The sequence below is a fragment of the Somniosus microcephalus genome, chromosome 8 (assembly GCF_052327205.1).
Source record: "Somniosus microcephalus isolate GS21.2 chromosome 8, FLI_Smic_1.0, whole genome shotgun sequence".
Taxonomy (NCBI): Eukaryota; Metazoa; Chordata; class Chondrichthyes; order Squaliformes; family Somniosidae; genus Somniosus; species Somniosus microcephalus.
Window position 1 is genome coordinate 235,807,544 of NC_140994.1, and position 144,179 is coordinate 235,951,722.

Below are 144,179 nucleotides of genomic sequence, written 5' to 3' on the forward strand. Positions count from 1 at the left end.
AATCTGCTGGCAAACTGTTGAAGTTGTGGCCTGTGTCATTTTGCAAATGGGACTTCCACATTGAGGGCTTAGAGCAACTTGCAATTGTCAGTATGGTGGTCAGAATGATAGAAATCCGCAGGTTCTTCTCCATTGTTGATGCTCTGGTAAGAAGGTGCGAGGCAAAATTGTTTGATTGTGCAGGCTAAGCAAATCTGGCCAACATGCATACATCCCTTGCATCCCAGGCAGCAATGTGGTCGCGTGCTGGCGCCTTCTGGCCTGTGCAGCTTCAGGTGGGTGAGCAGCAGCTTGGCGCTCCTGTTGTTGCTCCTGCTGTTGGTGCTGCTGTTGTTCATGGTTCTGCTGCTGCCATGGCTGGTCTTCGTCCGAATCTGATGTCCAGGAGGAAAGGAAATAAATGGTTCCCATGCTTCTGGTATATGCCTCAGTTGAGGAAGCGCTCAGTCAAGGTGGGGAGAGGGGTTTCCCAGGAGGTCACACTGGAGATGGGTGTCAGGCTCCAAACTTCCACAACAATGAGTAGGCCTGCTAAAAGTTCCCCCAGACCTGAGACAACAAAGTTCTGCCACCTGCAAATGATCATTGGTGAAACCTCCTTTTTAATGGTGGAGCTGCAGCTGTTAGTAAGCAGTCCACTTGTGAGTCCGCCAGGATTAACTGGCGTGTTCCAGCGGAGACATGCAGGATGGGGGAAAAGTGTTAAAATCAGAAAGGCCTCTCAAAATGGGATTATAGAGGCAATTAATTGGTTGTTGTTGTGTATGTAATATGTGTGCTACTTTGAACCTATGGACAGGACTGCACTACTTGTAGGGCGTAGTGATACGCAGTACCACTCCTGGCCATAGGGGTATAAATAGTACTGTGGGTACTGATCTCCCCTCAGTTCCCGCCTGTGGGCATGAAGTAAAGACCTACGTGTAGTCCCTACCTCCAACCAGTAAAGACCTGTTTTATTGTTACTGATTAAGTCTGAGTATTAATTACTTGAACAACTCACAGACTTAACACTGGCGACGAGTCAGGTTCTTACCCTGCGGCAGTTGAAGAGAGGTTTCAAATATCACCACCCCACTAGAAGCGACAGGCTTTAGGACTCTGAAGCCTCCATCAGCGACTGAGCACTGGAGTGCAGCAGCCATCCTGACAGCTTCCAGCGACTGACAGAAGTCTTTCTGCAGTTTCCTTGTTCAACCTAGGTGGTGGGGTAAGCCGTGCAGCGTTGGCTGCAAAGACAGGGCTGGGGAAGTTGGAGAAGATAAGGGCGATCGCAATCCCTGATAAGAGCCGCGGTGAAACGCGCGAGCGGGTAAGCCAGAGCCCGGGAGGGAGCGAGCAAGAGCCGCGCGAGCGGGTGAGCCAGAGGCCGGGAGCCGCTTCAAGTGCGAGGTGCAGCGCGGGCCAGCGATCGGGACCAAAGATAAGGGCCGCACTCAGACTGAAAGGCGCGGCGGCTGCAGAAGCTCAAGGTGCGAGAGCCGCGGTGCACAGCGCGGGCTATCGATCGCAGCGAAGATTAGGGCCGCACTCGGGGGCTGAAGGGAGACGGCGTCGGGGGACGGGTGAAGACCGCCAAGCGCGGGAAAACTGCCATTTTGTGGGCGGAGGACGACGGCAAGAGCGGGAAGCCGCCATCTTTGATAACAAGTAAACAAAATAAAATCTGAGAAATTGCAAATCTACAATGCCTAAACACGGGAATATTAGCACCTTTGATAGTGACCTCGAAGATTGGGCCATATATGTTGAAAGAGTAAAAAATTATTGTAAGGCCAATAAAATTCGTGACCAAGATAAAGCTCTAACATTATTAAATTTAATGGGTGCGAAGACATACGGGCAATTGAAACACCTGTTATCACCAGATGAACCGGCGGATAAGACGTTCGATGAGATTGTTACTGTCCTGAAAGATCATCTAAACCCCACGCCGCTGATGCTAGCGGAACGATTTAAATTTTATGACAGAAGGCAGCTACAGCATGAAAGCAATGCTGAATATTTGCTGGAATTGCGTAAATTAGCGAAATATTGCCAGTTTGGAACGGGACTGACAGATGCACTACGAGACAAATTTGTGTGTGGTTTATTTAAACAGGATACACAAAAGCGACTGCTCGAGGAGAATGAGCTGACGCTTGAGAAGGCGGTCACTATGGCAGCAGCACACGAAGCCGCAGCGAGAGGCACGGCAGTAATGCAGCTACGGTCACCAGAGCTCAGTGCACACAAATTGGGTGTGAGTTCTGGCAAATGTTATCGTTGTGGAAAGACAACGCATGATCAGAACCAGTGTTGGTTTAAAAACCAAGAATGTAGAACTTGTGGTAGGCTTGGACATATAGCTAGAGTATGCAGGTCAGGGAAGAAGACCAGCAACAAGAAGTCACCGCAAGGAAAATACGCAAAGGTACACAAGGTGACCGAACAGGAGTCCGATTCAGACGCTAGCAGTAATGAACTGGCTAGCTTAAGCTGTAATGAACTGGCTAGCTTAAGAGTACTCAACGCTGGTAAGGGTGCAGACCTCCAGACAATTTGGGTCACTCTTCAGATAGAAGGAGTCCAAGTAAAACTGGAATTGGACACTGGATCGGCATTGACGGTCATAAATAAGAAAGATTACGGAAAGTTATTCCAACATATTCCCCTACAGGATACGGGGATTATATTGAAAACATACACGGGGCAAAGAGTGTACCCCATCGGGAAAATAGAGGTTGCAGTGGTCCACAAGGGCGAAGACAGTCAAATAATGGACTTATATGTGATATCTGAAGGAGGTTCTCCACTACTAGGACGGGAGTGGATTAGGAAAATGAATATGGACTGGCATTTCCTACAAACAATAACGAGTGAGAACTCGGTGAAGATAGTTGGCCCAGACTCTGGAACGGATGATGGTAAGCCCAACTCAGGTGCAAAAGACAAAGTTTCAGCACAGAATTCCACTGAGCAACAACAACATAGTTTAACTGTGGATTCTGAGTCTGGCAAGTCTACTGATGTGCCCATTTCTGAGGGACACCAGGCTCGAACTCAACTCCATTTCAAACTACAACAGCAATTAGAACAAATGCTTCGCCGTTTTGAGCAAGAGTTGAATGCAACGAAAGAGTTCTTTGATATAGAGTTGGAGAATCTGGAAAGACAACAGAAGCAGCTGATGGAGAAAATGGAGCAGGAGCACACAAAACGTCTGATGTCAGAGGAGTTAACGGTCAGCCAACTCCTGCATATGCTGAAGGACAGGACTCTGAAATGGGAAAAACTTGAACACGAACTTCAATATTCAAACGAAAGGGGTTCGGAGCTCTCAAAGGTTATTGGAAGAGCTGAGGTGGCAACACAGACTGAGATGACTGCAACAGAGCAGCCCTTGGATGCCAAAAGTATGCTGACTCACGTCAACGTAGAACAACAGACCGCTGAAACAGCTGCTCCGGTAGAGGGATTGAATAGTCCGATCAATCAATCTCCAAAAGAAGTTGAAGTAGTAAAATCTCAAATGAGGTCATTAGTAAACGACTTGCTGAAAGCCCAGAAAAAGCTGGATGAAGAGGTACGCATGAAGAAGTCTCTTCAGGAAAGATGTCTGGACTTGGAACAAAAGCTGGCTAACGCCCAGCTGGGTATGGAGGAAATAGAAGACCCTCTCGCTGGCCTAGATCAGGACGACACCGAATATTACTATGTCCTGTCCTGCCCAACTTGTAACTTCGACTCCCACCATACAGAAATCATGGAGGAGCACCGAAAGTCTACGGAACATCGGGAGAAGGTGGCTCTACTACGGAAAAAGGAGGAAGAGAAGGAGGAACTGCGCATGCAGCTGGCAGCTGACAGTGGAGCCCAGAGAGTCTCCAAGAAGCAGAAAAGGAAAAGTCGAAACAGAAGATGACCCATCTGAACCATTATTACCTCTACCAGATCACACACGTGGTCCCTCCGAACGGAGCCAATTCAGTTCGGAAGTTCAAACTGTTAAATCCATGGAAGGACTATTGAATGAGTCACTCCAGCAACGTGAACCGACTACACCACAGAGATTGAATCTGTGAACTGTTTTCCGCAGAGACTGAATCTGTGATCTGTTTTGACATGAAGTTATCTATGTATCTATGTTATTCTGTTATGTAAACCTGAAGTTATATATGTATATATGTTATTACGTTATGTTAAATGGGGAGATGACTGTAAAGCTAGGAAGGGAGGAATGTTGTGTATGTAATATGTGTGCTACTTTGAACCTATGGACAGGACTGCACTACTTGTAGGGCGTAGTGATACGCAGTACCACTCCTGGCCATAGGGGTATAAATAGTACTGTGGGTACTGATCTCCCCTCAGTTCCCGCCTGTGGGCATGAAGTAAAGACCTACGTGTAGTCCCTACCTCCAACCAGTAAAGACCTGTTTTATTGTTACTGATTAAGTCTGAGTATTAATTACTTGAACAACTCACAGACTTAACAGTTGTTAAGGGCCTTAAGGGCCTATCCCGCTTCTTGGAGGCGGGATGGAAACGGGGTCTGAAACCCTGATTCTGGGAAAATTGCTCGGAGGCAGGCTGGAGGCGGGATCGGAGCTGCCCGCCAGTTTTGTGATTTTAACACCTCACACGTCTCCAATCCCGCCTCCTCGGGCCTGGCAAAATCAAGCCCATAGAGTACAAAAGCAAGGAAGTTATGATGAACCTTTTATAAAACACTGGTTCAGCCTCAACTGGAGTATTGTGTCCAATTCTGGGCACTGCACTTTAGGAAGGATGTGAAGGCCTTAGAGAGGGTGCAGAAAAGATTTACGAGAATGATTCCAGGGATGAGGTTACGTGGATAAATTGGAGGAGCTGGGCTTGTTCTCCTTAGAGCAGAGAAGGTTGAGAGGAGATTTGTTAGAGGTATTCAAAATCATGAGGGGTCTAGACATAGTAGATTGAGAGAAACTGTCCCCATTGGCAGAAGGGTCGAGAACCAGAGGACACAGATTTAAGGTGATTGGCAGAAGGACCAAAGGCGACATGAGGAAAAACTTTTTTACGCAGCGAGTGGTTCGGATCGGGAATTCACTGTCTGAAAGGGTGATGGAGCAGCGCAGACTCAATCATGGCTTTCAAAAGGGAATCAGATAAGTACCTGCGGGGAAAATAATTTGCAGGCTACGGGGAAAGGGCGGGACAGTGGGACTAGCTGAAATGCTCTTGCAGAGAGCTGGCACGGGCTCGACGGGCCAAATGACCTCCTTCTGTGCTGTAACCATTCTATGATTCTAGGACAGTTATAGTACAGAGTGGCCAGATACAAAGTAAAGCTTCCTCTATTCTGTTTCAACAATGTGCCTTAAAGCTTAAATTCACCGTCGACCACACCAGAGTAAATTTTTCGATCTCTCATATCAGCTACACTAATTGCCTCTTTAAGTGTGATTGATAATTTAGTGTTAGTTTGTACTGTGAATCCAAGCCCACTAGAAACTGATTTGAGATTGCTCATCCTCATTGCACTTTGTACTCTTATGGCCAACAATGAGGAACAACTTTACTGCGAAGTCATGCTGGCTGACTATTCATGCTCCTCTGAATCGTGACAACGGTTCTGTAATGTGAGAATTTTTTTGTTCTATTGTGTGTATGTGGAGGGGGAACTGGCGATGTGGAGGATGGTACAGGAGTCTGGGATGATTAATAACCACTATTCCTTTTTAGTGAAGCAGAAAAATGTATTTGTAAAGCTGTATTAAAGTTTAATTTTTCATATAAATTTGCATGAATTTTCATGGCACTTGCATATTTGTTGCAACAGCCAATTTCTGACAAGTACAAATTTATTTTTAATATATGCAAAAATATATTTTATATGGAAATTCCAATTATTATTATAATAAAAGCCCATTGTACTCATAGAGTTGTCTTGAGTAGTTTTCAAAAACATAATTATCTCAAAATTGATCATCAGCACCACTGATATTTGGGGATACACTCACCTTTGCTCTTTCAAAAAACACTTCCTAAGTAAATCATTAAAAATAAAAGCCAAGCTAGACCAGAGACTGTTCATAATGAAGCCTCTCTCCAAAAACCTAACTCAATGCTACTGTGCAGTGAGGTTTCTCTTCCTTGCTCAGCAATCTAATCCACTGCTAGTCCATAAAGAAGCCATACTCTCCCAAACAAGATAGACAGATGCCAGTTTACAGTGAGACCAATCTACAGCAAGCTAGACAAGTAAGGTCTTTCTATCAGTAAGAAACTGGACAAATGTGTGTCCACAGTGAGACTTCTGTCACTCTACCCAAAGAGCTGGATGAGTGTCTGTTATTATTATTTCATATGGCTGATGTGGAGCAACAACTATAATTTGACATTTAGGTGGTTAAGCCAGATAATTGCGTTAGGAGCCACAGAGTGTATCGTTGTGATGCCTCCTTTGTAGTTGTGAATCAGGCATTGAGTCATTATATGTCCCATGGTCTGTTTTGGGTGGCCACAGTCACACACTGGAGAGGTTTTAAATTTTCCATTTGGGCATCAAGTATCCGCATCTGCCATGGTTTGTGCGGATACGGTTTAGAGTCTCCCATAAGCTTCGCGGGCAATCGAAGTCAGGGATCTTCTGCGTCAGGTCTTTCACGAGGTGTTTGTTTGTGACTTCTTGTGAACTCCATTTGGCTTTCCAAGCATCATCAGTGTTGAAGTCGCGTTGTCGGAGGTTAAGCATGTGGGACCAAAAGGACCTGTGCGACTTCAAGCGGTGGTGAGTGTCGTCAATAGCTATCTCTCTCAATGACTGCCAACCATAGAAATGACAAATAATCAGCAGACTATAGTGAGGTCTTTCTCCCTCCAGCATAATTTGAACCAGTGTCAGTCCAAGGTGAGCCATCTTTGTTCCTGACAAACTAGATGAGTGCCAGTGCACAGTGAGGCCTTTATATCTCTGTTTCTTGCAGAAACAGGACTCTGTGAGTCCACTCTGAAGCCTCTTTCTCTCTCTCTCTCTTTCTCTTCACCCTCCCCCCGCCCCCCCCCCCCCCTCCCCAAGTTAGGTAGAAGTCCAATGAGGCTTCTCTCTCTGCCTCATAGTCCGACAAGCTGAACAAATGCTTTCACTCTTCTCCCCTCCCACTCCAAGAAGCTGGGCAAGCATCAACCAGTAGTGATTTGTGCCAGTCCCTAGTGAGGCATTATCTATCGCCAAGAAGCTACACTCGCGTCAGTGGAGAATGAGGCTTATCTTTAGTAAAATGGAGAAGTGCCAATCCACAGCGTCTGAGGGTCCTGTACTTTTCAAGTTTTGTCACTACAGTTCCACAGTGAGACCTGTCTCTGGGGATCATCCATTGCTTTTATTTTGGCACCCTCACTCTAATTTCTCAATGAAAGCTCTCTGTTCAGCCTACACACTCTCTACAGCTCTCTTGGTCTGGGTCTGTATCTGACTCTTTCATGGTACTTGCTCAGCTTAACACTATTTTCATTCCGAGTTGCCTCTGTGACTACTCTCCATGTGTTTGTTACACAGAATCACTAATGTATGTCAACTCAAACCTACCACGTTAACAACTGTGCCATTCCTACCACACCCACAGGGCTATTTTACAAAAAGTTGAACATTTAACTCTATAATTTAAATACATCAGCGACAATTGAGGCCCATCAAAATAAACAGTGGGTGGAATTGCAGCCACTGAGACTATTCAGATGGCAAGTGAAAGAATAATAGATTTACTGCCCAAGTGCACAATTTATCGCATTTCACATTCTGATTTATTGGTGGGGCTAAGTTGATTCATTCAATGGAACGTAGGATATAATTGGGAAAACTGAAGTGCCCAGCTCCAGTGATGATGGTGACTTCATGTCTGTGGCTGGTTGTGAGTCAAACTAATGTGCAAAATCCTACTAAGGCTGACGATACATTATTAAGAGGAAAAAGGCCATTCTTAACACAGGAACCTGTATCAAAGCTAGTTTTTGTGTAAAACATTGAAAGAAATTGCAAATGATCACACACTGCTGCCAATAAAAATATTGTAAACTTAATGGTAATTGGATGTAATAAATGCTAATAAAACAATGGCCACTGGGGTCGATTGTAACTGTTCCCGCCAGGCGGGTATTGGGCATTAGTGGGTCGGCCACCTGTTTTACACCCTGTCTGATTTTTCCTTTTTATTGAAGTCAAAGTCAAGTGGGGTGTAACATGGACAACCGACTCGCTGTTGCCCATTTCCCACCTGGCGGGAACAGTTAAAATCAGCTTTAAACATTTAACAGTCAAGAGGTTATCTTGAAGGTTCTTATCTAATGTTGTTTTAACATTTAGAGCTGAAAATGAAAATATTCCTTAATATATTCAATCTGAGGATGTGGATGTCACTGGCAAGGCTGACATTTATTGTCATCCCCTAGTTACCCTACTGAATGGTTTGGTAGGTCACTTCTGAGGGCAGTTAAGAGTCAACCACATAGGTTAATGATACAGTGCCACTTGTAATGCCAATTTAAGGTATTACAAGGTACCTACAACCCACAAACCATAACTATTCTCCTTGTAATGCCTTAACCTAATATAAAGCTATAACCCTATAATTGGCTATATCGAAACTCCCCTAAAGAGGCTGTGGTCTATGTTTATCACCGCGCTCGGATGCTAAAATACTAGTGCCCCATTAGCATCCCCCGAATTTTGCCCCCTATTGCTTTGGAAGGAAAGGGCCGGAGGAGATAAGGGAAGTCAGTGGGAATTCAGAGACGCTGCCTGTGTCCCTGACGACCATGTGTGCCAGAAATGCATCCAGCTGCAGCTACTAGCAGACCGCATGGCGGCGCTGGAGCTGCGGATGGATGGGCTTTCGAGCATTCACAATGCTGAGAGGGTCGTGGATAAAACATTTAGTGAGTTGGTCACACCGCAGGTAAGGGCTGCACAGGCAGAAGGGAAATGGGTGACCATCAGGCAGAGCAGTAGAGTCAGGCAGGTAGTGCAGGGGACCCCTGTGGCCATCCCCCTCTCGAACAGGTATAACAATTTGGATACTGTTGAGGGGGATGACTTACCAGAGGAAGGCAGCAGCAGCCAACTTCCTGGCACTAGGGGTGCTTCTGCTGCTCAGGAAGGGAGGAAAAAGAGTGGGAGAGCAATAGTGGTAGGGGATTCTATCGTAAGGGGAACAGATAGGCGTTTCTGTGGCCGTAGACATGACTCCAGGATGGTTTGTTGCCTCCCTGGTGCCAGGGTCAAGGATGTCACTGAACGGCTGCAGGGCATTCTGAAGGGGGAGGGTGAACAGTCAGAGGTTGTGGTTCACATTGGGACCAATGACATGGGTAGGAAGAGGGATGAGGTCCTGCAGCAAGAATTTAGGGAGCTAGGTAGCAGATTAAAGAGCAGGACCTCAAGGGTTGTAATCTCTGGATTACTCCCGGTGCCACGTGCTAGTGAGTATAGGAATAGGAGGATAGAGCAGATGAATGCGTGGCTGAAGAGTTGGTGCAGGAAGGAGGGCTTTAGTTTCCTGGATCACTGGGCATGCTTCTGGGGAAGGTGGGACTTGTACAAGTCGGACGGGTTGCACCTGAACCAGAATGGGACAAATATCCTTGCGGGGAGGTTTGCTAGCACTGTTCGGGGGGGATCAAACTAAAATGGCAGGGGGTTGGGAACCTGAGCAGGGAGACAGAGGAAAGGGAAACAGGGATAAAAGCAAAAGCTAGGAAGGAGAAAAACAAAAGTGGCAGTCAGAGAAATCAACAGTTTAAATCAAACGTGGCCACAGTAAATAATAATTCTAATAGGTCTAAGACCGTTAAAAAAACAAGCCTGAAGGCCTTGTGTCTTAATGCGAGGAGCATTTGTAATAAGGTGGACGAATTGGCTGCGCAAATAGAGGTAAACGAATATGATTTGGTTGGGATTATGGAAACGTGGCTCAAGGATGGCCAAGACTGGGAACTCAACGTCCAGGGGTATTCGATATTCAGGAAAGATAGGCAAAAAGGAAAGGGAGGTGGGGTAGCATTACTGGTTAAAGAAGGGATTAATACAATTGTAATGAAGGATAGTAGCTCTGATGATGTGGAATCTGTATGGGTAGAATTGGGAAATACTAAGGGGAAAAAAACATTTGTGGGAGTGGTATATAGACCTCCCAACAGTAAGGCGGAGGTTGGGGATGGCATTAAAAGGGAAATTAAAGAAGCGTGCAATAAGAGCACAGCAGTCATCATGGGTGACTTTAATCTACATATAGATTGGGCCAACCAACTTAGTAACAATACTGTGGAGGAGGAATTCCTGGAGTGTTTACAGGATGGTTTCCTGGACCAATATGTCAAGGAACCAACCAGAGATCAGGCCATCTTAGACTGGGTATTATGTAACGAGAAAGGATTAATTAGCAATCTTGTTGTACGAGGCCCCTTGGGTCGGAGCGATCATAATATGATTGAATTCTTCATTAAGATGGAGAATGAAGTAGTTGACTCAGAGACTAGGGTCCTCAATTTAAATAAAGGAAACTACGATGGTCTGAGGAGCGAGTTGGGTAGGATTGATTGGGGAATGGCACTCAAAGGGTTGATGGTGGATAGGCAATGGCAAACATTCAAAGACTGAATGGATGAGCTACAGAATTTGTTCATCCCAGTTTGGCATAAAAATAAAACAAAAAAGGTGACTCAACTGTGGCTAACAAGGGAAATTAGGGATAGCATAAGATCCAAGGAGGCGACATATAAATTGGCCAGAAAAAGCAATAATCCTGAGGACTGGGAGCACTTTAGGATTCAACAAAGGAGGACAAAGGGATTACTTAAGAAAGGGAAAATAGAATATGAGAGTAAGCTATCAGGGAACATAAAAACTGACTGTAAAAGCTTTTATAGATATGTGAAGAGAAAAAGATTGGTGAAGTCAAGCGTAGGTCCCTTGCAGTCAGAATCAGGGGAATTTATAATGGGAAACAAAGAAATGGCGGACCAACTAAATTCATACTTTGGTTCTGTCTTCACAAAGGAGGACACAAATAACCTCCCAGAGATGCCAGGGAACATAGGATCTGATGAAAGGGTGGAACTGAAAGAAATCAGTATTTGTAGGGAAATGGTGTTAGGAAAATTGATGGGACTGAAGGCCGATAAGTCCCCAGGGCCTGATAATCTACATCCCAGGGTACTTAAGGAAGTGGCCCTAGAAATAGAAGATGCATTGCTGGTCATCTTCCAGAACTCGATATACTCTGGAACAGTACCCATGGGTTGGAGGGTAGCTAATGTTACCCCACTATTCAAAAAAGGTGGTAGAGAAAAAGCGGGGAATTATAGACCGGTAAGCCTGACATCGATAGTGGGGAAAATGCTAGAGTCTATTATAAAAAATGTAATGGCAGAGCACTTGGAAAGCAGTGACAGGATCGGACAAAGTCAACATGGATTTACAAAAGGTAAATCATGCTTGACTAATCTACTGGAATTTTTTGAGGGTGTAACTGGTAAAATAGATAAGGGAGAACCAGTGGATGTGGTGTATTTAGACTTTCAGAAGGCTTTCGATAAGGTCCCACATAAGAGATTAGCGTGCAAAATTAAGGCACATGGGATTGGGGGCAAGGTATTGACTTGGATAGAGAACTGGTTGGCGGACAGAAAACAAAGAGTTGGAATAAATGGGTCGTTTTCCGAGTGGCAGGCAGTGTCTAGTGGGGTACCACAAGGATCGGTCCTAGGACCCCAGCTGTTCACAATATATATTAATGATCTGGACGAGGGAATTGGATGTAATATCTCCAAATTTGCAGATGACACAAAGCTGGGTGGGAGGGTATGCTGTGAGGAGGATGTCGTGAAACTCCAGTATGATTTGGACAGGTTGGGTGATTGGGCAGAAACCTGGCAAATGCACTATAATGTGGATAAATGTGAGATTATCCACTTTGGTGGCAAAAACAGGAAGGCAGATTATTATTTGAATGGCAATAGATTGGGAGAAGGGGAAGTGCAAAGAGACCTGGGTGTTCTTGTGCACCAGTCGCTGAAGGTAAGCATGCAGGTGCAGCAGGCGGTTAAGAAGGCAAATGGTATGTTGGCCTTCGTAGCAAGAGGGTTCGAGTACAGGAACAAGGATGTCTTGCTACAGTTGTACAGGGCCTTGGTGAGACCGCACCTTGAGTATTGTGTGCAGTTTTGGTCGCCTTACCTGAGGAAGGATGTTCTTGCCACGGAGGGAGTGCAGCGAAGATTCACCAGGCTGATACCTGGGATGGCAGGAATGACGTATGAGGAGAGATTGTGTCGATTGGGCTTATACTCACTGGAGTTTAGAAGATTGAGAGGGGATCTCATCGAAACCTATAAAATTCTGTCAGGCCTGGACAGACTAGATGCAGGAAGGATGTTTCTGATGGCCGGGGAGTCCAGAACCAGGGGTCATAGTCTAAGGATAAGGGGTAAGCCATTTAGGACTGAAATGAGGAGGAATTTCTTCACCCAGAGAGTAGTGAACCTGTGGAATTCTCTGCCACAGAGGGCGGGGGAGGCCAGTTCATTAAATATATTCAAGAAAGAGTTGGATATATTTCTTAAGGCTAAAGGGATCAAAGGATATGGGGAGAAGGCAGGGACAGGGTACTGAATTTGGATGATCAGCCATGATCTCATTGAATGGCGGAGCAGGCTCGAGGGGCCAAATGGCCTACTCCTGCTCCTATCTTCTATGTTTCTATGTAACATGCTGTAAGGCCATGATTGGTCAAGTACAGAAAGCATGTGTAATGGTTGTGATGACCCCTTGAGGGATCGTCTTCATCTGTAAGTTTAGGCAAAGAACTCAACAAGCCATTGGGCATCTTGTTTTAAGGGGAACATCTATAGGTTAAATGGTCCTGTCCATATCCTACCTCAGGCCCACCTCTAAAAAGAGAATAAAAGGAAGAGTTAAAGATCTCTTAGCTCAGACCATGGAGCGAGGGGCTCCGAAGAGTGGAAACGGTGGTCTAACACTCTTCAGAGAGTGGACCCAAGCGGACCCTAGTCTAACACTCTTGGGTAGTTCATAGAAAGAGAGAGACATGTGAGACAAGAAGGAGAACGAATAAGAAGTTGTTCATGTATGCTAGCCGTCTGTCCGATCGAGTCCGGTGCCAGCTGCTTGTCATGGTCGTACGTTATTGCTGTATAACTAGTGTGTTATATTCCATCCTAAACTCCGACTAAACACAATATAGACACAATATTGGTTTGCACTCGATCCTGATTATTTAAAAGACTAGAGAGACGTGAATCTCTACAACATAGTTCTGCCTGCGGCTGTAAAAGTTAAGGGTGGATGATCTTGGCTGCAGGTCTTCGTGCAGAAGGTGGCATAGTACTCCTATAGCCTCTTTGGTGATATACACATGCAGAATTGTTCACTATGATTTTCATAAGATTTGCGTGATCCGTAGTTTCTTTCTTTTTAATTCATTTTTATGGGATGTGGGCGTCGCTGGCAAGGGCAGCATTTATTGCCCATCCCTAATTGCCCTTGAGAAGGTGGTGGTGAGCCGGCTTCTTGAACTGCTGCAGTCTGTGTGATGAAGGTACTCCCACAGTGCTGTTAAGTAAGCAGTTCCAGGATTTTGACCCAGTGACGATAAAGGATTGACGATATATTTCTAAGTCAGGATGGTATCTGACTTGGAGGGGAACTTGGATGTGGTGGTGTCCCCATGCGCCTGCTGCCCTTATCCTTCTAGGTGGAAGAGGTCGTGGGTTTGGGAGGTGCTGCCGAAGAAGCCTTGGTGAGTTGGTGCAGTGCATCTTGTAGATGGTACACACTGCAGACAAGGTACGCCGGTGGTGGAGGGAGTGAATGTTTAAGGTGCCAATCAAGCGGGCTACTTTATCCTGAATGGTGTCGAGCTACTTGAGTGTTGTTGAAGCTGCACTCATCCAGGCAAGTGGAGAGTATTCCATCACACTCCTTACTTGTGCCTTGTAGATGGTGGAAAGGCTTTGGGGAGTCAGGAGGTGAGACACCCGCCACAGAATACCCAGCCTCTGACCTCCTCTTGTTGCCACAGTATTTATGTGGCTGGTCCAGTTAAGTTTCTGGTTAATGGTTGTGGTGTATGTAACCTGTTCCACCTTAAGAGAACTTAAGCCTGTTCCAACTTAAGAGATGTACTACTTTCTCTGGCTGCTGTATACATAATACCGGTGGTGACCACCGGTATATAAGCACTGTGTAGTAATATTGTATTTAGTATAGTCCTGACCTCCAACCAGTAAAGACCTGTTGAACTTTAATCTTGTAGTCTGTGTTAGTAATTTCAACTAGAACACACAGACTTAACAGTGGCAACGAGTCCGATTCTTACCCTGCGGCAGTTTATATCCACGGCGGCTTCGTCCACAGAACGGACGTCGAAGAGAGGCTTCCACCCTCATCACCCTGCTGGAAGACACGTCGCGCGGCAGACATCGAGAAACCAGAGTGCAGAAGACATCCTGAACTCGAAGCCTCCATCAGCGGCTGTCAGCTATCTTCTTTCTACCTCGGTGGTGGGTAAGCCGGGCAGCGACGCGACCAGAAAGTCGGCCGCGTTGGCTGTACAGACGGGGAGGGAAGACGGAGGAATAAGGGCGGTGAGCTCGATCGCGACCGGAGATAAGGGCTGGGCCGCATTCGGGCCGAAAGGCGCAGTGCGGGGACATCGATCGCGGCTGGTGATAAGGGCCGGGCCGCATTCGGGCTAAAAAGGCGCAGCGTCTGGGGCAACTGAAGGTGCGAGAGCCGCGGTGAAGCGGAGACAGCGTCGGGGGACAGGTGAAGACCGCCAAGCGAGGGAAAACCGCCATTTTGTAGGCGGAGGACGAAGACAAGTGCGGGAAGCCGCCATCTTGGATAAAAATAAAAATAAATTAAATTGCTACGATGCCTAAACATGGGAACATTAATACCTTTGATAGCGACATCGAAGATTGGGCCATGTGTGTAGAACGCATACAAAATTATTGTAAAGCAAATAAAATCCCAGATGAAGAGAAAGCACTAACATTATTAAACTTAATGGGGGCGAAGACATACGGGCAATTGAAACACCTTTTATCACCAGATGAACCGGCGGATAAGACGTTCGAGGAGATTGTTACTGTCCTGAAAAATCATCTAAACCCCATGCCGCTGATGCTAGCGGAACGATTTAAATTTTACAGCAGAAGGCAGCTGAAGGATGAAAGCAATGCTGAATATTTAATGGAATTGCGTCAGCTAGCAAAGTACTGTCAGTTTGGAATGAGACTGACAGAGGCGCTACGAGATAAATTTGTGTGTGGTTTATTAAAAGAAGATACACAAAAGCGACTGCTCGAGGAGAATGAGCTGACGCTTGAGAAAGCGGTCACTATGGCAGCAGCACACGAAGCCGCAGCGAGAGGCACGGCAGTAATGCAGCTACGGTCACCGGAACTCAGTACAAATAAATTGGGTTTGAGTACTGTAAAATGTTATCGTTGTGGAAAGACAACGCACGATCAGAACCAGTGTTGGTTTAAAAACCAAGAATGCAGAACGTGTGACAGGCTTGGCCACATAGCTAAAGTATGCCGGTCAGGAAAGAAGACCAGCAACAAAAAGTCACCGCAAGGAAAATACATAAAGGTACACAAGGTGACAAAGAACAGTTCGACCGAACAGAAGTCAGATTCAGACGCTAGCAGTAATGAACTGGGTAGCTTAAGAGTACACAACGTTGGTAAGGATGCAGATCTCCAGACAATTTGGGTCACCCTTCAGATAGCAGGAGTCCAAGTAAAGATGGAATTGGACACTGGATCGGCATTGACGGTCATGAATAAGAACGATTACAAAAGGTTATTCCAACATATTCCCCTACGGGATACGGAGATTATATTGAAAACATACACGGGGCAAAGAGTGTACCCCATCGGAAAGATAGAGGTAAAAGTGGTCCACAAGGGCGAAGAAAGCCAAGTAATGGACTTATATGTGCTACCTGAAGGAGGTCCACTACTACTGGGACGGGAATGGATTAGGAAAATGAATATGGACTGGCACTCCTTGAAGGCACTAACGGTAGATTCCGGGGAAACAGATGTCAAACCTAAACGATTGTCCAAAATATTGGATGATGCTAAAGAGGTGTTCCAGCAGGGACTGGGAACACTGAGAGGAATTACGGCAAACATCAAGATTGATGAACATGCACACCCAAAATTTTTTAAAGCCAGACCGGTACCCTATGCAATACGACCTACTGTAGAAGCGGAACTGGAAGCGCTAGAACGTTCAGGTATACTGTCTAAGGTAGATTGGAGTGAGTGGGCTACGCCCATTGTTCCCGTTATGAAACGTCCTTCGAGCAACAAGCCAGGAGAACCAGGGAAGGTTCGCATCTGTGGAGATTTCAAAATCACCGTTAATCCGGTGCTTCACACGGTGCAGTATCCGCTTCCGCGGATTGAGGATATTTTTGCTTCGTTGTCTGGCGGGAAACACTTCACCAAGATAGACCTGGCGCAGGCGTACTTGCAGATGGAGGTTGAAGAAGAGTCACGCCAATACCTCACGATCAACACGCATCGAGGTTTGTACCGGTACAATAGGCTGGTTTTTGGAGTGGCATCGGCTCCAGCAATTTGGCAGAGGGCCATGGAGCAGGTATTACAGGGAATTCCAGGCACACAATGTTACCTGGACGATATTCTGATTACAGGTGATGGTGATGAAGAACACCTCGCAAACTTGGAACTGGTGCTCAACAGACTGAAAGAGTATGGACTTAGAGTTAATCGGCAGAAATGTGAGTTCTTCCAGAAGCGGATCTCGTACTGTGGTCATGTCATTGACCGAGAGGGGCTTCATAAGTCTCCTGACAAGATAGAGGCAGTTGTAAAGGCTCCCGCTCCGGATAATGTCTCTCAGTTGAGGTCGTTTCTAGGATTGATTAACTATTACCATAAATTTCTACCAAATCTATCCACGGTACTGCACCCGCTAAACGCTCTTTTACAGAAGGGGGTACCATGGGAATGGAGCGAAAACTGTAAGAAGGCATTTCGCAAAAGCAAAGAATTGATCACCTCAGAGGAAGTGTTGGCTCACTTCAACCCGACACTGCCTATTCGGTTGGCTTGTGATGCTTCTCCATATGGTATTGGGGCAGTACTCTCACACAAGTTGCCAAATGGCACGGAAAGGCCAGTCGCATTTGCATCCAGATCATTGACCTCCGCTGAGCGCAACTATGCGCAGATCGATAGGGAGGCTCTCAGCCTTGTATGGGGAGTGAAGAAGTTTAATCATTACCTGCAGGGCCAAAAATTCACACTTCTGACAGACCATTAGCCGTTGGTATCCATTTTTAACCCTAAGAAGGGTGTTTCAGTGATGACAGCACAGCGTCTCCAGCGATGGTCCCTTTTCCTAGGGGCACATCAATATCAAATAGAATTCAAAGGTACGAAGCAGCATGGCAATGCTGATGGGCTGTCGCGCCTGCCACTACCTGAAGAAGAAGAAACGACGAAAGTTGACCCTGTTGAGTTATTTCATTCGACCATCATCGAGTGTTTACCAGTCACCAATGCAAGTATTGAAAGAGAAACCAGGAATGACCCGACACTGTCCAGAGTCTACGAGGTGACAGTGAAAGAATGGCCAACACGTGGTGATCCTCTGTTACCGGCATTCTCGGCAAGGCGAGACCAGCTGTCCATCTGCCATGGTACTATGATGTACGGGACAAGAGTGATTATTCCTCCCAAGTTAAGGGAAAGAGTTCTAAAAGAACTGCATGAAGGTCATCTGGGGGGAGTTAAGATGAAAAGTCTTGCTAGGGCTTATGTATGGTGGCCAGGTATTGACCAACAGATAGAGGAGTTGACGAAAAGCTGCGCTGGGTGCCAAAAAGTGCAAAATGCACCTCCGATCGCACCACTACACCCATGGGAATGGCCTTCAGCCCCATGGCAACGCGTACATATTGACTTTGCTGGTCCATTCATGGACTCCATGTTCCTAATTGCGGTGGACGCACATTCCAAATGGCCAGAAGTGATCAAGATGAATACCACTACTTCAGAAAAGACAATTGCGGTGTTAAGAACAATATTCGCAAGGAACGGATTGCCGGAACAGATCTGTTCGGACAACGGACCACAGTTCGTGTCGGAAGAATTCCAAAAATTCTTAAAGAAGAATGGGGTGAAACATTATACCTCTGTCCCATATCATCCGGCGACAAACGGGTTGGCCGAGAGATTTGTCCAAACATTCAAAAAGGCAATAAAGGCCATGAACGATGATCAGGTTCCGCTACAGCACAAGGTGGACAATTTCCTAATGGCATATCGAAACGCCGCTCATGCAGTGACTAACCAAAGTCCTGCCATGATGTTTTATAACAGGAGGTTGTGGTCCAGGTTGGACTTGTTAAAACCAAATGTGCGGAGGGAAGTGGAAAACAAACAATTCCGGCATCTTAATAACAAGACCACTCGAAGTTTCGACGTAGGACAACCAGTGTTGGCAAGGGGCTATGGAAACGAAAAATGGCAGTCCGGAACAATTCGGGCCAGACAAGGACCTCTGATGTACACAGTAGATATTGGTAACAATGTGATAAGGCATCATGCGGATCAACTGGTAGAATCGAGAGCAAGGGTCGAACCCATGGTTGCGACAGAGACAACTGTGGAAGACGTTAATGAACCTGAAGCATCTACCTCGGCAGGGAATGTACCTGATGATGATAACACCCAATGCATGGGAGACCAACTAGAGGAGTCACCTCAGCAACAGGAATCAGAGACCACTGAAAGGCGTTATCCAAACCGAATCAGAAGGCCTCCTGAGAGACTGAACCTTTGAACTGTTTATACCTGAAGTTATATATGTTATTATGTTATGTTAAATGGGGATATGACTGTTAAGCTAAAAAGGGAGGATTGTGGTGTATGTAACCTGTTCCACCTTAAGAGAACTTAAGCCTGTTCCACCTTAAGAGATGTACTACTTTCTCTGGTTGCTGTATACGTAATACCGGTGGTGACCACCGGTATATAAGCACTGTGTAGTAACATTGTATTTAGTATAGTCCTGACCTCCAACCAGTAAAGACCTGTTGAACTTTAATCTTGTAGTCTGTGTTAGTAATTACAACTAGAACACACAGACTTAACAATGGTGACCTCCAGGATGTTGATGGTGGGGGATTCGGTGATGGTAATGCTATTGAATGCCAAGGGGAGGTGGTTAGACTCTCGCTTGTTGGAGATAGTCATTGCCTAGCACTTCTGTGGTGCAAATATTACCTGCCACTTATCAGCCCAAGCCTGAATGTCATCCAGGTCTTGTTGCATGTAGGCATAGAAGGCTTCATTATCTGAGGAGTTGTGAATGGCACTGAACACTGTGCAGTCATCAGCGAACATCCCCATTTCTGACCTTGTGTTGGAGGGAAGGACATTTATGAAGCAGCTGAGGGAATATCCTCCTCAAATGCTGCCTCACTTGCCTTTTCTCCATGTTGCAGTGCATCTCCTCCTCCGTTAGAATAACAAGAGAATGGCAATTGGGAATTTCATAATTGTAACTCAGAACCTCTTACTATGCGTGGGAGGGGGAAAATTTAGCAGTTGTCTCATGAGCCCAATAGCAGGTCAGCGGTAACATCAGCTCTGTCCAAATGCAAGCAAAGATATCCATTCTAAAAACTCTCTTGTGATTCCAGCAATCACTTTTAAAGCTTCTGCAGGCTGCTGGCTTCAAAGTAAAGTGCTCCTGCCAGTATCAACTGATGCTGGCAACGGATATGCCTGTTTTATTTCATTGTGAATTACTCTTAGTGCATTGAGGTTTGCTAATCAAGGGTTTTGGTAGCATTCTTCCTCACGTCTATATGTTATAATGAGCTCACAGCATCATCAGTAGGGGCAGAAACCTGATGTAAATGGGTCCGGCCTCAGATTCCACCACACACCCCAAACTTGCTCCAAATTGGGAGTATGTTTGGGGCTTAATATGAACATAGTTGAACGAATAGAATAGCTGTCACATTTTATACCTTCAAGTGATGGTAATCAGCTCCAGGAATGAAGAAGTGCAAAGAAAGCAAAATTCATGCATGACCTCCCAAAGCAGCTCACGCTACCAATCCTGTCTGCCAAATTGTTTCCTCAGGGTCTGTGTGTCATTGCACAGTGGAATGACAGCAATATTGGGGCATAACACACTGGAGTGGGTCACTAAATAGGCACATACAGCATTACATGAGAGCGTAAGTATGGAATTAATTAGGGTCATTCATTCCCCCAAGACTATTTTTTATCAGGTCATATGTATATGCTCTATCCTATGTATTTACTTTCCTGAGCAAGATCAATAATTGCAGGTAAAACTTTCAAGATGAAACTCTGTGAAATTTCTCCTCCATCCCCAGGGTAATGCAGCAAAAGTCCAGGATGTCAATTGAACAACATAATACAGGTGTATTCCACAAATATTTCCATGGCCCCAACAGCACAGGAAGTATTGTATTACAGATTATTTAATCATCCATGGTCTAGCCTTCACTCATAACTTTTAAATGTTCTTAATCAGATGTTCATTCAGCTCAAAGGACTTAATCAACATATCATGAACTACTTTTTTGTTGGGGTGTCGATTCCATATAACTACTGCTCTGTGGGAGAAGGGTAGAAGTGGAGAGGAGGGAAATTATTCCATCTCTAGTTTCACTGGGATATTGATTGAGCTCCACACTATAGGAAGCATATTGAGCTTTAGAGAGAGGGAGAGAGGAGTGTGTAATGCAGATTCACTAGGATATTGCCTGCTATGAGGAAATACAAGTACAAAGAAAGACTTGAAAAATTGGTCCTTGTTAGAACAATGCCGATTACGGGATGATATAATAGAAGTTTTTAAAATTATGAAAGGATGGTGAAGGGATAATTACAAGTCCTAGCCCTTTTGGGCTATCCCAGATCAGGCGTATTCCCCAGACGTTCACCCTCAACTTAAGTTAGAGATAGCCGAATTCCATAAGATGCTTAAATGGGTCTAAAGGTTCAGGCTATCTCTTCCTAAAGGAAAGGAATGACTGAAGATGTTACCATCCTCCAGATAGTACTTTTAACAAGTTGAACTAGACTGTAACCTTCTGGATATTATGAGGGTCCAGAATACTCCCCCAGAATTCTGCAACTCTTCACAAAAGAGTGTACAGAATTTGGGTTTGCGAGTTTATACAGAATTACTCTTTGAGACAATTCTAAAAATATATCGTTTTATTTAAGAGCCGACATTCAGTTAACAGCTGTTGAATCAGTCGTAACATTAACAATTCAAAATACAGATAGCTTACATTTCTTATTTCTGAGATCCTTATTTTCAAATCTTTACTTCATTACATTTCTTATTTCTTACTTATTTCTAAATCCAGAACATCCACCAAAATCAATTACTTTGACTGCCTGAGACTCATAGTTAAAGACTTATAGAGCTGCCTCTGAAGAGTTGAGAAATGCTTTGCCCATTCAGCGAGTTCTGCCTTCCTGTTGAAAGGTCTATGTTTTATAATCTTTTTGCATTGGCTTATTCTTTGAAGTTCTCTGCTGATGTCAGCTAATTGTCTTTATTGATACTCTCTTTTGAATGCTTTCTATTTTTACTATCAATTCAACTGTTGCATGCATATTTATGTCTCTACCTTTAGGTGTTCCAAAAATCATCATAAAAACAATGACAGCTGTGGTTTCTGTTTGATGTCATTCTTACAAAATTTTTTCATTCAATTCTTAATATTGGCTTTACTGGTTTTTAGCAGACATTGTGACACTCCTTACTGCTCCAAGTTCAATACAAACACAATGTAATTGCTTGGTGTCATCTATTGAAGTCATATCTTCAAAGTGTCCTTGTTGGTATCATATTTACTATATGTATAAATTAAAGACATTTTGACCAGAGTGTTTCATGTATTTCTAGCTATCTCAATTGATTGCATATTTAATCGTGTTTCCAGTCTTCCAAGTTTAACATAAAAATTATTTGACCAGCAGGTGTTTCTTTTACTTGATGTCATGTTTTCAAAGGCACATGGTTCTTTTAATGTTTGTGTTTCTGTTTTACGTGATAGTTCTTAACACTTTAAACTGGGTCTTCTCATTGTGTTGGTTGCAAACCATAGACCTTTTGGAAGCACCAATGGTTTGCTTCAATCTTTCATTGTTTTAGTATTTTTAACTAATTCCCATTTCAAAGCTTGTTTACAACTTTGTTATCAACTGATCTTTATCTCAGAAGCCTGTTCTCTGTTTACAGCCTGTGTCTCTGAGGCTTTAGATTTTTAAACCCAGTATCTTATGTATTAATAATATCAGTATTCTGTTCATATTATGGTTTATCTTTCTGAAATATGGCATATACAGGGTACATAGAAACAGACAGTTTGTAGTAGTTGAGGGGAATGGGCCACAGCTACAAGATTAATTGTAAGTGATTTAGGACAGAGGGCAGGAGAAACTTCGTCACACTGAGAGTTGTGAAGATTTTGAATTCACTTCCAGTGAATTAGTGTCTGAAGCAGAAACTGTGGCCGCAATTTTCCAGGTGGTCTCTGGGCGGGATCAGTGGCGGGTCGGGTAGGAAAGTGTCCTTTTTTTGACAGCGGATCGGGACCTCGCTGTCAACCCGCCACCATGTGCCTTTCCCAATGTTGGGTCTGTCAGCGCTGAGCAGAACCAACAGGCATGGGTGGGAGACCCAATTAATCTCATTAACATCTAGTTGACAGAGCAGTAACAGGCTTTTTTAGCTTACCTTTTCACTTTAACTTCATGGCTACGGGAACCATGCTGTTCGGGGACCACGGCTGTCAACCTGAGGTAGTAGTTCAGTGGCCATTGCTCCAGCTGATTAATTGACAGCTTCAAATGTACAGTAAAAGCTCCCACCTAACAGATCATCCTTTTCCTCAGCCACAAGCTGTATCTCAGTCCATTTCCAGCACAGATTCTGCAGGCTTTCCACTTTCCACTCTCCATTCACTCTCACCTCATTGGATGAACTCTCTCACCATTGACAGAATGCTTTTATCATCTATACTTCACCTGCCACCTATTCCATCAATATGGGTGCCCTCTATGCTTTCTCACCTTGGTACTTAGAATCCCACCATGATAAGACCCAACATCAGCAGCACCAGGCACATTAGCTACACCAGCAACAACACCAAACTTCTCCGCAATCACCTGATGCTGCACAGGACAGAGGGCATCAGCACCCAAGTATATTGCAGCCCGGGAGGCCAGGGATGGCCTCACCATGGCCAGATTTTCTTCACTTGACGCTGCACACCTTGGCTGCCACATGATGCACCAGGTTGGCACCACCCCACACCAACACTATAAAGCATCCCTACAATGCCCAAGCCATTCCTTTCATACTCACCACCATTGCGGGGGGGGGGGGGGGGTACCGTTATGCCTTACCATTTACTCCAACTCACTAAGCCACTTCCAAAGGTGCACACAAATCTGTCCAAGACCAGAAAGTGTTGAAAATAAAGGTTTCAATGTTTGACAGCACACATTAACAGAAACTTTACATGAACATTGAATAAAACACCCAAGTGGCTATCCTTGTGTGTTGTTAATTGGTATGATTGCACTAGGCTGAGGGTGAGTGTGAGGGGTGGCTAGTGAGATGGGGATGTGATAATGTAGATAGAGAGGATGGGTGGAGGTGCAAGGTAAGTTGGTGCAAGGGTAGGGTAGGGAAGGAAGGGGATGTGATGAGAGGCACAGCAGGATGAAAGTGAGTGTGGCTTTGTACTAATGTCTTGTGATCTAATGAGATCATTGAAAGGTTTGCATCACTGCACCCACGTCCCTGCTTGTGCCCTGCTGTGCAATGTGCAACCAGGCTGTGTTGGTCTCCTGGGGAGGTGTCTTCTGCATATGGGAAGGGAAGTGACCTCCCTGCATGCTGTGACTCCCTCCATAAGCATATGGAGGGAGTCATGGGAGAGCCTGGTGCAGCCGTGCACCTCTTTGCAGTCATTGTCAGTTTTTGCAGCACTTCAATGCTGCAGAACACTGACAGCACAAATGTCAAAATAAAGTTGGCCATGGTCCCTTTAAGGAAACCGGCTGATGATGCTTCATGAAAAGACGTCACCAGACCCGCTTCCTCTCATTGGACCGGCAAACGCACTGGGCGAGCTTAATAAGCCCTATCAAGGGAAGATCATTTTGGACAGCGATATGAAGCCAGCAGCGGGGTCGGGACCCGCCACCGACGTCACATGCCCCAGACCTGCCGAGGGGAGCAAAATCCCGGCCCAGTATTCAGTATTAGATTAGATAGGTGGATGAAGGAAAGGCATTGAAGTGATATGGGAATAGGGTGGGTAAATGTGAATAAAACTATTTGATCATGTGGAGAAGAGACACCAGCACAGACTGATTGGGCCGAATGGCCTGTTTCCTTGTTGTAACTTCTATGTATTTCCATCATGTGTACCCTAGGTCTGTGATTACAGTATACATTAAACACCCGGCTCACGCCTACTGTTTGTGCTCTTCAGCTTTATCAAAGGTGATGATGACAACAATGACAATGACAATTTGAGTTTGAAAAGCATCTTTAATGCAGAAAACATCCCAAAGCATATCACAGATGAGTGTTGCGAATGGATGTCAAGGCAGAAAGAGAAAGATTAGGAGATGAGGTGGAAAGTGTGGCTGAAGAGATGGGTTTTGAGAAAAGTTTTAAAAGTGGAGAGAGGAAGATTTCAAGGGAGAGAGTTCCAGTGAGCAGTACCAATACAACTGAAGGCATTACCACAAATGGTGGGATGAAGGGAGATGAATAAAAAGCCAGAATCAGAGGAACAGAGCATTCAGGAAGAGTTATGGGGCTGGAGGGGCTTGGGGAGGTAAAGTGTGGAAAGGCCATGGAGAGATCTATAGATAAGGATGAGGCTTTTAAATGTAATACTTGGGGGGCAGAGATTCAGTGAAGGCCAGCAAGGACAACCATGATGGGCGAATGAGACTCACTGTGGGGCAGTGCACAAGGTGGGCGTTAAAGCTCAGCTCAGGCTCGAGTATTATGCCTAGATTACGATTGTTTGGTTCAGCCTGAGAGATTGGCTAATGGAATCAGTAGCTTATCATGAAGACCAAAGACAATGGGCCAGATATTCTGACCCTCACGGGTGGGTACAAGGTGTGTATGCACACGTCGGGGCCTTGCAAGTGCCAGGTTTAGGCATGCGAAGCGCATGCACTAAAACCCAGCACTTCCGATCTTCCGAATCTTCTTGACAGATCATCCGCTTGCCCGGGAGAAGGGCTTCCACAGGCAGAGCGTTCTGCACAACTTCCGCCCGCTGAAAACCTTTTAAAATCTTACGCCTGGTAAAAGTTTGCATAAGGCCTGCCTTTACCAGCATAAGAGTTTTAAAAAGTTAACCAAAAATTTCACGCATTTGTAATTTAAAAATACTTTTAAAAAAGGTAAGTTCATTTTTAGCCCGTAAAAAACTTTAATTATTTTTTTCAAAAAATTAAATTTTTGTTTAAAATATTTAATTAAAAGTAATTTTAACTAATTTTAAATACGTGATTTAAAAAAATAATAATTTAATGTTTAACTGTTTTTTAAGTGATCTCCATTCATATTTTTGACAGATCTATGCATAGAGACCTGTCAAAAGTGTGAAGGGGGATTTCCTTCTTTGATTGGTTCCCCATGGCCCATGTGATCCCAGGGATGCTTGCGAATCGCATGCGCCCCTGGGATACCTGGGCCCCTGCGTATTTTGTAGAGCAAAGGCCCAGGGTCGGAAGTCTCGGGACCTACAGAGCCAGGAGGTAAGTGCGTAGATTTTTTCCGATTGGAGACATCCGCCCTTAGGAAGCCTCCAATCGCAAAATCTGGCCCAAAGGTTTCAGTCTTGGTGATTTTGAACTAGGGGAAGCTGTTGCTCATCCAGAATTTGATATCAGGCAAGCAGTCTGACAACATGAAGGTAGGTAAGATGTCAAGGCAAGTGGTGGAGAGGTAGAGTGTTGTCAGCAGACAAATGGAAGATAACCCCATGCCCGAAGGTAACATTGCCAAGGGCATCATATAGATCAGGAAGAGGAGAGGGCTGAGGCTAAATCCTTGGGGATTCCATGTGACAAAGCACAAGAGAGAAGAGAAGCCATTGCTGGAGACATCCTGATTTCATTTGGCTAGGTATGAATTCAACCATCTAAAGGCTGTCCCTTGGAACTTGACAATAGAGGAAATGTGTTGGAAGAGGCATGGTCAATTGTGTCAAATGTAATAACAACAGAAAACGCTGGAAAAACTCAGCAGGCCAGGCAACATCCGTGGAGAGAGAAACAGAGTCAACGTTTCAGGTCAAAGACCCTTCGTCAGGACTGAGAAAAAAAAAGCAGGAAATGAAACAGATTAAGAAGCAAGTACGGGGCTGGGAAATGGGGGAGGGGATGAAAGAACAAAAGGGAAGGTCTGGGAGGTGTTGTGTCTGTGTATAATAAGACACAGACTGCAGGAGAATGGTACAACAGGTGTTTACGCAACGTGGCTCACACTGGAACTGATCTGTACAGATTACTACTCAGTGTTATATACAGGTGTGGTCACTGCCGGTACTGCAGCATACATGAGCTGTAAAAGATAGTTCCCCCCTTAAAGGTATATACATTACAATTCCTCCCCTTTTAGATTAACAGTACCATAACACTCATTTAACAATTAAATATCAAACTAATTACAATTAACACTTTTAACATGCAACATTAGCTGAAAATAGTCTATTTATATATTCAGTCTTTGGGGAGGCTTCCTGATCCTTTCTGGATAGCGCCTTTCCCAAGTGTCTTGCTCTTGGTGCGGAGGCGATTCTGGCCCCCTGTCGTCGGTTGGTTCATCAGCTTCCGATGCTACTGTTTCTGGGGTAGATGCGACCTGTACGTCGGGTTCATCACCAGGTACGTATGGGCGAGGCATGGGGTTGACTTGTTTCTGTGACTCTAGGATCTGGTCAGCATGGCGTCTCACGATGCTCTCCCCAACGTCCACTGTGTACATTAGTGGGCCCTGCCGTGTGCATATCGTTCCTGGCTACCATTTTTCTGTTCGGTAGTCGCGGGCCAAGACTGGTTGCCCTACATTGAAGCTCCTTGTTGGCTTCTCATGGATGTGCTGGAATTGCTTACTCTCAACATCTCTTCATACGTTTGGTCCGAGCAAATCCAGGCGAGATCTTAACCTTCAGTTAAAGAACATCATGGCTGGGGCCTGGTTGGTGACTGCATGTGTCGCATTCCAGTAGGCAAACAGGAAATTGTCCACCTTGTGCTGCAGCGGAATGTTGTCATTGTACATAGCCTTTATTGCCTTCTTAAAGGTTTGTACGAACCTCTCAGCCAATCCATTTGTGGCTGGATGATACGGGGCGGATGTGTAATACATTACCCCATTCTTTTTCAAGAACCTCCGGAATTCTTCGGACACAAACTGTGGTCTGTTGTCGGAGCAAATCTGTTCTGGCAAGCCATTCCTGGCAAAAATGGTCCATAGGACTGCAATAGTTTTCTCCGTAGTGGTGGAGGACATTTTGATGACCTCAGGCCATTTTGAGTGCGCATCCACAGCTATTAAAAACATTGAGTCCATGAATGGACCAGCAAAATCAGTATGCACCCGTTGCCATGGGGATGAGGGCCACTCCCATGGGTGTAGAGGGGCCTGTGGTGGTGCATTTTGGACTTTCTGGCATCCTGAGCAGCTCTTGGTCAGGTCCTCGATTTGTTTATCGTTTCCCGGCCACCACACATAATCCCTGGCTAGGCTTTTCATTTTTACCCCTCCCAGATGACCCTCATGAAGCTCATTGAGTACTCTATCCCTTAACTTGGGTGGAATTACCACTCGGGATCCACACATCAAGGTCCCCCGGCACACTGACAGCTGTTCTCTCCTTGTCGAGAATGCTGGCAACAGTGAGTCACCATTTGCTGGCCATCCCTTCACCGTCAAATCATATACCCGAGACAATGTCGGGTCATTTCGGGTTTCCTTTTCGATACAAGCGTTAGTTACCGGTAGGTATTCAACTATAGTCGAATGGAATATTTAGACAGGATCCACTGCTGGTACTTCCTCCGCAGTAGGCAGTGGCAGGTGTGATAGCCCATCAGCATTTCCATGCTGTTTCGTGCCCTTATATTCAATCTCATAGTGGTGCGCCCCTAGAAAAAGTGACCATCTTTGTAGTCGTTGCGCAGTCATCACCGGAACGCCCTTCTTCGGATTAAAAATGGAGACAAGAGGCTGGTGATCAGTCAGCAAGGTGAATTTCTGCCCGTGCAGATAGTGATTGAACTTTTTCACTCCCCACACTAGGCTGAGGGCCTCCCTGTCAATCTGGGCGTAGTTACGCTCGGCTGAGGTTAGTGATCGTGATGCAAAGGCTATTGGCCTCTCTGAGCCGTCCGAGAATTTGTGCGACAGCACCGCTCCAATGCCGTAGGGTGACGCATCACATGCCAACCGAATTGGTAATGCCGGGTTGTAATGGGCCAATACCTCTTTCGATGTGATTAGCGTTTTGCTCTTCTGGAAAGCTCGTCTACATTCGTCACTCCACTTCCATGGCACCCCAGTTTGCAGTAGGGTGTTCAGTGGGTGTAGTATTGTCGACAAATTTGGCAAGAACTTATGGTAGTAGTTTACCAGCCTGAGGAACGACCTCAGTTGTGACACATTTTCTGGTGCTGGAGCCTTGACTACTGCCTCAATCTTCTCTGGGGACTTATGTAACCCCTCTTTATCAATAACGTGGCCACAATACGAGATCTGTTTTCCAAAAAACTCACATTTGGGGCGGTTAGCTCGGAGCCCATATTCCTGCAATCTAGTGAGCACCTGCTCCAGGTTGGCAAGGTGATCACTGTCATTTTCGCCCATGACCAGGATGTCGTCCAAATAACACTAGGTCCCTGGGATCCCTTGCAGGACTTGTTCCATTGCCCTCTGCCAAATAGCCGGAGCTGATGCTACCCCGAATACCAGCCAGTTGTATTGGTAGAGACCTTTATGGGTGTTGATTGTGAGGTATTTTTTTGATGCTTCTTCTACCTCCATTTGCAGATACGCCTGGGCCAGATCAATCTTAGTGAAGCGTTTCCCTCCAGATAGCGAGGCAAAAATATCTTCAATCGCGGAAGTGGATATTGTACGGTGTGAAGGACCGGGTTCACTGTTACCTTAATGTCCCCACAGATGCGAACCTTCCTTGGTTCCCCAGGCATGCTGCTCAATGACTTTTTCATCACAGGGACGATGGGTGTAGCCCACTCGCTCCAGTCTACCTTGGACAGTACACCTGAACGTTCCAGACTCTCCAGCTCTGCTTCGACGGCTGGGCGGATCGCATAAGAAACCTACCAAAGAAAAGTACAAGAAGGTACATAAGATGACGGAGAATAGTTCAGACGAACAAAAGAGTGTCAACGACTCTGAAAGCAGGGAACTGAGTTGTCTGAAACTACATAATGTGATCACAACGGAGGATCACCAAACCAATGGGTCACTCTCAAGATAGCAGGCGTCCAGGTAAAGATGGAATTGGACACAGGATCAGCCCTAACAGTCATAAACCGACAGGACTACAAGCGGCTATTCTCACACATACCCTTGAGAGACACAAAAATTATTTTGAAGACGTACACGGGGCAAAAAGTCTACCCCAAAGGAAAAATAAGGGTGACCGTTATATATAATGGTAAGGAAACACCAAAACTAGACCTGTATGTATTGCAAGATGGAGGACCACCATTACTGGGACGTGAATGGATCGCATAAGGTACCGGTCTGGCCTTAAAAAATTTTGGGCTTGCGTTATCTTCAATTTTAATCGTCGCTGTCATGCCTTTTAGTGTTCCGAGTCCTTGCTGGAACACTGCTTTCGCGTCAGTTAGGATCTTTGACAGTCGCCCAGGTGTGACGTCGTCATCCTTTTTGTCAGCCACAGTCAGTGCCTGTATGGAATGCCAATCCAGTTGTATTTTCTGGATCCATTCACGTCCCAGTAATGGTGGTCCTCCATCTTGCAATACATACAGGTCTAGTTTTGGTGTTTCCTTACCATTATATATAATGGTCACCCTTATTTTTCCTTTGGGGTAGACTTTTTGCCCCGTGTACGTCTTCAAAATAATTTTTGTGTCTCTCAAGGGTATGTGTGAGAATAGCCGCTCGTAGTCCTGTCAGTTTATGACTGTTAGGGCTGATCCTGTGTCCAATTCCATCTTTACCTGGACTCCTGCTATCTTGAGAGTGACCCAAATGGTTCGGTGATCCTCCGTTGTGACCACATTATGTACTTTCAGACAACTCAGTTCCCTGCTTTTGGAGTCGTTATCACTCTTTTGTTCGTCTGAACTATTCTCCGTCATCTTATGTACCTTCTTGTACTTTTCTTTGGTAGGTTTCTTATTGCTGGTTTTCTTTCCCGACCTGCAGACTCGTGCTATGTGTCCTACTTTTCCACACTGTCTGCACACTTTGTCTTTGAACCAGCAATCATTCTGGTCGTGTGTTGTTCTGCCACAGCGATAGCACTTCTCTGTTCCATATGACATTTCATTTGTGCCATATTCTTGTGGTCTCTGTTGTATCTCTGCAGCGCCCCGTGCTGCTGCTTCATATGATACCGCAATGCTGAAAGCCTTTTCCAGCATAAGGTCCTTTTCAAATAAAAGCCGTTTCTGGGTTCCTTCACTTTGAAGCCCACACACAAACTTGTCCCTTATGGTATCTGCCAGTCCCACTCCAAACTGGCAGTGTTTCGATAGTTTGCGCAGTTCTGTTAAATAATCAGCATTGCTTTCATCCTTATGCTGGTTCCGTTTCTGAAACTTGAACCTTTCTGCTATCAGCAGCGGTGTGGTGTTTAAATGTTCCTGTAGTATCGTTACTATGTCTTCAAAACTCTTTTCCATTAGCTTCGTTGGGGTTACTAGATTTCGTAATAAACCATACGTCTTTGCACCCATTAAATTTAACAATACCGACGCTTTCTTGTCATCTGACACCTCATTTGCCTTGCAGTATACCTCTATTCGTTCGACATATGTAGTCCAATCTTCGGCTTCATTGTCAAATGCGGTGATACTGCCGCTCTTCGGCATTTTGGGTGTGGTTTAAAATGGCATCTCCCAATGACTTAAAATGGTGTTTCCCGCGCTTTCCTTCCTCCCCCGCTGCTGCCAACGCCGCTCCCGGCGTTTCTCGTGGCAATGGCGGCACCCTGTAGGTTTCGCGCGCTTCTCCTGCGCTGCTGCCAACACTGCTCTCGGCGGTCCTCGTGGCAATGGCGGTGCCTCACGGGTTTATGTGCATCTCTCTCTCCCTCTCTCTGACGCTGCTCGGCCCCTGAACACCGGCTGTGCCCTGTGCGCTCTGCCCTCTCTCTCTCTCCCCCGTCGACGCTGCTCGGCCCTTTGCTGTGCCGCTCGGTCGGGCTCTAGCCCGCCGCTGTCCGGGAAGGGTCTGCGCACTACCTGTTGCCAGCCCATTTTGCTGGACCACCTCGACTGGAAAGCCAAGCCTGGCTCTCGACAGCCTCTCCCGCAATTCTCGAGTCTCTGCTGGATGACTGGGCGGTTGCCCGTGGTCGACGCCCGAGTCTCTGGCCTTGACCTCCAATCCACTGATCTCCAGGAACGAATCCCCGGGAGGTGATGCAGAGTTGCAGGTAGGTTCGAACTTGCCTTGTCACCAATGTTGTGTCTGTGTATAATAAGACACAGACTGCAGGAGAATGGTACAACAGGTATTTACTCAACATGGCTCACACTGGAACTGATCTGTACAGATTACTACTCAGTGTTATATACAGGTGTGGTCACTGCCGGTGCTGCAGTATACATGAGCTGTAAAAGATAGTTCCCCCCTTAAAGGTATATACATTACAGGAGGGGTGAGGAGACATTAAGAGATATACAAGGCGAGACGAGATGGTGATAGGACAAGTAAAGAGAACAAGGATGGCTCTAGATGAAGTGTGAAATGCGCTGGCAGAGTGAGAGACAGCTGCCATGTGGGAGAGAGAGAGATAAAAAAGGAAAAGGCACAAACCAAAAGTGTGGATAAAAAATATAAAAATATAATAGGGGCCGAGGTTATGATCTGAAATTGTTGAACTCGATATTGAGTCCGGAAGGCTGTAAAGTGCCTAATCGGAAGATGAGGTGCTGTTCCTCGAGCTTACACTGAGCTTCTGTGGAACAATGCAAGAGGCCAAGGATGATGAGGTCTGAGTGGGAATGGAGCGGTGAATTGAAATGACAGGCGACCGGAAGCTCAGGGTCACCCTTACGGACTGAATGGAGGTGTTCTGCAAAGCGGTCACCCAATCTGCATTTGGTCTCCCCAATGTAGAGGAGACCACATTGTGAGTGGCAAATACAGTATACTAGATTGCAAGAAGTACAAGTGAATCGCTGTTTCACCTGGAAGGGGTGTTTGGGGCCCTAGACAGTGGGAAGGGGGGAGGTATAAGGGCAGGTGTTGCATCTCCTGCGCTTGCACAGGAAGGTGCTGGGCGAAGGGGAAGGGGTGCTGGGGGTGATAGAGGAGTGGACTCGGGTGTCTCGGAGGGAGCAGTCCCTGCGGAATGCTGAAAGGGAAGAGGAGGGGAAGATGCGTTTGGTGGTGGGATCACGTTGGAGGTGGCGTAAATGGTGGAGGATGATCCGTTGAATGTGGAGGCTGGTGGGGTGAAAGGTGAGGACAAGGGGAATCCTATTGTTTGGGAGGGAGGGGCAGGGGTGAGGGTAGAAGTGCGGGAGATAGAACGGACATGGCCGAGGTCCGTGTCAACCATGGTGATGTAATAAAGACTCACTACGCACTTGGTTGAACATAAAGCAAGGCTTTAATCGACTTGTAACAAAACATGGAGGTCTAGTTAGTAGTCACTAGCTTCCTGTTTCCAGATTGTCTCTGGCCAAGTTGGGCCCACGCCCGAGTATTTATACTCCTCGGACGGCGCCCTCAGCTAGCCGTCCAGTAGTACTTCCTGAGTTATTTCTTGTAGAAGTTGCGATTTATGACACATGGTAGAGGGGAATCCTCGGTTGAGGAAAAAGGAAGACATGTCGGAAGCACTGGTGTGGAAGGTGGCATTGTCGGAGCAGATGCGGCGGAGACGGAGAAACTGGGAGAATGGAATAGAGTCACATGTCAAATGTAATGGTTAGGCCAAATGGACAAGGAACGATAAAGCAGCATGATCACAGTCACAGAAGTCATTCCAAGTTTTGGCAAGGGCTATTTTGGAGCTGTGAGAAAAGCAGAAGCTGACTGCAGGGGTTCAAACAGGGAGTTTCAAGAGAGATGGGTATGAAACTGGGAGTCAGCAACATGTTCAAGAGCCTTAGAGTGGAGAGAAGGTGATAAATAAAGTCGACAGATGGGCCAAGATGTTTTTTTTTACAGGAGGGGCGATCATGACGGTTTTGAAGAGAAGAGGAATGGTGCCTAAGGAAAAGGAACTATTTACAATGTTGGCTAACATGGGAGCTAGGAAAGGAACTTGAGTAAACAGGAATGTAGTGGGAATTGAATTAACAGCAAGTGTTGAGCTCATGGATGAGATGTGTTTGGTGAGACAGGGGGAGGGAGATCAAGGAGAAATTGCAGGAAGACAATTAAACCTGATCATGGCCCTCTCAACCTTTTTTGTAATGCAAACAATTCAAATTCTGTGAGACGTTTAACATTTAGCCTATAAATTTTCTCAAATGCATCATTGCCCTTTTGAAAGTAGGGTACCAAAACTTACACACAACCTTTTAAAAGTGGTTTAACCAAAGAATAATACTGGCTGTAAATAACCTATTCCAGATTAGTTTGTTGGTAATGGCTTCACAGCGACTGAATACCAGCAAGATATTTTCCTTTCCAAATTATGTCAAAAATATTCATTCACCGCGAACATACTTCATGTTCCCTGGTCCATCAGTACACATTTATTCACTTTAATATCTGTTTGCTGTTCCTTAACTTATCTGCTCCATTTAACAAGATTCTCTTGAATGCTACCAATCGTTTTTGCTATTCCTATCTTTTGTATTAGTTACCTGGCAACATAGCTTGGTAAACATCAGTAAATATTAATATATGGCTAGAAATACATTTAGTTGATGAATATTATTAAAAAAGTATGGGTTACAGAATAATGATATCACACACTGGAGGAAGAGCAGCGTTGCTAACTTTCAGTTAGATATGAGATCCCAGTAACGCTCCAAAAATATATCTTAAAATCTTGAAATATTGCAAGACAGAGAGTGAAATAATACCTCAATTTTGACCTATAGGGTAGCAATTGATGCATTAGTAGGGCTCCTTAAACATCACGGGGGCTAAATTGGATAGCCTCGAAAACGGATGTGATATCGCGATGGGGGAATTGCCAGCGCCCGTTCACTGTAATGCAGGCAGCACGCCAGCTTCGTGCTGCCTGCTCATTATAAGGATTTTGCTTGCAGCCAGCGCTGTTCACTGGCTGCATGCATCAGCAGGGGGGCCCAATATTGTTCCTTGCTAGCACTACATAAAGCTAGCTTGGACTGCTGAAAGCTAGCCTGCACCTCTTAAAGGGAAGGTGCATTATGGCTGCTGGAGGTGCTGAGATCATTGGGAATAGTGCTGTGCAACAATCAACAATGGCACCAAGGTTTTCTGACGCTGCACTGGAGGTCTTGATGGAGGAGGTGGAAAGGAGGAGAGATGTCTTGTATTCGCAGGGGGGCAGGAGGCCCTCCAGACACACAATGAGAAGGAACAGATAGTCATGGAGGTCAATGCCAGGAGTTTAGCCCCAAAGACCAGGATGCGGTGCCGCAAGGAGTTTAATGACCTCACACAAGTAGTCAAGGCCAGTGAGTACATCTTCAAATGCCATATCCTACCAACTATACCACTAGCCTCAGCCACTGCTCAATTCACCACACCCCCATGACTCACCTAGCAACAATCTCTATCAATCAGAACTCATATGTAACATTCATATGCTTCACCTCACCCTCACACACATAGCACTGTTGCAAGCCTCACACCCAGATCTCACAGCTTGCATACACTGCCAGCTATTCAACAATGACAGTCGCATCACCCAATCATATTGCATGACACTCGCTGACACACTTCCCTTTCTCTTGCAGGAGAAGATGGTGCACAACTGGAGGCAGCAGGTGTCATGCCAGTGCCCTTGCTGTTGCCTATCAGCCAGCCAGCCAAGACTGCTGCCGCCCATGCTGAGAGGGTGCAGTCTGAAGCCAGGTCTTCCAGGCCCAGATCTGCTTGAGGTCATCCTCCAAGGCCATCTGCAGTCTCCTCCACTGAAAGTCAGCAGCCTTCCAGCAGCCATGCTGCAGCCATTGGGGTAGCACAGGACAAACAAAGATACACAGAAGACAGGCAGTAAAAGAATGCACGAGGATGATCAGTTTAATTTTGTATGCAATATGGCATGATTTAATTAATAAATTTGGTTTGGAATGTGTCTTTTGTCTTGGCTTTTATTTTTGCATTGTGGCCAAGAGGATGATGTGATGGTCAGTGACAGAGGGAAGGTAAGGAGTGTGGGACTGTTGTTGAATGGGGAATTGGGCTTGAGGTTACTGGTATTGCACGTGAAATGGTTCATCACATACAGCCTGGCCAGACAGGGGCTGTCTAGAATGTAGCCTCCCTTCCTATTTCTCCTCTTCCGCCTCCTCCTCTTCCTCATCTTCCCCCTCCTCCTCCCTCTTCAACCAGCTTGTCCTGCTCTGCGTGACCTCTGCTCATTCTCCCAGTCATGCTCGATTCCAAGAGGAAGGCCTACTAGTGCAATCATGACTGGGAGCAACTGGCTTGTGCAGAAGCCTTGAAGTCAGCAAAATGTACTTCAGCACCTGCCACACCACCCCCTGTACATTTTTGAAACTTGAAACAACTATGGAAAACACCAAAAACGTGCAGAATTGAAGCAACAGCCAGAAGAAATAAACCAGCAACTAACTTGATGATCCTTTTAAATAACATTGGTGGGGGGTCCTTCATGCTGCTTAATGCCTGTTCAGCTGTGTGGAGTTAAGAGAGGGCATTGGCTGGAGCATGGAGCTCCAAAATGGCAGCGCTGGCATCAAATCAGCGTTGCACACTGATTGATGTCATGATCTGCCTGCGTCGCATACTTCCGGCGGACGTTAAGTGCGCACTAACCCCTTTACCAAGCTGGCGTCCTGCGCGCTTCACATCAGAAGTGCACGCGTGCCCCAGATGCCATTTTGCCACCCTAAGAGGACTTATAGCGCCCAAAAGCCGGGCACTACCTAGCCCAATTTCGCACCCCACACCCCCCCCCAATCATTTCAAATGTGTATTTCAGTATTAATGAGATGGATCATAGAAATAGCAACATATAAAAATTGTGCATCAAGGAGGATAATTTTGAACTGAAGGAAACTGTTGGTCATCTAGGATTTGATGTCAGGTCTAACAGAATGGAAACAGTTACGAGTTCAAGAGAAGTTGTGAACAGGTAGGGAGTGTCATCGCAGATGAAGTCATTCAAGATTTTGGCTCGTATCCTGGGCCAGGAACATCAGCATGCAACATTAAGGGTGTAAGTACACTACAACTGTAGTTCTGACCACACTGTATCAATAGTAGATTTTACAATAGACGGATCTACAGACCTGCATGCCCTAATTCTTGAAATGCACACCTGGTGCATTGAGCTCTATGCCAAGAGCACAAGTCCATCAAATCTACCCTATAGCGTAAATCAGGAGTCAGGACCTGAATTGACACTGGAGCTAAAGCAATACAAGACTCTCTGGAAGAGAGAGTCTCACTCTACTTCACATTGGAGTCAGGTCAGGCTTAACACCAGATTTACACTATACAAGTTTAACTCTGTTGTGAAGCAGAAATCACTTCACACTGATGCTTAACATATAGAGTAAATACATCCAAACACTCCGGGGGTGATATTGCCAGCCCTGGGGAGGTGGGACTGCCAGGAAGATGGCAGAATCTGGAGGCGGGTACCCACCCCACCCCAACCTGCCTCTGTGCCATCTTCCCAGGAGGTGGGTACCCGACCTGCGCTGCGAGCCGCCTCTACGAGGTGGGAAGGGGATTAGTGCCAATTTACTGCCTGTTAACAGGTAGTTAACAGGCAGTTTTTTGGAGAATCCCTATTTTCAGCCCTGAAATGTGGGCTTCCCGACAGCTCCGAACCACGCCAGGGTCAGCGAGGCGGGCCGCCAGTCTGCGGGGGTCGGAGGGGTCGAGATGTCCGGTGTGCAGGTGAGTGATGAGTGCAAGTGTGGAGAGGTAAGTGTGTGAGGTGAATGTAAAGTGTTTTAATAAGTTTTACTTACCTTTGCTTCTTCCTCCAGGCTTCATCCCTTCAGGTCTTTGGAGTCCCTCATCTCACCGGCACAGAAAGCAGAATGGCTTCTTAACTGTCAAAAGCTGCAGCCTTCTGTTTTCTGCTCAGGAGAGATCAAGTGAGCCTGAGTGGAAGGGCTCAACTTAGAGGACAGATTGTCAGTGTTTGACAGCTTCACAGAGCCGTCAAATGCTGACATTTCATCTGTCAAATGCTCTTGACAGATGAAATGTCACTCGCTGACATCACCTGTAACCGGCTTTCCCTTAATTGGCCTGCTAAGCCTGCTGGGTGGGCTTAACAAGGTCAATCAAGGGAAAATAGCATGGGTTGGCCACAATTCGATAGAGATGGGACTAAAACCTGACAAGTGGGAGTCCTGCCTCCAAAAGCTCCCATTTAACAAAATCCAGCCCTCCATTTCATACCCTGACACAGTGCCAGCCGTTGTATACTGTGGCCAGTGTAAATTTGTGAACATAACGCAATTGGCACGAGCAGTTGGCAGTGCTCATGTTTGCCCAAAAACATTGTCAAATGCGAACGAGAGATTGACACTAGAAATGACATCCTGACTGTTCACATTTGATTGCACCAGCTCACAGCCTGCCTGTCTGGTTTGAACCTCTCATCTTGAACAACTGGCTGTCCAACATGAGTGCACCATCTAACAGCTATGCATGAATTAACAGCAATTCTAAAGCTGCCCTGTAAATATTTAAAATTCCTGATTGATTCCTGATGTGAGATTTTGACATGGTTTTATTTGTAGAAAATCAACCACAATCAAAAACATGCAGTACACTTAAAGTAGACTGGTAGCATGCTCACCATTATATGTACAGTTCCACATATAAATATCTTATGTGTGCAATACTTGTGCAATATTTACAGAAAATCTGAAAATGTCAAAATATACTGCTAACAACTTCAACCCATATAAAATGGGAAAGAATTTAATATTGAACTTTCGAATATATAGATGTTGTAATTGTTCTCCAGTGATACTATGCAGTATAGTGGTCAGTGTGGCTCAAAGAGTGTTGTGGGAAGAAGGGGTTTCAGTTCATGGAGCACTGGCACCAGTACTGGGGAAAGAGGGAGCTGTTCCGTTGGGACAGGCTCCACTTAAACCGGGCTGGGACCAGTGTCCTGGCGAATCGAATAACTGGGGCAGTAGATAAGCTTTAAACTAATGAAAGGGCGGGTGGGAGGATTCAGGAAGGAGTGAATTTGAAAGCAGCAAGAGAAATGTCAAGGCTCTAGAGCAGAGTAGAGTTTTGTTTAAAAAAAAGCAAGAGTGGGTCAGGAAGGGACAGAGAGAGTAATAAAGGTAATAGGGCATCAGTGACTAAGGTGACATCAGGGAAAAAGAGAAAAAGGTCATAGCTAAAGCCACTTTATCTGAATGCGAGAAGCATTCATAACAAAATAGACCTATTAATAGTGCAGGTAGAAATGAAAAGGTTTGATCTAATAGCCAATATGGAGACATGGTTGCAAAGTGGCCAAGGTTGGAAACTAAATATTCCAGGGTACTTAACTTTTAGAAGATAGGCAAAATGGAAAAGGAGGAGGGGTAGCCCCGATAATAAAGGATGGGATAAAGACAGTAGAGAAAGGATCTTAGCTCCAAAAATCAAGAAGTAGAATCAGTTTGGGTGGAGCTAAGAAACAGCAAGGGGCAGAAAACATTGGTAGGAGTTGTTTATAGGCCCCCAAACAGTAATTGTAATGTAGGGCAAAGTATAAATCAGGAAATTAGAAGCGCATGTAACAAGGGTAATACAGTAACCATGGGGGACTTTAATCTACATATAGACCGGGCAAACCAAATTTGCAGTAATAGTGTGGAGGGCGAATCATGGAATGTATACAAAATAGTTTTCTAGATCAGTATATTGATGAACCAACTAGGGAACAGACTATTTTAGTATTGTGCAATTAGAAAGAGTTAATTAATAACCTTGTAGTAAAGGGGCCTTAAGGGAAGAGTGACTATATTGAGTTTGAAAATGATTTAGTTAAATCTGAAACTAGGGTCTTAAATCAAAACAAAACAAACTACTTAGGTATGAGGGGCAAGTTGGCTAAGGTAGATTGGGAAACTACATTAAAAGGTATGATGGTAGAGTAACAATGGCTAAAGAATTTTAAAGAATATTTAAGAATTAATACATCATTTACAACAAATATACATTCCTTTAAGGCACAAAAACCCCATAGAAAAAGTGGTCCAACCGTGACTAACAAGAGAAGTTAAAGATAATATTAGCTCAAAGTAAGAGGCTTATAATGTTGCCAAAAAGAGTAGTAAGCCTGAGGATTGGGAGGGTTTTAGAGTTCAGCAAAGGAGGACCAAGAAATTGATAAGGAAAGAGAAAAAAGAATATGAGAGTAAATTAGCAAGAGACATAAAAACAGATTGTAAATGTTTCTATAGGTATATAAATGGGAAGAGATTAGTGAAAGTAAATGTAGGCCCATTAGAGGCAGCGACAGGAGAAATTGGGCCAGAAATTCCAGGCCAGAAGCGTGAGTGCGGTCGGCTTACTCACGCTTCTGGCCGTTGGAAATGCCGGCGTTCAGCATGAACAGCGCATGCGGGGAACGCCGGCATTTCCAGACCTCTAGCGCGTGCGACTGCACAGGCAGTGCTTGCGCAGTGAACTTCGTGGATTTCATTCATGAAATCCGTGAGGTTAGGTCCTTAGAAGTTACACTGAAAAAAAGCAAGTGTAAAGTGGTTCATTGGCTGCGGAGGAAGATATATTTTATCGTGGAGCTTTTGAAATGCAATATTTTTGTTTGGGAAAGGGAGGGAAGTTATTTTAAGAAATTTTAAGTAAGTTTTAAAGTTAAAAAATTTTTTTTTTTAAAGGGTTTTCAGAACGGTAGGTAGAAGGAGCAATTGTGGCTGTGTGAATGGAATGTGAGAATGAGTTATGTATGTATGTCCACATATATTCCTTTACGTATATGTATGTATGTTTTATATTCCTTTACTATGAATGTATGTTTTTAATTATGATTTTCCAATAAGTTACTTTCTCTGAAAGTCATAATTAAATAATACATTCATACACATAAGTAAAGGAATATATACATAACACGCAAAGGAATATATACAGACATACATACTTTCAGAAGCTCCACGATAAGAAATATCTTCCTCCGCAGCCTCTGTAGCAACTGTACCCATGCTTTTTTCATGTGTAAGTTGTAATGACTGGACCTCACTGAAAGCATTAATGAAAGCGGCGAATTATACTGCGCACGCGCTGCCTGTGCAGTCGCACGCGTTCTGCCTCTGAACCCCTTCGTTCAGAGGACAGGAAATGCCGGTTTTCCCCACATGCACTGTGCATGCTGAAAACCGGCATTTCATCCGGCCAGATGCGTAAGTACCCCGACCATACTAGCGCATTTGGAAGGGAATTATTGGGCCAACATTTTACATGTCAATAAAATAAAAAATTTAACACTTGCACGACTTGCCCCCTCGCATCTGCGACTGAGGGTCCAAGGAGGTGCATTGCGCAAGAGGTCATCATCGCACGTATCCTCACACTGTTCCCTTTGGGGAACTGTATGAAGTGGCGGAAGGATTTATGGCCGTGATTAACGCTCATTCCGTGGCCGTAACCATCTTCGAACCAGCCATTAGGGCGGTTAGTCCTATGGCGGGAGGGTTTTACGGGCTCCCACAACCTATCTGAGGGGGGGGGGGGCCACCAACACCCACGGACGCAAGTATCCCGCTGGATGTCCACCCAGAATTTAAATTTGGAGCTCCGACTCCACTTGCCGGGACTGTCTGGAGTGGGGTTCAAAACCCTACTCCTTCTGGCCCAGCGGCGGGGATGCTTACTGCTACGCAAAAGGCCCACTCCGCACAAAAGGTGACACCCATACGTTTCCTGCGCCTTTTCCCTCCCCGTGACTGGAGCCCTATGCTGCCATTTCACGTTGCTAATCGGATTGGGCATTTGTCATAGCGGTAGGATCCCCGCCGCTGGGCCAGATCAGGGTAGGGTTTCGAACCCCGCTCCAGACAGTCCCGGCAAGTGGAGTCGGAGCTCCGGTGCTAAATTCTGGGTTGACATCCAGTGGGATATTTGCGTCCGTGGGTGTGGGTGGCCCCCCCTCCTTGTATAGCTTGTGGGAGCCCGTAAAACCCTCCCGCCATAGGACTAACCGCCCTAATGGCTGGTTCAAAGATGGTTATGGTCACGGAATGAGCGTTAATCACGGCCATAAATCCTTCCACCACTTCATACAGTTCCCCAAAGGGAACAGTGTGAAGACACGTATGACGACGACATTGCTAAATAAATAAATGGAATTTAAAAAATTCTTTTAGGGCTTTTAAAAGTCTTTAAATTGCTTTAATTCTCTTTAAAACTACTTCAGATTACTCAAAATAATGTAAACATTTTAAAAAGTTTATAAAAGTTACCAAAATCTTCAAAAAACTTCCAAAAACCTATTTAAACTGCTGCTTTGCATGTAAAAAAGCAAAGCAGCTTGACAGAAACATTGGGGGCGTGTCCAGTGAAACTGAGACCTCAAGGGGCGTGTCTCACTTACACTGCACGCTCCTGGGTCCGCGCTGGCTGCACTCCTGGGCGGCGTGACGTCATACGCTGCCCGGGAATGTGCTTTCTATTTCTCCAAGTTCAGGCGTCCCTGGAGCTGATCGGCAGGAGCGCGGGGTAAGTGCAAATACGGGGCTTGCACGCGCTGCAAGCCCCGTTCTGGAATTTCTGGCCCATTATAATGGGCAATAAGGAAATGGCAGAGACGTTAAACAAATACGCTGGGCTGGATTTTGTCAATGGGGACGTCATGGAGGTGGAACTCCCACTTTTTGGGTTGTAGTTCCGCCTCCATCGAATTGTGGACAACCCACGCTATTTTCCCTTGATAGACCTTGTTAAGCCCACCCAGTGGGCTCAGCAGGCCAATTAAAGGACACCTGGTTACTGGTGACGTCAGTGATTGACATTTCATCTGTCAAGAGCTTTTGACAGATGAGAAATCAGCGTTTGACAGCTCTGTGAAGCTGTCAAACACTGACAATCTGTCTTCCAACTTGAGTCCTTCTACTCAGACTCAGTTAGAGGTTTCTCCAGACCAGAAAGCAGAATGCTGCAGATTTTGACATTTCAGTGGCCATTCTGCTTTCTGTGCCGGTGAGATGATGGACTTCCGAGACCTGAAGGAAGGAAGCCTGCAGGAGAAAGTAAAGGTAAGTAAAACTTATTAAAACACTTTACACACACCTCATACACTTACCTCTGCACACATGCACCCATCACTCACCTGCACAATGGACATCTCGACCCCTCCAACCCCTGCAGACCGGCGGTCTGCCTCGCTAACTTGGCATGGTTCGGAACCATTGGGAAGCCCACACTTCAGGGCTAAAAATAGGGATTAGGCAAAAAACTGCCTGTTAACTACCTGTTATGTAGGGGCTGGCATGTGCCCCGTCAGTTATGCCCCTGACTGCCTGTGAGCGGTTCGAATCGCTCCCACACCCCTGGGTTCTCGACATCGGACTTAGGTACAGGCGGCAATACAGAAAGCGAGTAGACAAATGGTTTGGATGTGAGAAAACCAAGATTTTATTAAAACAGAAGTAAAAATTACAAATACTGAGAAGTCACTATGTAGTTACAGGCTTATCAAAAGAATATATATACTTAAATGGGAATGGGGAACACATGGCACATCGTGGGTACAACACACATTAATAAAATCCCTTAACCCTTATCCCACCTATAATACCTAACTAGATTAAGCTAAGAGGGACCAGGAATTCATGCTCACCAAGCCAAAATCTGCTGAGCTATAACAGTTGTGGGGTTTTGGGGTTCGCTCTTTTTGCTCTCTGGCACTTGCCGTCATCATGTGGTCTCAGGGCGCGGCAAGGGCATCGTCCCGGTAAAGTACAGGTAGACTATCCTTTATCCAAAAACCTCGGGACCAGCCGTGTTTCGGTTTTCGGAGAATTTTGGATTTCGGAAGGTGGGTCGGCGGGGGTCCGCGGGGGGTCGGCGGGGGTCTGCGGGGGGGGTCGGTGGGGGTCGGGGCCGGCGGGGGTCCGCGGGGGGGTCGGCGGGGGGGTCGGCGGGGGTTGGGGCCGGCGGGGGTCCGCGGGGGGGTCGGCGGGGGTCGGGGCCGGCGGGGTCCGCGGGGGGTCCGCGGGGGTCGGGGGGTCGGTGGGGATCCGCGGGGGGGTCGGCGGGGGGTCGTGCGCACGACTTACGCTGAACGAAAAAACCTTCGGTTTTTAGAGGGTTTCGGTTTTCGGAAGTTCGGATAAAGGGTAGTCTACCTGTACCCCAAGATTAAAGTCTTTGCTTGGGTACTTTACCTCGCAGGGATGATGGTTCTTCTTTTTCGGGTGGCGGTTGAATGTTGCATGAAGATAGTCGACGGTCGGCTGGATTAAAGGCCTGATTATTTAAAACGTTCTTCAATCTTCTTCGAAATCATCTCATCTTACCCAAATCATCTCGTCTTATTTCGCCTCATCTCGTCGCCTGGCCTGGCCTGGCCTGGTCTGCCCGTGTTCGCCTGGTGCTGTGCCGGCATCCCTGATGGATTTGGGGAAGCCACGGACAGTGGCTAGGTGGCAAGCGCAGGAGGAAGAGCGAGCGCATGCCAGCAAGCAAGCAACGTGGGCCTGTAATCATACTCCCGTTGGAAACCCTTATCTGCGCGCCAAATCAGGTCAGTCTATCGTCCAACTTTTGGCGGGCTGTTTTAAATGATTATGCCAATCTAAGTTAACTGGCTTTAGATGGCTGTTTATCGCAGCTAATGGCCCCGATGTCCGGGTTGTATTGTCATTAATGCATTTTAATCGGCCTGTCCAGCCTTGGTGGCTCCCTTGAGCTGTTTCCGATTATTTATGCGGACAAACTAATGGCCTTATGCTTAGGCCTAACTGGGCTGATCTGTTTCGATCTGACGCAATGCATATTCAATGTTTGCCTAGCTGTCTGGCTTTTCAAACACAAAGTCTTTTTCATTGAAATGCATTTTAAGTTTCGATTTCCCAAAGATGCCTGTTTGTGCTACAGAGTCCAAGCTTTTAAAATCTTACAGGCTTTTGGTCATGAGGTGCGGACGCCATCTTTTGGGTACCCTTTTTAAATTGTCCATACAGGGTCCCTTTTATTAATAACCTTGGGGGAATGTGGGAATTTTGAGAACCTTACAGTTAATAGGCAGTTAATTGGCACTAATCCCCTTCCCACCTCGGGGAGGTGGCTCCCAGCACAGGTCGGATACCCACCTCCTGGGACATTGGCACGGAGGCGGGTTGGGGGCGGGATGGGTTCGTGCCCCCCGATTCTGCAATTTTCCCACCACTCCCGCCTCCAAACCCGCCTCCATGGGGCTTGGAAATTTGAGCCCTCTCTATCTGTCTTCACAGTAGAAGACACACAAAAATTACAGAAATAATGGGGAACAAAGGGTTTAGAGAGAATGAGGAACTTAATGAAATCAGTATAAGTAAAGACATAGTACTGGAGAAATTAATGGGACTAAGTGGCGACAAATCCCCTGGACCTGATGACCTGCATCCTAGGGTTTTAAAAGAGGTAGCTGCAGAGATAGTGGATGCACTGGTATTAATTTTCCAGAATTCCCTAGATTCTAGAACAGTCCCCAAGGTTTGGAATGTAGCAAACATAACCCCACTCTTTAAGAAAGGAGGGAGAGAACAAACTGGGAACTAGAGGCCAGTTAGCCTGGCATCAGTACTGGGCAAAATGCTAGACTCTATTATTAGGGACGTGGTAACAGGGCACCTGGAGTATTGTGTACAGTTCGGGTCTCCTTACCTAAGGAAAGACATACTTGCCTTAGAGGGGGTGCAGCGAAGGTTCACTAGACCGGTTCCTGGGATGAGGGGATTGCCCTATGAGGAGAGATTGAGTAGATTAGGCCTATATTCCTTAGAGTTTAGAAAAATGAGAGGTGATCTAATTGAAACATATAAAATTCTTAAGGGGCTTGACAGGATTAATGCTGGGAAAATGTTTCCCCTGGCTGGGGAATCTAGAACACGGGGTCACAGTCACAGAATAAGGGGTTGGCCATTTAGAACTGAGGTGAGGAGAAATTTCTTTACTCAAAGGATTGTGAATCTTTGGAATTCTCTACCCCAGAGAGCTGTCGATGCTCAGTCGTTGAGTATATTCAAGACAGAGGTCGATAAATTTTGGGGTACAAAGGGAATTAAGGGATATGGGGATAGTGCGGGAAGGTGGAGTTGAGGTAAAAGATCAGCCATGATCTTGTTGACTGGTGAAGCTGGCTCGAAGGGCCAAATGGTCTATTCCAGCTCCTATTTCTTACGACTTTAGTTTCTTAAATTATGATACTGCAGGGTGAAACAATCAGTTAAGTCTCAAGTTTTAACAAGCCTAACTTGCAATAGGCTTATATCCTGAACCGCCGTCGGAGCTTTCTTCCATAACTGGATAACAGTAAGGTGCCATTAAGAAATCTTATTGCTCCATCTGTCTATTCCTCTAGTTCTTTCAAAAAATGCTTCATACTCTTTCATTTTAAATCTTTAATTAAAGAATTCAGAAAAGATTCACAGTGATGTGGGAAATATTACCAATATTAGACAAGGTAAATCCTCTTCCTGTCCAAAGTTGTCTCTTGGGAGGCCTACCTCAAATAGAGTTACCTAAGAACACAGGGATTTTGATCTGTGCTGCACTTTTTACTGAGAAGTGACTTAACATAAATTGGAAGTCACAATAATATCTTCTCCTTAAAGGGATATGGCAGTGGAGCCTGAGACAGTCAACTGAGAGACAGCAGCACTAAGAACACAGCTACGAACCAGATTGATCAGATCGGGTGATTGAAAATACAAGAGTTAACCCATGACATCTGAACCACTCTGGGCTAACTTAGCATTCACTACTTGTGAGTCAGCGCTGCAAGACCAGAACATTAGACTTATGTTAATATTATTAAAGGGCTGAAAGTATTAATCACAAAATCATAAGATCGTACAACACAGGAGACCATTCGATTCGTTGTGTCTGTAAAAGAGCTATACAATTAATCCCACACCCCTGCTCTTTCCTCATAGCCCTGCAAATGTTTCCTTTTCAAGTATATATGTATTATATATATTAAAGGGTTAAAAAATTACAAGATTTTTAAAATGATATCAAATCTTATTTTAATTTATTAGGATAAAATTAATTTCTCATGAAAATAAACTGCAATTATAAATCTTTCATTACAACACATCCTTGTGGTTGCAAACCTCATGAGAATAAATTATGATAATACTTTCTTCGCAGGGGGGATACCCATTGAGCAGATGAATTGGGACATAGGCTGATGATAATCATAAAAAATAGAATGGTTTTACATTTGTCTTTAGTTTCAGCACGGAATTTATCACTGCTTCATTTTTTAAAGCTTATCAATAACTATATTTCATTAAATGCCTTAAAGAGTTTTACATTTAGAATCATTCAGAGAGAAAATAAAGCTGGAAAAACAAATGAGAAAAACTTCCGAGGTTAAAAATCCAATACTTTGATAACTCAGTCTTTGACACAAACAAAGGAGTATGTGGAGTGGAATTAGCCTGTCTGCAGTGGAATTTGCACCAATTTAGTGCATATTATGAAGAAGTTATTCTGGCATTAAACCTGTTTCTGCCTTGTATTAGAACGCAAGCAGTAAATCACCAATTCAATCAATGATCAAAAAACAAACCTGACTAAAACAACACAGCCACTAATTCTGCACTGCTTCTTTGTGTATGAGACAAATGAGGGGCGATTTTCACTGAATACTTTAGGCGCTAAAGAGGCACAGAGGTCACCAAGCTAAGGCCTTAAGCTGAAACGTTGGTTTAGCTCGCGTTTAGCGCAAGGCGCCAGCTTGGGAAAGGAGTTGAAAGGAATGGTGCCCGGAGGCTCGTTAAACAGCAGATTGCCACTTAAAATGCCTGCTAGTGCTCATTAAAGAGGCTGTACGGCATTTTGGTGGCTGGCGCTTCAGCTAACGCCCTCTCCATCAGAGAGCAGCTGTTTGGGAGTAAACACGGCGTTGATGGCGATTTCAAGCGCTACTTAAAGGGATACTCACCACTTAAAGAAATACTCTCCATTTCCTGATCATTGCTGCTGGAGCTGTGAAGAGAACCTCTGAAACACATTGGGAGACTATCTGCTGGGACACTTTGTCAAATTTCACTAACACGCAACAACAACTTGTATTCATATAGCGCCTTTCATAGATTCATAGAAAAATTATGACACAGAAGGAGGCCATTCGGCCCATCATGTCCGTGCCAGTCGGAAAAGAACTACCCAGCCTAATCCCACCTTCCAGCACTAGATCCGTAGCCCTGTAGGTTACAGCTCTTCAAGTGCACATCCAAGTATTTTTTTTAATGCGATGAGGGTTTTTGAATCTACCACCCTTTCGGGCAGTGCAGTCCAGACCCCCACCACCCTCTGGGTGAAATTTGTTTTCCTCATCTCCCCTCTAATCCTTCTACCAACTACTTTAAATCTATGCCCCCTGGTTCTTGACCCCTCTGCTAAGGGAAATAGTTCCTTCCTATCCGCTCTATCTAGGCCCCTCATAATTTTATTCCTCTCAATTAAATCTCCCCTCAGCCTCCTCTGCTCCAAGGAAAACAACCCCAGCCTATCCAACCTTTCCTCATAGCTAAAGTTTTCCTCCCTCCCAAGGCAGTTCACAGAAGTATTATCAGACAAAAAATTTGACACCAAACCACATAAGGAGAAATTAGGGCAGATGACCAAAACTTTTGGTCAAAGAAAGGTAGGTTTTAAAGATCGTCTTAAAAGAGGAAAGAGAGGTAGAGAACCGGAGAGGTTTAGAGAATTCCAGACATTAGGGCCTAGGCAACAGAAGGCACAGCCACTAATGGTTGAGCGATTATAATCAGGGATGCTCAAAAGGGCAGCGTTAGAGGAGCACAGATATCTCGGGGGCTTGTGGGGCTGAAGGAGATTACAGAGAAAGGGAGGGGTGAGGTCCTGGAGGGATTTGAAAACAAGGATGAGAATTTTGAAATCGAGGTGCTGCTTAACCGGGAGCCAATGTAGGTCAGCAAGCACAGGGGTGATGGGTAAATGGGACTTGGTGCGCGTTAGGACACAGGCAGCCGAGTTTTGGATGACCTCAGGTTTATGTAGGGTAGCACGTGGGAGGCCAGCCAGGAGTATGTTGGAATAATCAAGTCCAGAGGTAACAAAGGCATGGATGAGGGTTTCAGCAGTGGATGAGCTGAGGCAAGGGCGGAGACGGGTGAAGTTATGGTGGTGGAAATTGGCAGTCTTAGTTATGCCGCAGATATGTGGTCGGAAGCTCATTTCAGGGTCAAATATGACACCAAGGTTGTGAACAGTATGGTTCAGCCTCAGACAGCTGTGACGGAGAGGGATGGAGTCATTGGCTAGGGAACGGAGTTTGTGGTGGGAACCGAAAACAATGGCTTTGGTCTTCCCAATATTTAATTGGAGGAACATTCTGCTCATCCAGAACTGGATGTCAGACAAGCAATCTGACAATTTAGAGTGAGGAGGGTTCGAGAGAAGTGGTAGTAAGGTAGAGCTGGGTGTTGTCAGTGTGCATGTGGAAACTGACATGTTGTTTTCAGATGATGTCACCAAGGGACAGCATGTAGATGAGAAATAGAAGGGGGCCAAGGATAGATCCTTGGGGGACACCAGTGGTAACGATGTGGGAGCGGGAAGAGAAGCCGTTGCAGGTGATTCTCTGGCTATGATTAGTTAGATAAGAATGGAACCAGGCGAGTGCAGTCCCACCCTTATCTTTTTGAGGATGTAAATGGTAAAATAGATAAGGGAGAACCAGTGGATGTGGTGTATTTGGACTTTCAGAAGGCTTTCGATAAGGTCCCGCATAAGAGATTAGCGTGTAAAGTTAAGGCACATGGGATTGGGGGCAAGGTATTGACTTGGATAGAGAACTGGTTGGCAGACAGAAAGCAAAGAGTTGGAATAAACTGGTCTTTTTCCGAGTGGCAGGCAGTGACTAGTGGGGTACCGCAGGGATCGGTCCTTGGACCTCAGCTATTCACAATATATATTAATGATCTAGACAAGGGAACTAGATGTAATATCTCCAAATTTGAAGACGACACAAAGCTGGGTGGGCGTGTGTGCTGTGAGGAGAATGCTGAGAAACTCCAGGATGATTTGGACAGGTTGGGTGATTGGGCAAAAGCATGGCAGATGCAATATAACGTGGATAAATGTGAGGTTATCCACTTTGGTGGCAAAAACAGGAAGGCAGATTATTATCTGAATGGCAAAAGATTGGGAGAAGGAGAAGTGCAACGAGACCTGGGTGTCCTTGTGCACCAGTCACTGAAGGTAAGCATGCAGGTGCAGCAGGCGGTTAAGAAGGCAAATGGTATGTTGGCCTTCGTAGCGAGAGGGTTTGAGTACAGGAACAAGGATGTCTTGCTGCAGTTAAACAGGGCCTTGGTGAGACCACATCTTGAGTATTGTGTGCAGTTTTGGTCGCCTTATCTGAGGAAGGATGTTCTTGCCATGGAAGGAGTTCAGCGAAGATTCACCAGGCTGATACCTGGGATGGCAGGAATGACGTATGAGGAGAGATTGGGTTGATTGGGCTTGTACTCTCTGGAGTTTAGAAGAATGAGAGGGGATCTCATTGAAACTTATAAAATTCTGACAGGACTGGACAGACTAGATGCAGGAGTTTGTGGTGGGATCGGGTGGATGCGGGGAGAATGTTCCCGATGATGGGTGAAACTAGAACTAGGGGGCATAGTCTTAGACTAAGGGGCTGCTCTTTCAAAACTGAGAGGAGGAACTACTTCACTCAGAGGGTGGTAGGTCCATGGAATATGCTGCCCCAAAAAGCTGTAGAAGCTACATCATTACATAAATTTAAAACAGAAATAGACAGTTTCCTAGAAGTAAAGGGAATTAAGGGTTACGGGGAGCGGGCAGGAATTTGGACATGAGTCTAGGTTCGGATCGGTCATGGCCCTATGGGTAGCGGAGCGGGCCCAGGGGCCGTGTAGCCTGATCCTGCTCCTATTTCGTGTGTCTAATTCTGTTAGATTCAGGAGATGGTTCTGTGATAGTAGATTGGCGGTTAGGATCAGATCAGCCATGATCTTATTGAATGGCGGAGCAGGCTCGAGGGGCCGATTGGCCTAATCCTGCTCCTATTTCTTATGTTCTTATGTTCTTATGTAGGAAGGATGTTCCCGATGGTCGGGGATTCCAGAACCAGGGGTCACAGTCTAAGGGTAAGGGGTAGGCCATTTAGGACAGAAATGAGGAGGAATTTCTTCACCCAGAGAGTGGTGAACCTGTGGAATTCTCTACCACAGAAGGCAGTAGAGGCCAATACATTAAATATATTCAAGAAGGAGTTGGATATATTTCTTAAGGCTAAAGGGATCAAGGGGTATGGGGAGAAAGCAGGGACCAGGTACTGAATTTGGATGATCAGCCATGATCGCATTGAATGGCGGAAAGGCTCGAGGGACCAAATGGCCTACTCCTGCTCCTATCTTCTATGTTTCTATGCTTTTATGTTTCACCCAGCTAGACAGTGGAGAGGCATTGGAGGAGGATGGAGTGGTCAACCATGTCAAAATCTGAAGACAAGTCAAGAAGGATGAGGAGGAATAGTTTACCTTTGTTACAGTCACAAAGGATGTCACAAAGGATGTCTCAAGCAACATTTATTCTGGAAATTCTCTGAGAACTTCACCTAAAAAGAGTGATTGCTGGGCTACTCTACCTCATTGGACACCTTATAGGAGTCACCAGGAGAAAGGGAGTGCTTGGTCATAGGCATCTTGCTAGGGGTCCCCCTTGTCTGGACAAGGAATGGGAAGAGGACCTAAGGCCAAGAAGAGCAGCACCAGCTGCTGCAGGAGAGAGGGACAGGAAGGTGAGCTGGACTCCTTCCCCCACTGCAGTTACAGGACATCCTTCCTCCTCTGGACCTCCTCCACCAGGACCTCCAGTGCCGCGTCCGAGAACCTGTGCACCCTCTCACTCGGTCCCTGAGCCATCTTGCAAAGTACCGTTGTGTGCCAGCCAGAGCACTCCACCCCTTCAGTGGAAGTGGGTACAAGGAGCCCATATGTACTGCTCCACAAAAATTGCGTCTTATCAGCACTTGAGTGCTAAACCTGCAGGTTTCTGGTTTAGCACCTCCAGGCATGTTCAAATTATGGTAATCGGCAAATAGGACCAAAACTGTGTGCTAAATTCAGACTTTCAAACAGGCGTGTCTTATTAGCACAGCACCCATTTAGCACCTGTTTTCACCCTGTGGCCAAAACAACCACCATTCACTATTTCACCGATTTAAAATAGGGTTTAATGCCTCCCATGTGTAAGAGAAATGCTTAGTGACAATACTGTAGTTACATATCCTAATATGTACTAAGCAGTGCATTTTTAACAACTGTTAGGACTCAATAACAATAAATACTGCAGTTACAGAGGATGCTTTAGAATTTACAAGCGAAGTATAAATTATTTAATCCAGACATTCCTACATGTGAAACACAATGAAATGGGGAACTAGAAACAACCTGAAATGTTGATCTGAAAACTGCAGCAATTAAAGTCAAATCCTATCTTAAATAAGCAAATATGCATGTAGGTGAGGTTTTGTATCGCCTTTAATCTAGTTTGTCTCAGCTTGGCTCAGTGGTACCACTCCTACCTCTGAGTGAGGGAGGTTTGGGGTTCAAATCCCAATCCAGGATTTGAGCACGTCATGTAAGCTGAACCTTCAATGGAATATTACATTACAAGAAGTAATGCCTTTCCAATGAGGCATTAAACAGAGGCCTCATCTGCTGTAAGGGATCCCATGGCACTATTTGAAGAGCAGGGGAGATTGCCCAGTGGCCTGCCCACTGTTTATCCCTCAACCTGCTGTGTGCAAATTGACTGCTATTTTTTAATTTATTCGTTAATTGGATGTGGGCATCGTTGGCAAAGCTAGCATTTATTGTCCATCCCTAATTGCGCTTGAACTGCTGCAGTCCGTGTGGTGAAGGTACACCCACAGCGACGATGAAGGAACGGCGATATATTTCCAAGTCAGCATGGTGTGTGACTTGGAGGGGAACTTAGAGGTGATGGTGCTCCCATGCGCCTGCTGCCCTTGTTCAAGAACATAAGAAATAGGAGCAGGAGTAGGCCATTCGGCCCCTCGAGCCTGCTCCGCCATTCAATAAGATCATGGCTGATCTGATCTTGGCCTCAACTCCATTGATTCCCCTATATTTCAAAAATCTGTCAATCTCCAGCCTCCACAGCTCTCTGGGGTAGAGAATGCCAAATATTCACGACCCTCTGAGAGAAGAAATTCCTCCTCATCTCCATTTTAAATGGGCGACCGCTTATTCTGAAACTATGCCCCCTAGTTCTAGATTCCCCCATGAGGGGAAACATCCTCCCTGCATCTACCCTGTCAAGGCCCCTCAGAATCTTATGGCCCAGAAATTCGGGTCGGGGGCTTCCCGCAGGTGCAAGCCCCCGACCTGCACTTACCTAGCGTGCTGGCCGTTGAGCTGTGGGCCCGCGTGGGATTCTGATCCTGGGCCTCCTCCAACTGCCGGCACGCAGTGCTTGCGTATCCCAGGGGCGCAGTTAGTTCGATGCGTCCCCTGGGATCACGTGGGCCATGGAGAGCCAATGGCAGCAGGGAATGCTTCATTCATAAGTTTGACAGGAAGAACTGTCAAACCTATAAATACTATAAACCCCAAAATATCACTAAAACTTCAAATAAATGTTTTAAAAAACATCACATTTTAAAAATAGCTATAAATTACATAAAATAACTATTTTAAACGATAATTTAAATTTTTGAAAAAATTAATTACATTTTCTAACGGGGCTAAAAATAAACTTACCTTTCTTTAAAGTATTTAAAAATAATAAACCTGTGGAAAAAATGTTTTAATTTTAATTAATTCACCACTTACCTTGATAAAAGCAGGCCTTGCACCTGCTTTTTAAAAGTGTAACTCCTAGAGACTTACCCTCCCGGAGAAAGCTGGAAAAAGAACGTAAGTTCAATGCGCACGCGCTGCATCTCCGGTGCACGTGGTCCACCTGTCAACCCCTTCTTTCAGGGGAACGGAAGTGCCGGTTTCCCACACATGCGCAGTGCATGCACAAAACTGGCACTTTCGTTGGGCCTACGCGTGAGTACCCCGTGCGTACACACGCGTTGGGACCTGAATTTCCGGGCCAATATGTTTCAATAAGATTACCTCTCATTCTTCTAAACTCCAATGAGTATAGGCCCGACCTGCTCGACCTTTCCTCATAAGACAACCCCTTCAACTCAGGAATCAACCTAGTGAACCTTCTTTCAACTGCCTCCAATGCAAGTATATCCTTCCTTAATTAAGGAATCCAAAACTGTACGCAGTACTCCAGGTGTGGTCTTACCAACGCCCTGCACAGTTGCAGTAAGACTTCCCTACTTTTATACTCCATCCCCCTTGCAATAAAGGCCAATATTCCATTTGCTGTCCTAATTACTTGCTGTACCTGCACGCTAACTTTTTGTGTTTCATGTACAAGAACACTTAAATCCCTCTGTACCACAGCATTCTATAATCACTCTCCATTTAAATAATATTTTGCTTTTTTATTCTTCCTGCCAAAGTGGATAACCTCACATTTTCTTGTATTATACTCCATCTGCCAAATTTTTTCACACTCACTTAACCAACTACATCCCTTTGCAGGCTCTTTGTGTACTCCTCACAACTTGCTTTCTCACCTATCTTTGTATCATCAGCAAATTTGGCAACAGTACACTCGGTCCCTTCATCCAAGTCATTAATATAGATTGTAAATAGTTGAGGGCCCAGCACTGATCCCTGTGGCACCCCACTAGTTACAGTTTGCCAACCTGAAAATGGCCCATTTATTCCAACTCTCTGTTTTCTGTCAGTTAGCCAATCCTCTATCCAGTCTAATATATTACCTCTAACACCATGAGCTCTTATCTTGTGCAGTAACCTTTTATGCGGCACCTTATTGAATGCCTTCTGGAAATCCAAATACACTACATCTACTGGTTCCCCTTTATCCACCCTGCTCATTACATCCTCAAAGAACTCTAGTAAATTTGTCAAACATGATTTCCCTTTCATAAAACCATGTTGACCCTGCTTGATTGTATTATGATTTTCTAAATGTCCTGCTATTACTTCCTTAATAATGGATTCCAGCATTTTCTCAATGACAGATGTTAGGCTAACTGGCCTATAGTTTCCTGCTTTCTGTCTCCCTCCTTTCTTGAACAGGGAGTTACATTTGCGGTTTTCCAGTCCACTGGGACCTCTCCAGAATCATGGGAATTTTGGTAGATTACAACCAATGCATCCACTATCTCTGCAGCCAGTTCTTTTAAAACTCTAGGATGCAGGCCATCAGGTCCAGGGGACTTGTCAGCCTTTAGTCCCATTAGTTTGCCAAGTACTTTTTTTCTAGTGATAGTAATTGTTTTAAGTTCCTCCCTCCCTATAGCCCCTTGATTATCAACTATTATTGGAATGCTTTTAGTGTCTTCTACCGTGAAGGCTGATACAAAATATTTGTTCAAAGTCTCTGCTATTTCCCTGTTTCCCATTATTAATTCCCCAGTCTCATCCTCTAAGGAACCAACATTTACTTTAGCTACTCACTTCCTTTTTATATACCTGCAGAAGCTCTTACTGTCTGTTTTTATATTTTTAGCTAGTTTACGCTCATAATCTATCTTCTCCCTCTTTATTATTTTTTTAGTCATCCTTTGCTGGTTTCTAAAAATTTCCCAATCCTCTGGCCTACCACTAATCTTTGCAACATTGTATGCCTTTTCCTTCAATTTGATACCATCCTTAACTTCCTTAGTTAGCCACGGATGGTTCATTCTTCTCATACAGTCTTTCTTTCTCACTGGAATAAACGTTTGCTGAGAGTTATGAAATATCTCCTTATTTCATAACTCTGCTTATCTACCGTCTTACCCTTTAATCAATTTTCCCAGTCCACTTTAGCCAACTCTGTATTCATACATTTGTAGTTGCCTTTATTTAAGTTTAGGACACTAGTTTCAGACACAAGCTTCTCACCCTCAAACTGAATTTGAAATTCAATCATGCTACGATTACTCTTCCCTAGAGGATCCTTTACAATGAGATCATTAATTAAACCTGTCTCATTACACATTAGCAGATCTAAAATAGCCTGCTCCCTGGTTGGTTCCACAACTTATTGTTCTAAGAAACCATCCCAAATACATTCTATGAAGTCATCCTCAAGGCTACCCTTGCCAATTTGATTTGTCCAATCTATATGAAGATTAAAATCACCCATGATTATTGCAGTACCTTTCTTACAAGCCCCCATTATTTCTTGATTTATACTCTGTCCTACAGTGTAGCTACTGTTAGGGGGTCTATAGACTACTCCCACCAGTGACTTATTTCCCATACTATTGCTTATCTCCATCCAAACTGATTCTACATCTTGATCTTCTGAGCCAATATAATTTCTCACCACTGCACTGATCTCATCCTTTATTAACAGAGCTACCCCACCTCCTTTTCCTTTCTGTCTATCCTTCTGAAATGTCAAATACCCCTGAATATTCAGTTCCCAACCTTGGTCACCTTGCAACCACGTCTCTGTAATGGTAATCAGATCATACCCATTTATTTCTATTTGTCAACTCATCTATCTTGTTACGAGTGCTGTGTGCATTCAGATAAAGCACCTTTAATTTTGTCTTTTTACCATTTGTCTCTACTCTGAATCTATTTGCTGGTGCACTCTTAAGTTTGTATGCTCTGTCTCTTCCTGTCACACTCTGGTTCTCACTGCTCCTATCGCTACCCATGTTATTACCTTCTCTTTTCTCTTTGACTTTCTAAATTCCCCTTCATCTGAACTGTAGGGGGTGGCATGTGCCCAGTCAGCTTCACCTCTGACTGTCTCTGAGCGGTTCGAATCGCTCCCACACCCCTGGGTTCTAGACACCGGACTTAGGTACAGGCAGCGATACAGAAAATCGAGTAGACAAGTGGTTTGGTACAAGAAACCATGAATTTTATTAAAAGGCTGAATAAAACACAATACTGAGAATCACTGGAATAATTACAGGCATAAACAATTACACTTATATGGGAATGGGGAACACACAGCACATCGAGGGAAACAAATACATTAAAAATCTCCTTATCCTTATCCCACCCCCTTTACCTAACTAGGTTAAGCTATGAGGGGCCAGGAATTCATGCTCACCAATTCGAAACCTGTTGCTTTGACTGGTTGGGTTTTGAGGTTCACTCTTTCTGTCCTTTGGGGTATTTCATCACCACATGGTCACAGGGCGCGGCGGTGGAGTTGTTTATGCGAAGCACCCTCCTTTTCCTTCATCAACGCCTTCATTGGGTACTTCATCGCGATGGGCCTTCTTCTTCTTTGGGTGGTCGCCGACGGTATTGCTGCGGTTGGGGTTCGGTTGGCGGTCTTTACCGTTTAATGATTTTCCTATCCAAGCTTCGAACACCAACTTATTCTTAAACTGGGCTATTACTGTCCATGCAACAAACGCCAGCTTATAACTAGGCCATTTGTCTTGATTTTGCTACCCACCCTTCAAACGCCAACTTATTCTTAAATTGGGGTTTTACTGTCCAAGCATGTAATGCCAACTTATTCATCAAATGCCAGCTTATAACTAGGCGTTTGTCCCCCAACGCGTCTTTCCGCTGCCCTTCTCTGCCTTTACCGGTTTACCATATTCTTCGTCTCGTCTCATCTCGTCTGCCCGTTTGTGGCCTGTGTGTCCTGTGTGTTTTCGAATTCGGGTCTCGTTCTCCTCCCGTGTTCGGCCCTCGGTGTAGTAATGGGCGTCCTTGCAGTTGAGCGGTGCGGGGAGCGAGAAGAGAGCCCACCACGAGGCACGAGAGCGAGAGGCAGGAGCCCGGAGCAGGAGGAAAGTGGCAAGAGCTGAGAGATAAGAGACCGATCACTACCGATGGGCCTATAATTATACCCGGTTCTTCATTTCTTATCTGCGCGCCAAATCAGGTCAGTCCTTTGTCTAACTTTTGGCGGGCTCGTTTAAAATGATTACAGCCATTTACTTTAACGACTTCTGGAGTGGTGTCTCCATGATTAATGGCTTCGATGTCCTGGCTGTTTGCCATTTATGAAACTTAATTGTCCTCATCCTGGCTTGATTGCTACTGTGAGCTGTTACCAATTAAATATGCAGAAACCTAATGGCCTCAATTTAGGCCCATTCTAACCTGATCTGTTCCAAGGTGAATGAATGCATATTCTGTGTTTGCTTAGCTGTCTGGCTCCACAAAGTCTCTTCGCAGATTCATGCATTTTAGGTTTCGTATCAGGTTTTGAAAAATGCCTGCCCTTTTGCAGGGCCTTGCTTTAAAAATCCTGTACTTTTGGTCACGAGGTTGCAGAAGCCATTTTGGGTACCCTTTTTACCAACTTGTCCATACAGGGTCCATTTATCCATAACCTTTGGGGAATGTGGGAATTTTGAGAACCCTACACTCCGCCCGTTGATACTAAACTCGCTTTAAGTATCATCCTGACAAGGTGAGCAAAATTTCTGACCCTCCATAGTCAATCTTCCCCTGTAATTACCTATCTATGACCCCATGACACATGCATTTCCCATTCTGTAAAAATGTAGTGTACATAAGCATACATAGACAGAAATACAGGCGTTTACACACATCCAAGCATGGAGGGGGTCCAACACCCCTGCACCACTTGGTACACATCATCTTTATTAAAAACAACAAATCGAAAAGTCTTCATTAAAAATAACAAAAGGAACACAAAAAACAACAATCTTTATTCAATAATACAAACAACAAATTCAAACAGGAGTATCTCCCTCCACCTTCACATAATGTTCTTTCCACATCCTTTGGTTTCGGAATTCTAGTATTTGGCCTTTTCCCTTGCACTGAGTGCATACTAGGTACAATACTATCCCCAACTGGCAAACCACAAGAATGTGGGAAGCCAGTCTAATCCACGAAGGGACCTCTATATTCTCAAAAGTGTCCCACCAGGGTGGAACTACAATATCTAATATCTTGGCCCCTATCTCTACTGTTTTCTGCTCCAGAGTGTAAAAATGTTTCTGTGAAACTATTACTGCTTTGAGTATTTTGGTAAGATGTTCTGGGAGAGGGGGAATTTCGTAGATGAAATGCGCTACATGCTTCTGTAGATTGGTAAAATCCTCTTTTACAGTGAGGTGAACAGTGGAGGGTTCAGGAGTGGGGACAATTCATTCCTTGAACTTCTGCCTCGGGTTTAAAGCAGAAACTGCTGTCACTTACCGGACACCAGCTATGCTGTCCATGCTGGTAGTGGGGCGCTCCTGTGGTGACACAATATGTCCCACCTCCTATGTATGCTACCTGTGGGGGAACATGGTCTTGTGCCATTACCTCCATGGTACAATTTATAGGTTTTGGCCAGCAGCTTTAAACCCACACTGTGGTTTTGAATAGGCGTTCAAGTGCTGGGGACACAGTATTATGTGTGCTCCCCGGCTCCGGCACCCCGAGAGTCAGTACCTGTCATAGCGTGCTCCCACTTTATGACATAAGGTGGGACCGCTGTGAAACAGATGTGTGCACCCCCCTGAATGACTCCAATGTTCTCCACCCTGTATACCGGTGTGGGTTGGGCTGTCCCACCCATGACCGGCATCCTAACTACTATACATATGATCATGTGGTTGGACCATCCACAGTCTACTGGGACTGGGTAGGCCTCAGCAGCTAGCCGGAGTTGGCACGGGCTTAATGTATTCTCAAACAGATGGAGGGCTGCGAGGTGCTTGTTGCTGATCCAGGAGGGGACTAAACCCTGTTTTAAATCCTCCAGATTACAGTGGCCCTCGCCCAGCAACCACGCCCCGTACAGCACACACACCTCGTTCTGTGCAGCCTGGTCCGAAACATTTCTGTCCTCTCTTATGAGGGCATTTACGGTCTTTGCGTGCTTCTCTAGCTCAGCTATAATTTCTTTTAAATGGACCATCATGGCCTGGTCCTCATGTAACTCCGAGCCCACTACCTTGTTTTCGTCCATCAGGATTTTCTTTAACTGAGTTTTTAAACCGTTTGTCTGGGTCTGTAATTCTATGTCATCTAAGCTATTGATGACAGAGGACCCTGTGTTAAACGTAGTAAAAACATCATTCCATGCTCCCCTTCTTTGCCTCCCCGCATTACCCAAAAACTCATTGTGTGCTGTACAGTTCGGTTTTCTCAACATTGGCGAAATCCAAATCGTTAAATTTTCTAAACATCTCCTTTAATAGGGCCTGGTATAGCTGCTCTGTCTCTTTGGGGCACCACTCCGGTAAGTGTACCTCGGTAAGGTTTAAAATCACGGTGGCTACCGCGTAGTGTACCCCCTGGTACAGCACCTGATCCATAGGCACTAGTACCAGCTCATTCCCTGGTCCCTTGGTGGTGGTGGGGCACCCCTCCCTGTGTGTCCTTGCTGCCTGGGTCGTGGGCAGGGGCTTTCGGGGGCGGGTCACAAGCTCAGTGGCATTGACTGGGATCAGGGAGTATGGGACCGCGCACGCCTTCCGGCTGGTATCCCATTTCATCCCCTCCCCGGCATCTTGCCACTGCCGGTGGAAAATGATGGATATGCCTGTGGGGCAGACCCTCTCTGACCCCCACATACAGACATAAATCCCTTGATCCGGTTCCCACCACTTATCCCAGCACACACTTAATCCCCCGTGAGTCCCTATAATCGTCCAATGGGTGTTGTTTCCCAACCGTTCCCACTCGACTGCAGGGTTCCTCATATCCTTGCTCAGCTTTCTGAGCCACCACCACCTATCCAAAGGAATGTGCCCCTTGCATGTTAAACATACACATTTCCCTACGGTGATGCTGACCCTTGTGGTAACGACCTGTACCCTGGGGCACAGGAGGGAGGCCTCCGTGTACGTGAACCCGGTCTGGCTGGAGTACTGAGACGAATTGGACCCCAACACCCTGGCCACTTTCCCTCGTGGACGTAGACGGTGATCTCCTCCACGTCCCGTTCGCCACTTCCATCAGTTACTATAGGTGCTCTTTCTCCTGAGCACCCACAGATGTGGGATTCCTCCACGTCACCTCGCTTTCCAATGCTCAGTCCTATCAGGGCGAGTGGGATTACGCCCCCCTTCATCCTGAAAATCTTTCTGCAAAAAGATACAAGAACATATAGTCAGGTCCCGAGGAGATTCTCTGGCTTGGGTGAAGCATAGTCGGGTCTCGCGACCTCGACTCAAACACACACACTCTTAACAGATTACTACTTACTTAAAACGGCCCATCACCTTGTTTAAACTTACACTAAACACCCAAACTTAAAAATACCTAAACTTAAATTACCTAAACTATATACATCCACCACCCGTCTCCGGGCGGCCAGCCTAATCCCTGTTTGGGCTGCGGCACACCGCTCCCTTCGATGTGGCCGCACTGTCCTGTACTTTCGGTCCCTCACAGCCTGTGGCTGCTGGCTGGGGACCTCTGTCTTCGGACCGACCCCTCACTCGAGGGCCGGCCCTTTTTAACGGGGGTGCCGGTGACCACAGATTCCTTGGCTGGGGCGTCCGTGGGGACCTTCTAGGGACCTTGGCGGGTGGGGGTTTTCTGGCTGGTGGGCCTTTAACCCGAGCCACTGCCCCCTCCGGCGCGGCCTGTGGACTTACCACTACCGCTGGCTGGGGATCTTCCTCCTCAGGCTTTACCTCTCCCGAACCCGGGCTAGGGGCAGGTAACTCTTCGCAGCCTGTTGCTGCAGGCTGAGAGTCTCCGCCCCCAGGTCCCAAACCTGGGTCTGGGGCGGGGTCTTCGCCCTCGGGTCCCTCCTCCTCTAAACCTGGGTCAGGGGTGGGGTCTTCGCCCTCGGGTCCCTCCTCATCTGGATCCCAGAAGAGTGGGGGAGTGTCCCAATCGGTGGGCGGGATGGCCCCTCCCCTTAAACAAGCCACAGAGCCTGCCTGTGCAGTCTGTGAACTTGTTCCCGCTGCAGGCTGAGGATTTCTGTCCTCAGACCTTACCCCAACTGACTGCTTTCTCTTCTCGGGTTTAAACAGTTTACACTGATTAATATGGAACCATTTGGTGCGCCGAGGCATCTTAATGGCGTATACCATGGGGCTGGCCTTGTCTACAATGCTGTAGGGCCCCATGGATAGCGGTTCTAAACTTCCCACCCGAGCATAGTTCCTCACCATGACCTGATCTCCTACCTCCCACTTGTGGTGTTTTCGGGGTTCTAACAGCAATCGGTTGCTCCGATGCTGCTTTCCCATGTTCCCAGCCGCCTGCCCGTGGACCTGCTTAAGGTGCTCGAAGAGGTTTCGGGCGAACCTGTCCCGGTTTACCTCCCTGAGCTGACCTTCGGTGAGCACCGGGGCTAGTACATGGGTGGGGGTCCGCATAAACCTGTAAGTCATCAGCTCGTGCGGGGAGTACCCCGTGGTTCTTGACTGGCTGGCCCGGATTCCCATCAGGACCAACGGTAGGACCTCTGCTGTAAGATTCGAAATTTTCAGGAATTCAATCACGCAACAAAACAAGGTTGATAAGACAGTTTATTGACCAAGAGAAAGCTTGTACAGAAAAACCTTTGATAAAAAGGGGCATACAAAATGGCCACCGGACCTCGTGATCAGTTTCTGGGACCATTTGATTTCGGTTACTGCAAGCCAGACAGGCTTGTGGATTGAGGACAGTAAGCCCGCGAAAGCCAGTATCGGGAAACCGAAACTCAGGGAACTGAGCATACATATTAATTGGATTCTAAGTACAAGACAGTTTCAGGTAACAGGATGGAGCCCATCAAGAAATGGGCGGACAATTGAATGAACACTGAAACCCATTTACTGTACAAAGGAAAGACTGTTTAACAGCCATCAAGGGCAATCTCCAGACCGATCAATATGCGAACCGAGTTACGGTGACAAAGTAAAAGACATTATCGGCCAGGAAGGCCAGTTAAGCTATCACCGGCTCCCGTTACAAGACAAAGCACCCCTGCAGAGATTTCTGCCCGCCAAAAATATTACAAAGACTGGACTATGATCTGGCGGGAGGTAAGACTGTCCCGAAAGAGTATAACTATGGATTTGAAAGGGCCATCAAGGGCGCTTTCCCCTGGGCGGCAGGGCTTCACTTCGGTTTTCATTTCTTCTACGATTACGAGTACGATTACGCTTCGCTTCAGATTCACATTTTCGGGACGGACTCTTCGGTTAAAGACAGTGTGGTCGGTGTTCGGCCAGGCAAGGCTCGGCCACGACGGGAAGACGAAGGAGGGTGGCCCGGGTACTTTTGTCGGGAGATCATCGACGACCCAGGCCGAAGGAGAAGACACCCTCAGGAAGAGCCGACGAGCCAGGCGGGAAAAGAGAAATAAAAGGACACTTGGGGCCTAGCACTCCAGTACCTCAACATCCCATCCGGTAGCGGATTTTTTTCATGTGCATCCATCTCTACAACATCACATCGGTGGCAGATTCTCCCATGTATCCAGTTCTTCAACAACTTTTAACGGATTCAGTCATGACGAGCGCTCATCGAGGCTGTGTCCACTGCCTCATCGCCTGAGAGAGAAAAACAAGCTGCGCCAGAAGTTTCCAAATCCACGTGACGACGGAAAGCTGTGCCAAAAGGCTGCGAACCCCCCCTCTTTTGCGAATCTGAAAGTGGTGAGCATGATTCCGAGTTCCTCAAGTCGAAACTTAGTCTAGGTCTAGGGGAGGGGGTAAGGGTAATCGTAATGTGTTTCCCCTTTTACGATGTGCCATGTGTTTCCCATTTCCATGGAGTTAAGTTTATAGATATGTGCATGCTTGTAGTTACTTTAATTTGTGCTTATGACATGTATTTTATAATGTTGCAAACTGTTTAATAATAAAAGCATCCATTTCGTGCTATTCAACCTGGTCTATTGAGTCTTTCTCTGCACTACAGTTCCCTGCACCTAAGTCCAAGGTCTAGAACCGTAGGGAAGAGTGGGTTGAACCACTCAAGGGTAATTATTGCACGAAGCCTGGTAGGAGACCAGAACGAGCAAAAGAAACCCCCTACACTGCCCATTTTCTAGGTGAGTCCACCGTCTCTTTCCTCAACCATTCCTTTAAGGTCCTATTCATCCTCTCCACAATCCCTGATGAATGTGGGTTGTGGGCAACGTGCCACTTCCCCTCGATGCCTAGCAGCATAAGGGTATTCTGCATCACTTGCCTGGTAAAGTGACTCCCTTGGTCGGACTCCACATATTGTGGTAGCCCCCATCGCGAGAACACTTCCCGGACCAGGATTCTGGCCGTACTCAGAGCTGTGGCTGTTCTGTAGGTAAAGGCTTCTACCCATTTGGCGAACACATCTACCAGGACTGGGCAGTACTTACAGCCTCCCTGGGCGGTGGGCAGGGGCCCGATGTAGTTGACCTGTATCGACTGCCATTGTCCCTCTACCCTCCTGATGTGTCACATAGGTACCTTCCTTTTGTGGGGGTCAGGGTTATTAGCAGCGCACACCAGACAGCAGGCGCAGAACTCGTGGACATCTTCCCTGAGTCCTGGCCACCATCCCGCCTGTTCCACCCACTGCCAGGTGGTCTCAGGCGCAGGATGCCCCGCTCCTGGACCCTCATGGGCCAGTTGAAAGAATTCCCTCCGGTGCTGCTGTGGCACAACCCACTGCTCCCCCCTAAACAGCATGCCTTCTTTGACGGAGAGGGCTGCTGTGCCGTAAGGACCCTCTACCCTTTTTCTCTCAGTCACTGCACTGAGGACTGCAGTGAGGACGGCTTCTTGGGCTTGGACCGTCTTAAGGTCCGGGGCTAAAGCTACCCCTGCACTCCCTTGTGTCCCATCCCTACCCCTGACTGCTGCTACGGGTCTGGATCCAAATGGGTCCCAGAAAGTAGCTGTGCAGGCATCCTCCTTAGCCAGCATGTCAGCCTGCTGGTTGCCCTGACTACAGAGTTCTGTGAAGGAATGGGCCTTCACCTTGTGAATGAAAACCTCCCCTTCCTCCCCCACTGCTGCTAGGACTTTCTCCAAAAGGGGTTTTACTGTGAGGGGTCTCACATTGGCGGAGGTGTATCTGCGGCGGGACCAGATGGCCAGGTACTCCGTACACGAATTGCACGTAAACATGCTGTCCGAGCAAATCGTGTACGGGGTGTGGAAGATTTCAGGGTGTGTAACGACGTACACTACCGCGGACAGTTCAGCCTGCTGGGCGCTCATGGTGCTGGGGAGCTTAATCGCCAGGGCAATGTTTATCGCTGGGTCATAAACTCCGCACCCTGTGAGTCGCTCACCAGCAGATACCGTGCTGGAGCTGTCTACATAGATCTTGCGGCCTGTGGGGTGTATCCTGGCCCGTAAACCTATGTCCACTTCCCAAACCCCTTCTATGGAACACCGGTGGGCTGTTCCAGGATATACCAGGTTGGCTGTGAGCTTTGGCTCGCAGAGACCCTTCACTTTAAGGTCCAACTGTGAGAGGAGCAGGGTCCAGCGAGCAATGCGGGCACTGCTCACCGTTCCATCCTTGATCCTCCCATCCAGGAGCATCTGGGTGGGTGTGTGATGGGTGAGGAGGGTGATGGGAGAGGTGCCTGTGAAGATCAGTGATCATTTCACAGCCCAATGTGTGGCCAAAAGGTGCCGCTCACAGTTAGAGTAGCTCCTCTCCACCTCCATGAGTATCCTGAAGGAGTAGACCCACCGGCCTTAGCCTGCCGTGCCGCTCTTGGAGCAGCACAGCACTCAGGCTATCCCCGCTGGCTGCTACCTCCAGGAAGAACTCTTTCCCCCATCTATGGCCCCTAGAGCTGGTGCGGTCTGCAGATCCTTCTTGCGCCTGACAAATGCTGCCTGGCAGCCCTCATCCCAAGCCCACTCCACTCCCTTGTGTAGGAGTCAGAGCAGAGGGGCTGCTGTGGCTGCATAGTCTTCAATGAAGTCTCTGCAGTACCCGGTTAGCCCTAAAAATGACCTCACACCCGTAACTGTGTTGGGGACGGGTAACTCCTGTACCGCCTCCCTCCTAGCCTTATCTATGGCCCTTTCCCCAGCGCATACGGTCAGGCCCAGGAATTTCACCTCCTGCTGGCCGATCTGCGCTTTCTTCGGGTTTACTTTAAAACCCTCCTGCCTGAGCAGCTTCAGTAGTTTGGCCAGTAGTGGGCCATGCTCCTCTCTCGAATCGGTGAAGAGGAGCAGGTCATCCACAAACGGTACCAACTGTCTGGGCTGGCTGAAGCCCTTTAAACTATTCGCCATGCACTGGTGGAAAATGCTGGGGCTGTTGTGAAAGCCCTGAGGCAAACAGTTCCACATGTACTGTTGCCCTTTAAACGTGATACGCTTATCAATTACTTCATAAAAGGTGATGAGTCGAAGAAGAGATGATGAGTCGAAAGAAGAGATGAATAAGGCTTTTATTAGCTAAGAAGAGACCATGCTTCTTCGTGAGTGACTGAACAAGTCTGAACGAAACCCACACAGTGGTGGGTGGAGTCAGCTGAGGCATGCCTCCATACACAGCGCCACCCAGAGGTGGCAATATACAATACAGTGGTTTACCACATTCACCCCTTGTTTAATGTGAAGTCCGGCGGGGTGAAGGGTACTACAAGTTAAGTCTATCAGGAGGCCTTGTCTGACGTCCTGATCGTCGTGGTGGCGGCGGTGGTGTTGCAGCATCCGACGTCGGGTCTGGTGTCTGGGTGGTTGGCGAAGATTCCTGGGGCTTTGGCATGCCGTCTGCAGGGGTTGGGTTGGGAGGGGTGGTGGGGGATAACAGTGGTAAGGGGGATAACGGTGGTAAGGGGGATAACGGTGGTAATTCAGGGGTACCCGAGGGTGCGAGATCTCGTATGGAGACCGTGTCCTCCCGCCCGTCTGGGTATGTCACCCAGGCATACTGGGGGTTGGCGTGTAGGAGGTGCACCCGCTCGACCAGGGGGTCCGTTTTATGCGTCCTCACGTGCCTCCGCAGTAGGACGGGCCCAGGAGAAGTCAACCATGCCGGTAGCGAGGTTCCTGATGTAGACTTCCGGGGGAAAACGAACATTTTCTCATGAGGGGTCGCATTAGTGGCAGTACAAAGCAGTGACCGAATGGAGTGAAGCGCTGCAGGGAGGACCTCCTGCCAGCGGGAGGTTGGAAGGCCCTTAGATTTTAGTGCTAAGAGGACTGCCTTCCAAACCGTCGCGTTCTCCCTTTCCACCTGGCCGTTCCCCCGGGGGTTGTAACTGGTGGTCCTGCTCGTGGCGATACCTCTTGTTAGCAGGTACTGCCGAAGTTCGTCGCTCATGAACGATGAGCCCCTGTCGCTATGTATATAGCTGGGGAACCCGAACAGAGCGAAGATGTCATTCAGACACTTGATGACCGTGGTACTGGTCGTGTCTGGGCAAGGGATGGCAAAGGGGAAACGGGAGTACTCATCAACTATGTTGAGGAAGTACACATTGCGGTCAGCGGAGGGGAGGGGCCCTTTAAAATCGACGCTCAGGCGTTCGAAGGGGCGGGTGGCCTTGATCAGGCTTGCTCTGTCCGGCCTATAGAAGTGCGGTTTGCACTCGGCGCAGATTTGGCAGCTCTTGGTCATGGTCCTGACCTCCTCGATGGAGTAGGGCAGGTTACGGGATTTGATAAAATGGAAAAACCTGGTGACCCCCGGGTGGCAGAGGTCATTGTGGAGGGACTGCAGCCTATCACTCTGCGCGTTGGCGCATGTACCACGTGATAGGGCATCTGGGGGCTCATTGAGTTTCCCTGGCCGATACAAGATATCATAATTGTAGGTGGAGAGTTCGATTCTCCACCTCAAGATCTTGTCGTTCTTGATTTTACCCCTCTGCTTATTATTAAACATAAAAGCTACTGAACGCTGGTCAGTGAGCAGGGTAAATCGTTTCCCGGCCAGGTAATGCCTCCAGTGACGCACCGCTTCTACAATAGCCTGGGCCTCCTTTTCGACGGAGGAGTGTCTCGTCTCGGGGCCCTGGAGGGTCCTTGAGAAAAAGGCCACGGGTCTGCCCGCCTGGTTAAGGGTCGCGGCTAGGGCGAAGTCGGAGGCATCGCTCTCAGCAATGTCTGCTGTATCCGTTGCTGTTGTTGCTCCTCAGGTGTCGCCATTTAACTTTTAGCTAATAAAATTGATACGCTTATCAATTACTTCATAAAAGGTGATGAGTCGAAGAAGAGATGATGAGTCGAAAGAAGAGATGAATAAGGCTTTTATTAGCTAAGAAGAGACCATGCTTCTTCGTGAGTGACTGAACAAGTCTGAACGAAACCCACACAGTGGTGGGTGGAGTCAGCTGAGGCATGCCTCCATACTCAGCGCCACCCAGAGGTGGCAATATACAATACAGTGGTTTACCACAAAACGTAAAGGCAAACTTGTACTGATCCTCCCTCCTTAAAGGGATGGACCAAAACCCGTTGGAAATACCCAGCACCATGAACGTGGTCACAGTATGGTATGGCAGCTGTAGCTACTATGACCAGAAAGCCCTGCAGCGGGTAGTCAAAACTGCCCAACGCATTACCGGCACCCGGCTACCGACCATAGAGCACATATACCAGAAACACTGTTTACGGAGGCCACGGTCCATCATCAAAGACCCTACCCACCCCAGCCACAGTCTGTTCGCCCTCCTGCCATCTGGGAGACGCTACAGATGCATTCGCACCCGTACGACCAGATTTAGGAACAGCTTCTTTCCCAGGGCTGTCATCCTACTGAACTCCACAAATAAACTCTAAAGCCTGCACATCTGCCAATGCACTTTATTATGGTTATGTTTATGTTAATGTATTACTAGCCAAATGTATGTTGAATGTTTAAATGTCTTAATCTAAATGTACACTCTCGGGAGCCGCAAGCCTACATTTCGTTTAACTGCACTTGTGTACTAACAATGACAATAAAAGCTGATTTGATTTGATTTGATTTGATTTGGATGCTGGGTGCACAGGGTCCCCTTCCCTTCTTTCCCTGGGATTACTACTACCTCGCCGTCCTTTCCTGTACTTGCCCCCATAGGCAATGATTTCTTAAATCCACCAGGATCCCGTGGCGTACAATAAAGTCGGCTCCCAGGATCCCTTTTCCACCCTCCTGTTCCCACTTCATTAGGATACAGGTCCACTTAGAGCGGAGTGTACCCAAACGAATGGACAGCGGAATGGAAAACGAGCCAGCCTGTTCTCTGCCTGTGAATCCCAACAGGCTGTATGGGACCCCACTAGAGAGAGGCGAGGTGGTGGGGTTAGCTGAGTGGACCATGGTGCATGATGCCCCCGTATCCAACAGGTAGGTCCCCTTCACCTTTTCTACCTCCATCTCCACGAGGGTTTTTTCCATACATCGTACCACAGGGAACACAGGTAAACAGGCTGCACTGGCTCTAGTCATGGCTGTGGGTTGGATGGGGCTGATGGGGTCAGAGCACGGGTAGCGGCGGCTACTCTCCCCTGGCCAGTCAAGAAGTACCTCATGGTGTCCAAAAATGACTCGACCGTGGCGGGAGGCATCCCTGCCTCTACCTTTTGGGCTAGGGCTGCGGAGTTCTTTCCCTTGCTGTCTTTCCAAGGGTTTTTACACTCCTTCCTCCAATGGCCATCCTTCCCGCACCCGTAACAATTGAGCTTTGTGTTGGGGGGTTTATTCCCTTCCTGATGCCACACCTTCCTACCCTGTCCGGGTTTTACCTCATGCACCTTCCCCTTAGGTGGGTGTGCATTGGATCCCCTACCATTCTTATAGGCTAGGGTCAACTGTCTGATCACCATAAGTTCGGTGGTCAGGGGATTCTTGGGGTCGAACCAGGCTTCCGCCTTGGCCCGGACCTGTGGCAAGCTGTTTGCCACCAGGCAAAAGAGCCAGTGGGCCAGTGGATCCCCGTTCAGGAACGCCCGGTTAGGTGCCCCCGGACAGGCACTCCAGTACACCGGCCATAACCTGTCCGCAAAAGCTTGCGGGGTTTCCCCTGTGAGCTGCACCGTCTTCTCCACACGGGAGAAAGGACTTCCCTCATTCATCCCCATGGCCTCCAGAACTTCATCCCTGAGCGCCTCATACCTGCCCTGCCCCCTCTTACACTCGTCAGAGAGGGATTGGAGGAGCTTACTCTCCAAAGAGTACAGCAACATTTTAGCCCGCTCAGCATCATTGCAATCGTTGATGCTGGCTGCCTGTTCCACTTCTCTGAAGTGGACCGAGGGGTCTCCTTTCTCGGTGAGCCTTGGGATATGGCTCACCATAGCCCTAAGCTGTTGGGTGCTATAGGGTAATACGAACTGGTTTTGGAGGGGTCCCTCTTCCTCGTCATTAACGGGTGGGCCGAACCTCCGATGCCGGGCTGGGCACATCGGTCCTGGTTCTAGCCTCTCCTGCGGGGGTTGTTCCACCTCCACTTCGACCCCTGACTGCGCCCCCCCTTGCTGCCAGACGTCGCTAATACCTGGCGCTATGGGTGGTGGCCGCGGGACCTCCTGTTCCTCAACCGGGTCGCCTCTTTGCACTACCTGCGGTGTTTGAACCGTTCTCCCCTCGTTCCCTGTGAAATCTGCCTGGCCTGCCTTTGGGCTTATGAGGCACACTGTGCCCTTTGCCTTCCTTAGGGCAAGGCTCAGATTTTCTGTCTGTTCCTTGCAGGGGCCATGATCTGCGTCTTCAAACCCCTGTTCGCTCGCTAACTTGTAAGCTGCCTTTACTTCCTTTACTTTCTCCTCCTGCTCCCTTACTTGTCTCGCTAGGCAGGCGTTCTTTTCCCGTAACCTCAACTCGTTACCCTTGGCTTTGGTGACTTGGCACTGTAGGTATTCCAACCTGGCCTTATGTTCTCCCATTAACTGCACCCTTTCCTGATTCAGGGCCTGCAATGCTACCAGTAACTTCTCCCCTACTAGGGCCTTGTCCTGGATTTCCAGGGCTGACTCTTTTATCTCAGCTGCCTGTGCTGCAACCAGCCCGTCCAAAAGCTGGACCTGCTTTTTGAAGCACATCAGCCAGATTGCTTTCTCTAGGGATTTCTTGTGCTCCTTCCCTTCTGTCCACTTAGCTGCGGCATCTACCGGATGCCCAGCCTTTAACAGAGTGGTGATCCACTTCTTTGTGATATTCACCTTACTAAACACATAATCAGAAATCCTTTCCTCCATCTTGGTTTGCTCATCCGAACTATTGTCTACTGTATCGCACCCCTGTTGCCGGAGTCCTGCCGCGGTCACCATTTCTGTAGGGAGTGGTGTGTGCCCAGTCAGCTTCGCCTCTGACTGTCTCTGAGTGGTTTGATTCGCTCCCACACCCCTGGGTTCTAGACACCGGACTTAGGTACAGGTGGCGATACAGAAAATCGAGCAGACAAGTGGTTTGGTACAAGAAACTGTGAATTTTATTAAAAGGCTGAATAAAATACAATACTGAGAGTCACTGGAATAATTACAGGCATAAACAATTACACGTATATGGGAATGGGGAACACACGGCACATCGAGGGAAACAAATACATTAAAAATCCCCTTATCCTTATCCCACCCCCTATACCTAACTAGGATAAGCTATGAGGGGCCAGGAATTCATGCTCACCAATTCGAAACCTGTTGCTTTGACTGGTTGGGTTTTGAGGTACACTCTTTCTGTCCTTTGGGGTATCTCGTCACCACGTGGGCACAGGGCGTGGCGGTGGAGTTGTTTATGCGAAGCACCCTCCTTTTCCTTCGTCAACGCCTTCGTTGGGTACTTCGTCGCGAAGGGCCTTCTTCTTCTTCGGGCGGTCATAGAGTCATAGAGTTATACAGCACAGAAAGAGGCCCTTCGGCCCATCGCGTCCATGCCGGCCATCAAGCCCTGTCTAATCTAATCCCATTTTCCAGCATTTGGTCCGTAGCCTTGCATGCTATGGCATTTCAAGTGCTCATCCAAATGCTTCTTGAATGTTGTGAGGGTTCCTGCCTCTACCACCCTTTCAGGCAGTGAGTTCCAGATTCCAACCACCCTCTGGGTGAAAAAGTTCTTCCTCAAATCCCGCCTAAATCTCCTGTCCCTTAACTTGAATCTATGCCCCCTTGTTATTAACCCCTCTACTAAGGGAAAACGTTCCTTTCTATCTACCCTATCTATGCCCCTCATAATTTTGTACACCTCAATCAGGTCCCCCCTCAGCCTTCTCTGCTCCAAGGAAAACAACCCCAGCCTGTCCAGTCTTTCTTCATAGCTGAAGCGCTCCAGCCCAGGTAACATCCTGGTGAATCTCCTCTGCACCCTCTCCAAAGCAATCACATCCTTCCTATAGTGTGGCCACCAGAACTGCACACAAAATTCCAGCTGTGGCCTAACCAGCGTTTTGTATAATTCCATCATAACCTCCCTGCTCTTATATTCTATGCCTTGGCTCATGAAGGCAAGTATCACATATGCCTTTCTAACCACCTTATCCACCTGTTCTGCTGCATTCAGGGATCTATGTACATGCACACCAAGGTCCCTCTGATTCTCTGTCTTTCCTAGGGTCTTACCATTCATTGTGTATTCCCTTGCCTTGTTAGTCCCTCCAAAATGCATCACCTCACACTTTTCAGGGTTAAATTCCATTAGCCACTGTTCCGCCCATCTGACCAACCCATCTATATCATCCAGCAGACTGAGGCTACCCTCCTCGCTATTTACCACCCCACCAATTTTCGTGTCATCTGCGAACTTACTGATCATACCTTTTTCCATTCACATCCAAATCATTAATGTAGACCACAAACAGCAAGGGACCCAGCACCGATCCCTGCGGTACCCCACTGGACACAGGCTTCCAGTCACAAAAACAACCTTCGACCATCACCCTCTGCCTTCTGCCACTAAGCCAGTTTTGGATCCAATGTGCCAAGGCACCCTGAATCCCATGGGCTCTTACCTTCTTGACCAGTCTCCTGTGCGGGACTTTATCGAAAGCCTTACTGAAATCCATGTATAACACATCCACTGCACTACCCTCATCCACACACCTAGTCACCCCCCTGGAAAAATTCAATCAAATTGGTCAGACATGATCTTCCCTTGACAAAGCCATGCTGACTATCCCTGATTAATCCTTGCCTCTCCAAGTGGAGACTAATTCTGCCCCTCAGAATGTTTTCCAATAATTTCCCTACCACTGATGTTGGCTCACTGGCCTGTAATTCCCTGGTTTATCCCTACTACCCTTCTTGAATAATGGTACTATGTTAGCTGTTCTCCAGTCCTCTGGCACATCCCCTGTGGCCAGAGAGGTTTCGAAAATTTGTGTCAGAGCCCCTGCAATCTCCTCCTTTGCCTCACACAGCAGCCTGGGATGCATCTCATCCAGGCCTGGGGATTTATCCGCTTTTAAACCTGCTAAAACTGCTAGTACCTCCTCCCTCTCGATGCTAATATGTTCAAGTATGCCACAGTCCCCCTGCCCGATTTCTATGTCTACAACATCCTTCTCCATAGTGAACACAGATGCAAAAAATTCATTTAAAACCCCACCTACATCTTCTGGCTCCACACACAGATTGCCACTTTGGTCCCTAATGGGCCCTACTCTTTCCCTAGTTATCCTCTTGCCCTTAATATACTTATAAAACACCTTAGGATTTTCCTTTATTTTGCTCGCCAGTGTTATTTCATGGCCCCTCCTCGCTCTCCTAATTTCTTTTTTAAGTATCCCCCTGCACTTTTTATACTCCTCTAGGGCTTCCTCTATCTTTAGTCCTTTGTATCTGCCAAAAGCCCCCCTTTTTTTCCTAATCCATTCTCGTATATCCCTTGACATCCAAGGTTCCCTGGGCTTGTTGGTCCCACCCTTGACCTTTACGGAAACATGTTGCCATTGTACTCTCTCAATTTCCTTTCTGAAAGACTCCCATTGCTCCAATGTGGATTTTCCTACAAGTAGCTGATCCCAGTCCACTTTGGCCAGATCCTGCCTTATCCTATTAAAATCGGCCTTCCCCCAATTTAGAACCTTTATTTCCGGTCCATCTCTGTCCTTTTCCATGACTACCTTAAATCTCACCGAATTATGGTCACTGTCACCAAAGTGCTCACCTACTAACACTTCTACCACTTGCCCGACCACATTCCCTAGAATTAGGTCCAGTACCGCCCCCTCTCTTGTAGGACTTTCTACATGCTGGCTCAAAAAGCTCTCCTGGATGCACTTTAAGAATTCTGTACCCTCTAAGCCTTTCACACTCTGACTATCCCAGTTAATATTGGGGAATTTGAAATCCCCCACTATTATTACCCTATTATTTGCCGACGGTATTGCTGCGGTTGGGGGTTGGTTGGCGGTCTTTACCGTTTAATGGTTTTCCTATCCAAGCTTCAAACACCAGCTTATTCTTAAACTGGGCTATTACTGTCCATGCAACAAACTCCAGCTTATAACTAGGCCGTTTGTCTTGATTTTGCTACCCATCCTTCGAATGCCAACTTATTCTTATGTAAGAAGTGACACAACACCAGGTTATAGTCCAACAGTTTTATTTGAAATCACAAGCTTTCGGAGCGCTGCTCCTTTGTCAGGTGAAGTGGAAAGATGCATAAAGACACAGCTTATATAGTCAGAGAATAATGCCAGACCATTACCTGGTGTTGTGTGACTTCTTACATTTGTCCACCCCAGTCCAACACCGGCATCTCCACACCAACTTATTCTTAAATTGGGGTTTTACTGTCCATTATTGTAACGCCAACTTATTCATCAAACGCCAGCTTATAACTAGACATTTGTCCCCCAACATGTCTTTCCGCTGCCCTTCTCTGCCTTTACTGGTTTACCGTTTTCTTCCTCTCGTCTCGTCTCGTCTGCCCGTTTGTGGCCTGTGTGTCCTGTGTGTTTTCGAATTCGGGTCTTGTTCTCCTCCCACGTTTGGCCCTCGGTATAGTAATGGGCGTCCTTGGTGTTGAGCGACGCGGGGAGCGAGAAGAGAGCCCACCACGAGGCACGAGAGTGAGAGGCAGGAGCCCGGAGCAGGAGGAAAGTGGCAAGAGCTGAGAGATAAGAGACCGATCACTACCGATGGGTCTACAATTATACCCGGTTCTTCATTCCTTATCTGCGCGCCAAATCAGGTCAGTCCTTTGTCTAACTTTTGGCGGGCTCGTTTAAAATGATTACTGCCATTTACTTTAACGACTTCTGGAGTGGTTGTCTCCGTGCTTAATGGCTTCGATGTCCTGGCTGTTTGTCATTTATGAAACTTAATTGCCCTCATCCTGGCTTGATGGCTACTGTGAGCTGTTACCGATTAAATATGCAGAAACCTAATGGCCTCAATTTAGGCCCATTCTAACATGATCTGTTCCAAGGTGAATGTATGCATATTCTGTGTTTGCTTAGCTATCTGGCTCCACAAAGTCTCTTCACAGATTCATGCATTTTAGGTTTCGTTTCAGGTTTTGAAAAGTGCCTGCCCTTTTGCAGGGCCTTGCTTTTAAAATCCTGTACTTTTGGTCATGAGGTTGCAGAAGCCATTTTGGGTACCCTTTTTACCAACTTGTCCATACAGGGTCCCTTTATCCATAACCTTTGGGGAATGTGGGAATTTTGAGAACCCTACAGAACCCTCCCCCTCACTATTTAGTTTAAAGCCTTTGCTGGTAGAGGTCGCAGGTTTGCGAGGTGCTGTTGAAGAAGCCTTGGCGAGTTGCTGCAGTGCATCTTGTAGATGGTACACACTGCAGCCACGGTATGTCGGTGGCGCACAGAGTGAATGTTTAAGGTGGTGGATGGGGCGCCAATCAAGCGGGCTGCTTTGTCCTGGATGGTGTTGAGCTTCTGGAGTGTTGTTGGAGCTGAACTCATCCAAGCAAATGGAGAGTATTCCATCACACTCCTGACTTGTGCCTTGTAGATGGTGGAAAGGCATTGGAGAGTCATGAGGCGAGTCACTCACCGCAGAATACCCAGCCTCTGACCTGCTCTTGTTGCCACAGTTTTTATGTGGCTGGTCCAGTTAAGTTTCTGGACAATGGTGACCCCCCAGGATGTTGATGGTGAGGGATTTGACTATGGCACTGCCATTGAATGTCAAGGGGGGTGGTTAAACACTCTGTTGTTGGAGATGGTCATTGCCTGGCACTTGTGTGGCACATGTGTTACTTGCCACTCATTAGCCCAAAGCCTGAATGTTGTCCAGGTCTTGGTGCACATGGGCACGGACTGTTTCATTATCTGAGGAGTTGCGAATAGAACTGAATGCTGTGCAATCATCAGCGAACATCTCCACTTCTGACCTTATGATCAAGGGAAGGTTATTCATGAAGCAGCTGAAGATGGTTGGGCCTAGGACACTGCCATGAGGAACTCCTGCAGCAATGTCCTGTGGCTGAGATGATTGACCTCCAACTACTACAACCATCTTCTTTTGTGCTAGGTATGACTCCAGCCAGTGGAGAGTTTTTCCCCTGATTCCCATTGACTTCAATTTTACAAGGTGTAGACAGCTCCATGGTGACTAAATAACATCAGTGACTTCCCTCCAAAAATAATTAATTGGCTGTGAAGCACTTTGGGATGCCGTGAGGATGTGAAAGTTGCTATAGAAATGCAATTTATTTTTTAATCTGCTGCTCAGTTCTTCTCTGGGCAATGTTTTTGAAAATATACTAAACAGCAAACCTATAACATTGGGATTGGAGTGTTTAAGAAACATAAGTAAACCTGTTCAAGAAGGATGACATTTCTGAAGATTCATGAAGTAAACTGGAATGTGTATGAAAAAAATGAAGATGGTATTTAATGGAAGAAGTTAAAAATTGTAGGAAATAAACATAAAAAATGTTGAAATGCTCAGCAGGTTGTGCAGCATCTTTGTAGAAAGAAACTGAGTTAAAGTTTTAGGCCAATGACCTTTCACCAGAAGTGGAAGATGTTACGAACATAGGAACAGGAGTAGGCCATTCAGCCCCTCGAGCCTGTTCCGCCATTCAATTAGATCATGGCTGATCTCTACGTCAAATCCATTTACGCGCCTTAGCTCCATATCTCTTGATACCATTTCCTACCAAAAATCTATTTATCTTAGTCTTGAAAGCTCTGAGGCCTATAAATTTGGTTGCTTTGCGCCTCCCGGGCGCTAACGGGGCACAAAGCAGCTAGTGCCCGGACGCGGCATCGCCAACATCTCCCGCAAAATTCAGCGGGTGATTAGTGGTGGCGGTAACCGTTAGAGCCCCGCGGCTCTGCGCTGCCGGCGATGACATCATTGCCGGCAGCGCAGCACCCCGCTCGCACCCCAGCAGCGATCTTCGATAGCACCCCCTGACTTACCGCTGGACGCTATGTCCAACAGGGTCAGGGGGGCCTACCTGCGGCCAGGGCGGCGCAAATTAAAGGGGAGGTGCCGGGCGGCCATTTTTGTTGCTGGCCACCTGCCAGCACCTGCCCCCTCTGCCGACCCCTGCCTCCTCTGCAGTCCCCTTCTCTTGAGTGCTGGGCTCTTTTGCCAGCACTCTGATCTAGGGTTGCAAAATTCTGGGAATTTTTAAAAGAGGAAACTTTCCATGGGAATTTTTGGGAATTTATGGGAATTTTGGGAATTTATGGGAATTTATGGGAATTTTGAGTTTTTTTGCACACTGATAGTTTTTGTCTCTGACCCTTATATTATCTTTGTCGTCAAAATAGACATACTGTTCCATACAAATAAAAACAGGCTTTCAAAACTTTATTTAGGTTATAATTTTGAACTTTATTGAACCCCCACAAAAAAGACCCATCTAAAATAAAATAAAAAGAGCGTCAGCTTATTTAGCCTGTAATTTGTCCTTATTTTGTCCCTTTGAGTCTTCTACTCATGAGTCTTCTGAGTCTTCTACTCCTCATTGCTCCTCCTGATTCTCTGACTCTGGCTCTGACGTGTCCATTTCCTCCTCTGTGTCAGTGTCTAGCTGTGTGGTGGACACTTCTGTATCTGGCTCAATAAGTTGTAGGTTCGCCCGGATAGCCACCAGTTTCTCCACTCTCTTGTTAGTCAGCCTGTTGCGCACCTTTGTATGCGTATTCCCAAAAAGTGACCAGTTTCGTTCAGAGGCCGCTGATGAAGGTGGGATTTGGAGTATCACCGATGCAATAGGTGACAGGGCCTCAGATGCACAAAGTCCCTTCCACCAGGTATGTGCACTGATATGCTTGCATGATTCCCATATCCCATCCCCATTCCAAAGACCTTGCTTGGTAGAGAACTTTGCCAGACTTCCCAGAACTTTGCCCACATCCAGATTGAGATGGTGTGAGAGGGTAGAAATCACACTGTAAGCGCTGTTGATCTGTTCTCCAGAAAGTATGCTTTGGGTCCAGCATGTATGCTGCAGCATGAATCGGCTTGACACAAAATTCTTGACGTGTCTGTATGAATTGAACAATTGCCTTCTCCTCTGCTTTGAGCAGCAGGGATATGGGTAGGGCAATGCTGGTTTGTTCTTTTAAATCAGTAAAAAGCCTGAGAACATCTGACAAGACAGCGTCATCTCCTTCAATCTGAGCAATTGCAGCTGCTACTGGTGAGAGTAGTTTAAGGCTGCTAACCACTCTCTCCCAAAACACATCATCCAGCAGTATTTTCTTGATGGTGGTTTCCATATCCCCAGGCTGGGATATTGCCATTTCTTGCAGCGACTCCTTACCCTCCAGAAGGCTGTTGTACATTATGACAACACCACCCCATCTAGTGTTGTTGGGCAGCTTCAGTGTGGTGTTCTTGTTCTTTGTCATTTGCTTGGAGTTGTAGGTTGCTGCAACTACCTGTTTTCCCCTGACATACTTAACAACTTGCTTGGCTCTCTTGTACAGAGCTTCCATGGTTCTCAAACCCATGATGTCCTTGAGGAGCAGGTTAAGCCCATGAGCTGCGCACCCAATAGACGTAATATGAGGGTAGGCCTCCTCCACTAGAGCCCAAGCAGCCTTCATATTCGCAGCATTGTCAGTAACTACTGCAAAGACCTTTTGTGATCCAAGATCGTTGATGACCGCTTTCAGCTCATCAGCAATGTATGTGCCTGTGTGTCTGTTGTCCTTCGTGTCTGTGCTCTTGAAGAACACTGGGAGAGGAGTGGAGACGATGTAGTTTATGATGCCCTCCCCTTGTACATTTGACCACCCATCTGAGATAACTGCAACACAGTCTGCCATCGCTATCGTTTCTTTGAGCTTTCCTTGGACTCAGTTATACTCAGCCTCCAGCAAATAAGTAGACAAAGCATGTCTGGTGGGAGGACAGTATGCAGGGCGAATAACATTGAAAAATCTCTTCCAGTACACATTGGCTGTGAGCATGAGGGGTGAGCCTGTTGCATATACAGCTCGAGCAAGGCACTCATCTGCATTCTTCTGGCTATGGTTATCCATTGTATCAAAGAACCTTCCAAGTGGGCCAGGAGTTGCTGATGACAAGGAGCCTGATGCTGAATGAGAACCATCATCTTCTTGAATGGAAGCAGAGGAACTCTGGGCTGACTGCTGTGAGCTTTGAGTGAAGTTGTTGCATTTGGATAAATGCTGCTGCATCTTTGTGGCATTCTTTACATATGGCTTTCTACAGTGTTTGCACATGTACACAGTCTTTCCATCTTTAATGCCTGGGGTAAAATTCTTCCACACATCCGACGGTAAATGTGGCATTGTTCTATGCAGAGAAATAAAGGGCATTCATCTCTGTGTCGAACTGCAGTCGATCAGCACGATTGCAACAGGGTGAGTACATTTTTGCTGATGCTCCATGTGATGGAAGCATGACCTGTACACACACGACGCTATATCACCAATAGTGTATTATTTTGTATATTTTAAATTGAAGGACAACAGAGTTCAACAAGTAACTGGTTTATTTGGTATAAAGTCTGATTTACTTACTGCATCATCACAACATCAGCAGAAAACAAAATGACTTCCCTCAGGTCCCTTAACCTGGATCTTAAAAAAACTATAGCAGTCTTACAGATGCCTGCAGGCCAATCACAATTCGATATGCAAATATTACAAATAGAGGGAGCTAATCGCTCATCCACTCATCCAACCAATCAGGACACATTTGTTCACAGTCACACACAAAACTTGTAATTATTAAAACAAGCCAAGTAAGAAGATAACCTGCTCGGTCTTCCAAAGGGAGATGGACCGGATGGTTGACCAGAATGCGCTGCAGGCCACCTTCCCCTATCTAGACAACGTCACCATCTGCGGCCATGACCGGCATGACCACGACGCCAACCTAGAAAAATTCCTCCGTACGGCCCAACGGCTGAATCTGACATACAACAGAGAAAAATGTATGTTCCGCACCACGCGCCTCGCTATTCTTGGCTGCGTGGTGGAAAACGGAGTCATTGGCCCCGACCCCGACCGAATGCGCCCCCTCCTGGAACTACCCCTCCCCCACTGCCTAAAAGCCCTGAAGAGATGCCCAGGGTTCTTCTCTTACTACGCCCAGTGGGTGCCCAACTATGCGGACAAAGCCCGGCCCCTCATCAAGTCAACCTCCTTCCCCCTGATGGCAGAGGCCCGTGCGGCCTTCACCCTCATAAAAGAGGACATTGCGAAGGCCACAATGCACGCAGTGGATGAGTCCATCCCTTTCCAAGTGGAGAGCGATGCATCCGACTTCGCCCTAGCCGCAACCCTTAACCAGGCGGGGAGACCTGTGGCCTTCTTTTCACGGACCCTCCAGGGCCCCGAAATTCGACACTCCTCAGTCGAGAAGGAGGCCCAGGCGATAGTGGAGGCTGTACGGCACTGGAGGCATTACCTGGCCGGTAAACGTTTCACCCTGCTCACTGACCAACGGTCAGTAGCATTTATGTTTAACAACAGAAAAAGGGGGAAAATCAAAAATGATAAGATATTGTGGTGGAGGATCGAGTTATCCACCTACAACTACGATATCTTATACCGGCCCGGGAAACTTAATGAGCCCCCAGACGCCCTATCCCGTGGGACATGTGCCAACGCACAAGTCGATAGGCTACGGACCCTCCACAATGATCTCTGCCACCCGGGGGTCACCAGGTTCTTCCATTTTATTAAAGCTTGCAACCTGCCTTACTCCATCGAGGAGGTCAGGACCATGACCAGGGGGGCACGGTGGCATTGTGGTTAGCACTGTTGCCTCACAGTGTCAGGGACCCGGGTTCAAATCTGGCCTCGGGCAACTGTCTGTATGGAGTTTGCACATTCTCCCTGTGTCTGCGTGGGTTTTCTCCGGGTGCTCCAGTTTCCTCCCACAGTCCAAAGATGTGCTAATCTTCCCGTGGGAAATTTACCGGAAACTTTCCACCCCTTTGCAACCCTACTCTGATCCCTGGTGGCCCAGCTGGGCCCTGGGTCGTGCTGCGCTAGGACCCTCCCCCTTAAGAAGGGGAGGAAGACCTGCAGTACCACGGCATGACATGCCACAGTGTGTGGCGCTGCGGCACATAGTGCCGCGATATTCACTCGGAGCGCCCCAGGAGGGAGGCGGGGCGCTTCCAGTAGCACCCCGCTTCCCTCTTGGGGCGCTACCAGTGAATTTCGGCCATGGGGGGGGCTAATATTTTCAGGGCGCTAAATGTAGCGCCCCAGTGAAGTTAGTGCCCCAGAGGGGGCGCAACTCAATTTCCCCCCCAATTGTCTAATTGAGAGAATTCCAGATTTCTACTACCCTTTGTGTAAAAAAAGTACTTACTGATTTCCCTCCTAAATGGCCGAGCTCTAATTTTAAAATTATGTCTCATGGGAACATGAACAGATTCAATAATAACTTATAAAAAAGATTGGATAAAGATCTTGAAGGGGAGAAAATTGCTGGGCTATGAGGAAAGAGCAGGGGAGTGGGACTAATTGGATAGCTCTACCAAAGAGCCGGCACAGGCATGATGGGCCGAATTGTCTCCTTCTGTGCTGTATCATTCTATGATTCCATTAATCATTTTGATTGCTTTTTGAACCTGTCTACTCACTTTAAATAATTTGTGTACTTAGACTTGCAAATCTCTTTGCTCCTCTACAGTTCCTAACTTCTCATCGTTTTAGAAAATGCTCCAATTTATGCTGATTTACGCCCATTTATGTTTGGGCGTATGCTAATGAGATTGGCAGGAAATTCGAACGTAATTTGACATTTGAAGAATGGGCGCGGGAATGGGCAGAGTTTAGGGTGCAACTTCCAGGTTGTGCCACCACAGGAAATTGCAGACATCTATTTGCAATTTGTTTTTCACCACAGAGGCATTCCAGCAAAACTTTGTGAAAATACTGATTTACTTTTATCCATAATTGTGATATTTACAGATCTCATTTCACTGATGAGTATACTTCTGATTTCTATCATTAAGAGATGTCTGTCACAGATGCCTGGAGAATGACATGAAATGTGACTACCATGGTATGTAATTAGGTTTTAAGTGAAAGAGTGGTAGCTTATGACAGACGTGGTCAACAAATTTGACTCCCTGACCTTTTGCTTAAACGTTGCCAGGATTGCCCACACAAAACACAGGGACAGTGATGCTGTTTCTGGAACTGTTTATTGAATTGGCTATTTTGTACCCAGCAGGAAAACTCTGGTGTGTAGGGATTTCGCAATAATTTCAAGATTTCCTACAGTTCCGAAGATTGGATTTTGATTAAAGAATACCTGGGTAATATACCTTTAAAAATCCAGGGATCAAAATGGCCGCCAGACCGCATGGCAGAAGAAAAAAGGACGTGAAAAGGCAGCCTGCTGTGTCTGTGAAAAAGGTTCAATGGAGCAGTCAAACTGCCAACCAACGGCAGTTCAGGGGGTTCCCCTCCCTGCAGTAGACAATCGATGTGTTTACAGAAACTGCTACAATGTTTACCCAAAGGATTAACCACTTGAGACTGCAGTTTCAGTCTGACCACAGGACAATGACTAACCTCCAAGGCTGTTTACTCAAGCAATCAAGGAAATAGACATGCTTTTTTTTCAAACCACGGCAGCTTAATTCAAAGCCCATCACAGACAATGAGGACACATTTAAACTGCAGCTTTATTCAAAGCCCATCACAAACAATGAGGACACATTTAAACTGAAAAAAACCCAGTTTAAACGAATGGGTAATTCATTCAAACCCATTACAGACAATGGGGACGGTTTGGATCCCTTTTGTTTAGCCCAGATACATCCGGATTTGGGCGGGAAGGTTTTGGCCCCAAATGTGGTATAAAAGATAGCTTCTCAGAAGCCTCTCTCTCTCTGTGGCCTCGCCTCCCTGCCCTCTACAATGTGGGAGCCTGCCTAAAGGAGTGAAACACCAGCAGTTTACTTTTAAAATACTGGGGTGTTTTTACTTTGGGGCAGTGAAGATCAAAGATCGCAGGGCACGGAGCAGGCGTTTTTCATTGGTGAGCATATATTTTTCTGGCCCATTACAAGGCAACTTAGAATAGGTATGGGGTGGTAATTAAGTGGGAATTTTGTTAGAAATGTGATTTTAGTCGATTTTCCCTCATTGTGTCCGTTTTCCCCTCCCCTATCTAAGTAACAGTGTTGCACTAGCAGATAAGTGCTGTAGTGAACGCTAAGAGTTCTATATTGAAAGTGTTATTAAAAGGGTGTTGCACTAAGCAGAGAGGTGCTTCAGTGGACACTAAGTAGCTGTATTTAAAAGTGCTGTATTTAAATAAAGGAGTGTAGCACTGAGCAAAGAGCGCTGTAGTGGACACTAAGTGTACTGCGTTAAGCAAAAGTGCTGTACCAGGCACGGGTGTGCTGTGTCGATTATTTTAAGTTGTTTCTTTCTTTTTGTTTCAATAAATGCTGGTCTGTTTTGCACCCAAACCACGAGTCACGTTTTCTGTCTACATCGCTACCGAATAAGTCCGGCGGTCAGAACCAGGAATAGGGGAGCGCTTTGAAACCGCACAGGGGTCCCTGGAGCAGCTCAGAGGCTTCTGGCTGGCCAGAGACAATAACCCCAACCCCGCAGTTAATTCCTACAGGTGCCAACAAGTCACGTCCTCAGTGCGTATGTACTTATATATTTTACATTGCCTGGCTTCCACCAGTAAAAGGTTCTGTCACTCTGTTTAACTGAATCACGATGCTGATGAAGAACATCAGTGGAAAGAGACCTGACCTTTCCAATAAGTGCAGTGCCACAAGGTTTGAGTTATGGAAAATGCTGTGCAGTTCATTTCAAAGGCACTGAAGCCTGTACTTATGTTCACACTCCACTCAGCTAAGGTTCTCCTGTGTTAATAGAAGCTCTGTGAAATTTGCCCAGATACTAATTTCGACCCGTGGGATTACCAACAAAGGGCTTCTTACTTTTCAAGTGAGAATTCTTAGAGATTTCTGATAATGTCTTCAAAAGCTTGACCCTTACACTAAGTTAATCCCGTGTGGGCTCTGTTTCAAAGTAAATCTTGCATTTCAAATTCTTGCCTTCTCTTCATATCAGTATGAAAACTCAACATTAACGCTTACTACAGTGCGAACCCTGCTCCCTACATGAATAATGCAATCTGATGGGTTGAAAGTCAGCAACAATTTAAACACAGCCGGTCTCCGACTGCTACTAGTTTCCAGCCTACTGGAGTGACTCTGCACACCCAGTGTAAAAACTGCTGGACCCAAACTGGTGCTGGGTGTGAGATGAAAGAAGGCATCAATGTGAGCACTACTAGACTGTTACTAGCATAACTTTGGTGAGCCATATAAATATATTAGGCCAGAATTTACTGCCAAAATAACAGTGAAGCTAACGGTGTTCTCCATTACTTACACACAAATTGCACAGCAACATCAGGCGAGGGAAGACGCGTGGCTATACGCATGTAAATCAGGAACTTGCTATCCGAGATGCATTGCTCAGCTGTTAGCTTCATGAAAGCGGCATTTCACTGTCTGACTCACCATTCAAATGCATCAAACGGTGTGAGGTTCCTGTACTTGCATGGTAGATATGAATTAAACTCGTCACAGAAAGTTAGGGCTTGTCCATTTCAGTCTAAGTATGCTTTTTATGGCATGATAAGTCTTAATTACTGCCAAACAACCTCTCTGGCACTGAGTGTAAAGTCTCATTCCTTCAGCTTTTAATTGTTGTTGGAGATTTTTTTTTAAATTTAAATTAAAACTTTTTTTACTTTTTCTTTCTGTCTCTCTTTTCTAATCCAATCTTTCTTTCCCTCTTTATTTCACTTTCTGTACCTGATTTGTCATTGAATTCGCTATTCTAACTTACACTTCCTGATTCAGATCGTATACGGTTCAAACCTCAAGGGGGAGAAATTCGGTACCGCTCCGTTTGAGGCGCAATTATCGGCCGGGCGTAAAGTTTAGCGCCTGGCACTTATTATCGCCTCCGACTGCAAACTTTGCTTCTATCGCCCCTGGAGATAATTTGAGTGCTAAATCAGGTGCTACACACCTCTCTTAAGGCGCTATGGCCAAGGAGTGAGGCGCTAACTCAGAGCGCTGGTGAAGCTCATGTGATATCAGTCAGCAATGGAACACAGACGCACTGGCTTCGGCCAGTTCTTAAAGGGGAGGGTCAATCTTGCTCTCCAGCCACACCCTGCTCATTGCAGCCTTGAATCTCAGCCTGGAGAGACCTGTACATCAAATCTGCTGGAAAGAACAATGGAGAGGCCCAGGGAAAGAGCTCAGAGTGCAGCCCCCATAGTCTCTTCTAAATCAATACAAGGAAGGTCAAATCAAAATGAACCTGCAAAGTGCTGCTCAGTACCCAAAACTCCTTCACACAGCATTGAATCTCTCCAGAAGTCTCTCTCTCTCTCTCTCGCTCTCTCAGAAAGCGTGGTGCAAAAATGTCGCCGACAAAAAAAGGCAGGAAGCGGCTGCCTTTAAATAGCGCTCCCCCGTCCCTTCCCAACTGCAAAACGTTCCCCTGTACCTGTCGTTGCTAGCAGCAGGCAGAAAGACAGGAGGCACCACTCAATATCCGGTCCGGGGCACTACCGGGGCGTTGCACGCTCGACTGACGTCATGATCTGCAGGCGCAGGAGATCGTGGCGGTAGTGTTTAGCGCCGCCGCAAAATGTCTGGTCAATTTCGCGAGCGGCGCAAACATTGCCGCGCCTGGGCGCTAGTTGCTTTGCACCCCGTTAGCGCCCTCTTAGGGCACTAACGGGAGGCACTAATCAACCGAATTTTTCCCCCCAATTGTTTAATCTGATTGGTTAAGGAGATACACAATTCCTTGCCTGTTCACACAGGCCCCAGATGCCCTGTAGAGGGCGCTGTGCCTTTTCGCTCTCCCACTAACAGCAACTTGCTGTGCAAAATATCATGGAGATTAAACAGGCAAGGGCAAGTCTACTGAATGGCGGGTGCTGTTTGTTCACTGGCTATGGTAAATACTGGCCCAATGTTTAAACATGTAACTGTTTTAGGATCTCTTCATAATTTACTACAGCTGAAAAAAAAATAGTCCATCTCATTCAACCACTTCCATGACTTGGAGTAGATTTTCCCATCTGGTTTCCAATTGGACATGAGTCAGGCTGTGAGTTATTAGCACCAATGCGACCATTAGTGTGCTAACTGTGCCTGATTTTATTGCTTTACTTTTATTTATTTACATAGGGGGAAAAATTCAGTTGGTAGCACCTCCCGTTAGCACCTTAAGAGGGCGCTAAGTGAGGCGCAAACCAACTAGTGCCCGGGCGCAGCACTGCCCATGCCTCCCGCAAAATTCAGCGGGAGGTTAGTGGTGGTGCTAACCGGTAGCGCCCTGCGGCGCTGCGCCGCTGGCGATGACATCATTGGTGTGCGCAGCGCTCCGCTCACGCCCCGGCCACGATCTTCGGGAGCGCCCCCTGATTTACCGCCGGACGCTATGTCCGACGGGGTCAGGGGGGCGTACCTGCGGCCGGGGAGGCGCAATTTAAAGGTGAGGTGCGGGGCGGCCATTTTTGTTGCTGGCCGCCTGCCAGCACCTGCCTGCGCTCCTGTCCCTGGCCTCCTGAACCCCCGCCCCCCCCCCGCCACCCCGCAGAGTGCCGGCTGCACTCCAAGGGCCCAGCACTTCTCTTGGGTGCCGGGCTCTTTTGCCGGCACTCCTGATCCCCAGGGGCCCAGCTGGGCCCCAGGTCGTGCTGCACAAGGCCCCTCCCCTTTAAGAAGGGGAGGAAGGCCTGCAATACCGCGGTGCGATGTGCCGCAGCCTGTGGCACTGCGGCACATAGCGCCACGATATTCACTCGCAGCACCCCAAGAGGGAAGCGGGGCGCTACTGGAAGCGCCCGCCTCCCTCTTGGGGCGCAACCACTCAATTTCCGGTGCGGGGACGCTAATTTTTCCGGGTAGCGCCCCGGCGAAGTTAGCACCTCAATTGGGGTGCTACTCAATTTTTAGCCCATAATGTGTACAAGCTCCTGACCCATATTGGGCCTGGATGCCTCCTAACAAGGGGTGGTGGGCAAATTTAAAGGGGTGCAAATGGGCACATATGGGGATAAAAATGTTGGTTGCCTTTTTAAAGGCCGTTAATATTTTTAATGTATAGTTGTTTGTTTGGGCAACAAAATGGCCTAGCAAAACGCATTGGCTGCCACAATAAATGTGGAAGCAGGAAACAAGAGTCTGTAGCCAGGTGATGGGGTGGCACAACTCTCCAACCCCCTGTTTGATGGCTGGTAAAGTGACAGTGGTGCAGAACGATGTGGCAGCAAGGAGGGTGGACCTGCTTGCCATCCAGGGCACTATGCCCATTGGGAAGTATTACAGTATGTTTGGAAGGAGGGGGAGGAAGTAAATGTGAGGGTGAAGCTGGCCATTGTTGCGACTCACTGTATCATCCCTAAGGTGCATATTAGCCGCAGGTGTCCTTGCAGCAGATGGCAGGGCTCTGAACATGGTTGCCAGCTGAGCAGGAGCCTGCATTGCCAGTACCACATGATCATCACTCAGTAGGTGGGCCTTTGCCTTTTAATATGCTAGAAGGGTATCAGCAGGCAGCTACAGTTTGCTTCGGATGTGGCCTCATCTGCCTGGTGTTCCTTTTTCTTTTTCTATTCTTCCTCCAGAAAAAAGTAAAGGAGGATTCCCACTGGGAAACCCATTCCTAATATCATGGACATACCAAAAAAAGTTACTACAAGAATAAAAAGAAAAAGAAAGACTTGCATTTATACAGCACCTTTCACGACCACTGGACGTCCCAAAGCGCTTTACAGCCAATGAAGTACTTTTAAAGTGTAGTCACTGTTGTAATGTGGGAAACGCGGCAGCCAATTTGCACACAGCAAGCTCCCACAAACAGCAATGTGATAATGACCAGATAATCTGTTTTTGTTATGTTGGTTGAGGGATAAATGTTGGTCAGGACACCGGGGATAACTCCCCTGCTCTTCTTCGAAATAGTGCCATGGGATCTTTTACATCCACCTGAGAGAGCAGACGGGGCCTCGGTTTAACGTCTCATCTGAAATACGGCACCTCCGGCAGTGCAGCACTCCCTCAGCATTGCACTGGAGTGTCAGCCTAGCTTTATGTGCACAAGTCCCTGGAGTGGGACTTGAACCCACAACCTTCTGACTCAGAGGCAAGGGTGCTACCAATTGAGTCACAGCTGGCACTATTTGGCACAAAGCCCATAGGACAACTAAGTGAAAAGAGGAATAAAATTTTAAAATAAAATGTTATAGAAATATTGCTGCAAAGTTTATACTGATAGGGTTAGATGAAGAGGGGTGGGAGGAGGCTCATGTGAAGCATAAACACCGGCATAGACCTTTTGGGCCATATGGCTTCTTTCTGTGCTGTACATTCTATGTAAAAATCTTACTGTTGAGCTTTTTAAATGCACTTCTATAAACAGCTCACTTTAGCAGGCCTGGACATCCTTCTTCTATGGGTGGATAGATGACTGAGCGCTGAGTGTAAATGCCAGGAATGGGCATCTAAATAATGTTATCAGAGCCTCATTTTAATGTAAGTAATGGCAAACTAGGATGGGGTGCTAACTGGGATGCAGAAACATAGCAAAATGAATCTCCCCCATTTTGCCAATCTATAATACCCATTAACCATGTGTAACCAATTGGAAAATCTATGTTGATACTTAAAGATAACATTGGCAACTATAACTGTCAGCTGTGGCTCAGTTGGTAGCACCCTCGCCTCTGAGTCAGAAGGTTGTGGGTTCATAGTCCCACTCCAGGGACTTGAGCACCAAATATCTAGGCTGACACTCCAATGCATTGCTGAGGGAGTGCTGCACTGTCAGAGGTGCCGTCTTTCAGATGAGGCGTTAAACCGAGGCCCTGTCTGCTCTCTCAGGTGGTCGTAAAAGATCCCATGGCACTATTTTGAAGAAGAGTAGGAGAGTTATGCCCGGTGTCCTGGCCAATATTTATTCCTCAATCAAAATCAGATTATCTGGTCATTATCACATTGCTGTTTGTGGGAGCTTTCTGTGCGCAAATTGGCTGCTGTGTTTCCTACATTACAACAACGACTACCCTTCAAAAAGTACTTCATTGGCTGTAAAATGCTTTGGGATGTCCGGTGGTCATGATAGGCGCAATATAAATGCAAGTTTTTCTTTTTCTTTATATAACTCCTTAGATCCCAGGATTAAGTGCTGTAGTCGCTGGGACCTGGGTTCAAATTCAGCCCAGAGTGGGTGCATAAAATCTTCCTTTCTCCAACATGTGCACTAATCTAAATCTAGCTTCTCATGCGCTTGGTTCCACCACACAAACCTGCCCGAAAATTAGTCTCACTCAAAGAGACCACAATGACAGCAGAAATTAAATAGGGCACAAGAGTGCAGTAGTGATGCTCCTTGATACTGGGATAAAAATATATTAATCGGGCAATAAGTTTTATGGTGTGTTTAACTCACATTGTACCTGACCTTGGGAGTGTTATCTTCAAACTAGTTCCAAAAAATCCCCCAACAATGTTCTATTCTGCAGCAACCAACATCCTTCACCTTAAAAAGCACAGAACTGACAAAAATAATAAACTTTTCAAAAAAAATATGAAACTAAAACACATTAAGATCCAGTTCCTCTACTGCCTTTAGCAGTTGTCATGATTTCCATGATGTCAATTAGGAACTCTCCAAATGGACATTCAGCACATTTATCAAATTTTGGAGTTTGCTCAAAACACAACAGGCTAAATGTCTTATAGAGAAATCTTCTTTACAAAATTGTACCCTGAGCATCTCTAATCTTTTCTTTTCCTGGAGAACATTTTGGATAGGATGAGATCCCGGTAGATTATTGACACGTAATCTTTAAAAGAAAGCTTTACTTTAGTAATTTTCATACCAGCCTCAGCAGTGATGAATTTTGTAAATGGTTTAGAAGTTTATTTTAACAACAGGATATTATTTTCTTCTGCAGTTGCCATCAGGGAAAGATAGCTGTTATGATTTTCCAGGAAGATTCATGGATGTTTCTTTAGGAAAAGTGCCCCTAAATACACATTCCTGGCAGCCTGGGGGTGAAATTGGAGTAGGCCCAAAAATGGGCGCGGGGATCGCGATGCACGATCTGCCTGTGCCCTTTGAAAGTAGTGCAGGCAGCACACAAAATTCGTGCTGCCTGCTCATTAGCATGATTGCAGCGCTGAGACCAGCGTTAAGCGCGCTGCTGGTTGGCTCAGTGCTCATCCGGGCGCCCAATCGGGTGCAGTCTGCTCTCCAATTAAAATTTGCCTGCAGAGCGAAAGGCTGTCTGCATTTCTTAAAGAGGAGGGGCTTTGCTGCAGAAGGACCTCATTGTCACTGTAGCTGCAGCAATGGCACAACAGGGGAGAGAAAGGGCACGTCACTTCTCTGATGGCCTTGGTCCAGGGGGTCTATAGAAGGAGGCAGGTCCTCTACCCGCAGGGGCCGGGAGGCCATCGAGACACACTATCAGAAGGCAGTAGGAGGAAATTGTGCAAGCCGAAAGTGCCATCACTGTTGCCTGGATCCAGTGCCAGAAGAAAGTTTAATGACCTCACACAAATGGTCAAAGTGAGTGAATGCATCTTCAAATCCCATATCCCACCAACTGCACCACCTGCTCAATGTACCACACCCCCATTACTCACCTACCAACAATCTCCAGCAATCACAACTCATACCTCTAAATCATAGTTTACCTCACTCACACACACTTACCACAGCTGCAAGTCTCACACCCACATCTCATACCTTGCACATAATGCCAGCTATTCAACCATGACAGGCACATCATCAAAACACATTGCACCACCCTCACTGACACACTTCCCTTTCTCTTGCAGGCCAAGGAGGCTCACAACCAGTGTGAGTAGCAACTGGCAGGGGCAAGCACAGCTGCACAAACTTACTGCACTGGAGGAGGCAGCGCGGCAGCAAGGAGCCCTAGTAAAACGGAAGTCAATGGGAATCAGGGGAAAACGCTCCACTGGCTGGAGTCATACCTAGCACAAAGGAAGATGGTTGTGGTGGTTGAAGGTCAATCATCACAGCCCAAGGACATCGCTGCAGGAGTTCCTCAAGGCAGTGTCCTCGGCCCAACCATCTTCAGCTGCTTCAGCAATGACCTCCCCTCCAACATAAGGTCAGAAATGGGGATGTTTGCTGATGACTGCACAGTGTTCAACGCCATTCACAACTCCTCAGATAATGAAGCAGTCCATGCCCGCATGCAACAAGACCTGGACGATGTTCAGACTTGGGCTGATAAGTGGCAGGTAACATTCGTGCCACAGAAGTGCCAGGCAATGACTATCTCCAACAAGCGAGAGTCTAACAACCTCCCCTTGACATTCAATGGCATTACCATTGCCAAATCCCCCACTATCAACATCCTGGGGGTCACCATTAACCAGAAACTTAACTGGACCAGCCACATAAATACTGTGGCAACAAAAGCAGGTCAGAGGCTAGGTATTCTGCAGCGAGTGTCTCACTTCCTGACTCCCCAAAGCCTTTCCACCATCTCCAAGGCACAAGTAAGGAGTGTGATGGAATACTCTCCACTGGCCTGGATGAGTGCAGCTCCAACAACACTCAAGAAGCTCGACACCATCCAGGACAAAGTAGCCCGCTTGATTGGCACCCCATCCACCACCTTAAACATTCACTCCCTCCACCACCGGCGTACCGTGGCTGCTGTGTGTACCATCTACAAGATGCACTGCAGCAACTCGCTAAAGCTTCTTCGGCAGCACCTCCCAAACCCGCGACCTCTTCCACCTAGAAGGACAAGGGCAGCAAATGCATGGGAACACCACCACCTCCAAGTTCCCCTCCAAGTCACACACCATCCTGACTTAGAAGTATATCTCCGTTCCTTCATCGTCGCTGGGTCAAAATCCTGCAACTCCCTCCCTAACAGCAATGTGGAAGTGCCTTCCTCACACAGACTGCAGCGCTTCAAGAAGGCGGCTCACCACCACCTTCTCAAGGGCAACGAGGGATGGGCAATTAATGCTGGCCTTGCCAGCGATGTCCACATCCCATAAACGAATAATAAAAATGAAAAATAGGAAGTGCCCTCACTGAGGCCGTGACGAGCAGCGAGGTCGAAAGCTTTGATGATGACGGTATGCTCATACCTAATCCTTCTTCTCACATCCCACTTCCACCTCATCGCCAATCTCTTCTCACTTAAAAGCTGCTGATGGTGTAAGCACACACATCTTGCTTTGCCCCCCTCCCCTCACCACAACCCGACCATTGTGCCTTTCTCCTTTCAGATACACAAGCACTACCAGCAGCCCAGCCAGTGCAGGAAGAACTAGAGGAGGAGAGTGGTCACTCGATCTGACACTCCCAGGCAGCAACTCAGAAAATGGCACTGCGCCTTAACTTTAGAGGATAGTATAGAGGCGGGACCTGCACGTGGTGAGTCACCAGGCATGAGTGAGCTGCAGCCAGGCCAGGGGGAAAGGGTAGCGCAGGTGCCAGCTCCACGGAGGGCGAGTTCGCACACAAGTTCTGCTGCACAGGACTCAAATGATGACTTCGATGGGACAGCCTTCAGAAGAACGGTGATGGGCATGCACACAGAACTGCTTGGTGCAATGGCAGGCCTGCCAGAGAGCTTCTTGTCACTGTCAAGGAGCATGGAGGAGTCCTACTCCAGCATTGGACGGGGCTTTGTGTGGAGTTTGGAATCCATGATTTCCACCACAAAATGGGACACCCGTATGTACTGGAGGGCTCCCCCAAGTAATCAAGGCAGCGGAACCGTTGCTTGAGCACCCCGATGCTCTGCTCGCTGACGTTCCTCATGGCAGTTTGGCTGTCAATATATGATTGCTGACCACGAGTGGTGAGGTTGCGGAGGGAAGTCATCAGCCAGGTGTGGAGCAGCCACCCTCGGGTTTGACGTGGTGGCTGGAAAATGTCTGGCACTGCGGACTAGCGCAGTATGAAGTCATCATGACTCCTGCCAGGATACCAAGCATTCGACATCATGATGTGCTGGGCATGGTCGCACACTAACTGCACATTAAGTGAGCGGTAGCTTTTGCAGTTGCTGTACATCTCAGGACTGATGAACGGCACCCACAAAGCCACACATGTGCTGTAGTGTATGTAACCTGTACCACCTTAAGAGGATACCTTAAGGTGATGGACTACATTTTGATGGCTCCTGTACATTGTAGTACCGGTGGTGACCACACCGGTATATAAACCCTGCGGAGCAAACTGTATCCCAGTTCAGCCCTGGCCCTCAATCACTAAAGACCTGTTTACTTACTTCTGTAGTCTGTGTCCTGTTATTCAGTATAACTGCAATTGAAACCACAGACTCAACAGTGGCTACGAGTTTGATCTTACCTTGCAGCAGTTTTGCATCAAAGGAAGCTTCGTCCTCAGGAACGGGCGTCGAAAAAGGACATCCGCCCTCAACATCCTGCATCGCACGGGAGGCCATCGGAAACCCGGGTTGGTTTGCTGGCCACGAAGTCAAGCATCAGTGAGCATCCCTTCTACGATAGCGGCGGGTAAGCCCGATCGAGCGGCACGGGGGGGAAGTCGGCCGAGTTGTCAGTGGGAGAAGGGGAGGGAAAACGACGAAAAGGGCGGAGAACACGACCGCAGCCGGTGTCAGGGGCCGGACTGCAATCGGGCAGTGACGCGCAGCAGCCAGAAAAGCGTTTATGGCCACAAGGACCGCGGGAGCGGCGGGGGAACAAGAGCAGCAACGCAGGGGAAAATAAAGGACCGCTGGGAGGCGTGGACGGCAACAGCATGGGAATCGCCATTTTGAGTCGGCGGGGGAAGAAGACAAGCGTGGGAAAAGCCGCCAAGCGCGGGAAAAGCCGCCATCTTGGAAAAAAAAAATAATAATATCCAAAGGGGAAGGAGAAACTCAGCAAGGATGCCAAAAACGGGTAACATCACTGCTTTTGATAACAATGTGGAAGATTGGGCCACTTATGTGGAACGCATCGAAGTTTACTGTACAACGAAAGAGGTACCGGATGATAAGAAAGCACTAACCCTATTAAACTCAATGGGTGCGAAGACGTACGGGTTATTAAGGAACCTTGTAACACCAGACAAACTGGTAGGGAAGAGTTTCGCGGATATTGTTACTATCCTGCAGGAGCATTAAAACCCCACGCCGCTGCTGATAGCGGAGCGATTTAAATTCTACAAAAGAATTCAACTTAAAGAAGAAAGCAACGCTGAATTCCTAACAGAACTGCGCAAGTTATCAAAGTACTGCCAGTTCGGAACAGGACTAGCAGACGCACTGAGAGATAAGTTTGTGTGTGGGCTCCTAAGGGAAGGAACCCAGAAGCGACTGCTAGAGGAAAAGGACCTTACGCTGGACAAAGCTTTCAGCATTGCAGCATCCCACGAGGCAGCAGCATGGGGCGCTGCAGAGATACAGCAAAGGCCATTGGAATTCAGCACCAATGAAATGGCATTGGGCACAGTAAGGTGCTATCATTGTGGAAGGACAACGCATGACCAGAACCAGTGCTGGTTCAAAGATAAAGAATGCAGGCAATGTAGCAAACTTGGTCACATAGTGAGAGTATGCCGGTCCGGAAAGAAGACCAGCTGCAAAAAGTCACCGCAGGAGAAGTACAAAAAAGTACACAAGGTGACAGAGAACAGTTCGGATGAACAGAAGACGGATTCAGACTCCAGCAGTAAGCAACTGGGTTGTCTGAAAATACATAATGTGGGTAACACAGCAGACCACCAAACTATCTGGGTCATGCTCCGGATTGCAGGGGTCCAAGTGAAGATGGAATTGGACACTGGGTCGGCATTAACGGTCATGAATAAGCATGATTACAAAAGGTTATTCTCGCACATTCCCTTGAGGGATACGGAGATTGTATTGAAAACATACATGGGGCAAATAGTATACCCCAAAGGAAAGATAAAAGTAAACGTGGTCTACAATGGTAAAGAAAGTCAGAAAATGGACTTGTATGTGTTACCTGATGGAGGTCCGCCACTACTGGGACGGGAATGGATCCGGAGAATAAATGTGGACTGGCATTCCATACAAGCACTGACTGTAGATGCCTGTAAGGAGGACGACGTCAAACCTAAACGACTGTCGAAAATCTTAGACGATGCTAAGAAGGTGTTCCAACAGGGACTTGGAACACTGAAAGGAATTACGGCAACCATCAAGGTTGAAGAACATGCAAACCCAAAATTTTTCAAAGCCAGACCGGTGCCTTATGCGATACGACCTGCTGTGGAAGCAGAGCTGGAAGGGCTAGAACGTTCAGGGGTACTGTCCAAGGTGGACTGGAGCGAATGGGCTACACCCATTGTTCCTGTCATGAAGCGTTCGTTGAGCAACAAGCCTGGGGAACCTGGGAAGGTTCGCATCTGTGGTGATTTCAAGATCACTGTTAATCAGGTTCTTCACACGGTGCAATATCCGCTTCCGCGGATTGAAGATATCTTCGCTTCGCTGTCTGGCGGGAAACACTTTGCTAAGATAGACCTGGTGCAGGTGTACCTACAGATGGAAGTTGATGAAGCGTCACGTCAGTATCTCACGATCAACACGATCAAGGGCTTATATCGGTACAATAGACTGGTTTTTGGAGTGGCATCGGCTCCAGCGATTTGGCAAAGGGCCATGGAGCAGGTATTGCAGGGAATTCCAGGCACACAATGCTACCTGGATGACATCCTGATTACAGGAGATAACGATAAGGATCACCTCACGAATTTGGAGCAGGTGCTCATCAGATTGAAAGAATATGGGCTCAGAGTTAATAGCCAGAAATGCGAGTTCTTTCAAAAGCGAATCGCGTACTGCGGCCACGTCATTGACCGGGAGGGGCTCCATAAGTCACCTGACAAGATCAAAGCTGTTGTAAAAGCTCCTGCACCGGAAAATGTATCACAGTTGAGATCGTTCCTCGGGTTGGTTAACTATTACCACAAGTTTCTTCCAAATTTATCCACGGTGTTACACCCGCTAAACACTCTTTTGCAAATGGGAATACCATGGAAGTGGAGCGATGATTGTAAGCGGGCTTTTCAAAAGAGCAAGGCACTGATCACCTCTAAGGAAGTGTTGGCTCACTTTAACCCAACGCTGCCTATTCACTTAGCCTTTGATGCTTCTCCATATGGTATCGGGGCAGTGCTCTCACATAAGTTTCCAGATGGCTCGGAAAGGCCAGTCGCTTTCGCATCCAGATCATTGACCTCCGCTGAGCGCAACTATGATCAGATAGATAGGGAGGCTCTCAGCCTCGTGTGGGGAGTTAAGAAATTTAACCATTACCTGCAAGGCCAAAAGTTTACGCTGCTGACAGATCACCAGCCGTTGGTTTCCATTTTCAACCCTAAGAAGAGTGTTCCGGTAATGACGGCGCAGAGGCTTCAGAGATGGTCCCTTTTCCTAGGGGCACATCAATATGATATTGAATTCAAAGGTACAAAGCAACATGGTAATGCTGATGGGCTGTCGCGCTTGCCACTACCTACAGCAGAAGAGGCACCGGCAGTTGACCCTGTCGAGATATTTCACTCGACCATCATCGAATGCTTACCAGTCACCAATGCGGGTATTGAGAGAGAGACCCGAAATGACCCGACACTGTCGCGGGTCTACGACTTGACAGTGAAGGGATGGCCGCGCATGGTGAACCACTGTTACCAGCATTCTCAGCCAGACGAGAACAGCTGTCCGTATGTCAAGGAACATTGATGTATGGAACAAGGGTGATTATTCCTCCAAAATTAAGAGAGAGAGTTCTGAAAGAATTGCACGAAGGTCATCTGGGGGGAGTCAAGATGAAAAGCCTTGCTAGGGCTTATGTGTGGTGGCCAGGTATCGACAAACAAATAGAGGATCTGACTAAAAGCTGCTCAGGGTGCCAAAAAGTTCAAAACGCACCTCCAATTGTACCGCTGCATCCGTGGGAATGGCCTTCAGCCCCATGGCAACGTGTGCATATCGACTTTGCAGGTCCATTCATGGATTCCATGTTTTTGATAGCAGTAGACGCACATTCTAAATGGCCAGAAGTGATTAAGATGTCGACCACTACCTCTGAGAAGACGATCGCAGTTCTAAGAACCATATTTGCAAGGAATGGGTTGCCGGAGCAAATATGTTCAGACAACGGACCACAGTTCGTGTCAGAAGAATTCCAGAAATTCATGGAAAAGAATGGGGTGAAACACTATACATCTGCCCCATATCATCCGGCTACAAATGGGTTGGCCGAGAGATTTGTACAAACGTTCAAAAAGGCGATAAAGGCCATGAGTGAAGACCATATTCCACTACAACACAAGGTGGACAATTTCCTGATGGTGTATCGAAACGCCACGCATGCAGTGATAAATCAAAGCCCTGCCATAATGTTCTACAACAGAAGGTTGCGGTCCCGGTTGGATTTATTAAAACCCAATGTGCGAAGGGAAGTCGAAAACAAGCAATTCCAGCATGTAAATAACAAGGCCACTCGTAGTTTCGAAATAGGACAACCAGTGTTGGCCAGGGACTATAGGGATGATAAATGGCAACCTGGAACAATTCGTGCACGACAAGGACCCTTGATGTACACGGTAGACGTTGGAGAGAACGTAATACGACGTCATGCTGACCAACTTGTGGAATCGGGAACAAGGGTCGACCCCATGTCTACAGCAGAGACACCAGTTGAAGAACTTATTGAGCCTGTAGCATCTACCTCAGACTCGAACGTACCTGATGATGTTCAATCCATAGGAGATCAAGTGGATGAGTCACCCCAGCAACAAGAACCAGAGACCCCTGAAAGGCATTATCCGGCCCGGATCAGGAGGCCTCCTCAGAGACTGAATCTTTGAACAGTTTTGTGTGTAAATTGTATATATGTTATCCATGTAATGTTTAATTTGGGGTGTACACTGTTAAGCTAAAAGGGGAGAAATTGTAGTGTATGTAACCTGTGCCACCTTAAGAGGATACCTTAAGGTGATGGACTACTTTTTGATGGCTCCTGTACATTGTAGTACCGGTGGTGACCACACCGGTATATAAACCCTGTGGAGCAAAGTGTATCCCAGTTCAGCCCTGACCCTCAATCACTAAAGACCTGTTTACTTACTTCTGTAGTCTGTGTCCTGTTATTCAGTATAACTGCAATTGAAACCACAGACTCAACATGTGCAATCGATGGTGCCCTACACTATGGGGAAGCCTGATATCCTGGCAAAGCCACGTGCGCACTCCTCCTGCTTCTCTCCGTTCAGAAAGAGGACAATGAAGTCCCTTCTCCTGGAGTACAGAGCCTTTGTGACCTCACGAATGCAGCAATGGACGGTGAACTGGGAGATGTTAGCTATGTCATCTGCTCCAGTCTGGAAGGATCCGGTGGTGAAAAAATTCAGGGCCACAGTCACCTTGAGGGTCACTGGCAGCACCATTGTCGTTGCCCTGCTCTGAGGCTGCAGGTCTAGTTCCTGACATTGCAGAATTCTGTGACCACCTCCTTGGTGAAGAGCCTCCAAATACACTGCTCCTGGCTAAAGTGCAGGTAGGAGAAGTGCTCCCTGAAGACCCTAGGTGGGTAAGGCTGCCAGCTGAGAGCCATCCTCCCCCTCCTCCTCCTCCCTCTGCGAGCAGCTTGTCTTTGCTGCCTCTGCTCCATCTCCCTGTCATGCTGCAGCGCGAGGGGGACTGCAAGTAGAGGCCCAATTGTTAAGTCTGTGTGTTATAGTGAGAATCACTACACAGACCACAAGAGTAAATTCAACAGGTCTTTACTGGTTGGAGGTCGGACTATACTGGATACAATATTATTACACTGTGCTTATATACCGGTGTGGTCACCACCGGTATTACGTATACAGCAGCCAAAGAAAGTAGTACCTTTCTTAAGGTGGACCAGGCTTAAGTTCTCTTAAGGTGGAACAGGTTACATACACCACAATCCTCCCTTTTTAGCTTAACAGTCATATCCCCAAATAAACATAACATATATACATATATAACTTCAGGTATAACAATTCAAAGGTTCAGTCTCTCAGGAGGCTTTCTGATTCGGCTTGGATAACGCCTTTCAGTGGTCTCTGATTCTTGTTGTTGAGGTGCCTCCTCTAGTTGGTTGCCAATGTATTGGGTGTCATCATCATCAAATACATTCTCGGCCGAGGTAGATGCTTCAGGTTCATGAACGTCTTCCACAGCTGTCTCTGTCACAACCATGGGTTCGACCCTTGCTCTCGACTCTACCAGTTGATCCGCATGACGCCTTATCACATTATGACCAATATCTACGGTGTACATCAGAGGTCCTTGTCTGGCCCGGATTGTTCCGGACTGCCATTTGTCGTTTCCATAGCCCCTTGCCATCACTGGTTGTCCTACGTCGAAAGTTCGAGTGGTCTTGCTGTTAATATGCCGAAACTGTTTGTTTTCCACTTCCCTCCGCACATTTGGTTTTAACAAGTCCAACTTGGACCGCAACCTCCTGTTATAAAACATCATAGCAGGACTTTGGTTAGTCACGGCATGATCGGCGTTTCTATATGACATCAGGAACTTATCGACCTTGTGTTGCAGCGGAATTCTGATCATCATTCATGGCCTTAATAGCCTTTTTGAATGTCTGGACAAATCTTTCAGCCAACCCGTTTGTCGCCGGATGATATGGGGCAGAGGTATAATGTTTAACTCCATTCTTCTTTAAGAATTGTTGGAATTCTTCCGATACAAACTGTGGTCCGTTGTCCGAACAGATCTGTTCTGGCAATCCGTTCCTTGCGAATATTGTTCTTAACACCGCAATTGTCTTTTCTGAAGTAGTGGTATTCATCTTGATGACTTCTGGCCATTTGGAATGTGCGTCCACCGCGATTAGTAACATGGAGTCCATGAATGGACCAGCAAAGTCAATGTGTATGCGTTGCCATGGGGCTGAAGGCCATTCCCATGGGTGTAGCGGTGCTATCGGAGGTGCATTTTGCACTTTTTGACACCCAGCGCAGCTTTTCGTTAACTCCTCAATCTGTTGGTCAATACCCGGCCACCATACGTAAGCCCTAGCAAGACTTTTCATTTTAACTCCCCCCAGATGACCTTCATGTAGTTCTTTTAAAACTCTTTCCCTTAACTTGGGAGGAATAATCACTCTTGTCCCGTACCTCAAAGTACCATGGCAGACGGACAGCTGGTCTCGCCTTGCCGAGAATGCCGGTAACAGAGGATCACCCCGTGTTGGCCATCCTTTCACTGTCACCTCGTAGACTCTGGACAGTGTCGGGTCGTTCCTGGTTTCTCTTTCAATACTTGCGTTGGTGACAGGTAAACACTCGATAATGGTCGAATGAAATAACTCAACAGGGTCAACTTCCATCGTGTCTTCATCTTCAGGTAGTGGCAGGCACGACAGGCCATCAGCATTGCCATGCTGTTTCGTACCTTTGAATTCTATCTGATATTGATGTGCCCCTAAGAAAAGAGACCATCTCTGGAGACACTGTGCTGTCATCACCGAAACACCCTTCTTAGGGTTAAAAATGGACACCAACGGTTGATGGTCCGTCAGAAGTGTGAATTTTTGGCCCTGTAGGTAATGATTAAACTTCTTCACTCCCCATACAAGGCTAAGGGCCTCCCTATCGATCTGCGCATAGTTGCGCTCAGCGGAGTTCAATGATCTGGATGCAAACGCGACTGGCCTTTCCGTGCCATTTGGCAATTTATGTGAGAGTACTGCCCCAATACCATATGGAGAAGCATCACAAGCCAACCGAATAGGCAGTGTCGGGTTGAAGTGAGCCAACACTTCCTCTGAGGTGATCAATTCTTTGCTTTTGCGAAATGCCTTCTTACAGTTTTCGCCCCAGTCCCATGGTACCCCTTTCTGTAAAAGAGCGTTCAACGGATGCAGCACCGTGGATAGATTTGGCAGAAATTTATGGTAGTAGTTAATTAATCCTAGAAACGACCTCAACTGAGAGACAATCTCCGGAGCGGGAGCCTTTACAACTGCCGCTATCTTGTCAGGAGACTTATGAAGCCCCTCCCGGTCAATGACATGACCACAGTACGAGATCCGCTTCTGGAAGAACTCACATTTCTGCCGATTTACCCTAAGTCCATACTCTTTCAGTCTGTTGAGCACCAGTTCCAAGTTAGCGAGATGCTGTTCATCACCATCACCTGTGATCAGAATGTCGTCCAGGTAACATTGTGTGCCTGGAATTCCCTGTAATACCTGCTCCATGGCCCTCTGCCAAATTGCTGGAGCCGATGCCACACCAAAAACCAGCCTATTGTACCGGTACAACCCTCGATGCGTGTTGATCGTGAGGTATTGGCGTGACTCTTCTTCAACCTCCATCTGCAAGTACGCCTGCGCCAGGCCTATCTTGGTGAAGTGTTTCCCGCCAGACAGTGAAGCGAAAATATCCTCAATCCGTGGAAGCGGATACTGCACCGTGTGAAGCACCGGATTAACGGTGATCTTGAAATCTCCACAGATGTGAACCTTCCCTGGATCTCCTGGCTTATTGTTCGCAGGACGTTTCATAACGGGAACAATGGGCATAGCCCACTCACTCCAATCTACTTTAGACAGTACCCCTGAACGTTCTAGTGCTTCCAGCTCCGCTTCAACCGCAGGTCGTATTGCACAGGGTACCGGTCTGGCTTTAAAAAATTTTGGTTGTGCATGTTCATCAACCTTGATGTTTGCCGTAATTCCTCTCAGTGTTCCCAGTCCCGGCTGGAACACCTCTTTAGCCTCATCCAATATTCTGGACAATCGTTTAGGTTTGACAGCTGTTTCCCCGGAATCTACCGTTAGTGCTTTCAAGGAGTGCCAGTCCATATTCATTTTCCTAATCCACTCCCGTCCTAGTAGTGGTGGACCTCCTTCAGGTAGCACATATAAGTCCATTACTTGGCTTCCTTCGCCCTTGTGGACCACTTCTACCTCTATTTTTCCGATGGGGTACACTCTTTGCCCCGTGTACGTTTTCAATATAATCTCCGTATCCTGTAAGGGAATATGTTGGAATAACCTTCTGTAATCTTTCTTATTCATGACCGTCAATGCCGATCCAGTGTCCAATTCCATTTTTACTTGGACTCCTGCTATCTTAAGAGTGACCCAAATTGTCTGGAGGTCTGTATCCTTACCAACGTTGTGTATTCTTAAGCTATCCAGTTCATTACTGCTAGCGTCTGAATCTGACTTCTGTTCAGTCAAACTGTTCTTTGTCACCTTGTGTACCTTTGCATATTTTCCTTGCGGTGACTTTTTATTGCTGGTCTTCTTTCCTGACCGGCATACTTTAGCTATGTGGCCAAACCTGCCACACGTTCTGCATTCTTGGTTTTTAAACCAACACTGGTTCTGATCGTGCGTTGTCTTTCCACAACGATAACATTTGACAGAACTCAAACCCAATTTGTTTGTACCGAGTTCCGGTGGCCGTAGCTGCATTACTGCCATGCCTCTCGCTGCGGCCTCGTGTGCTGCTGCCATAGTGACCGCCTTCTCGAGAGACAGCTCATTCTCCTCGAGCAGTCGCCTTTGTGTATCCTGTTTAAATAAACCACACACAAATCTATCTCGAAGTGCCTCTGTCAGTCCCGTTCCAAACTGACAATATTTTGCTAGCTTACGTAATTCCATCAAATATTCAGCATTGCTTTCATTTTGCCGCTGTCTTCTATCGTAAAATTTAAATCGTTCCACTAGCATCAGCGGCGTGGGGCTAAGATGATTTTTTAGGACAGTAACAATCTGTTTGAACGTCTTATCCGCCGGTTCATCTGGTGATAACAGGTGTTTCAATTGCCCGTATGTCTTCGCACCCATTAAGTTTAGTAATGTTAGTGCTTTATCTGTCTCAGGAATTTTATTTGCCTTACAATAGTTTTGTATGCGTTCTACATACATAGCCCAGTCTTCTATATCACTGTCGAAGGCATTAATGTTCCCATGTTTAGGCATCGTAGCAATTTATCGTATTTTTAATGTTATCTAAGATGGCGGCTTCCCGCTCTTGCCGTCGTCCTCCGCCCACAAAATGGCGGTTTTCCCGCGCTTGGCGGTCTTCACCCATCCCCCGACGCTGTCTCCGCTTCACCGCGGCTCTCACGCCTTCAGTTTCCCCAGACACTGCGCCTTTAGCCCGAATGCGGCCCTTATCTCCGGTCGCGATCGATGTCCCGCGCTGCGCCTCTCGCTCGAAAGCGGCCCGGCCCTTATCTCTGGTCGCGATCGACCTCACCGCCCTTATTCCTCCATCTTCCCAGCCCCGTCTGTACAGCCAACGCGGTTGACTTTCTGTCGCGTCGCTGCCCGGCTTACCCACCACGAGGTAGTAGAAGAAGCTGACAGTCACTGATGGAGGCTTCGAGGTCAGGATGTCTTCTGCACTCCGGTTGCTCGATGCCTGCCGCTCGACGTGTCTTCCCGCAGGTGATGAGGGTGGAAACCTCTCTTCGACGTCCTGTCTGTGGACGAAGTCGCCGTGGAAATTACTGCAGCAGGGCAAGAATTGGACTCGTCGCCACTGTTAAGTCTGTGTGTTATAGTGAGAATTACTACACAGACCACAAGAGTAAATTCAACAGGTCTTTACTGGTTGGAGGTCGGACTATACTGAATACAATATTATTACACTGTGCTTATATACCGGTGTGGTCACCACCGGTATTACGTATACAGCAGCCAAAGAAAGTAGTACCTTTCTTAAGGTGGACCAGGCTTAAGTTCTCTTAAGGTGGAACAGGTTACATACACCACACCAATGACTGGGAGCAAGTGGTGTAGTCAGAGGCCTTCCTTAAAGAGACAACACCTTCCCAACATCCAGCAGCACTCCCTGCACACTTTCCCAACTTTTTAAATGTCTTGCACCAAGGCACTACTCAAAATAAACTGTACAGGAACCAGTACAAAACCAAAAAGCAACTTACTTCAAAGTTGGATGTATCCCTTTAAATAGCACTGGTGGTGGGGACCGTCGTGTAGTTGAACGTACGTTCAGCTCTGCGTGTTTAGGTGAGTGCGTGCAGCGGAGCAGCGACATCCAAAATGGCAGGTCGTACGTCAAATCAGCATTTTTGCTGTCACGATCTGCCTCATTTGAATTCTTCCGCCGCACTATCGACCAGCCCAAAATGGCGTCTGCCGCGGCCGGGAAGTGGGCGCAATCGAGGCGGCCACCATTATTTTGCTGAAATCGGCCTTAACTGTCGGCGCTAAGGTGCCGAATTCTGCGACACCTGTCTTTGCTTAATACTTCCATGGGTAATGTGCCGAGATTTTCCTCAGTCAAACTCGCAGTGATATCATGCTATATGCCACACTGTGTAGTAAACAGCATAAAAAGAATCTGCATACATTTTGTAAGACATACTTAAAGCATTGCAAATGTTGCTTCAGTGGCAAGAATGCACAGTTTAATATGTTCCATTATATCTCTGCTCTGCAGGAGCTTGTGAGAAATGTAGCAGAGTAATCAGCATTGACTTAATTTTACATTATTTTTTGTAGTTTGTCATCTCTGAAATGTTCTTGGAATATCAGATTCAGAGAGAATGAAACCATCATGTATTGAACCTGGATCGTTGGCACAAACATGTGGAATGATATTTTAAGCATCACGAACAATCTGCATAATCAGTTATGCAAAGGCATTTCAAGACAAATAGAGCTGCGCTTGAAGGGAGTGCAGGTCAGAGAATCAGCACTACAGTGTTGTAGCCCTATCTCCAGCCTAGACTCCCTTTGAACATAGGAAATAGGAGCAGGAGTAGGCCATTCGGCCCTTCGAGCCTGTTCCGCCATTCAATAAGATCATGGCTGATTTTCGACCTCAACTTCCCCTTCCCGCACTATTCCCATATCCCTTGATTCTCTTAATATCCAAAAATCTATCGATCTCTGTCTTGAATATACTCAACGACTGAGCATCCACAGCCCTCTGGGGTACAGAATTCCAAAGATTCACCACCCTCTGAGTGAAGAAATTTCTTCTCATCTCAGTCCTAAACAGTCGACCCATTATTCTGATACTTGAACACGGTTCCCTGCTGGGACCACGGGACCACAGAATTTACTCTTAATTATAGATGCAGAAATCTCAACAAATGTTCAATCCACAGCACCAAAGATATTTGAAAAAATAGCTGCAACATAAAAAAAACTTTTTTTGAGTAGTTAAGCACTAATGTGTGCTTTAGGACATCAGTGGCCTAATGTGTAAAATTGGACATGATCAACTGAGAGATCTCTACATAATCACACTTTGAGCTTTGAATGAGCCAGTAGCCATAGGTTTGCAGTGGCAGTGGCCTACACAGCCATGGGTAAAGCAAGTGGGAGTGCAGAGTCATTCTAATTCTCATTGAAAATGATGGCATATGTTGATGAGAACATCTCAATTCAGCTTACTCCAGTGTAGACACTGATTTTTGGTTCTTTCCTGCTGTATTTATCAGAACGTGCTTGGTCACATCCTATATGTTCTCTTTCTTCTTCTGTAACCCATCTGTTGTGAGGTGGTTGCTCCCAAAACAAAGATATTACCATCAATAAATATTGCTGCAGTTATAGAACATGGCTGAAAACTTGTGTATATCAAAGTCCTATTTACATCTATTGATTTGTGCTTTAACTGTGCACTGAGGACACCCTCCATTGTGTTGTGTGGCACTACCACTGTGCTAAATGGGATAGATTCAGAACAGATCTAGCAGCTCAAAACTGGGCATCCATGAGGCACTGTGGGCCATCAGCAGCAGAATTGTAGTCCACCACAATCTGTAACTCTTGTGTATGTACCTTTAAGAGAGAACTGATTTTATACTGCAGTACCGGCAGTGACCACACCTGTATATAAAGAATAGCAGGCTTCTGTACTTTACTTTAAGCTTACCCTCTGTTCAGTAAATACCTGTTATTATTGTTCTCCTGCAGTCCGTGTATTATTGATACTCGGACACTACACTGGCGACGAGCAGGTTCGAACTCACCTGCAGTACTGCATCACCTCACGGGGATCTTTCCCTGAAAAGAAGCTTCTTGGAGGTCGAAGTCAGAGCAACGGGCGTCGACCGCGGGCAACCGCCCAGGGATCCATCGGAGTTCGGAGAATTGCAGGGGAGGCTGTGGAGAGCTGGGCTTGGCTCCCCAGTCAAGGTGTTCCAGCAAATCGTGCTGGTAGCCGGTAGTGCACTGACCCTTCCGGACTGTGGCGGGCTCGAGCTCGATCGAGCGGCTCTGCAAAAGGGGCCGTGCAGCGTCGTCAGGCAGAAAAGAGAGAGAGAGAGGGTGGAGCGCACAGGGCCAGTCAGTGCTCAAGAACCGGGCAGCGTAGTGAAAATAAAATGAGTGGAAGGAAAAGTGAGACGCGCCGAAGCCGCGGGTCACCGCCATTACCCTGTAGAACACTAGGAGCAGCGTGGCAGCAAGTGGAAGAAGGAAAAGCGCGGGAGGCGCCATTTTAAGCCACCCAAGATGCCGAAGAGTGGCAGTATCACTGCTTTCGACAATGAGGTAGAAGAGTGGACCACCTATGTGGAAAGAATTGAAGTGTACTGCAAGGCAAATCAGGTGGCCGATGGAAAGAAGGCGGCGGTATTATTAAATTTGATGGGCACGAGAACGTACGGCCTACCCCAGAGGAAAAATAAGGGTGCCAGTTAAATACAACGGCAAGGAAACACAGAAACTGTATCTATATATACTATAAGATGGAGGACCACCATTATTGGGACGTGAATGGATCCGAAAAATACAATTGGGTTGGCATTCCATTCAGGCGCTAACTGTGACTGACAAAAAGGATGATGACGTCACACCTGGACGACTGTCAAAAATTCTAACTGACGCGAAAGAGGTGTTCCAACGAGGACTTGGGACTCTAAAAGGAGTAACGGCAATGATAAAAATTGAAGATAACGCAAACCCAAAATTTTTTAAGACCAGACCGGTACCGTACGCGATCCGCCCAGCCGTTGAAGCAGAGCTGGAGAGTCTGGAGCGTTCGGGTGTGCTGTCCAAGGTGGACTGGAGCGAGTGGGCCACACCCATCGTTCCTGTAATGAAGAAATCATTGAGCAGCATGCCTGGGGAGCCGAAGAAGGTTCGCATCTGTGGGGACTTCAAGGTAACTGTGAACCCAGTCCTGCACACAGTACAATATCCACTTCCACGGATAGAAGATATTTTCGCCTCACTATCTGGGGGGAAACGCTTTACGAAGATTGATCTGGCCCAAGCGTATCTACAAATGGAGGTGGAAGAAGCATCTAGGAAATACCTCATGATAAACACTCACAAAGGTCTTTACCAGTACAACCGACTGGTATTCGGGGTAGCATCAGCCCCGGCTATTTGGCAGAGGGTGATGGAACAAGTCCTGCAAGGGATCCCGGGGACCCAGTGTTATTTGGACGACATCCTGGTTACGGGCGAAAATGACAGTGAACACCTTGCCAACCTGGAGCAGGTGCTCACTAGATTACAAGAATATGGGCTACGAGCCAACCGCCCCAAATGCGAGTTATTCAGGAGACAAATCTCGTATTGTGGCCACATGATTGATGAGGAAGGGTTGCATAAATCCCCAGACAAGATTGAGGCTATAGTCAAGGCTCCAGCACCGGAAAATGTGTCACAACTGAGGTAGTTTCTCGGGTTGGTGAACTACTACCATAAGTTCTTGCCGAATTTATCTACAATTCTGCACCCACTGAATGCCCTGCTGCAAACTGGAGTAACATGGAAATGGAGTGATGAGTGTAAGCGTGCCTTTCAGAAATGTAAATGCCTAATCACTTCAAAAGAAGTATTGGCCCACTACAATCCAACACTACCGATTCGGTTGGCATGTGATGTGTCTCCCTACGGCATTGGAGCGGTGCTGTCACACAAATTCCTTGACGGTTCAGAGAGGCCAATAGCCTTTGCGTCGCGCTCGTTAACCTCCGCCAAGTGTAACTACGCCCAGATTGACAGGGAGGCCCTCAGCCTGGTGTGGGGGGTGAAGAAGTTCAATCACTATCTGCACGGGCAGAAATTCACCCTACTGACTGATCATCAGCCCCTGGTCTCCATTTTTAACCCAAAGAAGGGCGTTCCGGTGATGACGGCGCAACGGCTGCAAAGATGGTCACTTTTTCTAGGGGCACATCAGTACGACATAGAGTACAAGGGTACGAAACAGCATGGAAACGCTGATGGGCTGTCGCGCCTACCGTTGCCTACGGTGGAGGAAGCACCTGCAGTGGACCCTGTTGAGATATTCCATTCAACCATAGTCGAATGTCCCTGTTACAAACTCAAGTATAGAGAAGGAAACCCGAAATGACCCGACACTCTCTCGGGTCTATGATTTGACGGTGAAGGGATGGCCAGCACATGGCGACTCACTGTTGCCAGCATTCTCGCCAAGGAGAGAACAGCTGTCAGTGTGCCGGGGGACCTTGATGTGTGGATCCCGAGTGGTAATTCCACCCAAGTTGAGAGATAGAGTGCTCAATGAGCTTCATGAGGGTCATCTGGGAGGGGTAAAAATGAAGAGCCTAGCCAGGGCGTTTGTGTGGTGGCCGGGAATCGTTAAAGAAATCGAGGATATGACCAAGAGATGCACAGGATGCCAGAAGGTCGAAAACGCTCCACCACAGGCCCCGCTACACCCATGGGAGTGGCCCTCATCTCCATGGCAACGGGTACACATTGATTTTGCTAGTCCATTTATGGACTCAATGTTTCTAATCGCCGTGGATGCCCATTCGAAATGGCCAGAGGTCATCAAAATTCTTTATCCTGAATGGTGTCGAGCTTCTTGAGTGTTGTTGGAGCTGCACTCATCCAGGCAAGTGGAGAGTATTCCATCACACTCCTGACTTGTGCCTTGTAGATGGTGGAAAGGCTTTGGGGAGTCAGGAGGTGAGACACTCGCCGCAGAATTCCCAGCCTCTGGCCTGCTCTTGTAGCCACAGTATTTATATGGCTGGTCCAGTTCAGTTTCTGATCAATGGTAACCCCCAGGATGTTGATAGTGGGGGATTCAGCGATGGTAATTCCATTGAATGTCAAGGGGAGATGGTTAGAGTCTCGCTTGTTGGAGATGGTCATTGCCTGGCACTTGTGTGGTGCGAATGTTACTTGCCACTTGTCAGCCCAAGTCTGAATGTTGTCCAGGTCTTGCTGCATATGGACACGGACTGCGTCAGTATCTGACGAGTCTCGAATGGTGCTGAACAGTGTGCAATCATCAGCAAACACCCCCACTTCTGACCTTATGATGGAGGGAAGGTCATTGATGAAACAGCTGAAGATGGTTGGGCCTAGGACACTGCCCTGAGGAACTCCTGCAGTGATGTCAAGTGATTGAGATGAATGACCTCCAACAACCACAGCCAACTTCCTTTGTGCTAGGTATGATTCCAACAATACATGCTAAACAGTGCAAGCAGCATGCTATAGTCGAATCAGATCAAAGCTCTGCAGTCCTGTCACACCCAGTCGTAAATGGTGGTGGGCAATTAAACAACTAACGGGAGGAGGAGGCTCCATGAATATCCCCAGCCTCAATGATGGCGGAGCCCAGCATGCGAGTGCAAAAGACAAGGCTGAAGCATTTTCAACCATCTTCAGCCAGAAGTGCTGAGTGAATGATCCATCTTGGCCTCCTCCTGTAGTCCCTACCATCACAGAAGCCAGTCTTCAGCCAATTCGATTCACTCCACATGATATCAAGAAATGGCTGAGTGCACTGGATACAGCAAAGGCTATGGACCCCGACAACATCCCAGCTGTCATGCTGAAGACTTGCGCTCCAGAACTAGCCGCACCTCTAGCTAAGCTGTTCCAGAACAGCTACAACACTGACATCTACCCGACAATGTGGAAAGCTGCCCAGGTATGTCCTGCCCACAATAAGCAGGACAAATCTAATCCAGTTATTTACCGCCCCATCAGTCTACCCCAATCATCAGACAACTGATGGAAGGTGTCGTCGACAGTGCTATCAAGCAGCACTTACTCATCAATAACCTGCTCACCGATGTTCAGTTTGGGTTCCGCCAGGACCACACAGCTCCAGACCTCATTACAGCCTTGGTCCAAACATGGACAAAAGAGCTGAATTCCAGAGGTGAGGTGAGAGTGACTGCCCTTGACATCAAGGCAGCATTTGACCGAGTGTGGCATCAAAGAGCCCTAGTAAAACTGAAGTCAATGGGAATCAGGGGGAAAACTCTCCACTGGCTGAAGTCATACACAAAGGAAGATGGTTGTGGTGGTTGGAGGTCAATCATCACAGCCCCAGGACATCGCTGCAGGAGTTCCTCAGGGCAGTGTCCTAGGCCCAACCATCTTCACCTGCTTCAACAATGAGCTTCCCTCCATCATAAGGTCAGAAATGGGGATGTTCGCTGATGTTTGCACAGTGTTCAGTTCCATTCACAACTCCTCAGATAATGAAGCAGTCTATGCCCGCATGCAGCAAGACCTGGAAGACTTTCAGGCTTAGGCTGATAAGTGGCAAGTAACATTTGCACCAGACAAGTGCCAGGCAATGACCATCTCCAACAAGCGAGAGTGTAACCACCGCCACTTGACATTGAACTGCATTACCATTGCCGAATCCCCCACCATCAACATCCTTTTTGGGTCACCATTGACCAGAAACTTAACTGGTCCAGCCATATAAATACTGTAGCTGCAAAAGCAATCAGAGGCTTGGTATTCTGCGGCAAGTGTCTCACCTCCTGACTCCCCAAAGCCTTTCCACCATCTACAAGGCACAAGTCAGGAGTGTGATGGAATACTCTCCACTTGCCTGGATGAGTGCAGCTCCAACAACACTCAAGAAGCTCGACACCATCCAGGACAAAGCAGCCCGCTTGATTGGCATACCATCCACCACCTTCAAAATTCACTCCCTTCACGACTTGCGTACCATGGCTGCAGTGTGTACCATCTACAAGATGCACTGCAGCAACTTGCCAAGGCTTCTTCAACAGCACCTCGCAAACCCGCAACCTCTACCAACTAGAAGGATGAGGGCAGCAGGCGCATGGGAACACCATCACCTCCACGTTCCCCTCCAAGTCACACACCATCCTGACTTGGAAATATATCAACATTCCTTCATCGTTGCTGGGTCAAAATCCTGGAACACCCTCCCGAACAGCACTGTGGGAGTACCTTCACCACACAGACTGCAGTGGTTCAAGAAGGCAGCTCACCGGAATCTTCTCGAGGGCATTTAGGGATGGGCAATAAATGCTGGCCTTGCCAGCGACGCCCACATCCCAGGAACAAATTTTTAAAAATTTCAGGTGCAACATCATACAGGAATCATTATAGTCTTTCTACTGGTTGTCTTCAAATCCTTCCTGTCAGTGTTGTGTATGTCCCTTTAAGGGAATAACTGGTCACAGACTGCAGTACCGGCAGTGACCACCCCTGTATAAAAGGCCCTAGCAGGCTTCTGTAGTTTCAGTTTCAAGCTGCCTCTTGTTCAGTAAAGTACCTGTTAAACAGTTCTCCCGAAGTCCGTGTATTATTGAGGCACGGACTTTACAGTGGCGAAGAGTAAGTTCGAACTCACCTGCAGTGTGGCATCATCTCAGAGGGGTCTCGCCTGAAAGGAAGGTCCTGGAAGGTCGTAGTCTGAGCAACGGGCGTCGACCGAGGGCAACCGCCCAAAGAATCCATCGGTGTTTAGAGAATTGTGGGAGAGACTGTGGTTCCAGCGAATCGTGCTGGTAGCAGGTAGCGCGCTGACCCTTCCGGACTGCGGCGGGCTCAAGCTCGATCGAGCGGCTCTACAAATCGGGCCGCGCAGCGTTGCCGGGAAAAGAAAACAAGAGAGAGAGGGTGGAGCGCACAGGGCGCGGTCGGTGCTCGAGAACAGGACAGCGGAGAGAAACTAAACGGGGGGGGAAGGAAAGCGAGACGAGCCGAAGCTGCGGGTCGCCGCCATTACCCCGTAGAATGCTAGGAGCAGCGTGGCAGTAAGGGGAAGAAGCAAAAGCGCGGGAGGCACCATTTTATCCCGTTGGGGAAGAAGCAAAAGCGCGGGAGGCGCCATTTTATTCCATTGGGGAAGAAGCAAAAGCGCGGGAGGCGCCATTTTAAATCGGCCAAGATGCCGAAAAGTGGCAGTATCACTGCTTTCGACAACGAGGTAGCAGACTGGACCACGTATGTGGAAAGAATTGAAGTGTACTGCAAGGCAAATGAGGTGGCTGATGGAAAGAGGGCGTCGGTATTATTAAATCTGATGGGTGCGAGTACGTACCGCCTATTGCGGAATTTAATTACCCCAGCTAAACCAATGGAGAAAAGTTTTGAGGAGATTGTTCATATCTTACAGGAACATCTAAGCCCTACACCACTGCTGATAGCAGAAAGATTCAAGTTCAAATATAAAAGAAACCAGCACAAAGATGAGAGCAATGCTGACTATCTTACGGAACTACGCAAGTTATCGAAGCACTGCCAGTTCGGAGCAGGACTGGCAGACACCTTACGGGATAAGTTTGTCTGCGGGCTCCAGAGTGAAGGAACCCAGAAACGACTACTTTCAAAAAAGGACCTGACGCTAGAACAGGCTTTCAGCGTGGCAGTATCCTACGAAGCAGCAGCACGGGGAGCTGCGGAAATACAACAGAAACCACAAGAATACAGCGCTAACGAAATGGCGTATGGAGCCGAAAAGTGCTATCGCTGCGGCAGAACAACCCATGAGCAGAAGGACTGCTGGTTTAAAGACAAAATATGCAGGCAATGCGGGAAAATGGGACATCTAGCAAGAGTCTGCAGGTCGGGAAAGAAGACCAACACGACAAGAACTACTAAGGAACAGTACAGGAAAGTAAAGAAACTGACAGATAGTAGTTCAGAAGATCAGGAGAGTGACAAGGACTCTGGGAGCAGGCGACTAAGTTGTTTAAAGTTACTCAACGTGATCGCAAAAGAAGATCACCGAACCATTTGGGTCACCCTCATGATAGCAGGGTCCCCAGTGAAGATGGAATTGGACACAGGATCAGCCCTAACTGTCATGAATCGACGAGACTATGAGCGGCTATTCTCACACATACCCTTAAAGGACACGTCCATTGTATTGAAGACATACACGGGGCAAAAGGTCTACCCCAGAGGAAAAATAAGGGTGCCAGTTGAATATAACAGAAAGGAAACACAGAAACTATACATGTGTATACTACGAGATGGAGGACCACCATTATTGGGACGTGAATGGATCCGAAGACTACAATTGGATTGGCATTCCATTCTGGCACTAACTGTGACTGACAAAAAAGATGATGACGTCGCACCTGGACGTCTGCCACAAATTCTATCTGACGCGGAAGGGGTGTTCCAACAAGGACTTGGGATTCTAAAAGGAGTAAAGGCAACCATAAAGATTGAGGATAATGCAACCCCAAAATTTTTCAAGGCCAGACCGGTGCCATACGCGATACGCCCAGCTGTGGAAGCTGAACTGGAGAGTCTGGAGCATTCGGGGGTGCTGTCTAAGGTGGACTGGAGCGAGTGGGCCACACCCATCACTCCTGTAATGAAGAAAGCATTGAGCAGCACGCCTGGGGAGCCAAGGAAGGTTCGCATCTGTGGGGACGTCAAGGTGACTGTGAACCCAGTCCTGCACACAGTACAGTATCCGCTTCCGCGGATAGAAGATATTTTCGCCTCACTATCTGGAGGGAAACGTTTTACAAAGATTGACCTGGCTCAAGCGTATCTACAAATGGAGGTGGAAGAAGCATCTAGGAAATACCTCACGATAAACACTCACAAAGGCCTTTACCAGTACAATCGACTGGTATTTGGGGTAGCATCGGCCCTGGCTATGTGGCAGAGGGCAATGGAACAAATCCTGCAAGGGACCCCGGGGACCCAGTGTTATTTGGACGACATCCAGTTATGGGCGAAAATGACAATGAACACCTTGCCAACCTGGAACAGGTGCTCACGAGATTGCAGGAATATGGGCTAAGAGCCAACCGTCCCAAATGCGAGTTATTCAGGAGACAAATCTCGTATTGTGGCCACATGATTGATGAGGAAGGGTTGCATAAGTCGCCGGACAAGTTTGAGGCTGTAGTCAAGGCTCCAGCACCAGAAAATGTGTCGCAACTGAGGTCGTTCCTCGGGTTGGTGAACTACTACCATAAGTTCTTGCCGAATTTATCTGCAATTCTGCACCCACTGAATGCCCTCCTTCAAACTGGTGTAACATGGAAATGAAGTGATGAGTGTAAGCGTGCCTTTCAGGAATGTAAATGCCAAATCACTTGAAAAGAAGTATTGGCCCACTACAACCCAACACTACCGATTCGGTTGGCATGTGATGCGTCACCTTACGGCATTGGAGCGGTGCTGTCACACAAATTCCGTGACGGTTCAGAGAGGCCAATAGCCTTTGCATCGCGCTCGCTAACCTCAGCCGAGCGTAACTACGCCCAGATTGACAGGGAGGCCCTCAGCCTGGTGTGGGGGGTGAAGAAGTTCAATCACTATCTGCACGGGCAGAAATTCACCCTACTGACTGATCATCAACCCCTGGTCTCCATTTTTAACCCAAAGAAGGGCGTTCCGGTGATGACGGCACAACGGCTGCAAAGATGGTCACTTTTTCTAGGGGCACATCAGTATGACATAGAGTACAAAGGTACGAAACAACATGGAAACGCTGATGGGCTGTCGCGCCTACCGTTGCCTACGGCGGAAGAAGCACCTGCAGTGGACCCGGTGGAGATATTCCATGCGACCATAGTCGAATGTTTGCCTGTTACAAACGCAAGTATTGAGAAGGAAACCCAAAATGACCCGACACTCTCTCGGGTCTATGATTTGACGGTGAAGGGATGGCCAGCATATGGCGACTCACTGTTGCCAGCATTCTCGCCAAGGAGGAAACAGCTGTCAGTGTGCCGGGGAACCTTGATGTGTGGATCCCGAGTGGTAATTCCACCCAAGTTGAGAGATAGAGTACTCAATGAGCTTCACGAGGGTCATCTGGGAGGGGTAAAAATGAAGAGCCTAGCCAGGGCGTTTGTGTGGCGGCCAGGAATCGATAAAGAAATCGAGGATATGACCAAGAGATGCACAGGATGCCAGAAGGTCCAAAACGCTCCACCACAGGCCCCGTTACATCCATGCGAGTGGCCCTCATCTCCATGGCAATGGGTGCACATTGATTTCGCTGGTCCATTTATGGACTCAGTGTTTCTAATTGCTGTGGACGCCCATTCGAAATGTTCAGAGGTCATTAAAATGTCCTCCACCACCACGGAGAAAACTATTGCAGTCCTAAGGACCATCTTCGCCAGGAATGGGTTGCCAGAACAGATCTGTTCCGACAATGGCCCACAGTTTGTGTCTGAGGATTTCCGGAGGTTCCTGAAGAATAATGGGGTGAAACATTACACATCTGCCCCATATCATCCAGCCACAAATGGATTGGCTGAGAGGTTTGTTCAAACCTTTAAAAAGGCCATAAAGGCAATGTATAATGACGACATACCACTGCTGTGGTGTATGTGCCTTTAAGAGCCCTTGTGTACTGTAATGCCGGTAGTGGCCACTCGGGCTATATAAGCCTGTATAGCGTCTTGTATCTTTTAGTTCACCTCCAGAGTTTGTTCAGTAAACACCTGTTAAACCAGCTCCTGCATTCCGTGTCTCCATTAACACACGGATACAACAGTGGCGACGAATTGGAAACGGACTTACCTGCAATTCGGCAGCACCTCAAGGAGATCGATTCCTCAGACGAAGGTCGAAGAAAAAAAAAGAAAAAACTCTGGTTTCACCAGCTAGCCGGGCTGGTGGCAGGTACTGCAATAATCCTTCCTGGGCGGCGGGCTGGGGCTCGATCGGCTGGCTCTGCAGCGGGGCCGAGCAGCGAAGGCGGAGGCAAACAGAGACGGAGGGTGGAGCACTCGGGAGACGGCCAGCGCTGCAAAGCAGGTTGGCGTTCGGACCAAGCAGAGGGAGGGAAAAGTGCCAGAGAGTCCGGCGGGAACGAGTCTCCAACTATTAAAAATATCTGTATGAATAAAAACCGCGGAGAACAGCGTTGTCAGCAGCGGCAGCGGCGGGAAAGCGCGGGAGGCGCCATTTTTTCTCGGCAAGGAAGAAAGGAAAGCGCGGGAGGCGCCATTTTTTTTCAGGATGCCTAAGACTGGCAATATTACTGCTTTCGATAGTGATGTAGAGGATTGGACCACATATGTGGAAAGAGTGGAGGTATATTGCACAGCGAATGAAATAGAGGATGATAAAAAGGCATCGGTATTTCTAAATCTAATGGGCGCAAGGACATACGGGCTGTTACGAAACTTAATCACTCCAGCCAAACCGATGAACAAGAATTTTAAAGAGATTGTTGATACCCTAAAGGAGCAGTTAAACCCAACACCGCTGCTGATAACGGAACGATTCAAATTCTTCAGGAGGAATCAGCACAAGGGCAGCATGGTGGCATAGTGGTTAGCACTGTTGCCTCACAGCGCCAGGGACCCGGGTTCGAATCCAGCCTCGGGTGACTGACTGTGTGGAGTTTGCACATTCTCCCCGTGTTTGCGTGGGTTTTCTCCGGGTGCTCCGGTTTCCTCCCACAGTCCAAAGATGTGCGGGTTAGGTTGATTGGCTATGATAATTTGACCCTTAGTGTTAGGCGGATTAAAATATGTGGGGTTACGGGGATAGGGTGGGATATGTGTTGGTGTAGGGGTTACGGGGATCGGGTGGGATATGTGTCGGTGCAGGCTCGATGGGCCGAAATGGCCTCTATCTGCACTGTGGGGTTTCTGTGATTCTGTGATTCTGTGAAGAATGAAAGTAACGCTGATTACCTCACCGAATTAAGAAAGCTGTCAAAGCACTGCCAATTCGGGGCAGGACTGGCAGATTCTCTTCGAGACAAATTCGTCTGCGGTCTCCTAAGTGAAGGAACACAGAAAAGGCTACTTCCTGAGAAAGATTTAACACTGGACAAGGCTTTCAGTGTGGCTGTATCATACGAAGCAGCAGCAAGAGGAGATGCAGAGATACAGCAAAAGCCACAGGACTTCGGCACCCATGAAATGACACAGAGTTTTGAGAGATGTTATCGCTGCGGCAGATCCACCCATGACCAGAGGGACTGCTGGTTCAAGGACAAAGCATGCAGGCAATGCGGAAAGATGGGACACATTGCACGTGTATGCCGGTCTGGAAACAAAAAATCCACCGACAGAAAAAAAATCAATAAGGAAAAGTACAGAAAGGTACAAATGATGACGGACAGTAGCTCCGAAGACCAGAAGAGCGATAGCGACTCTGGAAACAAGAGACTAAGCTGTCTCAAATTACATAATGTAATTGCCAAATAAGATTACCAGACCATTTAGGTTACCCTCACGATAGCGGGGTCCCCAGTTAAAATGGAGCTAGATACAGGATCAGCTCTGACTGTCATAAGTTGACGGGATTACGAGTGGCTATTTCCGCATATACCTTTGAAAGACACATCCATTATCTTGAAAACATATACGGGGCAGAAAGTATACCCCAGAGGGAAAATAAGGGTGCCTGTTGTATACAACAGCAAGGAAATACAGAAGTTGTATTTATACGTTCTGCAAGATGGTGGTCCACCGCTGTTGGGACATGAATGGATCAGGAAGATAAGTTTAGACTGGCACTCCATTCAGGCACTGACGGTGACCAGTAAGTAAAAAAATGATGATGACGTCATACCTGAACGATTAAAAGACATCTTGGCCAACGCCTAAGAAGTGTTTGAACAGGAACTAGGAACCTTGAAAGGCGTCACTGCCTCAATAAAAGTGGAAGATGCGGCAATTCCCAAGTTTTTTAAGGCAAGGCCGGTGCCATACACAATTCGTCCAGCAGTCGAGGCAGAGCAGGAGAATTTGGAAAAGGCAGGCGTGTTATCCAAGATAGATTGGAGCGAGTGGGCAACACCCATCGTTCCGGTCATGAAGAAAATGTTGAATAATGATAAAGCTGAAGAACAGAGAAAAATTCGCATCTGTGGGGACTTCAAGGTGACTGTAAACCCGGTCCTTCACACGGTACAGTATCCTCTTCCGAGGATAGAAGATATTTTCGCCTCACTATCCGGAGGGAAACGTTTCACCAAAATTGACTTGGTACAGGCATATCTACAGATGGAGGTTGAGGAGGCCTCTAAAAAGTATCTCACGATAAACACACACAAAGGCCTGTACCAGTACAATCGACTGGTTTTCGGAGTAGCATCAGCTCCAGCTATCTGGCAAAGAGCTATGGAGCAAGTCCTGCAAGGGATTCCGGGGACTCAATGCTGCCTAGACGACATCCTTGTAACAGGAGAAAATGACAACGAGCACCTTGCCAATTAGGAGCAGGTGCTCACTAGGCTGAGAGAACGGGGCCTACGAGCAAATCGCCCCAAGTGCGAATTTTTCCAGAAACAAATATCATATTGTGGCCACAAAATTAACGAATAAGGGTTGCATAAGTCACCTGAAAAAATTGAAGCGGTCATAAAAGCCCCAGCACCTGAAAATGTCTCACAATTAAGGACGTTCCTGGGATTGATAAATTACTATCATAAATTTTTACCGAACTTGTCAACTGTTCTGCACCCTCTTAACGAACTGCTACAAACGGGAGTAAATTGGAAATGGAGCGAAGACTGTAAACGTGCCTTCCATAAATGCAAAGGCTTGATCACGTCCAAGGAAGTTTTGGCTCATTACAACCCATCACTGCCATTCAGACTGGCGTGCGATGCATCCCCTTACAGCGTAGGAGCGGTATTATCGCATAGATTCCCTGATGGCTCGGAGCGGCCAATAGCTTTTGCGTCACGCTCATTGAACTCAGCTGAGCGTAACTATGCCCAGATCGAGAGGGAAGCACTCAGCCTGGTATGGGGAGTGAAGAAATTCAACCATTACCTACATGGACAAAAATTTACCTTGTTGACTGACCATCAACCCCTCGTCTCCATATTCAACCCTAAAAAGGGTGTTCCCATTATGACAGCGCAAAGGCTACAGAGGTGGTCCCTTTTCCTAGGGGCACACCAATATGATATAGAATACAAAGGATCAAAACAGCATGGAAATGCTGACGGTTTATCGCGTCTACCGTTGCCAATGGTAGAAGAGGCACCTACAGTGGACCCAGTGGAGATGTTCCACTCAACCATAGTGGAATGTCTACCAGTAACAAATTCTACCATTGAAAAGGAAACGAGAAATGACCCGACTCTCTCACGAGTCTACGATTTAACGGTGAAGGGATAGCCAGCACATGGCGAACCACTGTTGCCAGCATTCTCGCAAAGAAGAGAACAGCTGTCAGTGTGCCGAGGAACCTTGATGTGTGGATCCAGAGTGGTGATTCCACCCAAACTCCAGGATAAAGTGCTAAAGGAGCTTCACGAGGGGCATCTGGGTGGAGTGAAAATGAAGAACCTAGCTAGAGCGTTTGTGTGGTGGCCAGGTATCGATGGAGACATCGAAGAAATGACCAAGGGCTGTCTAGGATGCCAGAAGGTCCAAAACGCCCCACCACAAGCCCCTCTACATCTATGGGAGTGGCCCTCATCTCCCTGGCAAAGGGTACACATCGACTTTGCTGGTCCATTTATGGACTCAATGTTCTTAATCGCGGTTGATGCACACTCCAAGTGGCCGGAGGTAATAAAGATGTCCTCCACCACCACGGAAAAAACCATCACAGTATTAAGGACCATATTTGCCAGGAATGGGCTGCCTGAACAGATCTGTTCTGATAATGGACCGCAATTTGTGTCCGAAGAGTTCAGGAAGTTCTTAAAAAACAATGGGGTTAAGCACTACACGTCCGCCCCATACCATCCCGCCACCAATGGATTGGCTGAAAGGTTTGTCCAGACCTTCAAGAAGGCCATAAAGGCCATGGGTAATGAAGACATAAAACTACAGCATAAGGTAGATAACTTCTTGTTTGCGTACAGGAATGCAACACATGTGGTTACAAACCAAGCCCCCGCCATGATGTTTTTCAATAGAAGACTAAGATGCCGGCTGGATTTGATCAAGCCAAACATCAGAAGGGACGTAGAGAACCGGCAATTTCAAGGCATGAATGAAAGGCCAACTAGAACCTTCCAGATAGGTCAACAAGTTTTGGCCCGGGACTACCGTACCGAGAAATGGCAGCCTGGAACTATTTGCACACGACTAGGACCGCTGATGTATACCGTGGACATTAGAGAAAGCATAATAAGGCGCCATGCTGACCAGATCATAGAGTCATCCGAAAAGGGACAACCTACACCACAACTCTATACGCCTAATGATGAAGCAGAGATACCCATAGTATCTACCTCCGATCCGGTGATACTGGAACCAGATGAACCCGACACTGGCATTCAAGCCGAATCGACCATGCCAAAAGAACCTACTACACCACCAAAAACTACTACACCACCGAGGCGTTATCCGGACCGAGTCAGGAAGCCTCCAGAGAGACTGACTTATAATTGATTAACTGCAGCAAATGTGTAGATTATTGTTCTTGTAAACATGTTAATTAATGATTACTTAAAATGTTATGTACTGGTTGTCTAAAAGGGGAGGAATTGTGGTGTATGTGCCTTTAAGAGCCCCTGTGTACTGTAATGCCGGTAGTGGGCACTCGGGCTATATAAGCCTGTATTGTGTCTTGTATCTTTTAGTTCACCTCCAGACTTTGTTCAGTAAACACCTGTTAAACCAGCTCCTGCATTCCATGTCTCCATTAACACACGGATACAACAACTGCAACACAAGGTGGATAACTTCCTGTTTGCTTACCGGAATGCGACACATGCAGTAACCAACCAAACTCCAGACGTACTGTTTTTCAACCGGAGACTAAGATGTCGCTTGGATTTGCTCAAACCAAACATAAGACGAGATGTTGAGGATAAGCAGTTCCAGCACATAAATGAGAAGCCAACCAGGAGCTTCAAGATAGGGCAACCAGTCTTGGCCCACGACTACCGAACAGAAAAATGGCAGCCAGGCACGATATGCACACAGCAGGGACCACTAATGTACACAGTGGACGTTGGAGAGAGCATCGTGAGACGCCATGCTGACCAGATTCTAGAGTCACAGGAACAAGCCAAACCTGTACCACAAGCATGTGCATCTGGTAATGAGCCCGAAGTACAGATTGCGTCTACCTCAGAAACAGGGGTATTGGAAGCTGACGAACCAACCAATGACAATGAGCCAGAATCGACTCCACCGCCAGAACAGGGTACTCGAGAAAGGCGCTATCCAGTCCGGATCAGGAAGCCTCCTCAAAGACTGAACTTATAAATGACTATTCTAGTTGATGTATATATTACTGAGAAAATTGTAATTGTAATTAGTTATTATTTAGTTGTTAAATGAATGTTATGTACTGTTTATCTAAAAGGGGAGGAATTGTTGTGTATGTCCCTTTAAGGGAATAACTGGTCTTAGACTGCAGTACCGGCAGTGACCACCCCTGTATAAAAGGCCCTAGCAGGCTTCTGTAGTTTCAGTTTCAAGCTTCCTCTTGTTCAGTAAAGTACCTGTTAAACTGTTCTCCCGAAGTTCGTGTATTATTGAGGCGCGGACTTTACAGTCAGTTGGGTTTATTATTGTGGATGAGGAAATATCTACAGTCTCCAATTAAATTTGTTAACTAATTGTTTGACAGGTTACTTTGCATAATATTACCAGTTTGTCTTCTTTGCCTTTCTTTAACCCTAATTTCTATGGTTAGGTTCATCCAGTGTGAAGGTGTTCCGTTATCATACAGACACAGTAATTGGTGAGTGGGTGAAGCCCAATTCCATCAGAACATCTATGCAACCCCATGATGAGGGCACCACTAACAAAAAGAAATGGAAATCTTTCCAAATTAAAATGAATATCTAATAATTCAAATAACAATAGTCAGAGCCTATTTGACAAGGCTGTCTATTCCATATGATGTCCACTAGTTCCTGTGTATTGATGCAAAGGCTGTTGTGGACATAAGTGTGTATAAATAGAGCTTATTCACCACTGGCGCATAAAACAACATTTAGCTTCACACAGTGATTTATCTGTAGTGTTATCTTAAGTCACCAACAGAAAGCTGAATGGATCCATGCAAATGTAATAACTAGCAGTAACCACATGATGTTTGTTAAGAAGTGTGGCTTATATTGCCACAGATGGTAAAACAAGGAACCCAAGCTCACAAGCAACATTTCAGGAAGTAAGTTACTGCAGAGAGATAGATTTCCTCAGTGTGGTACATGTAACAAAATCATAAACCTGAAGCCATTTAAAAAGAGCAGGTTTATAATCTTGTTACTCATAAAACAAAATCTCGACCCTCCCCCCATAATTAATCAAACAGTGTTTGAAGGAATAACAGAGGCTATTTTGGCCTTTACTGAGATGTTATAAGCATATAATTAATGGTGCTCTCCCATTCATCAGACCCAGTTTACATGTGCTGAGGTTCGTTGACCTAGTTGCTCTGCATGCCTTGTACGGACATATGAACATACAAAAATGACAGATAGGAAAGGACCTGGTCCATCGAGCCTGTCCTATACAGTCTTGTTGCAATTAAGCATCATGACTCCCAAATGTTCCCACCCACCATGTGAGGGGACCAAAACTAGAAACAGTATTCTAGATGAATAATGGAACATAAGAAACAGGAGCAGGAGTAGGTCAGTTAGCCCCTCGAGCTTGCTCCGCCATTCAATAAGATCATGGCTGATCTAATCTTGGCCTCAACACCACTTTCCCGCTCTCTCCCCATACCCCTTGACTCCCTTGTAGTTCAAATGTCTGTCAAACTCCGCCTTGAATATATTCAATGACTCCGCCTCCACAGCTCTCTGGGGTAGAGAATTCCAAAGATTCACAACCCTCTGAGAGAAGAAATTCCTCCTCATCTCCATCTTAAATGGGCGACCCCTTATTCTGAAACTATGACCCTAGTTCTAGATACCCCCACTAGGGGAAACATCCTCTCAGCATCCACCCTGTCAATCCCCCTCAGAAACTCATATGTTTCAATAAGATCACCTCTTATTCTTCTAAACTCCAATGAGTATAGGCCCAACCTGCTCAACCTTTCGTCATACGTCAACCCCTTCATCCCAGGAATCAACCTAGTGAACCTTCTATGCACTGCCTCAATGCAAGTATATCCTTCCTTAAATATGGAGGCCAAAACTGTACGCAGTACTCCAGGTGTGGCCTCACCAGCGCCCTGTAAAGTTACATCTAAACTTCCCTACTTTTATATTCCATACCCCTTGCAATAAAGGCCAACATTCCATTAGCCTTCCTAATTACTTGCTGTACCTGCATGCTAACTTTTTGTGTTTCATGTACTCGGGCCCCAGGTCCCTTTGTACCGCAGCATTTTGTAGTCTCACTCCATTTAAATAATAATTTGCGTTTTCATTCTTCCTTCCAAGGCCTTGGTTAGATGAGGCCTAACCAAGGCCTCATACAAGATTATTATGGTGCTTTTTGTTTTATATTGGATCATCCTAGCAATATATCCCAATACTCTATCAACCTTTACTATAGCCTCACGGCACTGTTCGTGAACCTTTCGAGACTCATGCACTATAACATTTAGGACTTGTTCCTGCTCAAAAGCTTTTAGTTTGGAGCCCTACATGGTATATACACGCTTAGTGTTAGTTCCAACAATTTGCATAACACTACATTTATTTACATTAAATGTCCCCTACCAGGCTCAGGCCCATTCCTCCATTACATCTGGATCTTTTGTTTTAGTATTTTTTCTCATCCAAGGTTCTAACATAAGTGCAAATCCTTCCACCATCTGTGAACTTATTGACAGTTCCCCCAATGTGTTCATTCAGATTATTAATATAGACCGTTAATATCCCAGCACTTTTCTGGAGTATCAGGCTTGTGTAGAAATGTTAGCAACTAGGGTTCCAGCCAATAATCATGGTGACCCAGAAGTGAGTCTTCATAGAATCATGCAGCACAGAAGGAGGCCATTCAGTCCATTGTGCCTGTGATGGCTCTTTGAAAAAGCTATCCAATTAGTTCCACTCACCTACTCTTTCCCCATAGCCCTGCAAATTTTTCCTTTTCAAGGACATATCCAGTCTTGAAATGAGTCATCTCTTTCAAACAGGTAAGATAATAGAGAATGAAGAAAAATGACTTAAGTAGAGCCCAGGGCATTTTCCATCAGCTTCAGGATTGTATTTTGGGGATTGCATGTTACCTGCATATTCATGAATGATGCCTATTGCAAGCACTGGCACTGGAAGTGAATACTTTCACTTCATAACACAAATAGTCCATGAGTCTTAAAACCCTTAGAAAATCAATTGCCCTGTAAAATGTTGCTGGATGGATAACTATTGTGCTTTAGATTTTTGGGTGTAAATGATAAAAATGTCTGTGACCTCTATGGTCTGCGTCACAGTGTGATTCCTTTATGACACCTATTAGATCCGTGTGTTAATGGAGACACGGAATGCAGGAGTTGGTTTAACAAGTCTTTACTGAATGGAGACAACCTGGAAACTGAAACTACAGAAGCCTGTTAGGGCCTTTTATACAGGGGTGGTCACTGCCGGTACTGCAGTCTGAGACCAGTTATTCCCTTAAAGGGACATACACAACAAATCCTCCCCTTTTAGATAAACAGTACATAACATTCATTTAACAACTAAATAATAACTAATTACAATTACAACTACGGTTGCTAGATACATTGGTTGAAGTTAAGCAATTATAAGTTCAGTCTTTGAGGAGGCTTCCTGATTCTGTCTGGATAACACTTCTTTGGGGTATCAGGTTCTTCTGGCAAGGTTGAGTCGGGATCAATGTCGTTGTTTGGTTCGTCTGCTTCCAATATCACCGATTCTGCGGTAGATGCAATTGGTACTTCGGTTTTATCGCCAAGTGTATCAGATCGTGCTGTGGAGTTGACGTTTTCCAGTGACTCTAGAATCTGGTCAGCATGACGTCTTACAATGTTCTCTCCAACGTCCATGGTATACATTAGAGGTCCTTGCCGTGTACAGATCGTTCCTGGCTGCCATTTCTCTGTGCGGTAGTCCCGGACCAAAACTGGTTGACCTATCTTAAAACTCCTGGTCGGCCTTTCATTCATATTCTGAAACTGCCTGTTCTCCACATCTCTTCTGACATTTGGCTTAACCAAATCCAAGCGGCATCGTAGTCTTCGATTGAAGAACATCATGGCTGGAGTTTGGTTGGTAACTGCATGTGTCGCATTCCGGTAGGCAAACAAGAAGTTATCCACCTTGTGTTGTAGGGGTATATCTTCATTACACATTGCCTTGATAGCCTTCTTGAATGTTTGAACAAACCTCTCGGACAATCCATTAGTGGCTGGATGATATGGGGTGGATGTGTAATGCTTAACACCACTGTTTTTTAAGAAACTCTGGAACTCTTCAGACATAAACTGTGGTCCATTGTCAGAGCAAATCTGTTCAAGCAGCCCATTCCTGGCGAATATGGTTTGTAAGACTGTGATAGTTTTTTCTGTGGTGGTTGAGGACATTTTATTACCTTTGGCCACTTTGAATGTGCATCCACCGCAATTAAAAACATCGAGTCCTTAAAGGGACCAGCAAAATCAATGTGCACCCTTTGCCATGGAGATGAGGGCCACTCCCATGGATGTAGAGTGGCTTGTGGTGGGGCGTTTTGGACCTTCTGGCATCCTGTACAGCTCTTGGTCATCTCTTCGATTTCTCTATCGATTCCCAGCCACCACACAAACGCTCTGGTCAAGTTCTTCATTTTTATTCCTCCCAGATGACCCTCATGAAGCTCATTGAGCACTCTATCCTTCAATTTGGGTGGAATTACTACTCTGGATCTACACATCAAGGTTCCTCTGCACACTGACAGCTGTTCTCTTCTCGGTGAGAATGCTGGCAGCAGTGGTTTGCCATGTGCTGGCCATCCCTTCACCATTAAATCATAGACCCAGGAGAGTGTAGGGTCATTTAGTGTTTCCTTTTCTATGTTTGCATTCGTCACAGGGAGACATTCGACTATAGTCGAGTGGAATAACTCCACTGGATCCACTGCCAGTTCTTCTTCCACCGTCGGCAACGGTAGGCGCGACAATCCATCAGCATTCCCATGCTGTTTAGTTCCTTTGTACTCGATGTCATATTGGTGTGCCCCTAGGAAAAGGGACCACCTCTGTAGCCGTTGCGCCGTCATTATCGGTACGCCCTTCTGAGGGTTGAAAATGGAGACGAGAGGTTGATGATCAGTTAGTAGAGTAAATTTCTGACCGTGCAGGTAGTGATTGAACTTCTTCACCCCCCACACCAGGCTGAGGGCCTCTCTGTCAATCTGGGCGTAGTTACGCTCGGCTGAAGTTAACGGGCGTGACGCAAAAAGTTATCGGCCTCTCTGAACCATCAAGGAATTTATGTGACAGTACCGCCCCAATGCCGTCGGGAGACGCATCACATGCCAGTCTTATCGGTAGTGATGGGTTGTAGTGAGCCAATACTTCTCTTGAAGTGATTAGGTCCTTACTCTTCTGAAAGGCCCGCTTACATTCATCGCTCCATTTCCATGCTACTGTCGTTCATAGTAGGGCGTTCAGTGGATGCATAATTGTGGACAAATTCGGCAAAAACTTATGGTAGTAATTCACCAATCCGAGGAATGACCTCAGTTGCGACACATTTTCAGGCGCTGGAGCCTTAACAACTGCTTCAATTTTGTCAGGGGACTTATGCAACCCCTCTTCATCAATCACGTGGCCACAATACTGTAATGATATCAGCAAATAGTGATGTTATTTGCCTGTTCGATTATGATGCCTTAATAGCATGATTGCAGGTATTGATTGCTTGTGCCCGACCAGCAGAGGTCATGTGACCAGACAAGCAGGCTGAGAGTTTTTAGTTTCACTTTAGCTGGAGCTGAAGCATGGTGTCTCCTGAAAAGCTGTATAAAGTCTTGAACAAACCTTAGATTAAAAGTTATTCTTTTTCATAAATGTCTCATCATTGAACCCACAAGGAAATCAATACATGGTGTCAGAAGTGGCTGAAAGAGAGGGACTGAAAGAGATGAAGAAAAAAGTTTGAAGTTAAAACAGCTCTCCACATACTAGCAAGCCAAAAGAGAAAATCGTTGCTTACCATTAGAGAATAGCTAACGAAGTGAAAAATGGAAGGTCTACTCCCACCAGTGACGCTTCATTTGACAGGTAAGGTGGCTGAAAATTGGAGAATGTTCAAACAACGTTTAGAGTTGTATTTAGCGGCAACCGGAGCTGACGAGAAAAGTGATAAACAGAAATCGTCCGTGTTCTTACATGTAGTGGGTGATGCAGCGCTGGAGGTATATAATAATTTCATATTTGCCATTGATGGAGACAAAATGAAGCTAGATAAAATAATGGAACAGTTTGAGGCCTACTGCATACCTAAATGCAACGTGACCTTTGAGAGGCACAAATTTTTCACGTGTACAGAAAATCGGCGAGACTATTGATCAGTATGTGACTGAACTGAGAAACCGAAGCAAATCGTGTGAATTTGGGGGACTGACAGACTCGCTGATAAAAGACAGACTGGTGTGTGGTATTCCAGATAATGGTCTAAGGGAAAGACTGCTAAGAGAGCAAGATCTAGACCTGGGAAAAGCCATAGCACTGTGTAGGGCTACAGAGACTGTGAAGTTGCAGGCAAAGGAGCTGTTCAGTGACAGTAGCTGCAACGTGGATGCAGTGAGAAAGAACGGATACAAACCGTTTAACAAAGAGAGCGCCAATGTGAAAAAAGAGGCGTGGCCAGCAAACAAAAATGAAAGGGACAATCGGAAGTCATGTAGTCAATGCGGTACACAGCATCCACCAAGAAAGTGTCCAGCATATGGTAAAACATGCAATAGATGCAACAAAAACAACCATTATGCCCGTTGCTGTAAGAACCAAGCGCAACAAAGCAAGGTCCATACAGTAGATGAAAGCGAGATAGAGGAATTCTATGTAGATGTGGTATCTGAAAACAAAAAAGAAGAAAGAGACTGGATGTTGACACTAAAAGTGAACGACATACACATTCCATTTAAATTGGATACTGGAGCACAAGTTAATGTGATATCAGAGACCGATTTTAAGAGAATTAGACCCAGACCAAAGTTACATGGAATACAAGTGAAAGTGACCGGATACTCAGGTACTGATATACCAGTGAAAGGAAAATGCATTGTCAAAGTAACACACAAGGACAGAGAGCACACGCTAGCATTAATCATGGTGCCAAAGGAGGTGCAAGCCATACTAGGTTTAAAAGCCTGTGAGAGACTGAACCTGGTAAAGAGAGTCCTCGTTGTGGAAAGCGAAGGAGAGACAGTCTATGATGAACTCATGAAAGAGTACAAAGACCTATTTAAGGGTCTAGGCTGCATTCCAGGAGAACACACGATCAGAGTAGATAAAAGTATGACACCGGTCATACATCCATGCAGAAAAGTTCCGTTTGCTCTTCAAAAGCAACTGAAGGCAGAGTTGGACAGGATGGAAAGCCTGAACGTGATTCAGAAGATAGATGAGCCAACTGAGTGGGTGAGTTCCCTCGTCGTAGTGGACAAAAAGAATGGAAAGCTCAGAATTTGCCTGGATCCAAGAGATCTAAACAGAGCAATAAAGAGAGAGCACTTCAAGCTTCCTACACGTGAGGAAATCATGGCACAGTTGGCAAATGCAAAATATTTCAGCAAGTTAGATGCATCCTCAGGATTTTGGCAGATGAAGCTGGACGAAGCAAGTTCAAAACTGTGCACGTTCAACACTCTATATGGCAGATACAGATTCCTAAGGTTACCATTTGGCATTGCCTCAGCTCCTGAAGTGTATCACAAGACTATCCATATGATCTATGAGCACCTGGAGGGAGTTGATACATCAATGGATGACATCATAGTATGGGGAACCACGAGAACTGAGCATGACGAGAGACTGAAAAAAGTGCTGGAAGCAACAAGGAAAACAAACCTGAAGCTGAACAGAGAGAAATGCCAGCTTGGGGTGACAGAACTGACATTCGTGGGAGATATCCTTAGCAGTGAGGGCATCAGACCAGATCCCAGAAAGGTGTCCGCCATTGAGAATATGCCAAGGCCACAATGCAAAAAGGACGTGCAGAGGTTTAATGGAATGATCAACTACATGGGTAAATTCATATCCAACCTCTCAGAAAAAATAGCGCCACTGAGAAGACTAACTGAAAAGAACATAGAATGGGAATGGAATCATGAGCATGAGAAGTCATGGAGCGATCTAAAGAAACTGCTCACAGAGGAACCAGTTCTGAGGTTTTATGACCCAGCGAGACCCATCAAGATATCATCAGATGCATCACAGAGTGGGCTCGGTGCCGTTCTTCTGCAACAATATGACTACTGGCAATCTATTGCATATGCATCGCGCTCAATGACAGACGCGGAGACGCGATATGCTCAAATAGAAAAGGAGCTGCTCAGCATCACATACGCCTGTGAAAGATTTCACCAGTTTGTGGCAGGACAAGCAATCAGTGTAGAGACTGACCATAAGCCCTTGATTGCATTGTTCCAAAAGCCACTGAATAGCTGTCCGCTTAGAATACAAAGAATGATGATCAGGCTGCAACGCTATACACTGAATGTTGCGTACACACCGGGTAAGCTGATGTATACAGCAGACACGTTGTCCAGAGCTGTTGACCCAAGTGAGCCCGCAAACACCACAATGGATGAAAAAGTGAACGCCTACGTGGACATGATCACAAGTGCACTGCCCATAGCAGATGCAAAAATGGAGCTCATAAAGACTGAAACAAACAAAGATGAAACAATGAGACGACTGAAGAAAAGCACCTTGGATGGATGGCCCAACATGAAGCAAGACTGCTCACCTGACATAGCAGAGTACTGGAACTGCAGGGCGGAACTATCAGTGGTCGAAGACATCATCTACAAAGGAAGTAAAATAGTTATCCCAAAGAGCCTGAGAAAAGAGATGCTAAAAAAGATCCATGGAGGACATCTGGGAATCGAAAAGTGTAAGACAAGAGCACGAGAGGTGATGTACTGGCCACGAATCAACCAAGATGTGACAAATGAGGTGTCAAACTGCACAATATGCCTGAAATATTGAGCAAGCAATCCGGTAGAACCACTAAAGCCACACCCAGCACCAGACAGACCTTACCAGAAGGTAGGCGCTGACCTATTCGTATGTCAAGGGAAGGACTATCTTGTCGTCACAGACTACTACTCCCTGTATCCAGAGGTTTGTAGACTGTACACCACCACTGCAGATGCTGTGATAACATGTATGAAAGCCATATTCTCCAGACATGGCGTGGCAAGCGAGGTCTTCACAGACAACGGACCCCAGTTTTACAATGCAAATTTCCGACACTTTGCCAAAGAGTGGGACTTTGTCCACACAACATCAAGTCCTCACTATCCACAGTCCAATGGACTAGTGGAAAAATCGGTCCAGACAGTGAAAAGACTGATGTACAAGGCAAAAGACAGTGGAACTGACTTCTACCAAAGCATGCTTGTATACCGCACAACGCCGCTCGAGTGTGGTATGTCACCAGCCCAACTCCTGATGGGACGTCGGCTAAGGTCAAACCTACCCATCCCGGAGAACCTCCTGAAAACAAAAGAGGGGGAGAAAGTGAGGAAGTTCAAAGAGCAACAGAAAGAAAAGCAAAAGTACTATTATGACAGAGGAACACAAAACCTACCTGAACTCCACACTGTTGACCAAGTAAGGTTCAAAGACAAAACAAACACATGGGCTGAGAAGGGAACTGTCCTGAGTGAAGTTCAACCAAGATCATACACCATTCAGACAGATGAGGGTGCTGTTCTGAGAAGAAATCGTCGAGATCTTCTCATGGAACCAGCCACAGCAGGTCAAGAGACTGGTACTGTTGAACAACCTGATCACACAGCTGAGAACACATCATCTGAGGCAACAACTCAGATTCAAGGACAATCAATCAGAAAATCCTCAAGACACGTGAAGCCTCCTGAGAGACTCATTGAGCAAATTTAAGGACTATTGTTACAGAAGGAAGTAATGTTATCTTATTCTTTCTTCAAGTTCTAGTGTATTGACATATTTCATGTGAACACACAAAGCAAGGTAAAAAAACCTTGATCATGATAATGATAATGTAAGTTCATTAAGTGTTACAGTTAAAATGCAGATTAATACAAAGAAAACATGTTGTTAGTTAAAAGTAAAATACTTTTGTTTTAAGAAAGGGAGATGTAATGATATCAGCAAATAGTGATGTTATTTGCCTGTTCGATTATGATGCCTTAATAGCATGATTGCAGGTATTGATTGCTTGTGCCTGACCAGCAGAGGTCATGTGACCAGACAAGCAGGCTGAGAGTTTTTAGTTTCATTTTAGCTGGAGCTGAAGCATGGTCATAGAGTCATAGAGTCATAGAGTTTTACAGCACAGAAAGAGGCCCTTCGGCCCATCGTGTCTGCGCCGCCCATCCATCCCTGTCCAGTCTAATCCCATTTTCCAGCATTTGGTCCATAGCCTTGTATGCAATGGCATTTCAAGTGCTCATCCAAATGCTTCTTGAATGTTGTGAGGGTTCCTGCCTCCACCACCCTTTCAGGCATTGAGTTCCACATTCCAACCACCCTCTGGGTGAAAAAGTTCCTCCTCAAATCCCCTCTAAATCTCCTGCCCCTTACCCTGAATCTATGCCCCCTTGTTATTGACCCCCCCACTAAGGGGAAAAGTTCCTCTTTATCTACCCTATCTATGCCCCTCATTATTTTGTACACCTCAATCAGGTCCCCCCTCAGCCTTCTCTGCTCCAAGGAAAACAACTCCAGCCTGTCCAGCCTCTCTTCATAGCTGAGGCGCTCCATCCCAGGTAACATCCTGGTGAATCTTCACTGCACCCTCTCCAAAGCAATCACATCCTTCCTATAGTGAGGCGACCAGAACTGCACACAGTACTCCAGCTGTGGCCTCACCAGCGTTTTGTACAGCTCCATCATAACCTCCCTGCTCTTATATTCTATGCCTCGGCTAATGAAGGCAAGTATCCCATATGCCTTTTTAACCACCTTATCTACCTGCTCCGCTGCCTTCAGGGATCTATGTACATGTACACCAAGGTCCCTCTGACCCTCTGTACTTCCTAGGGTCCTACCACTCATTGTGTATTCCCTTGCCTTATTTGTCCGTCCAAAATGCATCACCTCGCACTTTTCAGGGTTAAATTCCATTTGCCACTTTTCCGCCCATCTGACCAACCCGTTTATATCGTCCTGTAGCCGGAGGCTTTCCTCCTCGCAATTTACCACCCCACCAATTTTCGTGTCATCTGCGAACTTACTGATCATACCTTTTACATTTTCATCCAAATCATTTATGTAGATCACAAACAATAAGGGACCCAGCACCGATCCCTGAGGTACCCCACTGGACACAGGCTTCCAGTCACAAAAGCAACCTTCGACCATCACCCTCTGCCTCCTGCCACTCAGCCAGTTTAGGATCCAACGCGCCAAGGCACCCTGGATCCCATGGGCTCTTACCTTCTTGACCAGTCTCCTATGCGGGACTTTGTCAAAAGCTTTACTGAAGTCCATGTACACCACATCCACAGCATTTCCCTCATCCACCCCACTAGTCACCCCCTCGAAAAATTCGATCAGATTTGTTAGACATGATTTACCCTTAACAAAGCCATGCTGACTATCCCCGATTAATCCTTGCCTCTCCAAGTGGAGATTAATTTTGTCCCTCAGAATTTTTTCCAATAATTTCCCCACCACAGATGTTAGACTCACTGGCCTGTAATTCCCTGGTTTATCCCTGCTACCCTTCTTGAATAATGGTACTACGTTAGCTGTTCTCCAGTCCTCTGGTACATCCCCTGTGGCCAGAGAGGTTCTGAAAATTAGTGTCAGAGCCCCTGCAATCTCCTCCCTTGCCTCCCACAGCAGCCTGGGATACATCTCGTCCGGGCCTGGGGATTTATCCACTTTTTGGCCCGCTAAAACCGCTAGCACCTCCTCCCTCTCGATGCTAATATGTTCAAGTATGTCACAGTCCCCTTGCCCGATTTCTATGTCTGCATCGTCTTTCTCCATAGTGAACACAGATGCAAAAAATTCATTTAAAGCCCCGCCTACATCCTCTGGCTCTACACACAGATTGCCACTTTGGTCCCTAATGGGCCCTACCCTTTCCCTGGTTATCCTCTTGCCCTTAATATACTTATAAAACATCTTAGGATTTTCCTTTATTTTGCTCGCCAGTGTTATTTCATGGCCCCTCCTCGCCCTCCTAATTTCTTTTTTAAGTATGCCCCTGCACTTTTTATACTCCTCTAGGGCTTCTTCTGTCTTTAGTCTTTTGTAACTGCCAAAAGCCCCCCTCTTATTTCTAATGCATTTTTGTATATCCCTTGTCATCCAAGGTTCCCTTTGCTTGTTGGTCCCACCCTTGACCTTTACAGGAACATGTTGGCGTTGTACTCTCTCTATTTCCCTTCTGAAAGTCTCCCACTGTTTTGATGTGGATTTTCCTATAAGCAGCTGCTCCCAGTCCACTTTGGCCAGATCCTGCCTTATCATATTAAAATCGGCCTTCCCCCAATTTAGAACCCTTATTTCCGGGCCGTCTTTGTCTTTTTCCATGACCACCTTAAATCTCACCGAATTATGGTCACTGTCGCCAAAATGCTCTCCTACTGACACTTCCACCACTTGCCCGGCTACATTCCCCAGAATTAGGTCCAGTACCGCCCCCTCTCTTGTAGGACTTTCTACATGTTGGCTCAAAAAGCTCTCCTGGATGCACTTTAAGAATTCTGCACCCTCTAAGCCTTTCACACTCTGACTGTCCCAATTTATATTGGGGAAGTTGAAATCCCCCACTATTATTACCTTATTATTTTCGCACTTCTCAGAGATTTGCCTACATATCTGTTCCTCTATCTCCCCCTGACTGTTTGGGGGCCTATAGTACACTCCCAGCAAAGTGCTTGCCCCCTTTTTGTTTTTAAGTTCTACCCATATGGCCTCATTAGAGGAACCCGCTAATATATCATCCCTCCTTACAGCAGTAATTGACTCCTTAATTAATATTGCAACACCCCCTCCCCTTTTACACCCCCCTCTGTCTCGCCTGAAGATTCTATACCCCGGAATATTGAGCTGCCAGTCCTGACCCTCCCTCAACCATGTCTCCGTGATAGCAACAATATCGTACTCCCATGTGTTCAACAACAACTTCAGTTCATCCACCTTATTTGCAAGACTCCTTACATTAAAATAAATGCCTTCCAGCCCTGCCATATTCTCTTTTGCCTTCACATATTTGCTCTGCCTTCCCAGCTGACTTGTTTTTCCCTCTGTATTTGGCCGTAAATCACCCCCTACTATAGCTCCACTCTGTACCCCAACCCCCTGCCAAGTTAGTTTAAACCCTCCCCAGCAGTGCTAGCAAACCTCCCCGCAAGGATATTGGTTCCCCCCTGGTTCAGGTGTAAACCGTCCGACTTGTACAAGTCCCACCTTTCCCAGAAGCAGACCCAGTGATCCAGGAAACTAAAGCCCTCCCCCTTGCACCATCCCTTTAGCCACGCATTCATCTGTTCTATCTTCCTATTCCTATACTTACTAGCACGTGGCACCGGGAGTAATCCAGAGATTACAACCTTTGAGGTCCTGCTCCTTAATCCTTCACCTAGCTCCCTAAATTCTTGCTGCAGGACCTCATCCCTCTTTTTACCTATGTCGTTGGTACCAATGTGGACCACGACCACTGGCTGTTCTCCCTCCCCCTCCAGAATGCCCTGCAGCCGCTCAGTGACATCCTTGACCCTGGCACCAGGGAGGCAACAAACCATCCTGGATTCACGTCTACGGCCACAGAAACGCCTATCTGTTCCCCTTACTATAGAATCCCCTACCACTATTGCTCTCCCACTCTTTTTCCCCCCTTCCTGGGCAGCAGGAGCACCCCCAGTGCCAGGAAGTTGGCCGCTGCTGCCTTCCCCTGGTGAGTCATCCCCCTCAACAGTATCCAAAGCGGTATACTTGTTTGAAAGGGGGATGTCCGCAGGGGTTCCCTGCACTACCTGCCTGCCTTTGTTGCTCCGCCTGATGGTCACCCCCTGTGCTGCCCTACCCTGAGGCGTGCACAACTCGCTAAACGTGTTATCCACGAGCCTTTCAGCATCGCGCATGCTCCAAAATTCATCCACCCGCAGCTCGAGCGCCGCAATGCGGTCTACAAGTAGCTGCAGCTGGATGCATTTCCTGCACACATGGTCATCAGGGACACTGGCAGCATCCCTGACTTCCCACATAGAGCAGGAGGAGCAGAGCATGGGTCTGAACTCTCCTGCCATGACTTACCCCTTTAATTTCTTTAAAAATTTATTCAATACCCCAGTTACAGGTATGCTCTAGGGCGCTTTATTTACCAACTATCCCCACTACACCACAGAAATTTAACACCACAGAATTCAAGCTTGTATTGAAAAAAGAGAAATACTCACCAACCAATCACCTACCTGCTCCCTGGTGACGTCACACACTGATTACTTTTTACCTCTCTCCCCGCTGCTGAGTTGGTGTGCCTCGCTGCTCTCCGGTTTTTATACCGGTCTCACCACGCTGGTCCCGACTGGTCTCGGGCCTCGCTGCTCTCCGGTTTTTATACCGGTCTCACCACGCTGCTCCCGACTGGTCTCGGGCCTCGCTGGTCGCCGGGTTTTCTCCCGAGCTCCTCCTCGCTGCTCTCGCTGGTCCCGACTGGTCTCGGGCCTCGCCTCTCTCCGGTTTTTATACCGGTCTCACCACACTGCTCCCGACTGGTCTCGGGCCTCGCTGGTCGCCGGGTTTTCTCCCGAGCTCCTCCTCGCTGCTCCCGCTGGTCCCGACTGGTCTCGGGCCTCGCCTCTCTCCGGTTTTTATACCGGTCTCACCACACTGCTCCCGACTGGTCTCGGGCCTCGCTGGTCGCCGGGTTTTCTCCCGAGCTCCTCCTCGCTGCTCCCGCTGGTCCCGACTGGTCTCGGGCCTCGCCTCTCTCCGGTTTTTATACCGGTCTCACCACGCTGCTCCCGACTGGTCTCGGGCCTCGCTGGTCGCCGGGTTTTCTCCCGAGCTCCTCCTCGCTGCTCCCGCTGGTCCCGACTGGTCTCGGGCCTCGCCTCTCTCCGGTTTTTATACCGGTCTCACCACACTGCTCCCGACTGGTCTCGGGCCTCGCTGGTCGCCGGGTTTTCTCCCGAGCTCCTCCTCGCTGCTCCCGCTGGTCCCGACTGGGCTGAGCTGTATAAAGTCTTGAACAAACCTTAGATTAAAAGTTATTCTTTTTTATAAATGTCTCATCATTGAACCCACAAGGAAATCAATACAAATACGATATCCGTTTCTTTGGATTATTTTTTTTTTCTTTCTTCTGGCGTTGACCTTCAACAACGTCGTCTGAGGTGCTGCCGAGTTGCAGGTAAGTTCGTTTCTTACTCGTCGCCAGTATTAGATCCGTGTGTTAATGGAGACATGGAATGCAGGATTTGGTTTAACAAGTCTTTACTGAATGGAGACAACCTGGAAACTGAAACTACAGAAGCCTGCTAGGGCCTTTTATACAGGGGTGGTCACTGCCGGTACTGCAGTCTGAGACCAGTTATTCCCTTAAAGGGACATACACAACAACACCTAGAAGAAGCATCAGTATAAAAATGAATGGCTTCATTGCTGCAGGTTGATATTAAGAAAGGTGATGCTGGGAAGTCATTCAGCATGTGACAGATGTCAATGAGCGCATCATTGCTGAAATGAAACAGAAACAGTTCTGACGAAAGGTCATCGACCTGAAATGTTATCTCTGTTTCTCTCTTCACAGATGCTGCCTGACCTGCTGAGTTTCTCCAGCATTTTCTGTTTTTATTGCAGATTTCCAGCATCTACAGTATTTTCTTTTTGAAACAGAAACTGGTCTGTCAAGACCAAGTAATTTGTTCTTGGTCTGCATACCCTTGAAAAAGGATACTCCCACTACTAGATTTCTTTGCCAAATACAGGCAGAGTGCTGACTGTCCCATTACTCCTCGGGCACATTCTCCTCCCTCAATCACCTCTACCTCTTCCTTCCATCCCACTTCTCACTCAAAACTCTTGTTGTATACTGCTCTAAAAGACCTATACCGACTTCCTTTCTGAGATGACCTTCCTTCTCTCCTTCCTTAACCTCTGTACCGAGCAACACCCGATGCCTCAGTTACCTCAATCCACAAATAAAGTTACCTAGCCCTCTTGCCTTTGACTTCCTATCTGCACTCAATCTGATCCTTCAAGTAAACTCTCCCATCCATACCCAAGACTACCCATTTGACCTTGCTATCACTCAAGGCCACTCTGCTCCTAAGTTCTCAATCACAAGCAATTGGTATTTTGATCACTTCCTCATCTCCTTTACCACCCACATACCCCTGCTGTCCCCTAACCCACTACCCTCAACATCCAGCCATGGAAAAAACATGAATCGTAGCATCCATTTCTGCACAAAAAGTACAGAAAATGGCAACTTGCCCTTACTGTAGTCAGATCTGCCTCCTTATAATTTGCTTAAGCAGAATTTAAAACATCAGAGCATAGTTTCCAATGTTCAGCATGAGTATAAATTGGGTTTGCCTATTTTACACTCACATTTTTTTGCTAAAATTAGCAAACAGAGGAAATCAATATCAGGCATTGTTCCATTGTGACAGAGTATAATTCAGTTTAGAAGATATGAAGTTACAATGTTATTTTGCTGCCAATGGAACCTCAGTAGTCTCAGCTATACACAGTAAACATACGGTAACAGTGTGTACAGGACATTGCTGGCACATCAACCAATATAACAAATATCTCAAGTATCCATCTTGGCCTTACAATAGTAATCTCCAGCACATAACAGCTAATGTAATTTCTGTCTTATTACCTGCTGCAGGAGAAAGATTAGCTAAAGTACTTAAGTGCCAAATATCAGATAATTGGACAAGATGAGATTGATTGGTGGGTGCAGAGTTGACACCTGGAGGAATGGATAAATTGAATGGGGGTCAGTACCAGCAGCACGATTAAATATTTATTTAGTACACCATTTAGTTACCTGCTTCATGAAAATTGACAATCCACAGCCACCTCATACAAGGGCATCTTTATTAGGAAAGAAGAAATAATCTAACCATTAATCTGTTGATAATCTCTTGAAATATGTTTGGGGAATACTCCATGATGATTACAATTGCAAAGTAGGAAAAAGGAATATTATATCTTAATATTGCTATTACAGTCACTGAAAGAAAAATACATGCAAGGAATCAGTTTTGAATTTATTCCCACAAGTAAAAATGTTTTACGGCCTCTTTTGATTTGCAGTGCTTCTAACGCAAACAATGATCTAAAATGAACTTCCATTTTACAAGTTTAATACTCTTCAGTACAGTTCACAGCGTTTTCCACGAAGAACACAATTCAGTCTCTACAAACCTTTCTACTGTGAGCCCTGACACTGTGTTTTGTGAAAGAAGTCCCAGCTGAACACTGAGTAAATCTAAAGTCACACATGGGCAGGAATGTGCCACGTAAAGGATAGACACACAAGAAGCAACTAGTGCATATTATATAAATTGCATTGCATCGGAGGAATTAATGTGTTACATAATAGCTGGGAAGGAGTATGCTACTGGATAACAATGTATCATGAGGAAAGGAAGCTCAGGTTTGACCAACCTAAATGGAGTTATTTCAGGAGGGGACAGATGGGGGATGGGGGAAATGCAGCGAATGTGGCGTACATGGACTTTCAGACAACCTTTGACAAGGCACCACACAGGAGACTATTTGAGAAACTTAAGAGGTAAGTAATTAGGAGAAGGGTAGCAAACTGGATTAAAAACTGGTTAGAAGGGAGGAAACACAGAGTAGGAGTTAAAAGCAGTTTCTCAGAGTAGTTGGAAGTGCATAGTGGTGTCCAGCAGGGTTCTATTCTGTAACCACTTCAGTAATTTGGTTATAAGACTAGAGGAAGTGGTATCCAAATCTGCAGCTGATACTAAAATAGAAGGTTTTATTGGAGGAAATATGGAAAAAGTATTCCCTCTGGCGAGTAGGTCAATAACCAGTGATCATAGATTCAAAATCATTGGGAAAAGCTCTAGAGGGAAGATGAGGAGAATTTTTTTCACTCAGAGTTGTCGGGATCTGGAACACTCTACCTGAAAAGGTGGTGGAAGCTGATTCCATAAATAATTTTAAAAGGGAGTTGGCCAGGCACTTGAGGATGAGGAACTTACAGGGTTACGGACAAAAATGTGGGACTGAGTACGACTGCTCTTTCAAAGAGCCAGCACAGGCACGACAGGCCGAATGGCCTCCTTCTGTGCTGTAAGTTTCTATGGTTCTTTGATATTGATATTATGGTGGAATGCGAAAAATGTGGCAGATGGAATTAATATTAGTAAGCGTGAGCTAGTACATTTTGATAAAAAAATAAAAGTAATCATTATACTTTAAATGGGGGAAAGCTGGGTGATGTGGATGAGGAGTAGATATTTAGGGGCTCAGGTACACAAGACATTAAAAGCAGCACCTCAAGTGGATAAGGCCATAAAATAGGTAATACAGTAATGGGTTTTATGGCAAGAGGTATAAGATATAAAAGTCAAGATGTAATGGTGAATCTATATAAACCTTAGCAAGACCAAAGTTAGAGTACCATGTATGGTTTAGGCTTGTTGCTATAGGAAGGATGTTGAGGTAATGTTGGCCCAGAAATTTGGGTCTCCACGAGTGAGTACGTGGATGTACTCCACGAGTGAGTATGCATGGGGTACTCACCCGTAAGCCCAATGGAAGTGCCAGTTTCCTGCATGCACTGCGCATGCGCGGGAAGCCGGAACTTCCGTTTCCCTGAAAGAAGGGGTTCAGAGGTCAAACACGTGCGCAGTAGAGGCAGCACGTGCGCCTGGAACTTACATTTTTTTTGCAGGTTTCTCCGGGAGGGTAAGTCTCCAGCAGTTAGACATATAAAAAGCAGTCGCAAGGGCTGCTTTTTACAAGGTAAGTGGTGAATTAATTAAAATTAAAACATTTTTTCCACAGGTTTATTATTTTTAAATACTTTAAAGAAAGGTAAGTTTATTTTTAGCCCCGTTAGAAAATAAAATAATTTTTTTCAAAAATTTAAATTATTGTTTAAAATAGTTATTTCATGTAATTTATAGTTTACTTAAAAAATGTGATTTAAAAAAAATTTATTTGAAGATTTAGTGATGTTTTGGGGCTCGTAGTATTTATAAGTTTGACAGCCCTTCCTGTCAACCTTATGAATGAAGCATTCCCTGCTCCGATTGGCTCTCCATGGCCCACGTGATCCCAGGGGACGCATCGAACTAACTGCGCCCCTGGGATACGCAAGCACTGCGCGCCGGCAGTTGGAGCAGGCCCAGGATCGGAATCCCACGGGGGCCCACAGCTCAACGGCCGGTGCGGTAGGTAAGTGCAGGTCGGGGGCTTACACCCGCGGGAAGCCTCCGACCCGAATTTCTGGGCCATTAAGAGAGGTTTCAGTGCAGATTCACTAGGCCAGTATAATGAAATACAATAATGAAGTAAAACTGGAAAATTGGAGCTGTTTTCATTGAAGCAAAGGAGAATATGGGGTGATTTAATAGAAGTGTTTAGTATTATGAAGGCATGGGACAGGATAGGTAGAAACAGATTGTTTCCAGTGGTGAGTGCTCTAGAATGACAGGACAATGTTACAAGATTAAATGTAAAAGATTTGGACAGACAGTTATTTTTACACAGAGGGTTATGAGTCTGTGGAATGCACAACCAGAGTTAGTGATTGAAACAGAGACCATGCCACTTTTAAGAATAGTTTAGCTAGGTTGTTGAAGGTAAGGGGATAAAGGGACATGGAAACAGGGCAGATACATTGGATTAGGAGTACTGTTTGCATGAAGGATAAAGACTAATATCGACTTGTTGGGCTGAGCAGCCTTTTTCCATATTGTAATTTCTATATAAGGTAACCGGAAGCAGCAAGCACTAGCTTTTTGGAAAAACAAGATTTCTGACCAGGACCAAGAGCCAATGTGCAGGACGCTCCCCAAGGTTGAAGGAATAAAAAATACAGTGATGTAAATCAGCAAGTAATGATTCGGTGATGCCAAGCTTTGATTTTAAAACGCTGAAGCTTCCCGGAGGAGAATGCACTTTATATTGTGGAGCTACTCTTGTTTTCATTTGACTCATTTTGAGCACTGCAAAAGCAAGATTCGAACAATCTAGCTTTCTCAGACCAAACCTTAAACAGAAGCATGTTCTAAGTGAGAATTATCTATTCTTCTTTGCACATCATTTTAATATTTATCAGATTAACAACATTTCTTGAAATGCAGAACACACGAGTTTAACATGTGAGAGGTTAAGCAGTGCACTGAAATTATTTACAGAGGAATTTTAATCTTCTTGTGGTTTACAATATCCAGCATTTGACCTTGCAGAATAGAATTTTCCTGTGGGCAATTTCCTGGAACACAGATGAATCATGACGCACTTGTAGTAATGTTTGGTTCACATTTGGCCTTGGAGAGGGTGCAGAGGAGATTTAGTAAAATGGTACCAGGGATGAAGGACTTCTGAGAGTGGAGAAACTGGGCTTGTTCTCCTCAGAACAGAGAAGCTTAAGGGGAGATTCAAAATTATGAGGGGTTTTGATGGAGTAGAAAGGGAGAAACTGCTTTCACTGGCAGGAGGGTTGGTAATCAAAGGACACAGATTTAAAATAATTGGCAAAGGAGCCAGGGAGGAGATGAGGAGACATTTTTTCCACAGCGAGTTGTTATGATCTGGAATGCGCTGCCTGAAAAGGGTGGTGGAGGCAGATTCAGTAGTAACTTTAAAAAGTGAATTAGATATATACTTGAAAAGGAAAAGTTTGCAGGGCTATGGGGAAAGAGCAGGGGAGTGGGATTAATTGGACAGTTCTTTCGGTACAGGCATGATCAGCTACCTTCTGTGTTGTGTGATACTATGATCCTAAGATTTCCTATGCATCTGAATTGTTGCTTAGTCAGTACAAATGATGAAAAGCTTGGTGATCCAGCTATGGGGTGTGCAAAGAAAATTAGGGATAATCCCGACTTACCCACAAGGTCCAGTATTCCCAAAAAATACCCATCTTGATCATCAATAGTTGCTTCCTCTATTAGAAATTAATAATTACTTATCTAATTTCTCAAAAATCTATACAACTTCTACATTGAAGTGGTAGATTTCATACAAGCACGCCTGACACTGCCTGTGTTCATTTGCACTAGTGGCAGTAAGCATGGGCTGGATTTTCCCAGCCCTAGGGAGGCAGGTTTGGAGGCGGGGCTGCTTGGAAAATGGCAGAATCTGGGGGCGGGTACCCATCCCGCCCCCAATCCGCCTCCGTGCCATCTTCCCAGGAGGCGGGTAGCCGACCCGCGCCGGGTCCCGTCTCCTGGAGGCGGGAAGGAGATTACAGCCACTTGCAGTTAACAGGCAGTTAAGAGGATTATCCCCATTTTCCCAGCAGAGGTGCGGCCTTCCCGATGCCGGGAAACCCCGCCAGGGTCACCGAGGCAAGCAGTGGGTCGGAGGGGGTCGGAGGGGTGCAAAAGTGAGCTGTGGAGGTAAATGATGGGTGCAAGTGTGGAGAGGTAAGTATGTGAAGTGAGTGGAAACTGATAGAAAATGTTTACTTACCTTTGTTTCTTCCTGCAAGCTTCAACAGTTGGGGATGCGGAGACTCCCGCATCTCACCAGCAGAGAGGACAGATGGCTGCAGCATTCTCCGATGCAACAACCATCTAATTTCTTGAATACAAGGACTCATCAAACAACAGAGAATGTCAGTGTTTGACAGCTTCACAGAGCTGTCAAACGATGACAATTCATCTGTCAAAATTTTTTGACAAATGAAACATCATACGCTGACGTTCTCTGTCACCGGCTTCCCCTTAATTGGCCTGCTAAACCTGCTGGGCGGGCAAGGTCAATCAAGGGAAAATAGCGTGGGTTGGCCACAAGTCGATGGAGGCGGGACTGAAACCCGACTAGCAGCAGTCCCACCTCCAACGCACCCCCATTGGCAAAACCACCCCCTATGTGTCACACAAAAGAGGGTGTCATGTATTTTTTCTCACTATATCGATCACTGGCTCATTCCAAATGGAAGCAAATGCCTGGCTCTATCACACTGGGGTTTTGCAAGCACCCAGCATCTCCAAGCCATTTCCTGCATCTGGAAGGCAATACTCGATTTTTGGTAGCAATGTATATTACATATTATAGAAAATAAAATCCAAAAGGGATTAGATCAGGAATGTTAATGCCAAAATAAAAAGGGAGATCTTGACTGCCTGAAGGGATTATGTATGTGAATTGAGAAAAGAAAGTAGCAAGTAGAAAGAAGCAAACAAATCAAAATAAATAGAATAATTGTCGGCAACTTGAGTGAAAGTATTTATGTAAATTGAAGGAAGCACAAACCTTATACAATAATTCAGACATGAGTTGTCCCGTGTGCTCAATACTCATCAAATATTCTGCTCTATTTGTCCATTACCTTTCTCCAGGACGAATAATCAAATTGAAATTTACAGTTCTTTGTGCACAAAGTATACCTGCAAAAGTGTACCCATTAATTTGCAGTTATGTAGTTTTTGTATGCGAATTAAAACCAGCGCCTACACACTATGTAAATTCACATAATTATAAGCGCTGTATAGCCTATTTCTGTATAGCTTTGTTCTGATGAAGGGTACCAGACCTGAAACATTAACTCTCTTTCTCTCTCCATGGATGCTGCCTAGCCTGCTGAGTGTTTCCAGCATTTTCTGTTGTTATTTCAGATTTCCAACATCAGCAGTATTTTGCTATTCTATAGCCTATGTTGATCTATCTACACGTTATGTTGTATAATCATT